This window comes from Cyprinodon tularosa, unplaced genomic scaffold (assembly GCF_016077235.1).
Source record: "Cyprinodon tularosa strain WSP-4 unplaced genomic scaffold, ASM1607723v1 ctg4, whole genome shotgun sequence".
NCBI lineage: Eukaryota > Metazoa > Chordata > Actinopteri > Cyprinodontiformes > Cyprinodontidae > Cyprinodon > Cyprinodon tularosa.
Window position 1 is genome coordinate 1589558 of NW_024039118.1, and position 114166 is coordinate 1703723.

Here is a 114166-nt window from a genome sequence, read left to right on the forward strand (position 1 = left end):
AATTAAAGGAAAGCGGTTTCTGTTGGACATCACATTTTATTACCTTGATGTGTTTATTTGGGATGCTTAAGGGGAGGTAAGCTCCTGAAATTGTATTACTGGGCACATATTAAGAAAATATGTATTTTAAGTTTAACAATTGCCTATTAATTCAATTCAGTTCACTTTATTTATATAGCGCCAATTCACAACACGTCATCTCATGGCACTTTGCAGTTCACCAGATCATACAGTCAAATCGATTCGAAGTTTTCTATAGAAAGGAAGGAAATCCCTCACACTAAGCATGCTTGTAGTGACAGTGGAGAGGAAAAACTCCCTTTTAACAGGGAGCGGAAAAGCATTAAAAAGAAATCCTTAAGACGATTTAATCTTTTAGATGTTGGCCTACTTTTAGTCTCTGAAAGAAACAAAGTCGTGTAAAAATAGGAACTCTGCTAAATTGTGGAAATGGAAACACTTGATGGATGCCAGGTTTTCACCCGGAGACATGACTGCCATCATCTTTGGTCAGACTTGGAATTTGGTCTTACAACAGGAGGAGAAAAGACAGCGGGGACAGTAGAAGCAACTAGTGAGGGTGTCAAAGTTTGGAAAGAACGGCAGACAACACCGGAAGTGGGAGAGCCGTGTTTTACTGCCAAAGTAAAAGCACCTCACTAGTTGGAAATTGCATTCTTCATATTAATTAAGAATACTTTTGTTTTTATGTCAAATTTTTTTTTTTTCAAAGCTACTTCTTTCCCGAGAGGTAGGTGCAAAGAAAGTCTATTTTCCGAGTAAATACTTGCTATAGATAAACAAGGGATGTGGGCTTTTATAATGATGATAAATAATGTAACCAATATCAATTTAACCACGTTGCTAAGAAATTTAAAGTAAAATAAGATTGATGATTCTTGTTGAATCCAGATGCCTAAAGTTCCTGCGCATAAATAGGCTATTTTGTGTTTTTTGGGAGTGCAAAATTATTTAAAAAAAGCTTTTAGTGATACACAATATTACTTAAACACTTGCAAAATGTGTATAAATAGTCAATAACAAGTAATAAGTAATGAAATGGGGACAATGACTTCATAGCATGGATAACTCAAAATTTAACACACAGATATTGATATTTGATTAGGTTTTGAAATGCATGTCCATGGGGATTAAGTCTGTAATGTGTAGCCTGTATTTGATCATATTGTAGAAACTTGTGTGGCTTTATTTTGTTCATTCATTTTCAATACAGATGATTCATAAAGGAAATTAAATGTGTCACAATAGCTTTAAATCTAGCTTTATTTTGAAACCAACATCCGCATTGGAGGATCCCTTACAGTGGGTAACTTTGCCTCAGCTGGAATATCAGCGCAGGGCTGAACTTAAGGTGGTTGGACCCTTAGTGCAGCTTCCAGAACAACCCTGAACCTCATCGAGCTGAACAACAGAGATGATGGGACTTTAAACATGAGCTCAGACTTATAGTTTCTCAGTGTGCAAAGTTAAAAACGAAGATTCTGCTCTCAGAGGGGAAAAGTTTAACTACTTTGCTGTGGATGCGGAGATGCGCAGAAGGTGATCGGGATCCTCGTTGCTTCTACAGACCTCAACGAGTAATCAAAACGCCATGAAAGGTAAAAAAATAAAAAGTATAGTTTGTGTATTTTTTTGCAATGCATGCACGGGACTTTCAAAATTCAGATTTCAATCCAGTTTTTTATAGCACAGTTTTGCGCGTTCAGATACTAAATCCGATGAATCTATTACCTTTAAGCGCAGATGAGCAGACACAATCTAAAAAACATGTCATTGGCATGGCTATGAAAAACTTTCTGGTGTATGATTTTTAAGCCAGCATCTCTAACACTTAAATATAAGTCACCATTTCGCCATCTCTTTTTGCAATTTTCACCTTTTTTGCAGTGCGCCTCTTCCATCTGATTTATGTTTCGCGGAGATTAAGGCGCGTCTGCGCTGCACAGTTTTATGAATTGAAGGATAGTAGAATATAATTCCGTTATGTTTTTCTAACGAAATTAGCCAGCATAAATTAAACAAATAAACAAATTACACAAAAAGTTTTTTTATCTAAATCATAGTAGATTAACAGGTAATCCACCAACAAATAGTTCAAAAATGAAGATTCATGAATGCAATTTGATTTCTTTGAGCTGAATCTTTTAAGTGGACTGATCTTTTCAGTCATATTGTCCACACCATGTGGACACATTTACAAACCTGCACTCATTCATGCACCAATACACATTTTGGTGTTAACTACCCCGAGGAGGCAAACATCCATAACAGGAAGTTTGGAATCAAACCAACAACTCTTGGAATGAAAGATGACTACTCCTCTTACAGGATCCCCTAAAAACACCAGCTAGTATGTGATCTGCTCATTATCTACCGACTTCTCTTACCTCTGAGCTCCTTCTCACCCATGTCTTCCTCCCCTCAACCCCATATGCCTAACATTACTTACAATTCCCTCTGATGTTTTTGTTCCAGTTTCACTGTAGTGTAGCAGAGTGTAATTAAAGTTTACCGTCAACAAACCACAGAAACTTCACCCTGCTGCATACCTTGGACCACTAAACCCCACACACAAAGACAAGAGGTCAAACAAAAACAGTAAAATCCGTGGCTCTATATTTTTGAAAACATTTGGCTCCGTACAGTTGAACTTTGCTGTGTTTTCTGATTCATATTGTTGCCTTTATTGCAAAGGACAACTCTTAACTCTTGTCTTATTTTTCTTATGTCATCTAGACAACTTTGGAGACGAGGAGGAAGTACAGTCTTTTGGATACAAGAGGTTCGGTGAGTAGAAACTGTTGTTCGTGAAGTTAGTAGAGAGAAGCCAGCATGCTTTGAGCTCTGATTATAAAACCTTTATGGCCTTTCAAATAAACTGCACTGGGTAACAGGCACTGAGTGTGTGGGCTTAACCCTTTGTGATTTTAAGCACTCACTTACACACAATCACCCTCATATTTGCACACTGCAACAAAAAGTTTGGATGAACCTCCAAGGATATCTTGAAAAAATGCAAATTATTACTTAGCTAATATCAAAAATGTGGCTGAAAGTCTATGTGGTCCAACTATCTACAGGCCAAGCACCTTTTGACAGAGTGAAGCAGATCAAGAAGCTTCTGAAACTCTCTCTTCAAGCATCCTGCAACTTACCAAGTCACTTAATACAAACTAACATTGTTATTGTGTGTATGTTTAGGTCTTAAAAACACCCTCTGGTGGTGGTTGAAAGTCACAGCAGTATAACAGCAGTTTCTTTAGTTAAAAATTAACTCAAAATATTTTATTTAGAAGAGTTGACTATAATAACGTCTGTATTTGGAGCACCAGCTTTATTGATGACATAGATAAAATAATCACAACTAAAGCGGAATATCAAATTGCCATTATTGTTTTCACCTTAAATGTAAATGATACATGTCATATTATGGCCTGAAAAAAATTTAGATTATTTATTGAAATGCTTTGGAGTTTTTCCATCAAAAAACCTTCCCATTTAAAGAAGGGAACACTTGGTGGAGACAATTTATCTGGTAGAAAAAATAAAGATGATGATGTTAACTAAAATTTCACTGAAACTGTCCGACTACAGATCTTCTGTAGAAAATAACTGGGCTATACAGGTTGAGACATTTAAAAAAATGTCTTCTTTTTGTTATTAAGCTAAGCTCACTAAGCCCAGTTAGTGAAATAAAAAAGAAGATGATGAAATAAACTCTGTTACAGAGAAAAATATATTAATTAGGGTCTGTCTTGCAGCTTTAGCGCCCCTCCCCCCTTGGGGTTGCTAAAGCTTGTTTTATAGCTGACACATCTGCGAGGTCCGTCCGGCCAAATTGCGTCATTTTAGCTTCCACACCACTTGATGCGCCTAGGAAAATTTGTAAATATGCAGACAACACCGCGTGGAAATTGCGGTGGAGGAACAACAGCTCTTTTGGGCCGGGGTTTGCAAATATAAAGTTCTTGAAACATCATTAAGCTCGTGAACATCATTACGATTGTGAAAATCTCTTGAAGAGAATTTACCCTCACTCTTGAATGACCCAAAGAAGATTTAATAAAAGTTAGAAACTGTGGTTTTTGTTAAAGTATTGTGGTGTTGAAGGCTTTGTACATGACCCCCCTGGTGCCAGCCTGAATATTAGGTACAAGTGGAAAAGCTGCACATGATATAAAAGCTGAAGATCTTGTGTTGGTGCTTCTCATTATTCGCACTAAACATACATACGTTATGCATAACAGTAATTTTTACAGCAATTTGCAGAAGCACATTGATTTAACAAAACATTTTTTTTTATCCTCGGGGCTGTTATGACATGACACATAAATAAGATGAATAATAAATTTAATTCAATCTCATGTAGATATTTTTTTACTTACACGCTAACTTCAGCTCTGTAACACAGTGTGCAGCTACAAGAAGGTAGAAAAGGAAATATTTAGAAAATAACTGTCAATGCCTTAAAATTATGACCATCTGATGGTTGTCCAACATTCCTCATAGTAGGAAACAGACTCAACATGTTGTTTGTAAGTGTGTGCTTCCTGCAGCCTCTTTGAGAGTTTTTTTCAACATGCTCCCTTCCTTGAACTGAAGTCTTGTTTTGGAAAATAAATGAGAAAGAATGCATTAACTTTGACATAAACAAACTAGACTTTTAATTGCAGGACAGATGTTTGCTAAAAGATGAACTTTTTAAAACTGTTTTTTGGTGTCTATTCATTACATACATCCTTAAGTTTAAGTTATTTTTCCCTTTTATTCCAGCCATATTTGAAAAAAACGTATTTTTGAGTGGAAAGAGCTCTACTTATGAATATTCTTCTGTCCATCAAATGTTACAAGAACTTTGTTATCATAAACGTGCCATTTTTGCATCTGTTGCTGCTTAATTGCAAATAAGACAACACTTGTTGGGGGATAGAGCACAGCCATCCATAATAATTTTATTATTGAAACATTCATTGGAGAGCCTCTCTGTGGGAAGGGACCTTTAGGTTTACCCATTCAAACAAGCACAACAACCATGGATTCAAATTGTGTTGAAACTCAGTCTCTTTTATCTCTGTCCTGCGGGTAGGGGCATCCTGTTTGTCTGTCTCTGAAAGCCCATGCGAGTCGTGAGCATGTATTACATTAGAGATTTGTGGGGATGGGAGCCAAATCGAGCTCATTCTTTTAACTCTGTCCGGATTGTCGTGCTTGTACGAGCCAAGGGAAAACTAGTCTCCTCTAAGAGACAGGCCAGCTGTTTGGGAGAGCTGGCTCCAAAGTTCTTCCTCACCCCTCGTGAGGCTTTGTTGCACAACACCGCTGAATGCATGCAAACCATCAAAAGCTTGCATTCTTCTGCTATTAGTGCTCTAACGTCAGCTCTTCTGGTGAATCAAACAATGAGCTCCTCTTCACACGTTTAGTCTTCATTCCTTGCAGTCTTACTGCAGTTTAATGGTGTTTCAAATGTTAAAACATGTCAAAGCTGTGAATGTTTTCAATCTGTCTCTAGTTTTTAAAGTCATGTCTCAATTCAGGAACACAAAACCCTTCATCCTGACGGTTTTATTTGGTGAATGACAAAGAAATGCCAAAGTTTGTATCAATGTCTACATTGGAGACTATATAAAGAATGGTATAAACTGAAAAAGATTAGCAACTAGGATGTAGATAGAAGTTCACAGTCATGTCCCATGGGTCAGTTCCTAGCTTGTGAAAATGTGTTAAATCTTTGATTGATTCACATTTCATTGTTTTGCTACATAAATGTTATTCATCTAGCTTATTTTATAACATTTACCGTAATTTAAACTGAGCATGCATGTAGCTACAGTTTAAAGGGAATCAGTATGCATATCATATATAATACAGAAGCTCTGGTGAATAAGTAGTTTTAATGTGGGACAAAAGTAAAAACTTGAACAGCTGCAGTAGCTCTTTTTTTGGCCTCATCCAGGGGAGAAACATAACTAAGCAGATGAGATCTGAGACAGGGTTCAATTCTAGAAGATGAAAGAGTGAATGATGAATGTAGAATTAGTCACATTAGAGGGTCAGCTAATTGCTTTTGAAGGAGAAAGAATTAAACACTGAAAGAGAGGGCCAAGGGTATCATCAATACACAAAAATACAGGTTGTCTGGAGCTGCTACCAGGCCAATACTTTTCTCCAGAATGGTGTCACAGCTGAACAGAACGCCAGGCCAGATGAAGCTACCATGGAGAGGAGAAAAAAAAACAAATATAAAAGTTGAAATAACAGCAAGTAATGTAACACTTGGGAACACAAGAGTAATGGAACATAGCAGAGTGAGGAGAGTTGGTCTTATAAAAGTCATAAAAGTTTGCAGAGGGTCTACTGGAGTTTGGTCCCATTGGAAAGGAGCACGAAAACTGAAAGATCTGCCTCCCATTCTACCTTTAGAAAGTCTAGGAACCACCAGTGAATTTGCAGTTAGGGAGCAACAGGCTGTTGGGAACATACAGAACAATAAGATCTCCGATATAATAAAGAGTTAGATCAAAAGGCATCAGCTTTATATTTGAGAATTAGACCTATAGATTATATTCTAGGTTTAATAGGAGCCAAGGAGTAGAAGCTAAAAAAAGGAGAAATTTGATCTCTCTCTTTTATTTTCATAAGGCTCCTGCTGCAGTTTTTGCATATATGCAGCATCATTATGGGAGCAGATGAAATTCTGTCTTGTCTTTCAATCCAATCCAGTTGAAGGTTTTCTGCTCATGTGTCACTAGGCAAACCTCATTACCCCAAGATGCCTATATGTGTGCATGTTTGAGAGAGCGATTGGATAAATGTGGCGACAGTGATTTGAGTTAGTCTTGCACCGATACCAGTATCAGACGGGGAACCGATCCAGCACTAAAGTGGTGGTATCGGTATCGGCGAGTACCAACAAATAGGGTACCATTACCATTTTGAGAGGCAAGAGTTTATTCAACTATTGTCATCCATACCAGGTAGGCAATAAAAAGTTCTACTGGATTTACTTTGTATTTGTCTTTTTCCTGCTTCACAAAGGTAGGCAGTAGCTTGACAAAGCCATGATGGCAATTATTTTACATCCAAATAGTATGCAGTTCTTAATATATACACACACACATCAATTTCAAACAGATGGTATCGGTATCGGCCAATACTGCACAGCCAGGTATTGGGTATCAGGGCCAAAAATTGCATCGGTGTAACACTACATTTCGTATGACTAGGGAAATACCGGTACTATTGCATTAAGTCCTGGTTAACCTCTTTGGTTGATTATTCTCCCCAGATATATATATATATATATATATATATATATATATATATATATATATATATATATATATATATATATATATATATATATATATATATATATATTTTTTTTTTTTTTTTTTTTTTTTTTTTTTCTCTAATAGTGGGATCTGATGAGATGAATTATGTAACTATAAAACTTTCTCTTGTGTGACCTGAGTCCTCATCTTTCTTACAGTTCTTTTGTAAAGTTAAATGCTTTTTTGCCTTTGTTGTTTTCTGCAAGGTACAACTTTAAAATCTAAGACAAATCATTTAAATACATCATGCTTTTTAATTCTGTGGTGTGATGCTCTCATCTGTCTTGTATTAAAAAGCCACATACTAATATGGCTTCAATTTAGTCAAGACAAAATATGTATACACACTAGTAAAGCCTGGCGCATTTCCCAGTTTCCCAAAAGTTACCCATGAAAAATGTACATTGTGTAATGGCAACAAATGTACATGTTACACAATGTGACCAGGTGCTGAAATATGTATACTGATACATTTGGAAATATCATCGGTTTTAGTGTTGTGCAGCCAGACATGCCACATTGTTGAACTCAGATAGAGCTCATTATACCACTGCTCTCACTCTCATAAAGAAAAATTAGATGTTTCTAAATTTATCTTACCTAACTGTCCCTTAAAGGTCACCTGAACATTATCTAGATGTACACAAATTCATGCAAAGACGTGCAATCTCTTTTTATCTCACACACAAGCTGACCAAATGGGTTATCTAATTGTTCACACTGCTGATGTAAAGTTAGGCTGCTGGGGGTTAAAATATTACTTCATATTTAAGGTCAGACATAAGAAAGCCATTTGAATAGACAAAAAACGGTCTGATCTCTGGATGAAGTCTTCCTGGCCAATTAAGCATTGGATTTGTCAGACAGTGCCAAAGACAGGAGGCATCTGATTGGTCAAATCTACATCTGCTCTACACTATCTGTATTTCCTGTTTGGTACCTTACCGGCTTGTTTTGTTTGTATGACCGCAATTGTGGGAAACATGCATGAAAACAATTATGAAAACAATATGCTGATCAGCTCCCTACATTTTTGCCTTCCTCATAATCAAAAGATTTTGCAATAACCCCCATGCAATTGGCCTAGGAAGCGTGAGGCATTCAGGTGTTCATGATGCACACAGACTTTAACATCTAAAGTAGAAGTTCTGGGCAGCACAGAACTTTGGGGGATGCTAATTTCCTACCGCTCATTCCTGTAAATTCGTGTGGTGCTGAGCTGGTAGCTTAACCTCTCGTTTTAAAGTGTTTACATATAATAACTCAAAATGCATGAAAATTACACTGGTAAAATGTTTACCTATTACCTGTTAGACATCTTTGGAAAGCTTAGATTCTCCACGATTCAACCATCTAGTTCATTTTATGGACATAGCGAGCACCAAAGCACAATAACACAGATATAGCAGCATGTCAAAATGTACCATGACAAAGCAGCCACAAAAAGCAAGCATGTCTTTATAACTGCTGTTCAAAAAAGACAACTTTTGAGTCTTGTTTGAACTGATGCAGCTTGGGCTTGATCCAGCTTACATGTTTTACTCACCCAATTTTCATGTATATATTCAGAAACTAGAAGATGTTAGCTTTCAAATAATGTACCACACATGTAATGTTATTTGCTTTTCCATTTGGGTATGCAAAATAGGTGAGAATTTACCAAAATGAGGTGAATATTAATAGGTTAATAACAGAAAGCAATAACACCTCAAGCACTATCAGAACCTGGTTCTTTCAGTTGGACCCAGCACGCTTTTAAATAAAAGCCTGGTGCAGGTCATGATCGTATTATTTGATTTTGAGGATTATTTTTGCATGTAGTTCTAGCTACGTGTATAGAGTTGTAAAAAATAGCCATTTAAAACTGTTTAATGGTGAAGTCGAACATCCAAGTTCCATAGTTTTCTGTCAATGGTAAAAAAAGAAAATAATAAACAACAATTTCTGTCAAAGTTTAAATCGAATACTCCTACAGGTAAATAGAAAGAGACCATTCCTTCTGGGAGGTCATCGAGGTCTTGATGGAGGTCTCACTCATGGTGCTGTCTCCCGTTCTCACAAATGCAGATTTGAAAAAGCTGGGGAGGGTTGCGGCTGGAGTAGAAACCTGAATGCACTGTATCTATTTCCTCCACTTGTTATGTTTTCTACAGCAAGGTTCTGGAACATTCCTGGAGTCGAGATTGGTATTTGGGGGTGTCTGTGCCTCAAACCAGCTGTGTCAGCATACACCAGCTTGGATCTGTCCTGGGGGTGTTTGTGGCTGAGGGAGTGCCTCCGGCTTCACACTGACGCCTCACCCATCACCTCATCCCTCCTAGCTGACAGGGATTTAGACATGCTTGTGTTAACATGGGTACTTGCAATTTTCTGACATCTTTAATATGGACTGCAGACATCAGGATTTTGTGCTCTTTTGTGCGGTTTCTGCTTTATTCTCATGTTCTTTTTCTTTGGCAGCTTGTGAGAGCTTATGATACATCTGCAAAGACTAAAATTCCTTTTTTATTCTATACCACCATTTTTTCCCCACTGGCTTTGAGAATTTGCCATCAACATGCCTCAGTAAAGGCATTAATGTTGCCTGTGGGCAAACTCAATCTTTGTTTAAATCGTTTTTTGTGCTTTTCTGCAAAAATTTTATGAATTAGGCTCACACACCTTTACATAGGTTGGTGAAATTTACACATTTTAGTTCATTTAACACCTACAATACAGTTAGTTTTAAACTGCAACTGATTTGTCTGTAAAATATTCACCCTTACTTTGATCCTGCATGCATCTGTCATGGCAAAAGTAATTAAAGACAGGTTAGACGTAGGCCATAAATAGTGATTTTACATGGCTGAGAACTTTGTATCTGAGTTGCTGTTATTCTCCATTTTGCTATAATATCTGTAACAGTTTACCATGGAATATTAAGTAATGAAATCCATACTGGAAAAGCAGTTTACTTGCTTAGGTGCTGGATTTTATACAACCTTTGGCCATAAAAATGATTGGAACGCTTAAATAGAAAAATCTTGATTGATGTCCCAACATTTTAGTTATTTTAAGTTTTTAATAATTGGTTTTACCCTGCATTGTTGGTTGTTTCTGATTATTTCTTATAATTATTGTAAATCTCTATTCACCAAAAGTAAATAGTATCGTTTCCTTCATTTTCTTTGTATATCTGGTCATGAGCAGAGGAAGCTCTGTCAAATTGAACATTTCTTACACATTTTTGTGCTTGTTCTGAATATGTTTACATGCAACATGAGACCCTCTTAGAGCCATGAAAACACGATAAATCATGTTCCAAGAGGAAGTTAATATCATGACAGAAGGAAGATGTGTAGAAATATATGTGCTTTCTTGTATGAGTTAGAGCAAAACAAACGAAAATGAAGGCAGCCGGTACAAATTTGATTTCTCACTGCAACACCCAAAAACAATGAATTAGTGTGACTTAACATAAATACAGACAGATGTCTAAGAGTGCGTTTGCATCTCAGTTTCACTTATTAGCCTTGGTTTTATTTTTGCTGGAAAGCAAAACTGCAGACTTGCAGATAAACAGTAAGATGATGTTGGGAAAAGGGAGGAAGGATTACTTGAAATCTGCTTTCTGGGAGTATCAGACACCCGCGGAAAGAAGGACATATCTCATAGATTTAAGATGAATAAGGGTTACTGCACCACGGTATTTTATCCCAGGGAAGTGAGAGGTGGAAAAATTGCAGCTGGTTGAAAATGGAGAGTAGTTGTATGGGTTAAGAAGGGCTGTTATAAAGATGAGTGTATGTGATTGCCTTAGATGATAAAACAAAGCTGTAATATTTCCATTAAGAAGTCTTTATTTGAGTCACACTCTACACCCCATTTTACATTTAACTGCAGTTGTTTCTACTGTGAAGAAAAACCCAAAGTGAGTATCAGCATATAATCTGCTGGTAGATCCTTCTAGTGAAGATCTACAGTTAAATGTAGAGGGGGGTGCCATGGGAAGAAAATAAGCTAATGAGAGATGTGACAGTGGTGCTTTCTTTAAGGAAACAGACACAACTTAACACAAAAACAAGTGAGCCAGGTTTACCCCCTATGGGAGTTTGATCTTCTATCTGCAGTACCTCTACTTAAAAGGTAAAAATACCACATTACTGTTTTTATGCAATGACATTATGTTTTAAATTTAGACTGTATTGATAAAGCAGGGCTTAGGTGTTGCTGTTTTGGTGCGTCTATTGAGTCTTTACTGGAGGGCCTCCTGCTTAGACAGCCTGCAGAGGGGAGAATGGTTTTAACATTGAGTTCCCAGAGGTCCCATATACCTCTCTGTCTTTCAACTCCCTTTGTCTTCTTTCATTGACATGGCTTCATCAGGCTGAATAAGCCATTAGTAGTGAAACTCCAGGTGCTGCATATAAAAGGAGGCGTCGATCGGTGATGTGTTTGCCAGATGAACATGTGCTAATAATTAGCTGCTGTTTTCTACACAGCATATGATGCTTGAGTGTGATTCACTTTTCTGACTCGCCGATTAAGATGGAAGAAAGCGGCAAAGTCTTTGTGTTTCTCCTCTGGAATAACGCGGGTGTCCCTGATGTGACCCAAGTTACAGATGTCAGGGGAGGATTTCAAGAGTTCAACAAGACGTCCATAAAGTGCCATTCAAACTCTCTGGTTGACTCTTTGAATGAGTAATTAAATTCCAGCACCGGGTTTGCCACCTGCCTTTCTGTAATACCTGCTGTTAAAAAAAAAGGAACACTGTTTTTTGGCAAGCTTTAGTTCTCTGTTCTGCTTGTACTTTAGTTCCTACACATGCATTCCCTCGAATGTGTGTGTTTCTGTGTGGATGTGTGAATTAAGCTTAAGACCAATACACAGCATACCACTTACGTTAAATAAACTGGTACTTTTCCATGCTCACAAAAGCCTTCAGCTGCAGAACACACAGGAACAGTTTTACAATGAGTTTGGGTATTCTAATTTTTTCCTCTTTTAGTGTGAGTAATAAAAAACTGAAAAACTGGTACTCACAATCCAAGATGTTAATGAAAGGAGGGGAAAAGGCAACTTAGGGTTGCCAAAATCAACCCACAGCTTCCTGGTTTGCAGAAAGGGAGTGAAGCAGAGAGAAACACCGTTTGGCCCCCAAACCCTGTCAGCTGTATAATGGCTATCAGATTTTCCATGTGTGCATGAGACTACAGACAGATGGAATTCGCTATGTTTAATTTATTGGCATCTCTCTGCGGCTCTTATCATACATATAGGTTTGATTACAATGTTTAGAAACATACTGTGATCGGCTGAACATCTCTGCTTTATCATAGATTGCATCCCTGATACTGTTACGCATAATTTGTTGTAAAAACGTCTCTGAACTTTTTGTTTTAAGAGGTCTGTGTCCTATGATTCCATCTGTTCAACATTTCCAACTTTCCAAATATGGTAGATCAGTTATGTTTCTGCAGAAAATGCAGCTAATTTGGTTGCTTCAACAATGCACATCAGCAGGACTTACTTTATTTACTAAGTTAAGGTTAAGAACTAGATTACTTTTTTGTTCACTGATTTACTAAGAAAGTCATAAAACATTTGCTGAGTTATTTTGAATTCCATTAGATTAGTTTCATGATTGATGTATTACTATATAATATATATCATATTATGAGGATTACATAATCAGTCTTGCTATGTTATGAGTTTGATTGTATTCGAACCAAACATCCTGCAAATATCTCTCTACTTAGACTGATAGTTTTATTTCACTCTTGAGGCTGACTCCTTTCTTCAAGGATTTATATCCAAGACTGCTATTGATTGGCTTTTCAGATTCTTTGAAATAGTTTACAAAAATCCTCTGCGATTTTTCTTAAATAAACCAACTTGCTGTCAATTTTTATTAGATAAGTAACAGGGGGATTATTAGTAACAGTGTTTGCAAATGATTTGTGTCCTAACTGATGGCTCAAACTCGCATGTTTTAAAAGCACATTCCTCATAGAATATTCTCTTCAGGCACTTCTTAATTACTCTAAACAAACTATGATGGGGAGTAACCCAATCCAGTTGTCTGGTGTTGATTATTGCTATCAGCGAGCGGTATCACGTATGCTTATGTGTGTGAGAGATTCACAAACCAGATGTCAGGCAGCTTGTCTTGTCTTGTGAGGCTGCATTTTAGCTGCCTGGAATCGGAGGAGCGTGCCGCCCTCACGTCTGGAGTGTGGCTGTCTGAATGGGCTCTTCTTCCCGCTGCAGGACGGCTTGTTGTCTTTCACAGACCTCAGATATTGAAGGGCCCACCCAGTAGAAAATCCATCATATTACATTAACAGATTGTGTTTTTATGGACTAGCTCCTTTTTGTATTTTGACCTGTTAAATTTGATGGGTTAGACAGCATTTGGATAATGGAAATAATCAGATAAATAAAAGTGGAGGCCTATGTAGTAGAAATGTGTTAGTTATGGCATTCTCTTTCCTTTAGGCACCTTCTAAAAAAATGTACACCTTCATTTTCAAACTCTAGTTACATTTTGAAAACCATGCACCTTATTGGAACCACTTCCCAGTTATGCTGTTGTTGGTGTAAGAGTTTTGAAGACATTTGTTAGCCGTTGTATACTTATATTAACTGTAGAGTATCATCCATCCATCCATCCAGCCATTTCGAACAAGCAAGGTCAAAATTAAAGAGCATAAGGTTAGATAGAACACAGCCCCCCCCCCCACTACTTTAAGGTTGTACTCTTCAGCAGAACAGTGCATTCGAATGTACGAGGCTCCTTTAGGCAGCATAGGGGAAGACGGTCTTTCTTGTATAATTGGTGCTTTTTTGAAGTTTGGAGAGTAAGGAAGACTGATTGGGCTTTCGCTTATGGAAAAAAAATTGATTTTTAAATGATGATTTAGAAATTGATTTGGTGCATTTCCTAACTTTTTCCATTAACTTTGTGGTATGCCTATGAATAAATACATACGACAGAAATATAAATTGTGTTTTTCTCTTTACTATTATTGCCATAAGCATCAGCTTCTTAGAGAATTAGTATTTCCATCACAAGTCGATATATTGATAATTTGTAAGTTACAGATTGAGATAAAACCATTGTCATGTAAACCAAAGTTTCCTTGGTTGTATTTGTTTTTGCTTTTGTGGTTATAAGTATTTTTATAGGTGATCAGCCTATTTATTGTTTTACGAAGTCCATCAAGATATACTCATCATATTTCTTCTTTTAGATTAAGTAAGTTGGGTTCGGTTTAATCCAAACTGAATGTGATATGTGCTCTTATTGCTAATAGACCAAGACAATTCGTTTCAGACAATCTAGAATTTTGGATGGTTCAGCCAGACCCGCTTCTAAAGCTCTTTAGTTTGTAAAAAAAAAAAAAGTTGACATTATAAAAAACATACTTGGAAAAAAGAAGAATATTGTTGTTAAAAAGCACATGTATTTTATAAATTGTTATTTTAAAAGATTTCTGTCCTTTGAAAATCCAAATGTACCCCAAGTACGTTTATGGGTCTTATTATTTCAGCTGCTCATCAGAGGGGCAGGGCGTCACTTTATTTGTTTTATTTCTGGTTTCCCTCCGTTAGTGACATTAAGCTGTTTATTTTTCTTTGAACCATTCACTAGAACTCTGTCAGCACTGGGGGTCTTTGTAGTGCGTTTCACATTTTGACTGGCACTTGAGGCGAACAGCAAGAGATCTAATCAGTGATGGATTCAAACATGCCAGAAAATTCAGAGGTATGCTTTGTGCACAACAAGACAAACTATTAAATGTGTAGTGAAATTTTATGTTTGTCTTTTTCTTGTCATTTAAGGGTCCTTTGAATCTTGGCTCGAACCCTTCCTGCTTTCCTGGAATCCTTTAAAACTTACTTTTCACTTTGCTGACGGTGTTTTGTTTCCTTTAAAATTGAGTGTGGGCTGACTATCAGGTTCTGGATGCTAGTGTGATGGTGATTAAGCAGTGAGCCGCACACACAAATACTTACTCCAGGACTACAACGTTTGGAGTGCTTAAGCTCCAATGTTTTGCTTTGAAACCAAAACCCAAGTCACTCCATGGGCCCCAAATTTCCAAGCTGAGTAAGGCCATTCCCACTCCCAACCTCTTTGTTGATTAATATTTCTGGAAAGAGGAACTGTTTGTTTAACTGCAGCACTGCATTTCAGAGTCAAGTGGGGGTCTTCAAGCTCGGGGGAGGGAGCAGAGACAGCAATGAAGGAGAGTTTATGGATGCTGCCGCAGCCTTGAAAGAGCAAAGCTTTTTTTAAGACTCAATTTCATATCAGCTTCTTAATACACTAGGCCCCTTTTTTGGTTACACAACCTCCTGTGAAATTAAAAGGAGTAATTTTGTAGTAAATTTGTTTTTGGATAATTGTTACATCTACATGAAATATGAAACTCCAATCCTTCATGTTGACTTTAGCTTTACACAGTGTTTAGTCTTAACTAGTTATTTTTTGTTAACTGCTGTAAAATGTATTCTTATCAGCTCAAATTTAGCATTGGTAAGCCTACTAAACACCGCCTTAATAGCAACCAGACAAAAATGGTTTTATCCTGTAGGATCTTTGGTATTGCTGCCTTAAGCAGTACACTGTGCCATCTTTTTCAACCGTTGCACGCAGCTGCTGCTCACACTGTACGATTCGCCGCAGGATTTAGTCGTACAGTGTGAGTTCCCAGCTCACAATTTATGTTCGGCCCGACGCTCTGATGCGATCTACCTGCTCACACTGCATGACTAAAAACCACGTTGGCTCTGTAGCTCTCTATCCTGAAGCCAAACAAATAGAAGGGGGATATTAAGCTCACTATAGTGAAATGCTCTGCCTTGTCAATTTGTGCAACTTTGTGCTGAAAGTCCTAAAAAGAAAAGGGGACGAAGTATTTGAGAAAATTACATGGCTGAGCAAACGTGGCTACTACGGTCTGTCAATTTTACAGACAGAACTGCATTTTACTCATTGCACCCCTGTCATGCTGCTGTTTACATCTGAGAGGAAGAATAAAAAGAAGAATCCTTCTTGAATCCTCCTCCCTGAGCAATTTGACACGACGGTCGGGAGAAAATCAAACATGTTTGATATTCTCCCGACCTCACGATTTCTGATCGGGAGGTGGTCGTGAGAGGCTGATCGCCCCTCGTAACCCCCTGTACACTACACGACTCACGACACAAGATCAGGATTAAAGTCGGCCCGATCAGAAAATTCCCACACGACTGGAAAATCGCCCCGAAAATCTCACAGCGTATGCCGGGCTTTATGCTGTTGTTTTCGGTGTTCGACCCTTGAATAAGATGCTCTGTGTTGCAGCTTTTTAGTAACAGGGATTATTTTAGATTTTTACTTTATCAACTGATAATTCCACCTGGAGAGATTCACACATACACAAGAAATGTGACAATTAGATTTATTCATGAATCTGACAATTCTTTGGTGCTTGGAACCCGGCAGAAGACATAGAAGCTGCGAATGCTGATGGACTCAGATAATCGTTGTGAGATTAGGATTAGGACACTGGTGGCGGAGTGGAGGAGATGGGGTTGAGGTGGGTCGAAGCTCAGCTGAAGACCATGACAGCTTTAAACAGAATCTTGCAGGATGATTGGCTGAAGAGGAATGAGGACTTGACAGTGAATGGTTGGAGCAGAGGCGCATGATGAGGTGATGCTTGGATGATGCAAATTCTAGTTTTTAAAATGAAGGGGAAAAAACATCTTAAAAAATAATTAATACATCTTCAAAAAGTTATGTTAAGAAATTTTTTCTCACTAAAAACTATAAAAATATATTTCTGTTATATTTAGTCAATTTATTTTTGAAATTCAATACAATATGTCAATGGAGAACATTCTAACAAGCATACTAGCCAGCATTTGTTAGTATATTCATTTTTCTTAGCTGGCTTTTCATCATTCTAAGCCAAAGCAATGCTGGCTCAGGGGCTGCAAACCATTGTAATAGGGGGTTTCCTGTACCACCCACCTGCAACAAGTTAATCTCTTATTTGTCTCTGTATACCCAGGTTGGCAGCTCAGAGATAATGTATAAACACCATTCCAAAGCTGCATTACATAATTCACACAGACACAGTAACATGGTGTTTAGCTTATGGACTCAGGAGAGATCATAAAATGTTGTAACCTTGATTGCTTCACACTTCCCCAGTAGCTTCATTGGGTGTAATGTTGGAGGCTCGTTGACAGATCTCCTGTCAGAAAGTGCCAAATTTTTCTTTAGTTTTTACATTTTATAAGGTCAGTCTTTGTTTTGGCTGTGTGATGAGGAGACTCTTGGCTAATTATCCAAGCAAAGTTAATTAATTTTACAGTTTGTCCATCATTTGTTTTTCTCTCAGGCTCTTACATCCTTATTTTCCTTCTTTCTCATTTTTTTCCCCCCTGGTTCAATCTTTTGCAGCTGAACTTGGCTCCTTTGTTTTTACCTCTGCTCCCCTTCCCTCATTAACTGAGAGTCAAGGGCTTTGTGTTTGACTATCTTATGTGACGGAGGCGTATGTTTTTCATCACATGCAATGCAAGAAACTGAGCCTGAACCAGCCCACACAAGACGCTGGAATGATGTTGGTTTCCAGCAAAGCGCCAAAGCTATCTGATGAACTCAGTGAGAGACCAAGAAATTTGGCCTAAGTTTTGCCCTTCCTGTGGTTGCGTCACTTTCCAGGTACAACCTTGAAGTGAGCACAGTAGGCATGTCAAAGGATGTAATGTATTCTCCATGCTGTTAAACGGTTAGGAAGAAGTTTTATGGGAGCCAGGACCTCCTCTGTGAGAAAGAGAGAAATGTATTACCAGTGGATGGTTTTCAGCATGGATGCACAACATTTCCTTTTGCTGCATCCATCAGGGCAACACAATCCCAGGAACAAAGTAGGGTTTACATTTCTTTTGTTAAACATGAAACAGATTTTTTCTTTCCTCCTCACTACTGCTACAGCAAAAAACCTTATCTGAGTAAATACATTCATTAAATGGGTAATATGAACCTTCTAAATCTTTGCTTGGGAATACACTCGACCCATCACCTGAAAGTTGTCAGTTTGTGTCAAAAACAGGGATGCAAAAGCCTTTGACGTCCCACTTAGTAATTTGAGCTGTAGATGACTCATTTATTGGTCTGTCTTCTGACTTCTGACTGTAAGAAAACTTGGCCCAGATTACAGTTTTTCAGAGATTCTGTAAAACATTGCAGTAATGAAGGACAGATGGTTTGAAAAATAATGATTCTCTGGAAAATAACAACAGGAAACAAACATGCTGTGATTTGGCAGTATTTTGTGTAAGATCTATGTAGTTATTACACAACTTTAGATGACTCATTACTAGATTGAGTTTGTCTGAAGATGAAATTTACAATAGTTAAAATTTATTTTGCAAATACACAATGAAGATTTCAAATCATAGGCTTGAACTGGGTTTTCTTTAAATGCAATCTACTTTATAAACTTCAACTGAGGTTTAAGGGGATTGTTGATGTGACTTTCCTCACCATCAACCCCATAAGTTCTTTTCTTCTTCACAAAAGGAAGCTGTTCCTTGTTGGGTGAAAAATGGATAGAGCAGAGTCCATCCTCTGGTGTGGGTGGATTTCCTGCACCACCCAGCTGTACCATACCCACTCTACAATCCACTCTGTGTACTTACCCCGGCTGCTCAGAACCACCACTTATGCAACTAACCATTCTTCAGTAGGGGCAGGGTACTAGGTAATTGTTGATAAAGGGATAGGTGACGCTAAACCAGGACGGTCTTTAAAAAAAATTAGATGATGCAAAACAATTGAGACTGGTTGCCAGAATTCTTAACATACAGGGCTAGGCGATATGAAAAAAAAAACTTTATTTTTTTGAAGAAAATCTAATATCATGATTTATTTAGGCTATAATTGCGATACACAATATATTTACGTATATATATATATATATATATATTTACGTATATATATATATATATATATATATATATATATATATATATATATATATATATATATATATATATATATATATATATATATATATATATATGATATGTTTAATTTACCTTCAAAAACAATACAATGCATAAGATTGCACCTGCATATTTATTACAATTTTTGGTTTCAAATTTAAAACATTTGATTTTAACCAGCTGAAAGCTTTTGTAATGTTGGGTTCTAGGCGTCTAACCCACATGCAGAAACCACTCTTAGAAACAGAGAAAAGTTAAATGATTTATTTACAATGTTTACAAGTTAATGGAGCACAGGTTCTTGGTTCTTCTGACTGGTCACGGGAGGGAAGCCACTGAGGAGGACAGAGCAGTTAGAGTAGATCCAGGAAACTTGCAGTTCACAGATGACGGGAATAAATACCTGCTCAGAGAGGATTCTGATCAGCAGGGGGGGAACCTTGTGAGTCCAGAGGCTAGTCGGCAGGCTGAGGGCAGAGGCAGAGACTGAAACGGAGTGCAGGCAGGCAGATTCCAGAAAGAGATTTCTTTCTCCAGGATTTCAGGTGTCCAGAAAAGTCAGGATCATTACTGGCAAACACTTTGGCAGGGAAGTGTCAGCCTCCTCCTCCTTAAATAGGTCTTCTGATGAGCAGACAGGAAACAGGTGTGTAGAAGTAAGCTCAGGCCCTCAGGAGGAAGATCTCAGGTGCCCTCTGGTGGAGAAAGTGGACAAGCCTCCAGATCCCAACAGCTTTTCACTAATAATACTGCCACATTATGTCTTTGGGTGTTAGTATTAGACCTTTAAGAACATCCTAGCAACTAAACAGAAAACAAAGCAAAAACGCACAATACTAAATAAAATGGAAAATGAAAAAGGGCTCTTTTGTCATAATAAAAAAATGCAGAATGAAAAAAGAAATTGACCTCAAATTACAAGAAAAAAGTCAAAATGCTGTCCAAAACATTATTAGAGCATCCTCAAACTATTTGCATTGACCTTTAAGTGCGGGGAATTTTAAAGAAGCACAAAATGTTATAAAATTGAGAACCTTGCTAAGTTTGGAGAACGCCTGCAAAACCTGGGTTTATGATGCTAAGTGTGTGGGAATAATAATACTCTCAGTGAAATGGATGCAGAAGGCTTAATATCATCATGATAGAGTAATTCTGTGTGCGGGGAGTAATTTTGTGTGCGGGTAGACCCGACATACATCCAGTGTATTTGATGTATCGCCCAGATCTGGACACTCCACCCTGCTTTCAAAGGAGAGTAGAGCTGCTGCCAGGGCAAAAGCACATGTTTACCTGCATGCATGCAATCATGGCAGCTCTAACTTTATGAATGTCTGAAGGGCACAAAGTTCACATTTTCACACTGCTTTTCTCACATATATGTGTAAAAAAGGAGGTAAGAGTTTTTAAAAATAATGTATCCACTGTCATTAGGTTCATTATAATCAGTGTAATAGCATATTACAATTAGCCTAATCACAGTGTAATAATAACAACTTTCATCTTAATGGGCAGTGGCGCTGAAAAGTGCTGGACAGAACCCTAACATGGGAGCCTAAAGGTTAGTCAAAGAACCGATATGCTGATAAACAAATGAACATATCGGCCCTAATTTCAGTGTAGTAGTTCACTACACTGAATATGCTGGTGAGATTTCAGTTTGTAGATGTGCCCAAAAAGCTGAATATAATATGTAGACTCATAGGTAAAGAAGGAATAAAGAAGATTATAGGATTTAGAAGGGTATTATTATAAACGTTTTACTCACTATGGACCAGTTCAAGGTCAGACAATATTTTTATGGACCAATCTGTAGCTGTAGTACTCTCTGGTCACTATAGTAACATAAAAAATGCCCTTAAAATAAGGCACCAAAAAACAAACAAACAAACAGCCTAATAACCACATAATAGCAGTGAAACACTGGGAGCCCTGAGGTTAATTTGCTGCAACAAGACAGTGGGGTTTTTACAGAGAGTTATCATATGACCTATGGTGGCATGGCAGACATACGTCAATAGCAAGTCATAGATGGACTTAGAGGAGAGAATAAGGTCATTTTTCAAAATAAAACACAATTCAGACTTGGAAAATAAATCAGTCAGACAGAATGGTAGTTATTTATTCTTGTTGGGCGGCCTGGTTGCAAATGACACACAGACCGGTACTGGACTGGGGATCTAACTTATGTTGTTTAGAAATCAATTCTTCCCTGGGAAACAATGGATGAAATTTTTATTTCATAAGTGCAGGGGATGCAAGTATTCTTTAATATAACTAACTTCGCGTTTTTTGACAATCCAACACAGACCAGATTCTGTGGCGTAACAGATGGTTGTAAAGTGAGCCTCTCAGAGAGACAGCAGTGACAGCCAATCACACAAGAAAAGATGGTGGGCCAATCAGGAGCTCGTGGGCGATTTGAACTCAGGGAAGCAGGCTTTAGCTTGAGCTGCGGTTTTCCGCTAGTTTCTAGTGCTCGACAGATGTCTGTGTATTGTAGCATAACATTGTTTTTGGACAGTAAAACGTGCAGGGGACCAAAATGGACATTTTGAAAAAGTGAAGGGGACATGTCTTCACGTCTCTACCAAAAATAAAGTCCATGCTGGGTAACCAACCAACCTAGTGTGTAAGTTTTTTTGAAATATTGAGCATGAAGCATTCCAGGAAATTGTTCTCAGCTGCAAAAGTTATAGATATAATTTAGTCCCCATCTATAATTCTTAACTCATGTATATTTGAGTTAATTTAACCATGTGTGCATAATTCTTTTTCCTTTTTTTTAAGTTTGACCTTAGGCGTGACCGGCCACAGGTGGAGCCCATGGGCTCGTTGCCGAGGCCCCATGGGACCTAGGCACTATGGCCTCTGGAGTTGGGCCCCTCAGGGACTGGGCCAATTTAAGGTTAGGCTCCATGGGGTCAGGCTCTGTGGGACCCTTCTCTGGTGTGTGCAGCCATTCCTTTGTCTGCCCACCTTGTTTCTCTGTGATCTACAGTACCTTTGGATATCTGGGGCTAGGATCGGCACTTTATCGATCCTGAGGCCGTGTAGGGTGTGTCTGGGGCCACAGACAACTGCTATTGATTTTTCTTCTGAAAAAGTTTTGTGAATCCTTTATACACAAGCATGCCCATCCATCCATACATACCACAGGAGTTTGGTTCCAGGTGTTCACAGATATACACTAATACTTAATACTAAGCTGCAGCTACAGATATGTATCACCATTAATAATGTGTAATCACTATAGGTTATGCCTTCACACAAATGGATATCTAAAGGATACCTGCTGCTCTTGAAGCTTTTTTCATGTTTACTTTGAGTGTCTGTGGTCTTCTTTTTGCGGTTGTTATGTTCTCCGTTTTCTGTTCCTCTTGTCTCATAAAGGTGTAAAAGCAGACTTCTATGAGTTTCTTTTGCTGTTTTCTCTTGTCTAATGCTCTCTTTCCTTTCTCTTTTTGTCTATCTCTCTTACTCTCTCTTCCCTTAGTTCTTATCTCCTCTTTCTTTCTCACCTCCTTTTCCATCTCAGTGTCCTTAGTATAGGAGTTTTATATACAAGCACCAAGTGGAACCTTATAGCAACAGTAGTAATGGTCTGCTTGGGAAAGCAAAGCTATCATCTGGCTCTGGGACAGCTATTCCCACAGCTATATTGGCTGAAAACGAACAAAAAGAAAACCAAAAAAAAAAAACGAAATTGACTTTGAAAAATCAAGAATTCTAAAGCTGTTCAAGATCACAATGAGGGGTATGTTTACACTTGTTATTTGCTCTTTAAATGCTGGTCTGAAATAGTAAAAACCAATGATGGATATTTCTACACATTTTTGCTTAAATTTCTATATAACCATACATCCATCACTTCAACCTCCCTTTGGATTTGTTTTCCTCCTCATCAGTCATAAACTCTTCTTCCACTGCAGCAGTTTATGTTTAACCACTTTATGTTTGGTGCCAGGTGTAATTTGCTTTACTGCTTTCTTAGAAGATTTTCTTTCTGCTTTCTGGAAAGTGTTTTGTAAGGCTGAAGTCCAAATGACATTTTCTGTGACCTCAGCAGCACAGCTTTGTGTTCTCTCTGGTTTCTATAGCATTCCTGTCGCTGTTTAGCGTAAATAAACAGTCTTTCAATGTAAGAGGCTCATGTAACAATGTGACCTCATGGACTTTGTTTTCCCATTTCAGAGGGTTGATGTTTGGGTAGACTTTTGTTTTAGGTAATTAGGCTGATGAATGACACAGGCTTGGAGCTACTTCTACATCAAGAATTTGGACACTGAATCATTCAAACATTGCTCAACATTTTACAGAAACAATAAGTGAATATGAGCCAAAACACGGTGACATAATGACGTCAGTAACCTATCAAAACCAGCTTTTACAGTGTCCTTTATTTCCAAAGCTTAGTTTTTTATTTATGTTTCTGCGATGTGGAGTGAAAGTGTGGTCACAGGGTCTTTCATTGGTCGTTTTTTATAATCATTATCAGTGTGATCTGACTAAACGTGAAAGAGATTCTGGGTCAGCCTCAGCAATAATGACAAAGTAAACCAACAGGCTCTTTTAGGCTTTTTATTTAGTTCTTATTATGGATCATAAAAAAACATATGTTATGCTTAAGTGGATTTTGCACTAGTAATACATTTTTGCCTTTTTCATATAGGCAATACTATGTAATTTCATGTCAAATCAATTTTATGACATAAATCAACACAAAGTTGTACACACATAGGAGCTTTAGTGACAACCCTTTTCTAATTATTATTGGCTCAATATGACATTGGTCCATCCTTTCACAGCTAGAACAGCTTCAACTCTTCTGAGAAGGCTGACCACAAGGTTTAGGGGTGTGTTTATGGGACATCTTTAACTATTCTTCCAGAAGTGCATTTATGAGGTCACACACTATCGTTCTGGATCGTTCTGGAATTGGTTATCCCAGCCAGTTCATCAGAGTTAACCGAACTAAAGCAAGTAGTCCGGAATGAGTATTGATTGAAGAAATTTGTGTGAGAAATATGTCTGGCATCTGGTGTGAAAATGGGTCATATTGCTTGACTGTCACTCTCAAAGCATGATGCTTGGCCCCCCTGATTTTGCTATATAGACTAGGGATATCCCGATCTGATATTGATATCGGAAACTGGTCTAATATCAGCCAAAAACTGAATATCGGCTTTCCTCTAAGATCTCTGACTTCTGATCCCTTTTATATGCTTTTGTTTAAAGTTTATATAACTCTTTGGTGAATAAGAAATGGGTCAGTTGTTCTCATACCTGATGATTGTTTTCTGTCTAAGAAACGCCACATAATCAAGCCTTTTCTATCATTCAATGCTACAAAAGAAGTAATAAAAGTATGTATGATTCATGATAATATAGAATCAGGTCAATATCAGAATCACTCAATACTCAAGGCTGTGATATTGGTATCAAATAAATGAGAAATTTGTATCAGGATACCCCAATATAAACAAAATAAAAGTCTCTGAAAGACTGCAAAGATTACCCAAACCCTTTTAGAAATATTTACTTTAAAAACAATACACAATAAAATACAATGTGCTTCAAAGTCATATCACAAATATTAGATAAATTATTTACTGATTTATATTCAGTACAAACAGCACTATGATAGAGGCACTGCCACAACCGTGATACACCATAAGGATAGTTTTTCTTGTTCCATGTGTTTGCTGTTTCCTCTACATGTCCTGTGGCAACATGGAAAACAGAATTTTTTTCTTTCTTCTTGCATAAAGGCCAGACTAGCAGAGAAAGACAAAATTTTTCATTAATACGATTCTCTTACCTGATCTCTGCAGGTCCCCCAGGGGAACTTTTACTTTTCTGCCCTTGATAATGAATTCTCATCTCTGGCTTTATTACCTGCCACATGTTACATTTACATTGCCTGTATTTGACCATCATACCAAAGTATTCAGCATGTTACAGAGCATCTGAACATAGTTTATAATCTTACAAAGCGTTTCTGTACACCTTTGCTTCCAAAGCTTTAATAAATACTGTCACTTTGTTTACACCGAAACAGCGACTTTGAACAGAAGCGCTTTGATTTCAGTGAGGTGATGAACTGACATGCATGCTTTGTTGTGAAGCGTGCATGAAGTAACTCCTAAAACATGTCAGAAGTTATGAACGATTCAGAAATGCAGACATTTTATTGTGGCTGTATTCCCAGAGTCCAATTTTCTGCTCGCACTCAAGCTTTCTGCTGAGTAACTCATCCCACCTCCACCTCTGTAGCAAATGTTTCTATAGGAGGGCCTACGGTGTGCAAAAACATGCCCTCACCTTCATAAACGGTTCCTGATGTAGTTGGCAAGCAAAATTTACAAGTTGATTTACAGAGATACAAACTGGCCAAAAATGAAATCACTGCAGTCTTAGTCATATGTTTTTTTTTTTTTTTCATTATTTAACTAAAGGTCAACAAGATGGAAGAGGTTTTTGGTTCATAATGTGAATACAGAAAAAGAATATGCGAAAAAGGATGTAAAAAGGATTTGTGGAGAATTGCAATAGTTTTATTGATAAAGCAGCCTTTAAATGATCCGAAATGTAACAACTAAAACTATTCATTTCAGTTTCAATTCATTTTATTTGTATAGCACTAATTCATAACATGTCATCTCAAGGCACTTTACAGAGACAATTCAACCAGATCATACAGTCAAACTGATCCAAAATGTGTTATCTAAGGAAAACCAGTTGATTGCATCGACTCCTTGACTTGAAGGCAATCCCTCACACTAAGCATGCTTACAGCAACAGTGGAGAGCAAAAAGTCCCTTTTAACAAGACGAAACCTCTAGGAGAACCAGGCTCAGTGTGAGCAGCAATCTGCTGAGGCCGACTGGGGTTCATCAACCTGGGGCAGTAGAATTACCTCTGCTAAAGTGGTTATGTTTTTGTATGTGTTATTCTGTAAAGCATAACTTTAAAAGTTACAAACAGATTTTAATCACATTTTTACCAGAGGTGTCCCTGATGCCAAAGGAACAAGCAGTTAATGTTGGTGATAATCCCGTTCATAATGCAGATACAGCATTTAAAACAAAAAAGATTCTCTAACATTGTGTGATTGGGACATGTGGTGGCACAAGTGGTTCCCCACTAAACCAGAGGGTGGCAGCAGTGACTACTGACAGCAACAGCAATGGACTCAAAAAGTCTGGACGTATTTTACTGAAGATAAAAAAAAAAAAAAAAAAAAGAAAATTGTTTGTTAGCAGGATCAACAGATTTAATCTACTTTTTTTTTTCTTTTTTTTTCACAGAGGTGTTCCTAATGCTATTGAACAATTCCTCAAAATTTGTTAATCTTCCAGAGCATATGTGAGATTTAGCTACAGGTGTAGGTTTAGGGGATAAATGGGGTAAATCTTGGCCCATCTAAGGGGATCTGGAAGTTCTAAATCTAAAATTATTTTTAAATGAGAGAGATACTGGTATGATGTCTCCTGTGGCCAATACTGGTACCAATATTTGATAATCAGGCTTCAGGGGTTCTATCCAGAACTCCTCAATTGGAAATATTTTAGCTTCACCTGATTTCCTTTCGTAAAAAATCTTTTTTAAGGTACCTTTGGCTATCCGATTATTATTAGATTCATTGAAAAAATGTTAGACAGATGAATCGATTTAAAAAATACGTTAGTTGCAGCACTAAACAGCTTATTTGTGAAGCTGTACATTCAATCATAGTTGCATATTTTTTAACATTAATAGCATGATTAGATTTCTGTTCAAACACTATATCCCTCGTCATGTGCTCTCATTCAAAGACCCCTAACAGATGTTTCTGTAAAACTAGGTTTTTTAAAGTAAATCTTCCCCGGGAGGTGTAGAACTGCTTAAAGAGTGGTAAACATCAATATTGTCCAGTGTTTCCCTCTACTTTCTGAACCCTTTCTGTCATTGAAATTTTTACCATCATTTAACATTTAGCATGCCACCTGATATCTGTAGTCTCTGATATTAAGCTCTAGAATTAGCTGGTAAAGACTGGCTGATATTCATAATATATTCCTCCCCTGAAAGCAATTGTGCATTGTTTAAGACTGTCTGTGACATAATTCAATCAACAGAAGAAAAACTACAACCAGAACAATGTTTTTGATACATAGAAGAATGAAATAAGCATTGTATAACTACTACTTTTGCTAGGTAAGGTTCTTCCATCTTCTATGGAAGATTTATGGGGGAAAAAAGCTGCTTCTGTGTCTCACAGTTCCTACCCCCAGCTTTTGACCATAAACCTTTACTTCCCGCCCAGCTGGAACGGGTGCTTAACTGACTCCTAACTCTCGGTAACCATTAAGAGTCCCTTTACACCTATTAGGGCGAGACGTGCTATTAACTTTGGCATCTAAACTCCCTGCGGGTTGTGACAGTGCCAATCAGGGCAGCAAGTGTAATGTGTTTTAGCAAGACCTCAGCATTCTTAGATCAATGTATGTTTGCACTAATTTGTTGGTACTTTTTTTATTTTGGCTGTCTGTCTAATCCGTTGGACTACGGTAGTTTAAAATGATGAATGACAATTATATCTTTATACTACATCTAAAAATTGGCAGGATGTGCTATTCCAGGTGCATTAAAGCCAGAATACCCCCCAACACATGCACACACTGCCCTCCCAACCTCTCCACTCACACAGAGGCACACTTCCTGAACTGAAAATGAAATACAGCTGTGTTCCCGGCAGCACTGTGGATCTTGCCACTCATCTGTTATGAAAAATATCCTCAAAGAGGAATTCTACTTGTGTCTTTATACGCTGAATGGCCATGATTTCAGTTTGATAGAAGAAGGTGCTGAAAAAAAGTACAGTAAAGTCAATGAGAGTTTGCTGAGGGAAAACTGAGTTCAGGGAAACATGCATGTTACTGAGAGTAAACAGTGTGTGTGTTTGTGTGTGTGGGGGGTGAAGCTGTTGTTTTGTACCTTCCCATTCACCACCCAGCCCCAGAGGGAACCGTTGCTCTCTTTAATGTAGACCCCAGGGCTGTTTATCCAGATGTGGAACTTCCAGATCCCCTAGTGACCTTCAGTCTCTTATAATATGTGCAACATTTCTGCTCCAGCATAAACAGCACTAAATCATGTGGTATTCGTTGTTCTCACCCAGGGATCCAGGAGGGCACCCAGTGCACAAAGTGTAAGAACGAATGGGCGCTGAAGACCTCTATAGCTCTGCTCTATGTGTTGTGCACCCTCCTCACCATTGCTGTTGCTGCTCTTGGATATAAAGGTGAGATGAGCTTTCACTTCTCTGAAGAACACATTTTCACAGTTCCTCTTTTATTGTTTTAGGGTTGCATCTTATGATTGGGATCTTTTTTTTACTTGTAATATCCAATTTGGGGAAATCTGTGAAAAGAAGGATCACAAGGCAGCTGAGCATGCAGCAAAACTTCAAGACTGATGACCTCTCTTATGAAACACTGAGCTTAAGAACCAGAGCAAAGCACAATGGACACCCTAGACAAATGCATTAACAAAGTTCCTCCTAAGATGAAGACTTATAATTTAAGTAAACATAAATCAAACATTTTGAAACCCTGTCACTTTTTAGAATACATTTTACTATAATACAATTGTAATATATTATTTTTATGGCAAACTATGATTTTATTTAACCATTTGCGCTCTTGCAAAAACTCTCAACCATAGATCTAACCACCTTTTTGGTATAATCTATATAACACAGGTCTTGAAACAGCATGGAATAACTAAAGAAAAGCCAATTTCACCAAATACTGAATCTACCTTCAGATGTGTTGCACTGGTCTTGCTTTAAGCCTTTAGTAAATAGGGCACAAGCTAACACGAGGTTGATGAAAGTTGGTATAACCATTTTTATATGTTCAGGGTTGTACAGTTGAACAGCTACTAGTAGCTTTCTTTTTAACCCCACACTATAAAAATTAGCCCTTTTTATGTTGTGTGAATAGTTGTCAGTGATTGGGTAAAAGCAATTTAATCCTAGATGTAAAGGTAAATTCAGAAAAATTTCCACATCAGTGAAAATATATTGCAATCATGCATCAAAAGGATACCAAAACATTTTTTAAGAAAGGTGTTATTAATATAAGCTTGAAATGTTTGCAAACGGTACTTTGTTTTACCGTTGAATATATTGGCACATCCACCATATTGGAAGTGGCTGTGAACATAAAACCTGTAGGCCACCAACAGGATAAAGCCGGAGTCACACTGGTGCCGTTCGACTTTTAATCTCTGATCTGATTTTTTTACCATATCAAAATGACTGCATATAAAGAGGCTCCTGCTATGCATAGAGCAGATCCTGATAAGTGCTGATTTTTTTCGCTTCTGTTTCACAAATTTAAACAATGTCCAATATCTGACTGAGTGAGATTATTCATAAAAAATACAAAAAACAGTGGCCGCATTTACAAAACAAAGCCTAACTTCATGACCTGCACAGCATTTCTTGAACCAAAACAGAGGATGTTTATTTTTTTTTTTTAATAGTAGAAACAAAGTTTAAATGAAAGGAAAACATTGCAACGAACTAAAACCCAATCAGTTTTTTTCTTAGGGGATGTGACATTTCAGTACACCCCCCCATTTTGCTACTACTTTTATGTATTCGTTTCCTGTCCTCCAGAACTGCATTGGCATGGGCATCTGGGGAGTGGCCGTCTACTGGTCCGGGCATTGAGCTTGGAATCCAAAGGTTCTGAGTTCAAGACCCTCTCCCAAAGACTGCCACTCTGGGTCCGAGCAAAGACCCTTAACCCCACACTGCTCCCTGGGCGACTTACAATGGCAGCCCACTGCTCCCCAAGGGGATGGGTAAAATGCAGAGAGCTAATTTTGTTGCTTTATACTTGTGACAGTGTAATGACAAAAACAGTTGGAAAAAGAAAAAAAACATGTATTTTTTTAATAAAATGTTTCATTGATTGTTTATTTAAGTCTGCCCACCCTGCAATTGAGAAATTTTATTTTGTTTTTTCCCCCAAAAGCGGATGTGTTAACTATACTTTGCAACTCGTCTCTCTTTATGTCAGAGCCATTGAATATCCAATTTATTGCTGTGCAGTCAAACTAAAATAGAACTGGGGTCTATCTCAGTTGTAGCTACTTAACGTCTCGCAGAATATTAAGTTGGGTTTGTTCATCACAATTCACTGTAAATGAGTGCTAAACGCCACAACCTCATACGACATGATCTTTTGTCAGATCGTGAGATAAGATTTTTTTGTGTTTCGGGCTTAACTGTTCAGTAAATAAAAACAGACATGCAAAAGAGCTTATATCACAGTACAAAATATATAATATCTCATGAAATGTAATATCCCCAGTAACAAGATGGGCTTATAAAGATTCAGAGCTAAACAGCAACTGTTGCGTGATTAAAGCTAGCTCTACTGCATGTTAGATCTCATCACCTCCTTGGTGGTTTCATATTATTTTTATATCAAGCTCTGAACATGCTCTATAATGTTTTCTTACACGATCACTAGGAAATGTATCATGTCATCATAAGTTTTCAGTCCCAAATCCAGCTGAAGTTCCCTCCATGAGTCGACCGCATATCTGATGTTTATCCCAATGTCTGCCCTGCTATTATCATATTTTTGTTTAGACTCAGAAGATACAGCTGGTAAGGTTGTCTTTTTCTTGCCAGTGTCGTTTTTTGTGAGCTTTGAGTAGATTTTTGTCTATCTCTGACAGGGTTTGAAACAACCCCCTTATCTTCCTCTACTACTACTTAAAAAATTGCGACTTCATTTATAAAATCTGTCGGTTCAGAACAGAAGACCCAGTATTCAGGCAGACAGACCGACAGTATTATGTTTCAAAAGGCATTTATAAAAAAAAAAAAACAGATTTGCAGTGGGCAGCTAGAACGTCTAAGGCAGAAACCTCTGCAGGAATAAAAAAAAAAGGTTATTGACCACGTTAATCTGGCGGAGAATAATAATGAACGTGTGAGTCAATAACTTGGTCTTAAAGTTCAGTCTATTCCCAGAGGAAGGGGTAGATTCCAGCCGGTCGGCTGCCAGCAAGAAGCGGCGAATGCTGCCCAGGGAGTTCCAGATTCTGAAGCCTTGAAGACTGCAGAACTGGCAGAGGATCAGATCCAAGTAGATGACGGAAGGCAAGACAATACAGAGGGTGAAGCCAAAGCCATTGTTGAAGATATCCACAAGAGTTTGGGCCAGAAGATCAGAGATCCGAAGAGGTGCAGAAACAACTCCATGTTAAGAGAACAGGCAGAATCCAAGACAGGTCAGGCAAACAGATCAGAATGGGAACAAGCAGGCTCAGTGGTTGAGAGGCAGAACAGGTCAGGATCAACCAATCAGAGAAAATAATATCAACTAGAAAATTCTCACTGAGGGCTCGAATAATCGAGTATTGATGACTGGAAAAAGGCAGGTTAAATAGAAACCGAAGCAGGTAGACAGATAAGCAGTAATGAGGAACTGGGCGAGTGAATGGAATGAGCAAACAAGTCAGTCATCAGCGCCGAGATCATGACAGTCGGTGGCGCGCATGCAGAGTCAGTTGAAGCCACATCCTTATAACTGCACAGCAAATCCAGCCCTTGAATTGCAGCATATTATGCAGCACAAAGCCTGTTCAAGGTTTTGATTTTTTAACCCTTCATCACCCAGTAGCATTAAAAAGCTGGACATGCATTTGTATTATTTCACACTTCCTGCTCCCAGTTCCTTTAAAAGTTTATCATAGTGACTTATGTTGTATACTATTTAAGATTGTTCTGCATTACCAAGGTTTTTTTTTGCATGTTTTAATCCTAGCTGTGCAATAAAATCAAACTGATCCATTCAGGAAAGCAATGAAGCAACGAGCTCTTGACTTTCCAACCTGTCTATTCCAGCCAGCATTAAAACACTGGAATGCAGGAGGGAATCGGGTCTTTGAGGCACAATATTTCAGTAATTGAAGTGATAAACAGCATGATTACATCTGTTGCGGGGGGTTTAACATTCCAGCATTACGTGAGGTCAAACTGCATCAAAACAAAGCAGCCACACCGTTATGGTTTGCGTGGGTCAGTGATGAAGAACAGAGAAAAGCACACATGTTAAGATCATAGCAGAGTCTGCATTGTACTAACATAACCATCTGGAGGTTGGAGTCTATTTGAACTGTGCTTCCCTTGACGGAGCAGCGCTTCAGCTAGAGTAAAAACCCAACTTTAGTGGGTTCTGCTGAAGCTGCACTCAATTCACCCGCTGAACCATCTGGCAATAATTAGGTCTGCATGACAACATGCAGCGGGAACAAGAAAGACTGACTTTGCTCAAAACATAGGGAACCATCATTGTACAGGCAGTCAAGGCACAGAGATAACTCTGAAACATGTTAGGTTCATGCCATTTACTCCAATTGAATAATGAGGGAACATATGGGAGTGTTTACCAAAACTGAAGCAGGGACATTAGAAATCCAAACTCTACAGATCTGTTTTTTTATGGAAAAAAACAAAACCAGGAAGTTCAGTACAACAAAGCTTGTAAGAGGTTCTCCAGAGATGTGTGCTTGGGGGGTGATGGAAAAATACTAGGAGAAGGTTGTCGGGTGGAGACTGAGGCGCTCAATAGATTGAAAGAAAAGAAAGAAGACAGTCTCTTAAAGCTGAGGTTTAAAGCGCCTTCTCCATAAAATGACAAGAATTCAATTACTCCTTCTGGCTTTTAGCTACAGAGATCTGTTTGACCTCTTTGTGGAGGTCTAAGATTTTTTTGTCACCACAAATTTCCTTTACTGGGTTTTAATCTAGTTCCACTGAAGTTCTAAGATATTTGGACAAGAAGAACAATGTAAAGCAAAGCAGACCAAAAGGAAATTCCGTATTCTGAACAGTTTTTCTTTTTTGTTTTGACTGTTTTATGTTGTACGAAGTTTCAGATCATCAAAAAAAAAACGTTAATATTGAGCAACAATAACCTGAGTAATTTGTAAAGGCAGCTTTTAATAACAGTTAAGGTATACACTAAAATAATCCATGCCTGTCGAGTCTTCGGATCCTTGGGAAGACTGTAAAAATGTTAATCTTTCTCCGTGCAGCCGGGGACACTGCATTTATGACCGTGGTTCTTGCTGATATTCAATATAGAAAATATCTGCTTTGTAATTCTTGTAGAAGTAAACCCAACTGTAGGCTAAACAGCTAAACTTGTGTCTTACATCTACCTCTATACATGTTCTTGGGCCAGTGAACCAGTGAGCTGGTCTGTATGTAAATTTCGGGGCGTTACAAAAGTACAGGCCAGAACCAAATAAGGCAACATTCCAGAGTTTACGTCAATTCGGTGCTTTGTTTGAATACGCCCGTTTTATGGCGGAAGTTTAGAATTGTGAGATTTGCAGAGAAAGGAGGTGTCATTGGGGTTTGAACATCTCTGTACGTATGTCCATTTCGCCCCCTGAACTATTGTTATTCATCTATGACAATGTAAACTCGGTTTTGCATTCTATAACTAGCTTGTAGCTGAAAGAAAGCTACTCCCAAAGGTGACAAACTTAACATTTAATAGCATATCATCATATGAATAAAAAATGCCTCAGAAGTTTAACAGGACTGTTTAGTTTTTTCATGGTTTTATAGTTTATCATTCTCAGCATTCATCAGATTGATATAGATTTAAAAAAAGGAAAGGACATTATTGCTATTCAGTTTGATTTCTTTAATTTGGGGTGTTCTTTGGTTTCTATATCAGAGCAGTGCTTCCTGTGCATTCTTTCTCTCTCCTCACTTTTTATAGCAGTCTTTAATAAAGTCTGTTTGTTTTAGGACCTGTTGTTCATGTCTTACTATAAAAGTAGCAATAAAATCAGAGTCAAAGCAATACATTAGTCACCAAATCCAGAAAATAATTAAATTTTATACTGTTGGACGCTACACTGTTTTAGTTTACATCTGATCTACTATAGGTGAAATCCAGCAGGTAATATTTGATGATTCTGTTTACAGCATAGGCAACCATTTAACACATCAACCATAACTCAGTGTTTAAACAAACATACATCAGTAGGGTGTTATTTTAGGACTATGATGAATTACGTAAATTGTGTGTACTGGTCAGCAGTGATTAAAAGTGGACAAGGAGGAAAGCATGCCCTGTAGTGAGACCTGACAGAAGGAGATACTGGGGTTCACATGGCTGAAGAACTTCATGCTAAATGTTAGTCTTGTTAGAAAAGTGTTGGATTAAAGGTGGTGTCATAGCTTGCAGTCTTACTCTACATGGTTTCACAGCTTATTCTCTACAGTGCTGCAAAGCTCCACAGCAGTCAGACTGGTCAAATGATTGATAGCTGCATATTGTACAATTCTGAGTACAGGGTTTTTAGATATATACCCCAGTTTCTATTGCAGTCTCACCTGGGTTAAAAGGTTATATTTCTAAGTTTCTAGGTTTGCAATGGTATATTTCCTATGCTGGTTCGTTTCTTATTATTCTGTAAGTCCAGCAGATTTGGAGTCATACTTTCCAGTCATGATTTACGGCCTGCAAAGAAATATTGTGACTGAACTTCATTGTCATTCTTGGGCAATGGTGAAGGCTGCTAGTGAGACAAAGAGCTGCACACAGGAGGTCTCATTGTAATTATAAGCTCATTTAACAGAAAAGCTCTCAGCAGCATGAAACTTAATTATACGTTTCATCCCTTTTTTCATTAAAATAGAAGGAAATTAATACATTTTAGGGAACAAAGTGCATCAACTGCATTGACGGAACACGTCCACACCGATCAAGTCAAGTTGAATCAGCTGCAGGGCATCGGTTCAGAGATTCAGAGCAGCCAGGGCACCATTCAGGGACTGCTCAACAGCAACACAGCCACCCTGCGCTCAGTAAACGGCACCCTGCAGTCTTATGGAAGCATCATTGACAGTCTGAAGGGGGACACAGCTAGACTGCAGAGGGAGCTCCAGCAGCAAGTGAAACTACAAAACCAGGCACTGCTCAGTATCAGCAATCTGAACTTTACTCAAGCCCAGCAGAGAGGCCTTATTGCAGCCCTGCAGCGGTCGGTTGATGAAACCAGCCAGGCAATACACAAAATGCGCAGTGACTATCAGAACTTGGAGCAGATGTCACGTCAGACAAGTTCTGATGGAGAATGGCTTCGTGGAAAAATGGAAAATCTGCAAGTTTTAGCCAGCAATACCTTAGTTCTGGCTAAAGCCAACAATGAAAGCCTGGAGGATGTGGAGACACAGCTCGCCTTTATGACCAACCAGCTGCAGAACACCAGCAGCTTTGCTGAGGCTCATGACCAGACGCTAAGGCAGATCATGGACCAGCAAAGAGACTTTAGCAATGTCACCTCCACAAAGTTTGACCGGATGGAGATGCAAGTGGACGAGTTGGAGGAAAATATGGATCGTGTGTCTGGCAACCTGAGCTTCACCACACAACTTCTGGGAGCCATAAACCTAAACCTCAATGACTTACGCAGCTGGTCCGAGACCCTCGGCCGTCACTCAGATGTCCTGCAGAACCTCAACAACAGTGTGACGGATGTGAGGACGGATACATCCAGCCTGAAGTTACAGCAGCAGGACCTAGCAGCTCGTTTAGACAAGGAGGTCACCAGTCTCTCTATTATCATGGAGGAGATGAAGCTGGTGGACACCAAACACTCACAGCTGATAACAAACTTCACTATCTTACAGGGTGAGTAATCAGGTGGTTAATGAAACAATTTACCTTCAATAATATATGAAAATAATGACTATTAACATAAATATTTTAACTACTGTCGAGTTTTCTCAAAAATTGCAATGAACTCTTTAAATTTTAAGGCCCACCTGGTCCGAGAGGACCAACAGGGGACAGAGGACCTCCAGGACCACCTGGAGTTGATACAACAAAGTGCATCAACTGCTAATTATACTCACCAGGAGACCACAAAAGCTTAAAAAAAAACTATAGGGAAAGAATAAAAATAAATTCCTAATTATGTGTCTTTATACTTTTTATGTCATAAATGTCATTTAAAACACCATATAAAAACCATGAGAGAAACAACTATCTCAAGTGGAATAACCAAATTCTCTATGGGCGATGATGTCATGGACACTATTGGAGATACTTCCGTAAAGAACATGCTTTTATTTGGGATGCATATATAGCAAATAGGGCCAATATCCGATATACTGACATATTACAACTCAACTGGCTGTCTTCCGATATCCCAGAAGACTGTTGGTATCAGAAGCTCTGTTACTTTTGGAAATTCCAAGGGCTCGTCTTGTGACCTGAGGAAACAGAGGCTTTATTTCTGTTCAAACTCTTGATGAATCTCCCTCTTCCTGAAAGAAAAGGCAATACCTGGAGTTATTTCAAGTCCCCTGAAAGACGTTTCTTCTTCTTCATCATCAGCTGTCTATGAAAGAAGTCTAAGGGTTTGAATTAAACTAGACTGGTAGGCCTTTACCATCATGGGAGAAGAAGTGGTGGTGGTTGAGGAGTGTAAATACCCTTGGTGTTCACCTGGTCAACAAACTAGACTGGAGACTGTGAAGCCTTTTACAAGAACAGACAGAGCAGATTGTTGTTCTTAAGCAAGCACAGGTCCTTTGGCATTTGCAGGAAAGTGTTGCGTATCTTCTATAAGATGTCTTCTGCCTTCACCTGCTAGGGTAACAGCATCAGAGCAAATGACTTACAGAAACTGATATACTTCTCTAAAACCGTCAGAGATGATTTCACAAATAGGTAGTCTGCATAAAATGAAGAACATTAGGGAAAACCCTGGCCATTTCTCAATTCACAAGAACGCGAGTACGGACTTGTGTCCATGCCAAGTATGTTCTTGAGAAGAACATAGGAAAGTGTGGACTTGGGGTGAACTGGAGCACGCAGCATAAATATGGGTCAATTGGAATGGAAGTGTACTCGTTACGTCACCACATGCTCGGTTTGTCTGGGGCTAATAATAGATAATAATAAATTCTGACTTTTTTCATTTAGTGAGGGAATAATAATTAACACAGTTAGATAAACACAAATCAAATGAACATTTTGCCCAATAAAACCAAAAAATCGGCATCATAGCCAGCGTTCCTTCAAACATGGCTAGGCCGAGAGAGTGCTGCTGCAGACGGGCTAAGATTAGACCAGGCTGAATTTAACCTCCGAGGTTCGCTGGTTGCCGCGGTCCTCTCAACTTCGAATGTTTTATTTTATTTTATTATGCATTAAATCAGTAAATTGGCCATAAACTGACGCTTGAAAGTATAATGTTCTTGCCTCAAATTATCTTAAAACGTACTTTAATTGAACAATGGTAACAAAAAGGAGAACTTTTAACTTAATACTCTGAGCTCTGTGAGCACTCCATTGGAAGCTGCAGCTGCCGCAGTTCATGCTGGGATGGCTGTTAATCTCAAGAACGGACAGGTCTGCTCTGATGCATACTCAGTAAATAGGGAGGGGCGAGAACAACATCCTGGGACTTTGTCCTTTCCCGGTCTGCTGTTCTTGTGAATTGGAACGGTACTAGGGTCGAGGCTGATGACGTTTTACGAGTACACAAGCACATGAGAACGCACAAGTACACATATTGATAAAACGGCAGCTGAGTGTCTTCTTCAGTGAACTGTTAAACAAAAATAGTGTCTTCAGTCAAAGGCTTCCCTAGACCCAGTGCCAGAAATAGAGCTACAGAATATCCTTCCTGCCCTCAGCTATCAACATCTTTAAAAACTTGTTAAATAAAATCCTATAATTAAATTTTCCTATAGGCTAATAAAATAAGTCGGATTGGCATGGTGTTAGTGTTTGTGGGCATAGTTCTATATCAGCCCTACGATGGATGGATGGATGGATGGATGGATGGATGGATGGATGGATGGATGGATGGATGGATGGATGTTTGCTTTTTAAATCTGACATACTTGAAGGTATAGTCCAATGGTTTGTTTTAATCAAATCAAATTAACAGTTTTCTTCATGCCAGAGATGTATTTCTGCTAGAGATGTATTTTTTTCCCTGGAAGAAAAGAATTTGCTTAAATTTAGTCTGTCAATTTTAAAAAATAAATTATAACAGAACAAGTAAAAAAAAAAGCGCTCACCCTGAGGTGCTTTTCATTTTCTCCTTGCAAAGATACAAAAATATGTACTGAAATATGTAGATGTAGTTTATTTTTATTCTTCTCCTGACTAACATCTTTGTATAACATTATTGTATTTGACCTTTGCAAACATTTTGAAAGCTATGCCTAAAGGATGCTAATAAATAAATGCCAGTAAAATCCTGATAAAAAAGGATAGAATTAGATTAATTCTGGTTGCACAAAATGAATAAATTATGGAATTTTAAAAAGTACAATTAACAGGGTACCAGTTCAAGTTTGCACTTACCTATCAACTTAGGCCCTTAAAGTTTTTTTCTGTTTTTATTCGCTCAAATGGTGTTTAGCTAAAATGAGAAGCATAGATGTAACAATTAAGACTGAATACATTTTCTGAACTATTTATCTTAATCCATTTATCTTATTTGCTTTATAACACTAACACTTTAACGTGGGCGTTTCGACTGTTTAGATGCCTATTTGTAATCTGAAGAAAGGCAGTTTAGGAAGAAATTCATCTGTACAGTATATGTTAGCGTTATGATAAAGCACCAGGCTGAAGATCAATGATTTGTTTTATGTAACAATAAATTAAGGAGTTTCTAAATATTAACTAAGGAATTTTCAAAGAAGCCAAGTTTAAGGAACACTCTTGGCTCTTTAAAAAAATATAAAAATTCAACCCCACGCACTTCCGGAAAACGTTATTGTCTATTGAACCTCAAATTATTCTGATCCATACTGATCCCAGGAGTTATGCATAGATTAGCATCATTAAGTCAAATTTTTTTGGTAAAAAGTACCCTCTTAGCTCCTGGGGTAAACAGTCTCCCAGTAGAGTAACCCATACTGTTCCCAGTTGGAGGAAGTGTCCCCCTGGAGTGACTGGTGGTGGAAGTGGGCTGCCTTCCTGGAATCCCAGACACATTCCAGAGGAAATGAACGACGGTGTCGCCTGTGGAGGCGCGAAGAGCCTCCCCGCAACAGTGTCTGTCTACAGTGTTTTCTTTGATCCATCCATTTACTGAAGGATCCCCCCCATCCCCCATGTCAGTCCCTTTCCCCCAGGGCCATGGCCTGTGTAGCTCCATGCAGCTCCAGCCTCATTCAAGCTCACTGACCACCCAGTGTTATTGGTGAATCGTTTTTTCCTCTGACTTTTTTAACACTTACATATGTTGCATGATTCCTTACTCCATGTACTTGCATCTTGTCTTATTTTTTTTATCTAATCCAAGGACTTACCTTAACAAAGTCTACCTTTATTACATGACTACGAGAAATGCAGGGGAATAAAGGAGATATTTTCATTGGCTCCTTCTCTGAGCTCTTTTATACAGTGATGTCTTTAGCTGGAGGCCTTTTTTAGTCTGTTTAAAACTATTCCTTATAAGATTGCAACACCAACCTTTGTGTTTCCACTTCTTTTTCCTTGCAGTGGTGCAAAGAGTCGACAGTGTGTCTGAAGGTATTGCCAACTATGGAGGAAAGATAATTGCGGTTGAGACAAATCTAAAAAAACTTGGTATGTTTTTCTTGGAGATTACATGAACATACAAAAATGAGACAAATAGAGATTTCTGCAATTGTATGTCCAAATGTACATTTATAGATGATCAAACGGAAGAGAAGTCAGAGAATACCACCACAGAGATCCAGGCTTTCAAGAGCAACATCTGGGCTCTGCAGAAGCAGCTGTCTGTGGTGCAGGAACACGTCCACACCGATCAAGTCAAGTTGAATCAGCTGCAGGGCATCGGTTCAGAGATTCAGAGCAGCCAGGGCACCATTCAGGGACTGCTCAACAGCAACACAGCCACCCTGCGCTCAGTAAACGGCACCCTGCAGTCTTATGGAAGCATCATTGACAGTCTGAAGGGGGACACAGCTAGACTGCAGAGGGAGCTCCAGCAGCAAGTGAAACTACAAAACCAGGCACTGCTCAGTATCAGCAATCTGAACTTTACTCAAGCCCAGCAGAGAGGCCTTATTGCAGCCCTGCAGCGGTCGGTTGATGAAACCAGCCAGGCAATACACAAAATGCGCAGTGACTATCAGAACTTGGAGCAGATGTCACGTCAGACAAGTTCTGATGGAGAATGGCTTCGTGGAAAAATGGAAAATCTGCAAGTTTTAGCCAGCAATACCTTAGTTCTGGCTAAAGCCAACAATGAAAGCCTGGAGGATGTGGAGACACAGCTCGCCTTTATGACCAACCAGCTGCAGAACACCAGCAGCTTGGCTGAGGCTCATGACCAGACGCTAAGGCAGATCATGGACCAGCAAAGAGACTTTAGCAATGTCACCTCCACAAAGTTTGACCGGATGGAGATGCAAGTGGACGAGTTGGAGGAAAATATGGATCGTGTGTCTGGCAACCTGAGCTTCACCACACAACTTCTGGGAGCCATAAACCTAAACCTCAATGACTTACGCAGCTGGTCCGAGACCCTCGGCCGTCACTCAGATGTCCTGCAGAACCTCAACAACAGTGTGACGGATGTGAGGACGGATACATCCAGCCTGAAGTTACAGCAGCAGGACCTAGCAGCTCGTTTAGACAAGGAGGTCACCAGTCTCTCTATTATCATGGAGGAGATGAAGCTGGTGGACACCAAACACTCACAGCTGATAACAAACTTCACTATCTTACAGGGTGAGTAATCAGGTGGTTAATGAAACAATTTACCTTCAATAATATATGAAAATAATGACTATTAACATAAATATTTTAACTACTGTCGAGTTTTCTCAAAAATTGCAATGAACTCTTTAAATTTTAAGGCCCACCTGGTCCGAGAGGACAAACAGGGGACAGAGGACCTCCAGGACCACCTGGTCAGACAGGATCAAAGGGAGAGAAAGGAATGAAAGGACCCACAGGAATGAGAGGACCTAGAGGAGAGCTGGGTTCACCGGGACCTCCAGGTCTACCAGGTTTAAGAGGCCTCCCTGGTTTACCAGGGAGCCCTGGACCTAAAGGCTCTCGAGGGTCAGGGGGCAGAGCTGGACCTCCGGGAGCAAAGGGAGAGCCGGGGCCTGCCGGTCTACCAGGAAGAGATGGTCAGCCTGGTGTGCCTGGACCACAGGGCCCGCCAGGAATCCGTGGACCAATTGGACCAGCTGGGGAACAAGGTCCCAGGGGACTTCCTGGGCCAGTTGGGGCTCCAGGGCCTGCAGGACCACCAGGCCTACCAGCATCCCAGAGTCCAGCACTTTCTTTTTCCCCAGTCTTACAACAGGATGAGGCAGTTTCTCCAGCTTTGTCAGCTCCAGGTAAAACCGACTCCTTTATTGACTGATGAGAAGTTTTTTATGCAAAAGTTAACAATGCAGAACAGTTAACCGTCCACTGATAGCACATGCTCCTTCATGACAAGGGATTGCCTGAAATTATGCTGCTTTATAAAGTCTTCCGGCAAAAAAACAAAAACATTTTGCCGATTAAAGGTATAGTGGTGAATTTTCTTTTTCCGGGTGGATAATCAAAATAAGTGGTCCTCCTAATTGTCAATCATTCTGGTGATATGCTTACGTAAGGCCGTCCTAAGTGCTCTTCCAGTTAGCTATCCTTTTCCGCGCTTGCCTACGTATACTGTACGCTTGAAAGGCTTTCTCACCGCAGTTCTTTGAAAATGGCCGAGGGTCGTAAGAGAAAAAGTGTTTACGAAGTCTATGAGTAGAAAGGAAAAGGCCTCATAAGAGGCAGATATATCCCGGAATGCTTTGCGTTGAGAGCTCTCCTTACAAAGCATCATGGGATTTACTGTCACAGCTCCCAGCTGTCGCTACCAAACAGCGGCGACTAATAACAAAGACGGCGCAGGCAATGTGCAGTGGAGGAGGAGTTTACATGACCATCAGGGAGTTAAAAGTAGTGTTCGTCTGTCTGAATGCTCAGTTAACTGAGTTCACTATAAAGTCCACTATATAATCCCCGCTCTATATAGTGATTGAGGGATCTAGGGGTTAGGGCGAACAGTAAGCTTGTATGAGCTATGAGAAAAGCACCTTTTAAACGGAGCGTGCACGAGGAGAAATGGGCTCATACATGCACTCGCACACCTTTAATAGGCATTCCTTCTCGGGAGCGGGTAGGGAGTTTTGCATTTGCATTTTTTTTTTTAAAGCTGAGAGGGCATGTCTTTTCTAAAATTGGCAAAAAATCTTTCACTATGCCTTTAATACGATGGATGGAATTGAAATGCATTGTTTTGTAATTGAAAGGAAGTTGGATTGTATGTATTTATATTGAAATAAAACTGATATAGAATAAAAAAGAAAAACATTTAAATGAGTGTATTTGTCCTTCATTTGAGCAGGTAAGCAAACTGATCTATTCCACTGACAGATTGACAGATTGATTTGCTTACCTACTCAAATCATGTGCAAGTTTCTGCCTTTTCAGTAATGTTTGCTTATGTTTAGAGCATTTATAACATACTTATATTTCTTTTTTATCAGGGGTGGGCAATTTCAGCTCTAAAGGGTCAGTATCCTGCAAATTCTAGAGGCTTCCTTGGTCCAACATGCCTGATACAAATGGCTGATTTACCTCCTTAGGATGCAGTCCTGAATCTTCTTTATTATTGAAACACTTGATTCAAGTACATTATTAAAAGTTGATGATACCGACCCTGGACTTTAAAGTGCCAACCCCCACTTTATAAAAATGGAATCTGTTATTTAAATAGTTCACAATTTACATTTTTGTTTAAAATGGACCTATAAATAAACTTAATTGAATGATATTGGTGAAAAAAATACTCTTAGCAGTTGCACAGATAAATTAAAAATGTTTTTATGCTGTTTATCATTAGTGGCAAAATAAAAACATTATTACTGATCAGAAAAAAACAAACGAGTGCATTATCTCAACCAATTTTTATTTTTTTTTATGTTTTGCAGGTTGCCCTCTTGGTTGGTTAAACTACAAAAACAAGTGCTACTTTTTTTCTAAAGTCATGCACAGTTTTAATGATTCGAAGACAAACTGTGAATCAAAATCAGCAACCTTGCTGATCATCTGTGATGAAGAAGAACAGGTGATGAGATGTAATTACATTAAATGTTCCCGATTGTTTTAAATGATTTCAATCTAAGGATGGTTTTTTTTTTCTATTGCAGAAATGGCTGGAGAGGCAAATAGTCCATAAAGGGTACTTCTGGATGGGTTTGACGGACAGAGAGGAGGAGAATGTGTGGCGCTGGGAGGACGGCACGGTTCCCACTTTCACGTCAGTGTTAAGTCATCAATCAATAAGAGGGTTTTTTTCTGTTTGTAAAAATATATTTTCTTGATTGATAAACTGTTTTTAGCATAAATGTTTCCAAAAGTGTTTTGAATAAAAGTGTTTTCATTCATATCAAAACATGTTTAATTCTTCTGACTTTGATAAAGAAATTATCTTCTGCTTTAATTTCATTCATACAGTGATCTGCAAAAGTTTTAAACAGCCATAATATTTTAACTCTTTGCTTTTATAATCAAGAAACTGTAAATATTTAGAGCAGTTTTGATTGTGAATGTAATGTGTGATTGCCCCCTGTTGTCTGCCTGCAGGAAGTGGAAGCCCGGACAGCCAGACAACTGGGGCCACCAGCATCAGTCAGGGGAAGACTGCGCGGGCCTCATCCATGAAGGCCTGTGGAACGATTTCTTCTGTGAAGATTCCATTCACTTTATCTGTGAGAAGAAACTTGAGACCTGTAAGTCAACTTTCAGGACTGAATCATTTATTTTCACTTGAACTTGTATTTTGAAGTCATTTGAAATGTTATACTTGTTTTTTATTTGTTTTTTACAGCAAGATCTTAGCAGGGCATTGAATCAAGAACCCAAGTGAGCAGCTTTACTTTGTCCATGACTGATGGACTACCAAGGTGGACAGTCTGGACTGAGAGAAAACAGACTTTGGGAAGTCAGAGACAATTCAAGTGGAGACCAGGGGCTCCAGCAGAAAACAGATTTCTGAAACAGAGTCCTCCAAAGTGAAGTCAAAGCATCATTACCAGCAAGTGCAATACAGCCCGACATCCAAACGGAGGACAAACTGTTAAAATCCGTTGCTGTTCTTTTTTTTTATATACAACATTTTATATACCTGTACAACTACACATCTGTTAGTTTCATTAGCCAAGTTTTGTAAGGAAGTATAGGGGCTATAAAGGTCAAAAGGACTGTATTTCTGTATATTTCAGATTACAACGTGCAAAAGGATGCACAAAAAGTCTGCAGCAGATATGCTATCTTCACTGAAACGTTTATCTAACCTCGTGAATGTTTATGTACAATTTCACTAAAACATAAATATAATAAAGGTACATGTCATTTTAGGAAAATGTTATAATCAAATAGATTTTTTTTTTTGCACGAATCAGGCTTTTTCTGTCCAACACCGATTTAGGGTCTGACCTGGAGATTTTATTTCTAAGGGCTAGAACACCTAAATGAGAAAAAAAAGCTCTAGGCTCTTTAATAGAGGTACTGGTTTCGATTTTTAGGTAAGATTTGCAAGAATATTCTAATTTACGACTCCATGCATCGTTGCCAAATCTGAATCAGATAAAGAGCATAACATTAATGTTGCAGTCCAATAAATTAGAGAATATTACATAAAACTTAGTTTTAGTATTTTGAGGAAAAGGAGATAAACCTTATACAGCTTCACTGATGAAAAAGTGGTTTATTTTAAGCATTTCATTCTATTATTCTTAATGGTTTACAACTAATCATGAGTTGTAACTCACAAAACATCAAAAATCATTTTATTAAGAAGTCATGACCATATGTTTCTGTTCTGTACAATTTTGCACTAAGTACTTCAGCATGGCTCTGTTGCATGCAATGTTACATCAATAGATGTATTTAGACAACCTGTAGCTCTGCTCTGCCGAAGTGTTAAGAAGGCGCAGGTAGCTTTAGCTCCTCTGCATTTTTGGCCTTGATGTCATCTCTTCCTCTTTGGGATATTCCAAATATATCTCAGGGGATCAAGTCCCTCTAGTGATTCTCCTTAATTGCTTACAGCAAAGGGAAGCATGGAGTTTCCCTATTAACAACTGCGCTGACTTTGCACCTGATAAAAACACAGCTAACCAACACCAGCAGACATGATGTTTTTTTCTCCTCTATTTATCCAGGTAAGGTGGTTCTGATGGTTTTTTTATGGTTCAAGAGTGTTTTTTTACACAGTTATAGTCTGTGTTTGGTCGCTCTTGAAGCATAAAATCTCCCTCAAACAGAGTTTTTTGCTTTGTTTTAAGGCTCCTCTTGCCGTCTATGCTTATCTTTGCTTGCACATCTCTTTCTATCAGTTTTGTTCTTTTTAATAACCTGTCCACTAGTACAGAATGATGGGATATATGTTATCTGAAACCTTTTCTACTTAAACTCTAGATGAAGAACCAGACGTCTGCAGCACAGCTGTCTTCCATGTGACTGTTTGGACTTTAATGTATTCTTTCTCTATTGAAATCTTTGTTAGCTGTAAACCATAATCTGAAATTAAACAGCAAAACTAAATGCTTGAAATATATCATTCTGTCTCTAATGAAGTATTGATATATGTAATGACTGAAATGCAATTAAGATGTACTTAGATCAACCTGTACATGCACCTGTGATGTCTTTACAAACCAAAACAGGTTAATGGTCTTAGTTTAAATGCGATTAAAGATTAAGGGGGAAATGCTTTCTAGAATATTTCTCACAGCCGATCATAAATTGAAAAAAAAAAAAACAGATTATTGTCTCTGGATCATAGATTTGTGTATCTTTAGAAGTCTTGAATATAATAAACATTCACTGAGCTTTCCGACTTGTAGAAAATGTACTTTTTCTGCACTCAGGTTTAAATTACAAACATTGAAGGAAAAATCTCTAATAAATCCATCAAACTTTGAAGAGTTGTTTGATTTTTAAATCAAGTGAAGTTCATCGCAAAAACTCCTCGCTGTTGAAGAATTTAGTTTATTTTTCACAAAAAGGTAGTTTCACATTTTTTTAATGTCCTTCTGCTTAATTTAACATTTGGTTTATATTCTTTCACTTTTCTTTTAACCAAGATGATAAGCAAAACTGATTCTCTTTGATTAACCACAGTCCATTCAGATCATTGACACTTCCTCTTAAGTCATTTCAAATCCTGCTTTCCTGTTTTAGGTCAACTCCAATCACAGTCACTCCTTCAGCTGCACAGAAGATTGAAAAGATCTTAATAATTGCACCTTTAATTACGATCCTGGCCAACTACCTAACACAAAATGAGACGCAGAATGATGGCTGACAAAAACCTAAAAATGCTGATTTACACACTAATTTCTGCAAAGACTCCAAGAAAATCTCTTTAGGATAGTAAACATCAGAATATTAAAAGAAAGCACTAGCTGAGCCAAACAGACAGAATTAAGTCGGAGCTGTGCTTGCTCTGAGATGCTGTGGATTAAGATTTTACATTGCATAGTTTAAACAAAAGGTAAAACAAATATACACAAAAGCAGCAGCACATTTGTCTAAATGTAGATTTATTGTTGAGGTATGATTGAACTTTTTGTACCGTGATCTGTGCTGTCGCATCACTTTTCAAATCCACCAAATTGTAGGGCTGAGGGACAATTCAGAGCACACAACGTACAATCTTCCTTCCACGTTTCTTCTCATTTTTCATGTCACGAACCAGTGATGTGGCTCAGTTATTCTTCGGTGCAATGAGATGGTGTAAAGCCAGTGGTTGAATAAGGGGATCCAGATATCTTAGTGCTGTGGTGTAACTCCAGAACTGTAAACATCTTACCAAATCATATATCAGACAGAAATGTATCCCAGTTTTCATCATCATCGCTGGTTAGCAGGGAGGTCCTCAGCTATTCTGCAGGTCCCAGGCAGATAAGAATGCCAACGGCCAAAATAAAAAGGTGAGGGGTGTCACTGGTGAGTGGGTGGAACAGACGTTTTGTCAGGGTGATGTGCAGGCAGGCTGGCTTAAATGGACGAGGTGGCGCACGTCTAGTCATCCTTCTCTACTATTACTTCACCATGGAGCACCCTCCTCCTCTGCCGCAGCATATGCAAATAGAGCTGAGGAAAGACTGAAAAAGGGAAGAGGGATAAACTAAGGAAAATGAATACAGTAGAGTAGATGATTGTTACCACTGCTCACTTCTGAAGGGGGGGGGGGGGGTCCTATTAAGGTACATTTGTACTTACCCCTTTTGAATAATACTTCTAAACAATGTCAAAGAATATGTAACCCTACCTAGACATAACTGTTCTCCTGAACAGAAAGTCAGCATTAAGAGAATAAACAAAGAAGCAGCCAGTCTGAAAGAGCTGCAGAGATCCTCAGTTTAGGTGGTAGAATTGCAACAGGATAACTGTTAGTCTTGCATGTAACAAATCAGGCATGTATGGAAGTGGCAAGACAAAGAAGTACAGTTTGCCAAAAGCCATGAAAGCACACAGCAAACACACGAAAGAAGGCACCCTGGTCAGATGATGAACTTTCCATCTTTTTATCTGTTATAGTGGCCCAGGCCTAATTCTAGTTGGTGAGATTTGTTAAGACTTGAAAATTGATAATGGCAGATGCTTTCCTCCCAACCTTACACACTTTGGGCCATTTTCCTCAAATTAGTTACCATGCAGATGCACAAAGACCAACTTTTCAATATTTTTTGGGCTGAATAAAAATACCAACCACTGTCTCCACCTTTGATTTTCATATTTCAAAGAAAAAAACTTGAAACGTTCTTTTAAGTATCTATAAAGCTTGTGATGCTAAAGCAAATCAAGAATCCCTTACAAAGAGACAGGATGTTTTGCCAGAAACTTACAGCAACAATTATACATGTGGTAAATGTACTTCTTGATAAACTTGCTTGGTAAGATCAACTTCTTGAGTGACATCTTTTATCCACATTTATTTCTGTGATACACCACATTATCATCTAGTATGACATATCATTTAGGTGAAACTCTTTGAGCATAATTTTGGAAAACAATACATTATACCACTATGAGTTGTTTGCAACCTGGTCCTGTTACACTGTTAGGAAAGGAAGTTTTTATAATTGCCAATATTTCCATGAAAATAACCTTTGTACACCTGAAGCAGCAGTGACTTGAAGTTTTACTTTCCTTTAAAGCACCCTCTTTTGTGCTCTTCTTTACATGATTACCTTAGCATAGTGCAGTTAGCAGACAATTGTTTCTGGAGCACTCCCACTGCGACAATCAAATAAAGTTAAGGTCTGGCCCTTGACAGGGTATTGCAACAAATAGATTGTTTTCTTTTTCGGCCATTCTGCCAGTGACGTGCGGTGAGGTTCATAGCTGGTGAGGCACTGACGTCATCAGAATCAGATTTGCAAATAGATGCATAGATTGACAGCAGTTTACAGGTTATGTTTCACTTCTGCATCCTTACACATACAAACTGTAGCTCACAAAACACACATTTCCTTAAAAAACAAAACAAAATAAATGTTATTACTGTCTTACCTTTACTTATAAATGAATAGAAGTCCTCCTTATCTTCCTTCAGTTTTAAAAGTCTCTCTGTCTCAATGGAGATCACTGCCAGGGAAGAAAGCCTTCCTTGATCCGTCCTGTTCCTGCCTTATGTTTTCAGTCTCTTGAGCACCCCCTGCCATGAGGCAAGAGAACTGCCTGCCTCACCTCGAACTTGTTCTCTGCCGTTTATAATCGCTCATTACACGAAACACGTTACACAAACACAGTTGGTGACAAAAAGCTCTGTACATTATATACATAAGCCAAATTATTAGAAATAAGTTCACATATTACATTTGTTTAAACCATTTTATTGACGCCGTACAGCAACATGCTCTCTCCGCTTTGCAGCCAGCGCAGAGCCAGGGGTTGCGCAATCCAAGGTGAGGCAGAGCTCGCTGCTGCCTCACCGGCATCGCTTCCAAGCATTTGAATGGGAAAATAAGAAAATTCAGCGATTTTGAACAAATAAAAATCGAAATTGGTGAAGCTACATGAAAAATGAATATTTTTTAGTACAAACCACCGGATGAATATAACAATTTAAATTACTTTATGATTATATATTTTCTTTCTTTCCATGATGGCTGGTGAGGCACTGCCTCACCTGCCTCCCCTGACCGCACGTCACTGCATTCTGCCATAGAAACTGCTGCACGCTGAAATAAGTGTCTTATAAACTTGGACAGAAGACTTTCCATTTGATTGTAGAGTATTTACCAATTGGTAAACATCCAAAGGCAATTGGCTGCTCTAAATACTTTACGGGCTTTGGAGAAATAAGGTCTTAAATAAAATAGGTATATTTTCAGATTCCTTTCAAATAAAAAGATGGAATTACATTTTCTTTCACTTTGTAAATCTGGACTACTTTTTATTTGCCTATCACATAGGCAAACTTCTAAACTTGTATCTGTGTAAGATACATTTTTTTGGTCTGTCACATTAGCGGGCAAGTAAACACATACATTTAATATGAAAATGTATAAAGTTGAAGGTCTGTAAATATCTATGCCTTGTTTTAATTAAGTCTATATCACATAGAGCTACGTTATGGTAATACCTTGAGTCTTTATTTTATTTTGAGTGTAGCTGGTCCATCCTGTCTAAGGGGGGTGCTGTCTTGCTGTTCTGTGCTCTCATTGCCTTGTGCTTCATGTGGTGTATAGACAGGCTGCTGATTGGGGTGTGGCTTAATAAAACAATATATTCAGAGATAAACTGAATGGCTGAAAACAGAAAGAACAAAGTTGAGGGAGACTAAGGAAAGGAAGGAAAGACTAACAGAAGGGTCACAAGGCCAGCAGACTCAGCAAAGATGCCCACACTTTGCCCTTTGACTCCCCAGAAACCTCCTTCTCTGGGGAAAACTGAGATATTGCAAGACTAGTCAACTGATGTAGACTCTACATTAAGTCTTGGGCTGCCCCTTCAGACAGGCCTGAAACATCACTCTCAGGAGGCATTTAAGAAGTCTCATATGCGTTTTCTTCTACTTATCTGGGTTGCTGGGGTGACGGTAGTCTCAGTAGAGATGCAAAGACATCCCTTTCCCCAGACACCTCTTCCTGCTGCTTTGGAGAAGCCTGAGATGTTCTAGGGCCAGCTCAGAGAACTCGTCCCTCCAGCATCATTTGACTTGATATGGAAGAGGAGCGACTCTACTAAAAGCTTCTCCTGGATTGTCAAACTACTCATCCTGTCTCTAAGGGAGTGCCCAGCCACCCTGATAAGGATGCTCATTATTTCCGTTTGTAACTGGGATTTCATTCTTCTGGAAATAATGCAGATACCATGAACATAATTGAGGAAAGAAACTTAGACCAACCGGTAAATGGAAAGTTTCTCCAGCTCCCTCTTCACCATAGCAGACCAGTGCACTGTCTGTATTAGTGTGGGAGACACACCAATCTAGGGTGAATTCAGAGACAATGTCTTAGCCAACTCAGCTGACTTCTCTCAGTATGGAGGAGCACCAGTTTTGCTCCGAGCTGCTCCTGGCTAGCCAAGGTGCAGGTGCCTAAACGCTCAATCGCGAAGCTGTTTTAGCGCATTCAGTAGATTTTGGCTCAAAGAAGCCAGCAGAACCATGTGATTGTCAAAAAGAGAAAAATCTGCAGGTCCCAAAACTAGACCCCTCCCACACTTTTACATTGCAATCCACAAGAATTGTCTTCAGATTTGCGAAATCAAAAGATAGACAGCAGGAAGACAGCGGATGTATTAGCCTCGATACAGAAATGTGTTGCACCAGTGTAACGCAGTGATGTGTATGACATTTAGCCTGCACAGATTTTAATGAGAATACCCTCTTTCTCTCTTTGAAAAACGAGTAAAAGGACAGAATTTGTTTGTTTGCCCAACTTATGTGAACCAGCTGGGCAAAAGCCCATGTACTTTAAAGCACCCTGTTAAAGGGTATAGATCTGGCCCAGTATTCTACAGCTGTAACAAAAACCACGCTGCTCCTCCTCAAGTGAAAATTTGACAATGTGCTGGACTTTCCAGGACCCTGACCTCAAAAGACCTCCCCAGGGAAGCTGAGGAGTGTGATCCTCACTGTATTTGGAGCACACAGTCTGGTCTCCCTTCTTTTGAAGGGGTACCATCACCCTTGTCCAACAATCTCTGGACCCTTCTCTTGACACACAATGTCGAAGAGGGGTTTTAGCTATGGCAGCTCCAAAATATCCAAAGCAGACAAAGCATGTGTTGCATGGTGAACATGTAATTGGCTTTTTTACTACCCAACATTTTTGTGACTACTTTTTTTGCTTTTCAACTATCAAATGTCTGCTCTACTTTCAGGAGTTGGAATCCATCCAACTAGCAAAATTTGTTACCTACATTCAGAGCGTGATTACATGAGATTTCAAATTTTATAATTTACCATATATTGCTTCCAAACATTGGTTTTTTTAGTTGCTGTCTTGATATATTGCTTGTACTAATATAACAATGATCATAATTCAGTATATTTCACACCCCTCATTAATAATAATAATTGTTTTAACATGGCTCCTAACAGTAATAACAGTCTTAGAACCTTTATAAGTTTTTAAAAGAACAACACTAAAGAGACAACTTTGTATCTGTAGGAGTCAGAAACACTTTGGATGGAATTGGAACAGTTCAAACAAACTTTGGATGATTATTTTTCAGTTAGGTCACATGCTTTATAACGTTTTACAAACCACTGGATGCAGAGCATAAGGAAGAAATTTCTCCTTACGTGGGATGTAGGATAGCATGACGATGATGAGGAAGTAGTAGTAGTCGAACGACACATTATATTTGTTGGGAAGCCTCATGGAGTACATTCCAGACCTGCGTACGAATGGTAGAGCGGCATAAATGGTGAACAGCTCTCCAACAACTCCAAGCGGGTACAAGATGATGAAGAAGTTGTATCTACAGAATAAGAAAAAAGCTGAATGACTTTCAGTTTCAATCCAGGTAGCAGGTAAACACAGTCAGGTAAGCACACAGAAGATGGGAACACACTTGCATGCTGATGATAACTATTTGATCAAACTCAGCTAGCAATGCATGCATTACTTATGAGGTCTACATTTCTTCAACGCAAATATGCTTCTTTATTTGTCAACACAAATTTTCCGAAATGCATTAAATTTTGTCATTAGATAAACATGTTTAAGTTGTCTGAAAAAAGCCAAAAAGCTCCTGCCCCTTTGCACAAAAGGTCAAGCTAAGAGAATTTAGGGAATACGTATAACAAGCTGAAAATGGACTAGCAGTAATAGAAAGTAATTGAAATATTTGTTTGTTGCAGCATCAATATGCAATATATATGTAATATATTAACAAAACATGTAAAATCATATTTACTTTATGCCATCCAGGGGCTCAACTTCAAGACTAAAATAGTTCAGTGTTGTACAAATCATTTGTGTATACAGTGGAGGAATGCACCATGCATATTTTTTTAATTGAAAAAGCTTCCTGAATGGGGAGCGAAATGTACTTAATTTGACCTGGATGACTGAGAATCTTGACCAGCACTTGCATATAGGGAGTGTGGGGCCTAAACACTACTATGGTAACATGGCCATGTGCATTATTGCTAATTTCCAGGTTATAACAATAGATTTCCCCAACTTGAAAACAACCTATAATATTTTCAGTTCCATAATTATTGCTGTTATTCCTAGGTTTATAATAGTCAGTATTTTGCCACCCTAATTGGACATTCATATGAATAACCTTATTAGCTCTAGGGGATCACAAAATGCTCTAGACATTCAACTGCAGTTTTCATCTTTCAATCTAATTAAGCCAATTTGACACAACAGTCAAACATGACTGGTTTGCACCAATTTGGTAACAGAAAAAAAAAGACTAGTTATTGTAGAGTAAATAAAAATACAAACTAAAGATAGAGCATAACTAAAGAAGTCATGTTGGGGACGGTTGCAAAACTTTCAGCCTTTTGACTAAATTTGCAGCTTCCTTTATTGAATTAGGAATACAGGTTGACCAGCTGTGTTTAGTGAAAGAGAATGGCCAATGTTTATCTATGCTTGTAGTATATTAAGGTTTCTGGTGGATCACTAAATTGTAGGAGATATGCTATAGCCGCTGAGAACCTAATCCCCAGTTATCTGCTCCTGTTGTATTGAAATTACCTTTAGGTACTTGACCTATCAGAGTACGCTGGAAGTAGTTGTTCTTTGTGACTTACAGAGACCAGGAATAACATGTTCAAAACCTGCAAAGCAATTTGTTTTTCCAACTAGTCCCCTGAGGATGTATGGTAAATGTACTAAAGATGTCCGCAGAAGATCTTCTAAGTCTTTTTAGCTTTGCCTTGGGGAGTTAATAGGTGTGACTTGTTTGTTCAGCACATTAAATTGAGATCAGAAGAAATTGGAGCCAAGGTCAACACCTTAAACTTGTTGCTGTGCTCCTCAAAGCTGTCATGGGTGTATATATATTATTTATTTTTGGAATGGTGGATGGTACTGCTGAGAGTAGTTACAGCTATTACGAAATATTGCATTTACCGGTACACTTCAGTTCACAGTTTGCAACAATGGCTGCACAGAGGACATAGCCAAATTAGAACTTTCCGTAGAAAAGCATATTACTGTCCTCACATGCTTCCTGTCCACCCATAGTTTATTCCAGTGCCAGGTATTTCCTAGGCAAAAGACACAATTGCACCTCGCAATCAGACTGAAGTGAGGAAAAAATATTCTCCAGACCATCTTGTTTAATTACTCATTGGTCCATATCTGATGGTCCTTTGTTCTTTGCTGGTGCTTCGGGCAGTGGGCAGGGTTCAATGTTTATGCGTCGCCATAACCACCAACTGCAATGCAGCCAATGCCCATTAATAATCCATTGGTCTCTCATAACAAGGTTCCCTTTTATCCGACTTTATTTCTTTGGACCATTCTGATTGATGCTGCCTTCAGCAGCTCAAGCAAATTCCACAGAAGCAGAATTAAAAATGCTTGACCCAATCGGCTAGCCACCATAAATTTGCCTTTGCTAAATTCACTCAAATCATTATGGTTATACCTTTTTTTTTGCTCTTACAAGTCAATGTTAAAAGAAACCATGCATTAGATAGATCCCACCTTTTAACAACAAATACAATAAGGATACCAGCTGCTGTTTATCCAGAGCTAAACAGAGAACACTGTTGAAAGTTGAAAGCAGGTCAACAGCCTTGTGATGTTAAACTTAAGTTTAACCAGAAACAGATTAAGAAGCAAATAATCAATAGGTCCAGGCAAACTGTAGTTCATATATACTAAAATCAGTTGGTTCAGGTCCTGGAGGTACATAGAAATGATTATGTTTAAATCTAAAATTGATCAATTATAATCTTTTCTATCTGATCGAATAAAATGCTGTGTTTGTGTGTGGAAGAGCTGAAATGTCTCTCCTCTGATATAAAGTTCCAACAAACCAAACTAAGACAGAGTGTAAACACTCCTTTCAGACCTGAGACACTGTGGCATGCATTCAGACAGAAAATGTTATCTGAGACAACAGTGCACGTTCAGCAATGGGGGAAAATATAGCCAAGATTTGATTATTGGTGTAATGCTTATCAACATGCCAGGTTAGCAAATATAGAAAGCCTAATAAGATGATCAGCTTTGGTTCGTAATAAATATGATTTGTGCCACACATGGACTGACCGGCAGCTTAACAGGAAGCTGCAGTAGAGAGATTTGGTTTGGCACTCTTTAATAGCTACTCATGCTACAGGATCAGACTGTGACTGTAATTTGACCTCAGACAACAGTTTACAACAATAACCACACTATGGCTCTGTTCGAAAACCTAGGACGGGTCCTCCAAGGACGCGGTCTACCTAGACTGGATACTTCGAAGTCCTTGAAAATAAGGAGACCAGGAAGAGTTTTGGCTGTAAATTCGACCAGGTCTACCCTTCGGCGGGTTTTACCGCTGTATGCTCTGTTGCTTAGCAACCGTGAACGTTGACACACAAAGCAGGAAGAGAATGAATACAGAAGTTTTCAAAACTGTTTATTTATTTATTTTTTATTTTGAAGTGAACAAAGACTACACTCACAAGAATCCAGAGTGGAATAAAGGTTCCAACAGCCGGGAGCAGGAACAAATAAAATCAAATGTAATGATAGAAACCTTAGTCAGTTAAATAACATGTTGCTGTCATTTTGCACATCTCTGATGCTGCTGCTATTTTCAAATATCCATTACTGTAAAAATGTCCATAGCTGCATATTGGTTATTTATTCCCCAGTTTTATATTGTTAAAACACTTTACAGTATTTTATTGTTTATATTTTAACTCTTCACTATTATGTTATTCTTATACATTTTTCTAAGGTCCACATTTGTGTGACCATTTTCAATAATCTTTCTGCTGCTGTAAATTTTTAACCTGACAACAGCCAGATGCATGTCTCGCTCCGCCCAGCCTATAGTAGGCGGAGCGAGACATGCATCTGGCTGTTGTCAGGTTAGTACATTTTCCCATTGTGGGAAAATAAAGGGATTTTCTATTCTATTCTATAAAAGGGGTAGAAAGATATAAGTAAATCTAAACAATATATTTATAAAAAATATATCTGCAAAATCTCTAATATTCAACAACAAAAATACGAAGTTAAGCATATTGTGCAAAATAGCAATAAAAAGATAAAACTCCTATCAGATTTATAGTCCCCACCCTGCAAATTTATTAGAATCTGTCCTTAAATTACAGCCAAACCCATTTACACAGTAACAGATTAAAACCTTTAGATAAATCAAACATTACCGCCACATATCTGACTCAATAACCATTAAAACAACTATTTTCATTCATTTCAGACGGAACTATTCACAGAGTTGTATTATATTAAACTGAACTTCCAATTTTCACCACTGTTCGGCGCCAAGTAACCTTTCCTCTGATCACAGCTTGCTTGGTCTCCTAATGAATCCTGGGATATCCAAGAATACAGAGGATACATCAGACCCGTCCTTCAAATCGGGCAAAAAGAAGGACGCATTTTAAGGCCGCATAACGAGGACTCTTGGAATCCGACCAGGCCTCGGCGCCGCGCTATGACGTAATCGGCCTTCGAATCCGGTCTTCTAAGGATGCGTCCTAGGTTTTCGAACAGAGCCCTTGACTGGATGCATGTTAAGTATTTAACTTAGTCACAGTTGAAACTATACAGAATGCCTTTATAAAGGCTGTTTTAGACATTGCAAATCCTTCTGAACGCTGAATTAAAACAAGATGGTAACAGCAGTATGATTAATCTTTTTTTTTGTTTGTTTAGCAAGGACAGAAAAACATGTTGGAGTTCATGTCCAGATACAGTTCATGAAGCTAAATACGGGGCAATTCTGGAAAGAAAATGTAACTGGAGGCTAAACATAAGAGGTTTTAGGCAGAGCTTTACTTTTCAGCAGGACAATAAATCTTAACGTGGTGCCTAAACTACACTGGAGTGGATTAGATTAGGAGAATAATAATGTCTAGGAAGGGCCAAATTTAGATGCCAGATACTGTAGAGCTAAATTAAACAGAGAACAAGACTGTGAAATTGGTATACAATGAATGAATTTGGCAAATCTGAAAATAAATCAGTCACTACATGAGCAAAGCTTATAGGAACATAGTGAATAGTCTAGATCAGCAACAGCATCCAAAGGTTTTACTGTAAAACTTTGGCCACTGAAGGCTGAGAGCAAATATTTGTCACATTTATAATTTTGTTCCACTTCACAATAAAGTGCTACTTCCTGTGAGTCTATTAATTAAATTAAAATAAACTCCTTACTTTTTACATTTTACATTGTCTAACTCACAGTTCCCGCACACACCTATAATTACATTTACATTAACAACATACAGTTTATTTTTATTTGTAAAATAATTCCTTTAAAAATGCTTTAAGTTGTTTAGGTGTTGTGTCTTCTCTTTCTTTGTAATTGCTTTCGAGCTAGGTTGTATCAACACTTTTTCTGCTGGCAATAATTATTTTAGTGGTGCCATTTATCCTCTCTTCCACATTTCCATCATTTGCAGACACACACACACGTTGCACAATATGTTTCAATGTTCAGGAACAAAAAATAATTTCAAATGAAAACCTTGAGAAAACCTGAGGAACTGTCAATATTTACATTTGTAGGCAAATGTACCAACTTCAGTGCACTCTAGTACAACTTGGCATGACCCGGGATGTCTGAGATCAGTGGGGTCTACTAGCAAGGACTCAGGGGAGCGTCTTTGCGGATGAGAGAAAAAAGTCTACTGAACATTCCATGACCAAAACAGAAGGTCTTAAAAATGGGAGCAGCTGAACATGAGCCCTCCTCCAGGGGCCTGGCTCTTCCACGCTTAAACAAAGATCTGACGAGTGTGGGTGGACAAGGGAGGAGGAGAGCAGAACCTTTTCTCAGGGTGAGAGATGGAACAAATGGGTTGCAAAGACTTGGATTGGCCCCGAAAAGATATATAAAACTAGAAGAGTACTTGGAGATCACAGAGTCACAAAGCTGTAAATTTTGCCCCACATTGTGACTTCCACCTATGGCTAAAACTTTGGCATGAGGTGCACCTTTGGTAGCAATTTCCTTAAAATCTTTTCATAAGATTATAAATAAGGCACAGCTTGTATCTGCAGCCTCTGGTGTTTTCCCTGCTCTTACTTTTTTTTATTCACTCTGCTGTGTTATTTTAGACAGCAGAGACTGCGAACAAGGCCTGGCCCACCTTTCCTGTGTTTTTGTCTTCGGTAAAATTCTTCTGGACTTTTTTGAATTTAAATGAAGAATCTGTCAATAGTCACTGCTGGCCTCCCTCTGGTTTAAGGAGGGAACTGCTTGTTCCACCAAATAATGTTAAAGAACCATTTCAAAAATTCAAACATCCGGATTATGATGTGGATCATTACCAACATGTAATGGACCATTCATTCGACTGAGATGCGCCTTTAGTAAAAATCTTATTAGAATTCAATCATAACTTTTCAAGTTCTCCTGTACAAAGACAGGCAGTCAGACAAAAAATCTCGACTAAAAACATAACCTACTTGGGAGAGGTAATAGAACAGGCTTCTTGCAGTTAGAATCATAAAGGATGTAACAAACAGTGAGAGGAATAATGTCTCTCTGTTGTAGTGAGCTGTATGTGTAACCCAGGGTGAAAACTGCCCTTAGTCCCGCCTTACTGCCCCATTGGTTAGAGTGACAGTCAGTCACACAGTGCATGCAGCCAATTGACACACCTGAGGCAATTATTTAGGCTTGCTCCAGCTTTCCCCAGTCAGATGTGAGGGGGAGAGCTGGAGACAAAGGAGCTACAGGTTGGTGTTCCCAAACAATCAGTTTCTCTTTGTTTGTAATGCACTGTTTAACCTCACAATATAAAAATCATGTAGATCCGAGAAATCCAGTGAGTTTGGAGCCTTGGAGCTGCCATACTCTCATCTTTTATTGGAATTGGTGAGTAGAGAGCACAATGTTGTTGTTTTAGCATTTTGGTGGCAGCAAATGCTAAGTGTGATCAATTGTTGTAATCTAACTTTAAGATGATGAGATAAATGTTCTTTATTTGGTCTGATAGATTAGATTTTGCATTTATTTCTGTGTGAAACTGAAAAGTCTAGTTAACTAGCCGGCTGGAAATTTACTGGTCCTGTTTATTTTAATACAGGCCAGGTGATCCCTTTTTAGGGAAAAAGATGGCGAGCTTCTGAAAACTGGCTGGAGCCAGGAGAGCCTTAAGAATCACTCCACAGTGGACTGGTCTGTATCATTTCCCCCCTCCATCTCACCACTCAGGCATACACTCCATTATTCACTTCTTCATCTGAAACAACTTGCGCTGGGACATTCTTCAACTTAAATATCTGGATAATCCAACCATGGATTTCTGAATGTGTGTCGGGTCAGACTCTGGACTGATCAGCGGGGAATTTAAGACCAGTTGTGCACAAACAAAAGGATTACCACAGTACTGTGTATATATATTTTTTTTGTATTTATTTTGGGTTCTATGTATGTTGTCTTGTATTGTTTACTTTAAATTTGTCTAATACATGGTATTGAAGGCAGTTATTTTGTGTTGTTTATTGATTACTGACAACGGCTCCAGTAGACGAATTCTAGTCTTCTGATTTTCTTCCATCTGGTCCTTTTACACTTTAAATAGTGCTACATTATTGGCGAGCTAGCCAGGAGCTGTTTTGATCAGTAATCAATAGAAAACAGTTGAGCAAAGTTGCACAAATAAGGTTCCTACTCACCAATTCAATTTCCATTATGGAGGTTTTTGAAACCCTTGGTCTAAAAATCCCTAACACAGTATTGATTGATGGAGTCCCAGAGAACCCCACTGATGAACTTATTGCTTTTCTTGAACAGTATGGTGATATCAAGCAGAGACTTACCATTGATTCATCTGAATCAGAATTTGATCAAATGTTGGTTGTTGAATTTGATTCTGGGTTGTCTTTAGCACGCTTATCTCCAATATTACCATATACATTTACATCAAGTGTGGGTGATAAATTTCATATTGAAAGTTTATCTGAGATTTATGCCTCAAAGGTTGGTGGTTTAAAGACAAACAAGTATTTGGATGATTTACAAGAAATTGCCAAATTGTCTGGAAAAAATTACACTCAAGTCCTCACAGAAGTGATGTCCCAGATACAGCAGTCTATTGCAGAGTTCTGTCCTGTGGTGCTAAAGAAGGCAAAAGAGGAACAGTTTGCAGATGAAGATGGAGGGCAGCAGCCATCAGCTCATGCCACAACTCAACTCCCTTTTCCTCTGTCATCCCTCTCACAGTCAGTTCCTCTCCCATCCAGCTCTGCTGTCTCCAACAGAGCTGAAGTGCCAAGTCAGGAGAGGCGGTCCACACCCATTTCCGCTGGTGATCTTAATCCTCCTGAGGTGCAACGGTACGTTGTGGAGCATGTTGTTAGGAGTGGGGACAGCTCTCTGCATATGCACACATCCCATAGACTGAGAGCATTCTCTGGAAAAGTCCCCAGGCCAAGTCATGAGACAGACTATGACACATGGCGTTCAAGTGTTGAATTAGTTCTTCAAGATCCCTCTATGTCACAGCTGCAATGTACCAGAATAATTCGTGACAGTTTACTTCCACCTGCCTGTGATATAGTGAAACATTTGAGTCCTGACACATTACCAAAAGTATACCTGGAACAACTTGATTCAGCTTATGGAACTGTTCAAGATGGAGAGGAGTTGTATGTTAAATTCATGGACACCTATCAGGACAGTGGAGAAAAGCCGTCTGCCTATTTGCAGCGTCTGCAGGTTGTATTACAGAGTGCAGTAAAGAGAGGAGGTGATTTGGAGAAGGACATGGATGCACGACTGTTGACCCAATTCTGCAGAGGGTGCTGGGACAACAATTTAATCTCAGAACTTCAACTTAAACAGAGAAAAAATAATCCACCATCATTTGCTGAGCTTTTGTTGTTACTGAGAACTGAAGAGGACAGGGAAGCAGCAAAGACCTTGAGGATGAAGCATCATTTGGGAACCACTAAACAGAAGGTTGCGTCTCAGGTCCAGTTTGCACATACTGATCAGGAAACTAACTTGTGTGTTGCTCTGAATAACATGACTAAACAGCTTTCACAACAGATGGCTGCAATACAGCAGCAGCTCACTGCTTTAACAGCAGGTCAAATGGGCACTAAGCTACCTTTTGCTGGAAGAGTTACTTCAAAGCCTATTGTGAAAAAGACTGTTAAAGATGTAAAATTCGGCATGTCTAGCTCTAAACCTGGGTTTTGTTTCCGTTGTGGGGAGGATGGCCATATCAAGCCTCGATGTGATAATGAGCCCAATTCAGCATTGGTCAGTGCAAAGTGGAAAATATTTTATGACAAACAGAAGAGACAGGGACAAAATCCCTCTCCTACAGCACATTTAAACTAGTTCCAGTTCCTGTTGAGGGACGAACAGGAACTGAGCTGGACCAACTTTGTCCTACAGAGAGAGAGTCTGTTAAGTGTGCAAAGATGCAGACAAAAACCAAAATTAACTTACCAAAAGGATTAATCGGATCCAGATGTACAGCAGAAGTCAATATTGCTGGCCACAGCTCTCAATGTCTTCTAGATACCGGCTCTCAAGTCACTACAATTCCAGTTTCTTTCTTCAATGAGCATCTCTCAGATCATCCAGTGCATTCATTAAATGACCTACTTCATGTTGAAGGGGCTGCAGGTCAACAAGTTCCATATTTGGGTTATGTTGAAATACCAATAACTTTTCCAAAAGACTTTATTGGGAGTGAACTAACAGTTGAAACCCTTGCTTTGGTTGTTCCTGATGTGAGACCCGGATTTCCAGCTTCAGTACTAATTGGGATGAATACACTTGAAATTCTCTATGAAAAGTTTTGTTCCAGTGATTGTCCCACATTCCAACCTACCTCATACGGGTTTAAAACAGTTCTGCATCAGTTAATGCATCAGCAGAACTGTGGCAATCATTTGGGTGTTGTGACTCTCCATAGTAAAACTCCTGTACTTATTCCAGCTGGTTGCACAATGGTGGTCGAGGGTCGTGCCAAGCTCTCTTCTACAGCCAGTCAGTGTGCTGTTGTTCGGCACCCGGTTTCAGGCCTGCCGGGTGGCCTGGTTGTCAGTAGCTGTCTGGTTGCACTTCAAGCTGACTCACTCAATAAGGTTCCAGTTGCTGTTTCCAATGAAACAAAGCAAGTCATTTCCATACCAGCTTTAAGTATCATTGCTGAACTGGAAGCCTATGCAGGTATCATCTCAGAGCATAATGTGACCAACCACATGGCTGAGAAAACATCAACAGCATCTTTGAAAATCAATTTTGGTGAGTCTCCAATACCATCAGAATGGAAGGAAAGAATCATAACAAAGTTAAATGCTGTACCTGAAGTTTTTGCTCATCATGATTTAGATTTTGGATGTACCAAGCAAGTGAAACATCACATTAATCTTCATGATAATACTCCTTTCAAACATCGTGCGAGACCGATTCACCCACAAGATATAGAGGCTGTTCGCAAACACTTACGTGAACTTCTGGATGCTGGTGTTATCAGAGAATCTGAATCCCCTTTCTCATCTCCAATTGTTGTTGTTAAGAAAAAAAATGGAGACATTCGACTGTGCATTGACTACCGTAAACTTAATTTACAAACTGTCAAAGATGCATATGCTTTGCCCAACCTGGAAGAATCATTTACAGCTCTCAGAGGATCAAAGTGGTTTTCAGTGCTAGATCTGAAATCTGGTTATTATCAGATTGAAATGAATGAAGCAGATAAAGCTAAGACTGCTTTTGTTACTCCACTTGGGTTTTGGGAGTTTAACCGAATGCCTCAGGGGGTTACAAATGCACCATCAACCTTTCAAAGATTGATGGAGAAATGTATGGGTGACCTGCATTTGAAAGAGGTATTGGTTTTTTTGGATGACTTGATCATATTCTCAAACAGTCTTGAAGAACATGAAAACCGTCTGCTGAGAGTTCTAAATCGTCTGAAAGAGTTTGGATTAAAACTTTCTTTGGAAAAATGTAAATTTTTCCAAACCTCTGTCAGATACTTGGGTCATATAGTTTCAGAAAAAGGTGTTGAGACAGACCCAGAAAAGATTTCCACAGTGAAATCCTGGCCAATTCCTACTAATTTGAAATCTTTAAGATCTTTTCTGGGATTTACTGGCTATTATAGACGTTTCATAAAAGGATACGCCACTATTGCCAAGCCTCTTAACAATTTGACCCGTGGGTACCCCCCAACTAATAAACCCTCAAGAGTACAATCTTCTAAGTGCCCACAGTTTGATCCAAAGCAACCTTTTGGTTCCAGGTGGACTTCTGAGTGTCAGCTGGCTTTTGATACCCTGATCGACAAACTTACTACTGCACCGGTCCTGGGGTTTGCTGATCCTGCACTACCTTACATCCTTCACACAGATGCCAGCACCACTGGACTGGGTGCTGCCCTATACCAGGAACATGAGGGGAAGCTCAGGGTAATAGCTTATGCTAGTCGAGGGTTGTCAGCCAGCGAAAGTCGTTATCCAGCTCATAAACTTGAATTCTTAGCACTGAAGTGGAGTGTAACAGAAAAGTTTCAAGATTATTTGTATGGAGCAAATTTTACAGTTGTTACTGATAATAATCCACTTACTTACATCCTAACCTCAGCTAAGCTGGATGCTACCAGTCATCGTTGGCTGGCTGCACTTTCTACTTTCTCCTTTAAGTTGCAGTATCGAGCAGGGAAACACAACCAGGATGCTGATGCACTCTCTCGTCGTCCCTGTGAAAATCCTGTCATAGATGAGGTTGCACATAAAGATCAGGAACTCATCTCTCAGTTTGCTCAACAACATCTTTTAGACAACAGCAACAATGAGATGTCATCTGAAGTGATGGATGCAATCTGCCAAAGTCGTCTGGTTCGGACCCAAGTTGAAAGTCTTTTGGTTGAATCACTCTCTGTCAGGGCAGATGTCATTCCTGTGGATTACTCTGAAGAGGCACATGGACTTCCTGTTGTTCCTGCAATGTCTCATTCTGACCTAAAAGATCATCAGAGAGCTGATCCTACTGTCAGGGAAATTATCCATCAGTTGGAGTCAGGTGAAAAAATTCCCCCAACAGTCAGGAGTGAACTTCCAGAACTTCATCTTCTCCTTAGAGAATTTACAAAACTGGAGATGATTGATGGCATTCTTTACAGGAAACGGCAAGAAAATGAGCAACATGTATATCAACTGGTCCTTCCAGCAGACCTCCGTGAATCTGTTCTTCATAGTCTTCACAATGACATGGGCCACCCGGGAATAGAGCGAACCCTGGATCTTGTTAGAGCTCGATTCTATTGGCCTAGAATGGCTATGTATGTGGAGCAGAAAATAAAAGCATGTGGACGTTGTGTTCGTCGAAAGACTCTGACAGAGAGAGCTGCTCCACTAGTTAACATTCGGACTTCACGCCCACTGGAGCTCATTTGTATGGATTTTCTCAGTCTTGAACCTGATACCAGCAATACCAAAGACATTCTCGTGTTGACAGATCATTTCACCAAGTTTGCCATTGCTATTCCAACACCGAATCAAAAGGCAAGAACGGTTGCCAAATGTCTTTTGGACAATTTCATTATCTATTTTGGAATTCCAGAAAGACTACATACAGATCAAGGATCTGATTTTGAGTCCAAATTGATAAAAGAGCTGTGTGCTATGACAGGAATTAAAAAGTGTCATACAACACCATACCATCCCAGAGGAAACCCTGTAGAAAGGTTTAACCGCACACTCTTAGCAATGTTGGGAACTCTTGAACCAAAACAGAAGTCAAAATGGAAAGAATATGTTAAACCTCTCGTTCATGCGTACAATTGTACCAGAAATGAAGTGACAGGATATAGTCCTTATGAACTTATGTTTGGACGCTGTCCTCGACTCCCGATTGATCTTGCTTTTGGTCTTCCTATCTGTGAAGAGAAATGTCCATCACATTCGCAGTATGTACAGAACCTGAAGTCACGGTTGAAAGAGAGTTATCAAATAGCATCAAAGAACTCTGCCAGAAGTGCTAAAAGAAACAAGACTCGGTTTGATCAGCGAGTTCTACCATCCAAGCTGGAAGTTGGAGACCGAGTACTTGTGCGGAATGTGAGACTCAGAGGTAAACACAAACTCTGTGATAAATGGGAGCAAGATGTATTTGTAGTGGTGAAGTGTGCTGGGGATCTCCCAGTTTATACGGTGAAACCAGAGTGCAAAGATGGCCCACTACGCACTCTACACAGAGACCTTCTTCTTCCATGTGGTTTTCTCCCCATGACAGATGCTGAAAGACCAACTGAGACAGTTCCAGTCACAAAACCCCAAACACGTCAACACACCAAGAAATGTCAAGAATCTTCTGAGGACTCTGCAGAAGGTGAGAACTGTGAGCAAGAAGAGATTCCATTCTATCTAGTTCCACCTCCATTAGAATTTAAAATGGAGAAACCACTCAGACAGTCATCACCTCCTGATGATGAAGAAAACTCTGTTGTCCCCACAGTTTCTACAGTGGAAAAACAACCTGTTGAAATTCTTTCAGATTCTGAGAGTTTGAAGTCAGTTGTTGAAGTGGAATCAATTGAACCAGAATCTAGTGTCAAAGAGCAACCTGATGTTTCTGCAGAACAAGTTCCACCTCATCCTGAAGACTTACCTGATCCAGGCAGCCCCGTTGGTGAAACTGTTCCTGTTCCTGATTCTGAAATTTCTTTGAACAGATCCCCAAACCTTGATGGCATAAATCAAATTGATGACATTTCTCTAAGACGATCAACACGTCACAGAGTGGCGCCTAAACGGCTTCAATATACTACTTTAGGCAATCCGCTTATTTCAGTTGTTCAAACTTTATTGCACAGTTTGTCTGATGCTTTAGTTTTGACACCCACCACTTCCAGCAATGTTCACATTGTTTAATGTTTACATGTCACGGGACGTGCATGATTTAAAGGGGGGAGGGTGTAACCCAGGGTGAAAACTGCCCTTAGTCCCGCCTTACTGCCCCATTGGTTAGAGTGACAGTCAGTCACACAGTGCATGCAGCCAATTGACACACCTGAGGCAATTATTTAGGCTTGCTCCAGCTTTCCCCAGTCAGATGTGAGGGGGAGAGCTGGAGACAAAGGAGCTACAGGTTGGTGTTCCCAAACAATCAGTTTCTCTTTGTTTGTAATGCACTGTTTAACCTCACAATATAAAAATCATGTAGATCCGAGAAATCCAGTGAGTTTGGAGCCTTGGAGCTGCCATACTCTCATCTTTTATTGGAATTGGTGAGTAGAGAGCACAATGTTGTTGTTTTAGCATTTTGGTGGCAGCAAATGCTAAGTGTGATCAATTGTTGTAATCTAACTTTAAGATGATGAGATAAATGTTCTTTATTTGGTCTGATAGATTAGATTTTGCATTTATTTCTGTGTGAAACTGAAAAGTCTAGTTAACTAGCCGGCTGGAAATTTACTGGTCCTGTTTATTTTAATACAGGCCAGGTGATCCCTTTTTAGGGAAAAAGATGGCGAGCTTCTGAAAACTGGCTGGAGCCAGGAGAGCCTTAAGAATCACTCCACAGTGGACTGGTCTGTATCATTTCCCCCCTCCATCTCACCACTCAGGCATACACTCCATTATTCACTTCTTCATCTGAAACAACTTGCGCTGGGACATTCTTCAACTTAAATATCTGGATAATCCAACCATGGATTTCTGAATGTGTGTCGGGTCAGACTCTGGACTGATCAGCGGGGAATTTAAGACCAGTTGTGCACAAACAAAAGGATTACCACAGTACTGTGTATATATATTTTTTTGTATTTATTTTGGGTTCTATGTATGTTGTCTTGTATTGTTTACTTTAAATTTGTCTAATACATGGTATTGAAGGCAGTTATTTTGTGTTGTTTATTGATTACTGACAACGGCTCCAGTAGACGAATTCTAGTCTTCTGATTTTCTTCCATCTGGTCCTTTTACACTTTAAATAGTGCTACATATGTTTGGTGTCTTTCAGGAGAGAGACACAATGTAAAACAAACTGTAAAATGAAAAAAATATTGTGGCTTTCAACATTTTAACAAAATAAATCAGCACAGTGTGACAGATATTGGCATGCAACTGATTTATAGAAATGCTTGGCTATCCAAGCACCTTAATCTGAAAATACAGCCATTATGGTCAAGGTACATTTTAACCCAGAGCCTCAGCTTGATTTGAGTTAAATGTATTCTTTTATTTCTACAGTAAGTTTCTACAGTTTTGGCCAAACGAGTTCTAACTGCTATTCAATTGAGAATCTGTGAAGTGAGCTAAAGCTTATCATGGTGGCAAGGTCTTCAACCCCCAAGGACTAGAAGGTCGTCAGCAAATGTTTGTAAATTATTGAATGCATTAACTGACATACTATTTTTAATGAGAGGTTAATAAGAACAGGAAAATTATCCAACAAAATAACTACATGCTGCTTGCTGTTGGTCTGCAATCCCAAACGCTAGTAAAATGCACACAAATCTGTGGCTGTGATGTAATTAAATGTGCAAAGATTTAATGGGTAGGAAATTGCTCGGTAGACTGTTGCTACAGATGGTTGGTGGCTTTCTCAGTGAGCAAGATCAGTTCATTTGGACCACTATCAGTGTCAAAACACTAATGTCAGCGTCTGAAGTTCCCTCAAACGTCTCCAGTTTCAGGTGGGCTACAGTGAGGCCAGATCTCCACATCATGTGCTCACGTACAGCAGAGGGAAAGCATGACTTCTCACTGCAACCGGTAGCTTTCCTGCATTATAGGTTCTACCTGGTGACAGTTAGGGATGCAAATGTTCAAATATGTGACAGAATAATGTTTAAAACACATGCAATGGATCTCTTCTAAGATTCTTCTAAGTGACAAATAACCCCTGTTAAAATGCTAAAAAAAACATGCGTGACCCCTTTTTAAGAGGTGGTTGATTACTAATACACACACAAGGTAAAATTACCAATTCAGACCCCCATGCTTGCAAAAAGTCAACTCTAATTATCTCTAATCATAGATCATTAGAGTCGACCACACTGACAGCGTCTCTACCTGGCCCATTTGATGAAGTACGGCAGGTGGTGGAGCAGTTTGAATGTGTAGTAAGAATATCTGGTAATCTCTGTCACCGTCCACACAACAAGGAACAGGAGTACACTTTCTTCATTCTGGATCTTCAACAAAATGTACAGGTTTAATCTGTTATAGTGTTCAGTGTTGAGCTTAAAGATATCTTTTAGGTTTGCTGGCTGCAAATACTTGATTGCTTCACTGGTAATTGTAAAGAAGTATTCAAAAGTTTAATTCCAATTGATGTACATTTTTATTTCTAGAAAACCAAGTTTGACTGGCAAATGAGATTATCAAAATCCTCCCATTTCATATAATTGAATGTCATAAATCAGTGACCAGCTGTTCAGAAATAGAGAATAAATGAACATTTAATCACTGTTGGGTTGAGTTGCCAACAATACTGAGTTTGGAAGGAAGGAAGGAAGGAAGGGATACCGAAACATTTGATTTTGTTTTTATTAACAGTTCTGAGAGTAAAATGAGAAATGGCAGTTTTGCAAAATTAGAGGTCATAACCTAATTTTCGTAAACCAATAACCAAGCTTTTAATTTAATTAATCTCAGACCAATAAAATTTGTTGGACGTTGATGGCAAAAAAATACATAGTCGCTATATTTTGATGATTGCAACACTTGTTGTAAAAGTCCCTAAGCTTTGAAATCAAGGGAAGTGTTTCTGCTATGCAAGTCCTTGGCAAATAAAGAAGATTTTTACACATGACAGCAAGGAGTTAATAAAGACATAAGGGTGGTAGACTGATGAGGGATGGCTCTGTTAGGTTATCATTTGAAAAGCAATAAAAAAAAAAAAAAAAAAATATATATATATATATATATATATATATATAAGAACACTTTAATATTTAAGCTAATAAAATAAGTTTTCTTTTAGTTTAAAAGTTTTTGAAATTTAATGATGTGAGGTGTGGTTATGTTTTATTTTATTTTACTTTTGATCGTAGCACTTTGAGATTATGTTACAAGGTGCACTATAAATATTATTCACTACTTATACTGTATTATCACTACTATGTCTTTTTAAAATGATTATTATTACCTCCAACCCCACATTTTTCTTTGATGGCTACTTCCTAATCTGTCTATAGAACGCACAATGTTCTCAATTCAATGGGTGGAACCAAATCAGTTTATTTGTCTTAACAATTGTGCAACTACCTTTGTAGATGACCTGCAACACAACCACTTACTGCACATACTACAAAATAATTGCACATAGATTTGCACCTCTTAATCTGAAGCTTTAAAGATCAGACCAATAGAATAACAGTTGCCCATATGTATTCTGTATTTGTCCAGAATGAAAAGCTCTTCCATACGTTTTTTTAAGTTAATCTTAGTAAATGTGACCTAATCTCTAATATTGTCTGTTAACCAAGGGAGTTGGCTTGGTGGTAATAATATATGCGCTATAAAAACAAAACATTTCTACAATGGAAAACCAAAAAAAAAAGCAAAAAACTTTTAGCCATGACTGTGGTATGTAGGTTCTAACACAGAGATACAAAAATAGAATTTGTAGATATTCTCTTTGCAAAGAACTTGTAATATTTACCTGTCTGATGCTACTAGTGATAAACCAAACCATGTAAATTCTGGAGCACACTTGAACCCCGGTCACAATCACAGAAGTCCTCACAATTCCTATCGGAGAGCCATAAGAAATAAATTCAAGACTAGCGCATAAACTGGAATGCATAATATGGGCTCAGATTAATAAAAATTTAAAAGAAAATAAGTCAATCTTCACTTACCGACAGCACAATGTAGGACCTGAATGAAGCAGAGGGTAGTAATTAGAGCTAACTGTCTCTTTCCTCGTAAATATATTTTTCATACTACCAATTCTTACCTCAACTAATGCAAAGGTCTGGAAAAACTTGAGGGTCCGTGCTATACTTCTATAGAGACCCTTATGTGTGCCTTTCTGGATGTAAAAGCGCATCATTGTGATTGCCAGCACCAGCCACCTGCAGAAAAACAGAGCCAAAACAATAAATCTTTTCAGAAAAAAGCTGCATTAGACCCCAGAGTGAACAAGCAATGATAACAAATGATTTTTTTCATACATTTAGAGAAAGGAACAAAATTGCATACATCTATTGCAGTAGTCTTAAAATTAGGTGATATATTTTATAATGTATATTGTAATTTAAATGTATAACCCCCCCCCCCAAAAAAAAAGAAAAAGTTCTAAATAGGAATTTATAATTATTTGCATTTGCAATTTAATTACAGTTTATCCAAAATTCTGAACTCAGTTGGGGTCACATTTACCATGAGTAGACACTGATTTTCTCAATAAAGCTCATTAGGTGGCAGTAATATGATTAAAGTGGGTTTTGAATCACACCGAAGGGTAGATAGACTGGCAGCCAGAGCGTGAATCCTTGTATGCAAGTAAACACTATTTCACACATCATTAACATTAAAGCCCTGCAACAGTGGGCTCTGGACAAGCAAGTTTTCAACAATGAGAGCCTGGAGTGAAACATTCACATACTTGATATGGCTAATACCTTATACTGCCAATACACACTACCACACACATGTATATGTATGTATACATTCATTTATTAGGGATACGAAAGAGTGTTTGTTATTAATCAAAGCTTTTGCCAAAAAAAGACGAAATGAGTGATGGTAGGATATTGCACATGTTCTGAATAAGTAAACAGGTAGAGTTGAGCTCAAACAAGCTGAGCGAGTCAGTTATCACCAGTAAAGGTGCAAAGGTAAGAGGAAGAGTCTAAGATGAAATGTAAAATAAAAGAAGAAATAGATTAGGGCTGAAACAATCAATTGTGATTAATCGATTATTGAAATGATCATCAACTAATTTAGTAATTTATTTATAGTTAACTGGATCATAAAGACTCTAAATAATTCCTTTAGCTGACAGAGCAACCCACAGGGAGTAGTAATTATGCCAAAATTGTAAAAGAGAAAAACTATATTTAGTATTTAAGACCATAAAAACAAAAACAAAAAAACTTGTTTTGTCAATCAATATGCTCTATTCAAAACTCGTCAAGTGGAAAAGTTTTAGTTTTACCTGGCTTAAATCTGAAAAAAAGATGAATTCTTTGAGGAACCTTCTGATTCTGAAAGTTTAATCGATTAGCAAAGGGAGGAAAAGCTGTAAAAGTATTTGGATTTTGTTGTCAAGTTTATGGATATGTGAGCAGGTACTGCTGGCTGATGAAACTACATAATGTAGAGTTCATAGTGATATAAAAATGTGCCTTAATAAAATAAAACATTTTGATACATTTATAATGATTAGCGAGTGGTTGCACTAAAAGACTTGCAATGACCTTTAGTACGGTGCTGGTACACCATCCTACTTAAAGAACTTAAGTAAGCTTAAATTATAGGAATATTAAACATGAAGGTTATAAGAATAGCAGTGAAATAATGCACTGGTATAATTAAATAATTTGATGCTACCCTTAAGAACATGAACTTTTAAAAAAACATTATTACAGTTAAAACTCTAAATACATTTTCCATTGGTATTAAATTATGGTTCTTGTAAGGTAAACTAAGCTCTCTTAATTCACTTAATAAGATGTGACTAATTACATTTTAAATTGATATTTTAATGAAAACCACACAACCCTTTTCTGACATGGAGGCAGAAAGCCTGCCATTTCAAATTTAATATTTAAATCATGCAATTTGAAATCCAATTTGAAAAGTATTTTATAATTACACATTTTAAATTGAATTATAAAATAATTGTATATAAATTGTATTTATTAATCCATTATTAAAAAGTGCAATTTGAAAATGTATTTTCAAATCCTACTGCTAAAAGAAAATTTTAAAAACACAATTGATAAATCTGATTATAAAGCATAGGAACTAAATGCTGCTCCTCCATGTTTGGTTCTAGTTCTGGGTGGACAGAGTAGGCTTGGACTAGAAGACCTGAGCGGTCTGGGGGGTTGATACACTGACAACAAATCTGTTATGCTGATCCATTCAATAATTTAAAGACTAACAGAAGGATTTTAAAGTCTGTTTATTATCTATAAGCTACAGGGAGCCAGTGTTGGAAATTCAGAACTGGGTTGATGTGCTCTACTTTCTTTGTTCTAGTGAGAACACGGACAGTGGCGTTTTGGATCAGCTGCAGCTGGCTGATCGACTTTTAAGGCAAACCTATGAAAACTCTGTTTCAGTTATCAATTCTGCTTAAGATAAATGCATTAATCAATTTTTCTTGATTCTGCTTGGACATTTAAGATTCTGCTTGGACATTTACCTTTACTGTGGCCCCAGAAGGGTCACAGTAAAGGTAAACTGGTTTTCAGCACACTAGAACCATTTTAACCAATCACAGTTGCATCTCAGATGTAGCCAGCTCCCCCATTGGTCATTTTGTTAACGAGATGTGTCAGTCTCAACAATGAGAGAGTTAAACTGCTTTCCAGTGATCTCTGGTACCAGAAGGGCAACAGAAAATGGAAATGGAATAACCTTTTTAAATGTGTGATTAGGAAAGGTATTTATAATCAGATTAATAAATTTTGTTTTTAAATTTTAATTTAGAAACAGGATTTGATAATACATTTTGAAATTCCAGTATGTAATAATGGATTAATAAATACAATTTACAATTCTCCTTAATAATTTAATTTCAAATGTGTAATTAGAAGATGCTTTTCAAATTGTATTTCAAATTGCATGATTTAAATATGAGATGGCTGGTTATCTATTTCAGAGACTCTCTAGGTCCTCCATATAAGAAAAGGGTTGTGTGTTTAACTGTAATACTTGGGGCTCCACAGTTCCTAGCACTATTGCCTTGCAGTAATTAGGTCCTGGTTTTGATTCCCGCCTGGGGTCTCTGCCAGGAGTTTGCATGTTCTCTTTGTGCAAGCCTTGGTTCTCTCCGGGTACTCCGGCTTCCTCACTCAGTCCAAAAACATAACTGTTAGTTTAATTGGCTTCTCTAAATTGAGTAATCATGTATGACTCTGTGTGTCTCTGTGTTGCCCTGCAACATATTGGCAACCTGTCCAGTTTGTACACCCCCTTCTTGCCTATTGACTGCCAGAGATAAACGAGAGAAGATGGATGGACTGTAGCATTATTAATAACAGCCTAGTTCACCTTCTTAAATGTAGCATTATATAATTTTATTGAGTATATCAGAGCATTATATCACTTTTCATAAATTTTATGTTTAATATTGTAACAGTTTATTGGGCAACTTTATATTTTGAGTTACAAAAACACAGAAACTCAAAAAGTGTGATTAACTGTAAAGTGTTTTATAGAGTTCACTGCAAAACTCTTTTGTAGGATTTCTTTTCTTTCTGTTGAAAAAAATATTTTTATAGATATTTGAGGTTGAAAGTTCAGTAAAGAAAATTTTGTAAAGATTTGGTAAAACTTTGAACTTAAAAGCGAGACTGAGGTAATGTTAAAATTTTATTCCTGATCTGCGTAACAGACCACAACTTTGTGACCTTAGACTGGGTAAATAAATTTTCAGCACATCAACATTTTTCATAGTTAATTATTTCTAATAGAACCAATGAAAAATAAATGAAGAAACCAGAACAAGTTATTTAGAGAATATGACACACATCTAAAAAACAACTTTTAAATAATACAAGGAGGGAAGAACTCTAGAATTTTTAATTCTTCACTAGTTATTCTCAAGATTTAGAGAAATATATGCCTATATCAGAGCTTTAGTGTATAATTTTGTTTTGATTACAATTTCAATTTAAACTTAAGCTTCAAAATTTATCTTTGTAAAAGTCACTACCATTCACATTTATTCATATTTTATGTCACTCCCTAAAATGTCCATGTAACTTATCCCGATTTTATCTAACTAACAACACAAAGTAAAGCATAATTGTTTGGAAATTTACAAAAAAAAACCAAACAACAACAGTAGCAAAAAGGGCTGTTTATATCGGGAACTCATATGCAATGTATGGGTATGCTGCATAACCAATTGTGTTTCCAATAAATAAAACTTACATTTATTCTAAGGTAATAACAAATTGTTTTAGGTTTAAATAGGTCTGGACAATATTTATACATATCACAATATTGTTTTTCATTTCAGGCGATATTGATATATATCACGATATAAAACCCCCCCCCACCATATTTGTAAAGTTTAAATGTTCCGTAGCTCATTAGTGAGATGTGAAATCAAATCGAATTGTTTGATTTAAATATTTTTTTTTTTCTGTTAAACATAACAGATGTGCTGAAGGAACACACAAAAAGGCAAATTCTATGATTCTTTCCTGGTATAGATTTTTTTAAATAATAAGAAATAAAACAGAATAATAATAATAATGTTGGGAGCTGGAGAAGTTCCACCTTTCTCCAGCAGAGTCCGCCGTGGATCCTTCTGAGTGAGCCTCCTGCACAGCTGCAGCCCATCAGATCATCAGAGGATCCACTATATAAGCTGTCTTCAGACCTTGCCTCAACGCCGCAGTTTTGATCCAGTTGGTCAGCGCCTAAGCCTAGACTCTCTGAGAATCTTAGTGACTTTGAATCCAGTCTGGATTCTAACCCTTGTCTCTGTCTTCCAGGAAACCTGTTTCTCCTCTGTGAAGCTCAGGAAGAGCTAACCTGCCGAGCCGACCCTCAGAGCCAAACCTGAAGAACCTCAGTGAACTTCCAAGTAGTGATGGGCAAGTGAAGCCTCATGAAGCAATGAAGCTTTCCAACGCAAAGTGTTGAAAAAAGTTCATTACTCGATGCTTCATTCATCACTCACTAGTGACATCTGCTGGTGAAACTGTAACAGCCTTGTTACTCAGTTGGATCATACTTCCAAATATTAGGAAATGCAACATTGTCACAAAGTTTTCATCAAACTCATGTTTAGTAAGAGGAGAATCCTATTTAATTGTCATGTTTTAATGATTAAAATGATTTGTAGCCAATCTAATCCTTGACCATCAGTGGTTTTCTTTTATGTCATGGACTTATTAGACAATGAAGATATGTGTTACTTTAATGTATTGAGAACTGAGTGACTGTTGCTGCAGACTCTGGAAACTTTGAGCTTGAAACTTGCTTCCTTAAAGACAGAATTTGTTTAAAATCATCTAGGAGTTCTAGTTCTGATTCTTAATATTAAGTTACACATAGTTTGCCTCTTCTAATGGCTTTTAGTCTGGTTTTGATGTGTGATTCTGATGCATCTCCTGATTAAACAAAAGAAAATATAGAAATTTCTGGATTTTAGGTTTAATTATTTTTATTTAGGAATAGGACTTTTTTCACTGTTTCAGATTGTGATTGTGATCTGTCATCTCATAATACTCCCACATATTAGAGGTTTTTCTCTTTTTTGACGGCTCCATTTAAACCACTGCTGATGAAAACTGTTCTGCCGATACCAAACCACCTACTACAACCCACGAAGCAACAGGATTCATCGCGCTTTTATTTTGAAAACCGACACGCAAAATGAAGCAGTCACGTGACCAATGCAATGCGAGGCCTCGTTTGTTGCCAGTCACGTGGTTTTCAACAAGACAACACAGGCCTCGAAGCGGGGCTTCATTGACACGCCCCCTTATTACTCGGTACAAGCCTCGAAGCCTGGCTTCAGATAGCCCATCACTACTTCCAAGCAGCTCAGGACTAAGAGCTGGAAAACCCAAGGCCAAGGTCCGTTCAGAACTATAAGTAAGATGCTGAAGCAGCTAGCGGACTCAGCTGATCAACTCCTCTCCAGATCCAACAGTGACCCTCTCAAAGTTCCCTACAAGAACCCTCAAGGTACAATCAGTAACAATCAAGAAAGCAAGCTCCTGAGTGCTACGCTAACTGAACTGTCTCTCACGCAGACTCCGATGAACCAGATTCCAGGCCCGAACCAGAACCAGTCATTCAGTGTGCTTTGTGACAAAATAAACTTGTTGAACTTTTACTCCAGTGTCCGTCTAGTGGTGTTCTGCATATTTGGGTCACCTCTAGTGTACCCATCATGACAAATAATAAAAACTTTTTGTGAAAAATCAGTGCACATTAAAGCAGCTTTCAAAGACAACATAAAATAAAATGCTATCATATTTTAATCGTGAGGCAATAAACAAGGGAAAATGTAAATCTAAACACTTCCAAGTGTAACAAGGACACATCAATTCCGTCAGTATCAAATAAAAATGCTATGAAAAAAGAGTCTCACTCTTTCATATAGTTTCTTTTAAAAAGTAAAACAAATTTTTACAAATTAAACAGAATAAAAATAAAAACTTTTTTTTTAAATCCTTTGTGTAAAAAAAGATTGGTGGTATTTCCAGGAATATGCCTTCTGTATAATTTACAGTGCACACTACTCTGTTTTACATCTGATTTTAAATACACGAAATACCTCCACAATTGCCAAACTTTTTGGGCCCTTCTTTTCAATAATGTCCTCCTTTTCTCTGTTGGTTTCTCTCCAGAAGGAATGCTCTTTTTTTACATTTATTTTTTTTTTTTATGCTGCAGCCCAAACATACACGTGGGCCGCTTTGCTATTATTGTGCTGTATGTAAACAAGTCAACCTAACCTGACCTGGCTCTGTTTCTATTGGTTTGTCACAGTATTTCCTAATTATGATTGGCTACTACCAAAAAAAAAAAGAAGTTCCATCACGGTAGACTCATACTTTAATCGAGAAAAAGTTATTTCACAATACATATTGTTATTGTTTTATCGCCCAGCCCTAGGTTTAAAGCAGACATTGACATTAAAATTTAAGTAGTCAGTCCAGTAATTGGGGAAAAAAATAAGTACATTTTTCCAATTCCACAAGATGCACCAACATATGCTTTGTCATTAAAATAACTTCACAAGTGCAAACTGAATACATTGCTGGCAGTGGAGCCTGAATGCAGTCAGGGCAGTTCTTTCTGATGAACATCTTGCATACAATGATACTGTGATAACAATATAGGTAAAGATGATATACTCTGCTGACCTCCTTTTTAAACTGTAAATGCTGCTGTAATCTGAGGTTGGAAAGGCAGTAGTACATATTTAAAAAATTCTGAAATGACTGAATACAAAAAAACAAAAACATTTATAATAGACTTTTTTTATTATTATTATTTCACAATCTGATTATTTTGATCCAATAATAACCTAATATTCTGATTTACTTTTATTTCTTTGTTGTGATAAACACACCATGGCCTACTTAAGTCAGACAGATGTTGTGTTGTTCCTAAAAATCTGCCCATTGAGCACTTTGCTTTCCCAGACTAGGCTCCAGTGTCAGCAGCAGCAGCAGCAGCTCAGTCCAGCTATACTTATCACTGCGACTGTTGGACCCACAGTGGGCCTTGACGCTGACAGCATGCAGCCAGCCCTATTTGGACACGGCTCCAACCACAGCCTGTCACCTCGAACCTGCCGCTGTTCATTCATTTTCTGACCCTTCATTCAAAGATCTTCCTGCTGGCTTTTTATCAAACTGTCTTCTACTTTGACAACCCTGTCCACAAAATATTTTTCTACTAACTCCAGCAGCTGCTAAATCCTTCGAGCTGAACAGGCACTTTCAGGCTGACACACACAGGCTCAGTCCTATAAACAGCAACACACGCTTACAGTTTTTTAGGGAGCGGCAAACTTATCCGGCTTTCTTATTAATAGGCAGGAAGAAAGGGGGGTGGAATAAAGGGACATACCCGGCTGTCATGGCGATGTTGTAGAAAGTGAGCCATGCTGTTATGAGGGCACTTTTCGTTCTCTTCTTGTTGTTGTTTTCCTTCTCCTCCACCGTGCCGTCCTCCTCGCTGGACGCCATGGCACCGGGGGCAGGGTGGGGAAGTCAGAAAGGGAGGTGACAGCTGGGGTGGGGAGCAGTGGGGTCATTCATCCATCTATCCACCCACAGAGACACCCCCTCTCTATCACACACACTCTCTCTGTGGGACAACTGCGTGGCCTGCCGGTTGGCCCCGCTGCATGTACTTTAAATCAGACCTAAACACGTCTTGCAAATGTATTCTTTTAAAATGAAATGGTCCTTTTCCAGAATGATTGGAAAAAGAAAGGGACCCAGAGTGAAGGCTGTGGGGATCGACCAGGTATTTGCAACCTTCTTAGAGCATAGGCACAGTGCTCTAACCCACAGGCCAACACTCCCCCTAAATGTAAAAAAGCATGGCATGTATTTGTATTCATCTTTTCCAGTATGGAGAGATTATTTCCAATCAGTTATTTATTGTTGTTTTCCAAATAGTGTAAGCCCATTCACATATGGGTAGTGTATATTAACAACCATGTTGTGTCTCATCACAAATCATAAAGTAAATTCAGATCTGGACATTGATGAGCCCATTCTAAACACATGAATCTCTATTGAGCTATTATCTTCCTGGTCCTTTCTGGTAACTTGATATCTGCTGTTGCATCAAACTACTGAGACTTATACCTTTTGGATCAACCATGAGATTTCTTCTATGCATTTACCCAGCGCTTAAAGGGGTTCATAGTCGTCTAGCAACATTGTAATGAGCAGCTTTGTGTTTGTATGGTTACGGTAGTTTATCTTGTTGTTGTTGATAAAGATCTAAGTAGGGGGGAGCATTTAGATATGAAACAGGAGGGGGCCTAAGAGGGATCCTTGGGGAATGCCAAGATCATCCATTTTTGTAGCTTCTAATGTAAAGTTTCCTACTCACCCAATGAAGGTCCTGTCTTTGAAGCAAGATTTAAACCAGTCCAACATGGAAAGAGAAAGGCAGTTTTCCACCTAGTGATAAACTGTGTCAAATGCTGCTCTAAGGTCCAATAATACAAGCACATTTGGTTTTTCCTCAGTCTGCATTTAAATTGATGTCATTTAACACCTTAACAAGGGCAGTCTCTTAACTGTAGTAAGCAAAAAAGACTGATCGGAAGAAGTCCAAATGGCTGGTCTGTTAGAAAGGTGTTTAGCTTTTGAAACAAGCTTGTTTGAAATAATCTTAGTGAAGGGAAGAGGAGGTTCAAGATACTGTAGGAATCTAGTTCTATAGTAGCAACTTGTCTTTGATTAGCTTTTTTAAATGCAAGTATAAAATAGTTGTTTTAGGTCCTGGAGAAGAACACCTGACAATCATAATGTGTTTATTATTTTAGTTGACTCAGATGATATAACAGGCAGAGCTTATTTAAAAGTCATGGGTAAAAAATCTAAACCGCAGAAAGAAGACCATGGTGGGAGTATGATTTCTTCTAAGATTTTTTTTTTTTTTTAGCTTATAAACTTTTGTCAAGATCAGCTCTTGCAGGACACAGCTTTGGTTCTAGCTAGTCTAATCTTTTGTGTTTTTTTGTCAGTGAAGAAATTAGTAAATTCCTTGCTGTCCCTGGTAAAATGGAGTTTAGATGTTACAGTCACAGCCGGTTCATAGTGGCTATTAGGGAATGTGCATTGCTATTTATGCTAAAAGCAGATATCTCAGAAAATAAATATTTTCTTGCATTTTTTACTTTAAGTTAAACCATAAAATCTGTCTTCATACACATTGTAGTGAACATGGTTTTTCACAACACCAGTCACATGATTTGCAGCTGGACCTTAATGCCTTGTAACAAGACGAAGAAGAAGCCTGGAAGTAGCTGGAGGACGATGGCTCCCACTAAAGTCATGGCTTAAATATAGATACCGGTATGCTGTATCTAATGTGTTTACATCCTTTGCAGGCATGTTTTGTTTATTGCATAAATAAATGTATTCACATGTAGTTTTAATTGTATTTGTTGTTTAATGGAAATACTGCAATTGTGAAAGTTTGCATTTGAGAAATTTGTAGAAAAATCTATGGTTTTGTGCACATTTGTAACAACACTATTGTGTGTTATCAGAGTAGAGAAGTGGACTTAACATACCCTTTTTGAGCTCCAATAAATGCTAGCCTTTAACTCTGTACTGTCACTTATCTTAACACCCATGTCCCAAAGCCCTTGATTCTGGCTATTATTGTATATATCTTTAAATAGCATTAAAAGAATTCTGTCAGTCTCCCAGTATCTTGGGATGGCATCATTTGTGGGATGGCATCATCTATGACCTTAGCTATCTTTACTGAATGTTTATTGGTTCACATGTAGCATTTTTTATCAAAAAAAACCTGCCCGTGGATGTGAAAAAATACATCTTGGTTATAAAGCATTTTTTTTAAATATTATTATGATTCTTCAGAGCTTCTTCAACACTCTCATGACTGGTCAAATATGCATTGGCAGGACAGAAGTATTGTTTTGAAATATGTGCAAAAACAATTTATGTAAAAAAAAATGTATATGTCTTATGTTTGACATAGTGTGAAGAAAATAGGAAAGCAAAGCTTACTTTATATATGCATATCAGTTTTGTTTTCCTGACATGGAGCACTATTTGAAAAAAATGCAGTGCTGCACATTCTAAAGCTGGCTCTCCTAATGACATCATGCAAAACATACAGAAACTAAACACATCAACCCAATTACATAGTGGATTAACCTTATTTTAAACAGATACGATACACTCTCCCAAGCGTAAAATACCTGAATGGCAAGGAAACACTCTCATCACAATACAGCCCCAACCTATCAAGTTAGAAACCCCAATATCTTCAAATAGTTAGAGAAAACTTTTCTTAAGATTAGCATTTAGGTAAATAAATGTTGTTGGTTTTCCATCAATATGATTTTGTCACTAGATGGCAGCATATCAATGGTAGAAGCAGTTTGTTTTTGCTTTTGTTGATTAGGATTCTTGAACCTGAGCTAACAACTCAAACAATTAAATAGGTCACAGCTCCACTTATAGATTGCAAAGACATAAAATCTTTGGCTTAGTTGCATTACTAACACATCATTCAAGTCTGGGAATTGATTAACTGTTTATTGTCTTTATAAAACTAGACTAAAGGTTTGTCACATCACCATCACTCTGGAGAACACAATACCTAGTGCAGTGTAAGCAGTTGGTTGAGCAGAGAGCTCAGACTGTGGTGTGTGGAAAATGCTAGTGGAGGCAGACAATGCCACAGTCCGAGGCCTGACCAGCCCTCGGAGGGGCAGTGGTCGCCTCACCATCTCCCTCCTTTCCTTCTCTTATTGCGAGCTGCCACAAGATGGGATCGGGGAGTACATTAAAGTTTGCCCTTTGTGAAGTTCTGCAATTTGCGGGTCTGTGCGTGCCACTATTTATTGTAATGCAGAGATTTGCAGTCATTGTGGCCATGGTCAAAGCATCTGCACAGCCACCGGGCGACAGCAGTACTGCCTACTGGCTGATCGTGGCCTCCTCCATTGCCTATGTTACCTCCACTGCCCTGCTGGTTTGGGTACCTTTGAAATACATGGTGTTTATGAAAAAGAAGTTTATTGTCGGGAGGAAGAAGTGGTAAGTTTCTGATGCCCTTACTGTTTGTGTCATTATCTTGAAGCTTTTTGCAACTCAGCTGGTGTGGGTCACAACAGGCTTGTAACTGGTTCATGTCAATACTATGAGTTAGCAACTGTTAAAACTGCTTTCATCTTGATCTCTTATCTTTTTTTGCTGTCACCTCAGGAGGCCCGTGGCCCTGGTATATGTAATCCTGTCAACGTTACCCTGCTTTGCATTTCTTATTGCCAGCTCTGAGGTAACAGTATACAGAGAACTATTTGATACATCTGTTTAGCTTTGAGGGCCTTTTAAGTGGAGCAAAGGTTGTGATTTGACAGAATCCTGTTGTACCATGGGGAGAACATCCAACCTAATGGTTAAGAGGCTACAGATAAGCAGCTTGGTTCCTCTTCCTCTCCATGCTGTCAAATTATCTGTCCATGAGGCACATTCGGACTTCCTTGTTGGATTCCATCCAAACTCAGTTTGCCGTTTCACGTAGTTTTCTCAGAAGTCTAAGCTGACCCAACATCCCTTTTCTTATCCGGTGTCTTTTCCAAAAGTGCCATAAATTCTGCTAAGATGGGATCTTTGTCAGCTTTTTTTCTGTGTCCCATTGGTGTGAACTACTGACTTAAGCAAATACCAAAGCTGCAAGAGATATAATGTCTCAATCTAATCTTGTTTACTGAGAACTGGAGGCTTTGGGTCATTGGTAGCGCAATCTCTAAACCTAAAACCTAATTCATAATTTTTATCTCATTTTTTGTCCAGGTACAGATAAACAACAACTTGAAACATGATACCTTTACAGAGATCCCTGTGTCTTTGGTCTTCTTCTCCTTAATCTGCATTGATGTTGTGGAGAGGATCCGGCACTGCAGATTGACAGGACAGGGTGAGAGTAAAACTTGCTCCCTTAACACCCAGTCATTTTCACATACTGAAGGTACTCCTTTTGATGTTAGAGATTTTTTTTTTTCAGAAAAGAAAACATTTTTAACCCTTTAATGCTGACTTTTTAAAGAAACTGTTTCCTTTAACATTGGGCAGCATGGGGACAAAGTTCTAAGCATTGCTACAAGGAGATCCTGAGATCACATTCCACCCAAGAAATTCCTGCATGGTGTTTACATGTTCTTTTGTACTTATTTTTTATTGCCTGAGGCATTCATGAGTTTATAAACAGTTCTCTGTCTTCAGGTTGCACAATGACAAATGCTGCCCTTTATCACTGATAGTTTGAGATGGGCAGCAGAAAAAAAAAAAAAAAAAAAAAAAACATAAGGAAAGTTTTAAGTTACAACACTTTACAGCATAGGAGACAGAGATGGCAAAAGTACTCACTTTCCGTACTTGAGTAAAAGTACAGATACTTGTGTTAAAAAAATACTCTGGTAAAAGTGGAAGTACTGATTGAACTTCTCTACTCAAGTAAAAGTAACAAAGTACAGGCTTGTAAATTTACTTAAAGTATAAAAGTAAAAGTAGAAACCACTTTTTTCATGCCGTTGCCTACATTTTAAATGGATGTCTGCCAATAGGACTAGATCTCCGTTGTGTTCATTTTCAATCATCTCGTCGTCCATACTACTATGCTAACGCTAACACCACCAAGCTGCAATGATTTGCCGCGAATGAATACCGCCGAATCTGTCGATTCATCTTGTAGTGGTGCGTCAAATGCAACGTAGATTCCCATCCAATTAGATCGAATTTGGTATTAATGACGTGAAAAATAATAACGGTAACTCCACTGAAATGATTCAAAACTAAAGTAACGAGCCAATTTTTTTAAATGTAAGGAGCAGAAAGTACAGATATTTGTGTAAAAATGTAAGGAGTAGAAGTAAAAAGTCACCATAAAAATAAGTAGTAAAGTAAATTAAAAATATCAGAAAAATCTACTTGAGTAGAGTAACAAAGTATTTGTACTTCGTTACTTCCCATCTCTGATAGGAGACCATCTTTTAAACAGCTGTTGATACTGAATGAGTCCTTGCTTACTCACAAACAACATAGTGACTATAATGTAAATACTTCAAATGAGTCCCTTTCTTCAACTACTTTGTAGATTCTCCATGATAGACTTTTTACAGTTGAAACTACTATTAGTCTCAGATATAATCTTTCTTTTAATGAATAATACAAATTTTCCAACTCTTTTTATTCTAAATTAATGGAAGAAATGTTCATATCATAAGGTTACTCAGCCAAAGTCCTGACTTTAATTTGACGGGAGAATCTGCAAAGGTAGCTTAAGATTAGGGTGATGAAGCCTTTCAACCTTAGAAACATTGGGGTTTTATCTAAAAATCTAATTTTAAAATCTAAATGAAAGCATGCCAAAATCTTGAAAGTTATTCAAACAAAAGCCTTTTTAATAGCTATCTCACAGGGTGTAAATCATTTAACATATTACATTTCTTAAAGGAATAGTACACCCAAAACATGATTAGCCTTCATTTTCTACTCACCCCCATGCTGAACAACACCCTGGAGTACTTTTTTGATATCTGAAATGCATCTGGAGATCTGGTAAGGCTTCTTGCTGTCTGCTGACATTCAAATAATGGAGGTCTATGGTGCCCGAGACAGAAAGGTCCATAAAAGTCCACAAAAAACGTGTCAATATTCCTCCATACTGCTCGTCCAATGTATTCCAAGTGTCCTGAGTGGGTAGCGTCCATAATTTAATCAAAACAAAGTCATTTAGAATGTTTTTAGGGCATAAACAGTAGTGTATAGGATTTCCTGAAAGTGCGCACAATCGCGATCACGACACTACGGAAGCCGGCAGAACAAACCAGATGAAAGTGCGCATTCAGCGTCTGCTCTGCCAATAATGCAAGCGTAGAAGAAGAAATGTGCTGTTTACCTGTGCAAAGAAAGAAACAACGAAAGAAAAATGTCTGAGGACTTCAGTGTTGAGGAAGAGCATGAGTTCTTTGCCGAGCTGAATGCGCTGGTTTGGTCTGCCGGCTTCCGTAGCGTCGTGAGCGCGCATGTGCGCGCTTTCAGGAAATCCTATACACTACTGTTTATGCTCTAAAAACATTCTAAATGACTTCGTTTCGAGTAAATTCTGGATGCTACCCACTCAGGACACTTGGAATACATTGGACGAGCAGTATGGAGGAATATTGACACGTTTTTTGTGGACTTTTATGGACCTTTCTGTCTCGGGCACAATAGACCTCCATTATTTGAATGTCAGCAGACAGCAAGAAGCCTCCCAGATCTCCAGATGCATTTGAGATATCAAAAAAGTACTCCAGAGTGTTGTTCAGCATGGGGGTGAGTAGAAAATGAAGGCTAATCATGTTTTGGGTGTACTATTCCTTTAAGTAAGTTAAAATGAATGAATTACTATTGTTATAAAAACCTTTAATCAAATGAAGATCGTTTTGAAATTAAAAATGTATTTTGAGGCTTGATATAAGATCAGCCAATCAAACTCTTACCTGAACTGAAGGCACTGGAGAATAAAAAAAAAAAAAAAGAAAGAGCGTTAGAGCAAACATTTGTAAATTCTTTTTTTGTAGAAATGACTACATGTTATTTTGTAGTTCAAAAAATCTTACATTTTAAAATGATCTATGTGCAATCATTAATTATATATGGGTCTTTGTATGAAACAGAAAGGCAACATGTTTAAAAACTTGAAAAGGTAGACAGCGCCATGAAGAGGAAGCAAGTAGCTTGGTTTTAAGTTTTCCAAAGAAACATTGTTAACATAAAAATAAAGATTAAGCAAAAGTGTTGCAGTCATAGAGACCAAATTGATAATAGTAATTCTTGCCATGATGTTTACATTTTCGTTTTAAAACAGTAACCTGAGGAAATAGAAAGTCTGAGCACAAATGGGCCAAATGTATCCTGAGACGCTTGCACTTTTGCCGACCTTCCGAGAAAAACATGGATATCATTTTCTAACTTGTATGCAGAGAGTTCAATATGTGTTTCGATTCTCCAGTGATATGATTGTGCTTTTTTTAAAATCATTTGTAAATCTTTCAGTTGACATTTTTTCAACACTTTTTTATTATTTGCACATTTTTCTTTACAGCCAATGAAATGAGAAGACATTCTGAACTTCCCTCCACTGTCCTAACTCATGTGGAACCAATAACACCAGTATCCCCAATCCCCCCAGCTGTGTCCAGACCATCAGTGCCAGGACCAGTGCTGACTGGGCCAGCTGTGCCCGGCCCCGCCTTGTCACGGCCAAATATGCACGGGCAAGGTATGTCCAATCCTTCTCAGCACGGAGCTGGTCAGCTGAGCGACAGGAACCAGAATGGATCTGGAATACGCCCAGAGACCAACGGTTCAGTTCCTGGAATACCTGGGAACTCTAACAGACCATTCAACATCTCTGAACTGAGTTCACCATCAATGAGTGGTCCAGCATATCATGTGTCTCCATTCACTTACACGGGCCCTCTGAGGTTCCTGTGTGTAAGTGATGCCCGAGCAGACGTGTTTGTGGACAGCTTTATGTTCTGGATGGATACAGTGGAGATGGTGAGGGTAGCTGGACATCCATTGGTCTACTACTCAGGCTGGGTCTTTCCTATCTACATCTTCAGCTACCTCTCCTGCCTACGTGTGGTGGTCATGCCCAATACCCCTCTACTTTCGTCTCTGGGAGTTGCTCTGCAGGACTTACCATTTTTCTTCATGCGTGTAGGCCTAATAGCCTTCTTTGGCTTTGTCACCCCCGTCCTCTATCTGATGAAGAACCTGTTGGTGTGTTTGGCGTTTTTCTACTTTAACTTCATGACTAAACTGAGGGTGTTTAATACAGAGAGGTTGTTCTTTTGAAACCATCAAAAGAAAAAACAGAATATTGTCAAGAAATGCAACCTCGAAGGATCCAACAAGAAGCTTTATCAGCTGAAAATTCATATTTAGCAAAGATATCATATGCATTTCAATTTGTGATGCAAATATGATAGATATACCATAGGTTATTGTAAAACTGAAAAAAACTAATTCTGAAACCCTGGAGGAAACTGTAACATCCATCATCCGTAGCAATTATTGCCACTGAATGTAAAGAATTTACAACAAAACCATTTTTTATTTAAGTAGAAAGATCTCACATATATACAAACCTCTAATTTTGTTATATTTATTTTGTGTGGTCAATAATATACAGCAATAAAAAAAAAACTATAAGGCCCTAAAAAAATAACTGTCAGTTCAAGCAATATATATAAGAAGAAATGAAGAAGCACCTTATACGAACTGCAATGAACCTTAGAGAATATATCATGTTCTGGGTCTGCTTTTCTTCCACAGGCCCTTAGAATCTTTTTTAAGATAGTTGCATTGTGAACTTTTGAAAAAATGTCTCAGTAAGAATTCTTGCTAACATTTAGATTTAGACCCAAGATCAGCTGTTGGAACCAAACAGTTTCCATGTGTTTAATGTAAAATATCTTGCTGAATTACAAAATAGTACTTTTTACAGGCCAAATGGGAGCTCCTAGGCAATTTGGACACACCGTCAACTTATAGTTGCAATATGTTTAATTTAATCATTGTCAAAATATGCTGTTTGTACAACTTGAAACCCTTCTGCATGAATGCTTGTGTGAAATGTGTAAGCTAGTGTAAGTTGATATGTGTTTTTACTATCATGACTTGTTATTAATATGTTCTTGGGTTATATGAGTTTCTTTTTGCTAAAAAGACACAAAAAGAACATTTGTGTGAGTTTGTAACACAGATATATTTATTTTGATAAAATTTAAACTAAAAAAATTGTAACTTTAATGTCTAATTCGTCTTGTGCATAGATCTTTGACCTTTGTTTTGTCTGTTTTTGTTCCTTTCTTGAACCTTTATACCTGATATTGATGCTATGTCTCCCCTCCCCAGAGAAAATGTTTCCTGCCATTCTTCTAGAAAACAAGCCTGTCATACAGACAAGCAACAGTGAAGGTGTCATGATGTACTTGCAAATTGTGTTGTGCTTCAACACAGCATCCAAACATTAGCTGCTTAATAATTCATTTTAATTCTGTATTCTTTAAAATATGGCAGAATGTGCTTAACGTGCATAAACTTGTGACATCAGAAATAAAATTTGAATGACCCAGACTGTATTTGTCTAATTGCATAGTTTTGAAAATTCATTAGCTTTGAAAATGCAATTAGTTTGATTAAAAATTCAGCTTTCAGTTCTATAATTCGAATATTTGTGACAGACATACTGGTCCTTTAGACACAGTTAAGCCAACACAGATTTAGCAATAAATCTGTGTCACGTTACAATTTTTCTTACAGCATTTTGAGATTAAGCTGTGGAAAGTACATGAGGTTGGTAGGAGTCCTTACAAAGCTTATCTACCATTTTTTCAAATCATCAAAATATTCACAATTAGCTTGCTATGTGTGTAAAGTGAAATCATTTGTGCAATCAGCTGCATTATTGATAAAAATTAAGCTGCTTTTCTCAACAGAGGACTGATAAGATATTCCTCTGTGTTTATCGGTTGAATTTTTTTTTTACATTTTACTATATCAAGTAATAAAGGAAAAGATTTTCTCTGCATATCACTCTCTTGTCACTGTCCACACGTCTGTGGTGCTGAAAGTCCACAGAGTGCAGCGGGTAGGGTCATCTGTTATTCAGGTTATACGTTAAGAATGATGGTCATGTGTAAGCAAAAATAGGATGAGTGTTTTTTCTTATGTGTTGCTGTTATGTAGATGTTGAACATTTTATTTGGAGAAATTATGCAAGCAAACCAACCACTGTGAAATGTTTTTGTACAAATCCATCCATGCATCTATTTTCTGTCACGCTTATCCCTGCTGGGGTTGCAAGCGGTGCTGGTGCCTATCTCTAGCTGTCAATGGGCGAGAGGTGGAGTACACCCTGGACAGGTTGCCAGTCTATCGCAGAGCATTTTTTCAAATCAGTAACCATAATCTTTTATAAAAGAAAAAAAAAGAGAAACAGTCTGCACTGTGCAATTTGGATGTATTAAAAGATGATGTGATTACAATTTCTGAGTGAAATTGTTTCAGAATTCGAAACAATACCCTTACCTGGTTGCAATTTGCAATAGTTAAAATGATCAAGATATCAGACATTACTCTATGGAGTTTCATTTCTTAACAGATGGATACTGATTGAGGGTAAAGGTTGTTTCTTTTTTTTCTCTCTCTGCCCACATGTTCTCCATATAGAGATTTACCTATCATCTTTGCACAGTGCTGTTGCACATTGCAGCATCCTTCAAGTTGCACAAAAAATGTGCTGGTAATTTTATTAGTTATGCTCAGGCAGCACAATGCAGCTGCTTAATCTGCAATGATGTAAATGAACTTACTTAACCTTGTTTGTTGCTTTGAGAGGTCTCAGTTAAAGAGTAGTAGTGTTTTTTCTCTTCATCCAAGCTAAAATGTATATGACCATTTGGGGAAACATGTAAAATGTATAAACGCCTGAATGTTTGTCCCCTAATAGTTCAATTGTTATTTTTTATGTATGGGTGAAGAAAAGACAGAATGCAGAATAAACAAAAAACAAATCTTATATATCCTTTTTCTTTAGAATGCTAAGTATTATGCACTTCATCCCAGTGTTAGGACACTGTAAAGAAGGTGAATAAACATACATCATAGGTATGACTTTTATGCATATGAAAGCATTTTATGATTTGGATGCAAATCCAAATGTGTTTGTATTTAACATCCACATATTTTTTTTTTTTACAAAAGAACAACAACAAAAAAAAGGCACAGAAAATTGGCTTTCACATTTGTAAGTTTGATCTGGACCTGCAAATCCACAGAATCCACATAATTAAAGATGTACTTTTTTTGTTTTGTTTTACCATAATGTAAATACGAGGCACGTGTCTGTCGCTTAATATGTAGCATATTTACATGTATACATATTGTATCAATCTGATTAACAAGAGTTGGACAACATTTGCTTACTTCCCCAAGGAAACAGCATTTCCTCATAGTATGCTGTTTACAAAGTAGAATCATCCCTTTAAGCAATAAATTAAAGCCTGATTTACATTTTGACGTAATTGTGCAATGGTGGTCTCTCAAAAATAAGAATTAAAAAAAAAGTTGAGCAAATTATATCTGTTGTCTCTTAAAGCAAAAGTCCTGTCATATATTTTCCAGGAATATTTAAACTAACAGTAATGTTTTTTGTGCAGCAGTGGAAGCCAGCTTCCTCTTTGTCCAAAAGCTCTTTGACAACTTGCGGAAACTACAGGAATCTGACCAACCATGTTACCATGTGACAGGATATCCATTGCTGTGATTAAGAGGACAGAGACACCATGGTTCTGTCATTGCCACTCTTTTAAGCACCTCTGCACACACCAAACCCCGCTCTCTTGACTGAAAAACCTTCCAAGTCCAAAAGGATGTCACCTTTGTCCAAATTTTCTCTAATTCTTTGTCTCCTACAAGCCCTCTGCATCCATGCTGACATTGGTGAGTAGTGCTGAAACATTTTGTTATTGATTATGTAGAGTTAATATTAATCTATTGTTTTTTTTGCGTGATTGTTTTGTTGCAGACAGTGGCATTTTTCTGATCTTCAACCAGAACCACAACAAGTGCATAAAGGTTGAGAGGGCCACCTCTGTTACGGTGGCACAGTGCAATCCCCACGCCAAGGAGCAGCAGTTCCGCTGGGTCTCTGAGTCTCGCCTCCTTAGTCTGTCCCTCAAGTTATGCCTAGGAGCCACAGAAATTAAAGACTGGGTGAAGGTGCTCCTCTTTGAATGTGATGAAAATAGTAATCTACAGCATTGGCAATGTAAGAATGAGACCCTATTTGGCTTAAAAGACCAGGACCTGCACCTAAACTGGGGAAACTTTAAAGAGAGGAATGTAATGATCTACAAAGGCTCAGGGTTGTGGAGTCGCTGGAATATATTTGGCACTAAGGGGGATCTCTGCTCAAAGGGTTTTCAAGGTAAGAACTTGGGTCTCCCATAAAAAAATCCATCCAGCATCCTGAAATATTTGAAGAGTTTTCTGTATTGTGTTGATAGCAGACATGGGCAATGTGGAGTAAACAAGTCATCATGTATTTGTTCTAACCAGCCACTGAAGCAGGTGAGTCCAATCTTCACCATGAATTAACCTGTGAAGATTGGACTGACCTGGTTAATTGGCTGGGTAGATTAAATACATGACATGGAGATGACTTGTTGACTCCACATTGCCCATGGCTGGTTGATAGTTCATGGCAGAGCAAATGTGGAGTCCCAATTTCCTTCAGTTGAATTATTTTTTAACCATGCATATAAATTTCCCAAACACTCAATACATTAAACTGTGCATTTAATAGTTTGCATTTTGTGTTTATCCTAAGAAATGGAATAGTGCCACACAAAAAAATGGCATAAAAGAGATTTAAAGAGAAAAAAAAAACATGAGAACAAACTGTTGTTGATAATTGTGGGGATAGAAAAAAACAAAAAATGTGATTTATATATATATATATATATATATATATATATATATATATATATATATATATATATATATATATATATATATATATGTGTGTGTGTGTGTGTGTTTTTTCATTCTGCTGCACTGTTGCCTACCATCAAGAAAGTCCTACATTTTTATTCTATTTCTTTCTACATTGAGTCTCCATGTTCTCTTTAGCATGTTTCGTACGTTTTTGACCTGCGATCGACTGGCAACCTTCCCAGGGTGTACCCTAACTTTTCCCCATAGATTACTAGAAATACCAACATTAGATAGCACAGTCACATCATTTGTAGAACAAAGATCATGTAATTTTTGTATAAATGTTCAAGCAGTCATACTATATCTGATCTTTTTATCCCCAGAGACCTTCAGCATAGGAGGTAATGCATTTGGAGCTCCCTGTCAGTTCCCATTTAAGTTTGGGGAGAAATGGTACGCTGAGTGCACAAAGGAAGGTCGCTCAGATGGACAGATGTGGTGTGCAACAGAGAGGGATTACGACAAACAGAAGAAGTGGGGGTTTTGTGCAACAAAAGGTATGCTTGAGTATTTGAAATGTTAAACATAAAGTCTACGTGTTGTTGCTACAGTAATCTTTGTTCACGGAGAGCTGCAACATATTTCCAAATTTTCCACTTAAGGAGAAAAGAAAAGAAGGAATCCAGAAAACTCTTAAGCAATTAGTAATTACACCTATTTTAGTTTCCCACCTTTCTAAGAAGTTTAACACCTTAATGTAGATTTATACCCACAATAGTGAAATAAAGGGACCTTAAAACCGGTACTTATCCACAACATAGTTTTTCTTTAATGGAACTTAATGCTTGAATTCCATATATTTCCTGTAACCTCATAACTTATAAGGTTCTTTCCTAGAACTTGCTCCGAACATGCCAGGCACTTTGACTAAACTCTGGAGGTACTTTTCTGAACTTTGCTGATAACTTTAAGGGAATTTTAAAGGCACTTTACTTTTGGTAGTACTTTCTGGACAATACTAAGGCATTGTTTTTGCTTGTTTTTCAGAAATAACTATCCATTTTGTTGCTAATTTCTTGAAAATTATTTTGTACATCTGTACAACCAAACAGATACATTCTTGAACACCACTGTCTACTTTCTGTGAACCAACTTGATACTTGTCTAGTGCTTATCAGTTACCCTCCTTTTACAAATGATTTTCCCCAATTCTGCAGGACAATCACCATACTAATAACCTAGGTTTTACTCTTAGGTGCCTTTTTAAAGGGTGTTTTTTTTAAGAAATCATAAGATTCCTCCTTTGAACTTAAGAGGAACCCACTGGTAGTAGTCTGAAAACTTATCAGGTTCCTCCTGTAACTTATTGTAGCAACCGTTTTCCCTGAACTTGTAAATTACCTTTCTAAAAATTGCAAGTTCAAGTACTCATTGAGTTCTCTGAAAACAACCACAAAGGGTATGCTGTGTTTATATACTGCTACTAAACCCATGAGGTAAATCAGTTTATGAAAATGTTGACTTGTTTATTTCTCAGCAATATTTGGTTGGGACACTGATCCGGTCACCAGGGTTCAGTATCAGAGGAATACACAGGCAGCTTTAACATGGCACCAGGCCAGGATGAGCTGCCAGCAACAGGGAGCAGACCTCCTCAGCATCATGGAGCTGCATGAACAATCATACATTTCAGGTATAAAGCTAATATTATGTCTGCTAAGTTTAAGGTGATTTAGCTGAAAATCAATAACTCCCCAATGCATGTGTTAACTTAGGGTTGACTAATCATCTGGGAACATCTCTGTGGATTGGGCTGAACAGCTTAGACTATGAGAGTGGATGGCAATGGAGCAATGGAAACCCATTCAGATATCTAAACTGGGGCCCAGGTTAGTAAGAATTGATGTTTGAAAATTGTATTTCACAACATATTTCTTACTAACAGGAGCAAAAGAGGTTTTAAAATTATGTATGAACTCCACAGGTCATCCATCTTCTGTCCCTGGGTTCACCTGTGCAACTCTAAACGCTGGAAAAGCATCAAAGTGGGAGAGCAGTACCTGCAACAAAAAACTTGGCTACATTTGCCGTAAAGGAAACTCCACCAGTCTGCCTCCACCACCAAGTAAAATAAAAAAAGGATAAACTTTAAGACTATCTCTTAAGTGCAATACATCTGTATTTGTGTCTGTTCTTAGCCTTGTTTGTGCTTCATTTATAGATCAGGGGCCAAGCTTCTGCCCGAATCACTGGGTGCCTTATGGAGGACAATGTTATTACCTGGAGAGGAGCAAAAAGATGTGGACGGACGCTCTGGCTGCATGCCGCAAAGAAGGAGCAGATTTGGCCAGCATCAACAATATAGAAGAGCAGAGCTTCATTATAACACAGTCTGGATATTGTAAGTCAGGATTTACATAACTGAAAGGGAAAATAAGCTTTGTCTAAGCATTGACAACTAGGTGGTAAACTATACAAGCTGAGTTCATCTAAAACATAAATTTGTTTCGTTCGTTTTGTTTAAAAGTGGAGCTAAAATGCACTTTCCTCTTTGTGGTAGGGAAGTCCTCATCTCACTATGCCTATAAGATGAAGCATTTTACCATATTTACAGAGCTATGCACTAACTGTTTGTGTAAAGAGAAATCAATCATGGCAGGAAGTAGCAAAGTCTTAAAGGGGTCATAGAATGCAAAACCGAGTTTACATTGTCATAGATGAATAACGATAGTTAAGTGGGTGAAATGGAAATACAAATTAGTCCAAACCCCATGGAAACCTCCTTTCTCTGCAAATCTCACAATTTTAAACTTCTACTGTAAAATGGGTGAATCCAAACGAACCACCGAACTGACGTCAACTCTGGGATGTTGCCTTATTTGGTTCTGGCCTGTACTTTTATCACGCCGCGAAATTGACATACAGACCAGCCCACTGGTTCACTGGCCCAAGAACATGAATAGAAGTAGATGTAAGACACCAGTTTAGCTGTTTAGCCTACAGTTGGGTTTACTATAACAAGAATTACAAAGCAGGCAGTTTCTCTATTGAAAATGAGCCAGAACCACGGGCGTAAATGCAGTGTTCCAGGCTGCACGGAGAAAGAGGAACATCTTCATAGTTTTCCCAAGGATCCGAAGACTCGACAAGCATGGATTATTTTGTCTATCAGAAGATCCCTGCAAAGTTTGATGCTCAGCTGTTCATTTGCTCTGAGCATGTTACTGAAGACAGCTTTCAAATTTGGGATGGTTCAAAGCAGGATTTGCTAAACTTCTTTTACTCAAATGAGGGGCTTTTCCGAACTTAAGGTCATCACAACCATAAGCTGTAAGTATGATTCTGTCGCTAAGCTGTTGATAGCAATGTTAGCATATCTATGGTGACCAGATTTGGTTATCTAAAAAGGACACTGCTGGGCAGCTGACTGGACCGGACCGGGCATTCGAAACCGAGCCATCAGCTCCGGGGCTGCTCTGGGAACCCCGGCGGGGGCAGGGAGCCAGGTGGGGACGGGGCAACCGAACCCGGTGACATTTGACACCTGCCTTACCGTGCTTCCCCCTGCCTACCCCGTGTCCAGGCTACCATCACTGGGTCGGGTTCGGTCGCTCCGTCCCCTGTTCACCAGAACAGCACCTGGAGCTCAAGGCTCGGTTGGAGTGCCCAGTGTTTTTCGACTACGTGCTGCACTGTAGTCGACCAAAATCCTGGACGATTTTGAAGTTCCCCCCGGACATTATTTTAGATATGAAAAGTAGGACATGTCCGAGAAAAAGAGGACGTCTGGTCACCCTACCATATCAACAATTTGATGTTTCAGTGAGTGAGTGCTTGTTGCTATGATGCGTCTTTGCTCAGCAGCTTCGCTCGTTGTAAACCAACCAGTAAGCGCACAGCTAATTGAAATATTCATGAGCATACCATAAAAGGAAGAAAACCTGTCGTTTCATTCTAGGGGATGTAACCAGGCTTGCATTAGGGTTCATAGAATAGCAAATATGCCATTTTCAGCCCAACCAATATTACACACCCTATTCAGAGACCTTAAGGACCAGTACCAATTAAGTTATATAATTATTCTATGACCCCTTTAAGTTGAGACATGTTAAAAGTGGTAAATTTTTTCCTCTGCTTTTTATTTTCATTTTGAATTCCAACTATTCCTGTGAAATAAATGTGATTAATAATAATTGAACTTTATTGATCTCACATTGGAGAAATGTATCTCTGCATTTGACCCATCCCCTTGGGGCGCAATGGGCTGCCATTGTCTGGTGCCCGGGGTTAAGGGTGTTGCTCAGGAACCCAGAGTGCAGGGGATCAAACCAAGTACTTGCAACCCACTCAGAACAAATGCGCAGTGAAAAAGTTAATTTCCGCATGTGTTAGTTTTGACCCAAGTTTTAATATTTGCAAATCAGTAAAGATGGTGGCAAGGAAATAGTTGTTTACAAAAATTTGGTTATATCAACCTCAGGATATAAGAGGTTTAAAACAAATTGATCTCTGACAAACAAGGCTGGGTTAGGTACTATAGTACTTTCAACCAAAAAAAGTAGTATTGTCACGGCTACTCTTGCATCAAAATAGTTTCCCAAAAAATCAAAAATTGCCAGAGTAGTCTTAGGAGGAGGTTTTTCGACTCACAAAACAAAAGGCACTCGTGGAGAATTTTCTTGTTTCAAAAAGGGGTGTTTCTTTACTTATAAAAAATAACATAAATATTCTCAGAGTTGACTTACAAAAAAATTCAAATATAAAGTTAAGTGATGTGTGTGAAAAAACTGTTGCACTCCTCACTCCTTCAAACAAACAATCAGATCCACCTCATCAGCTGCTTCTACTTGTTAATCTCAGCAGGAGGTGGACTGACAAGGAGGACGGTCAAAGCAAAACCAATACATGAACAAATAAACAATAGCTCTACCATTCACACAACCTTAGATCTTTAACATTAATTATTTTGCAAAAAATAAATTAATCTAATTCTTAATAGGCTCCAGCAAGTATTGTTTATCTAAAAAGTGTTTCATTCCCTTCCATCAGTGCAGACAGATGTGCTCTGGATTGGATTGAATGATCAGAGGAACCAGATGCTCTTTGAATGGTCTGATCACACCCATGTGACCTTCACCAACTGGCAGAGTGGTGAACCATCTCATAGCACTAACCACCAGGAGGACTGTGTCTTAATCCGAGGAAAGGTAACATACAATACTGTCCTGTTGTCAAGGTACTATTTCCAACATAAATATGATGTAATTATGCCCACATTTCTTATGCAGGACGGAAAGTGGGCGGATCACATATGTGAGAAGACATATGGGTATATTTGTGAAAAAAAAGCTTCCACAAAACCGCTTGCAGGTACACACGAGGAAGTGAATCCAGGATGCAAACTTGTGAGTAGTCCGCATTTCAGTTTTTAAAACATAGAGTTAATCTGAGACGGTCCACAGAGCATTTTTTGGTTTTCAGGGCTCGACTAGGTTTGGTTCCTTTTGCTATGATATTGGAGGAGAAACAAAAACTTTTGAAGAGGCAAAGCAGGAATGCTCAAAAGATGGCGCTTACCTTGTGGATATTGCTGACAGGTATGAATCAATATTCATTTAGCTACTAAGTCATCTTTCAAGCTATGAGATTTTAAGTTATAACTCTAACCGCTTGAAGCCTGTTCTAGCAAATATGCAACAAATCATTTGCATTACTCGAACAGCCAAGATAGTGTGTGCATTCCCCCAAAAGCCAGTTATTTCACATTTAGTGTGGACTATAACCCTTATGAAGCAGAGGTGTCAAAAGTATTAATGTTTATTACTCAAGTAGACGTATAAATCCTACACTTTAACAGTATTAACTTAGGCTTTTTACTCAAGTAAAAGTGTAAAAGTACCATTTTTAAAACTACTTAAAGTATAAAAGCAAATTCATCAGAAAATGTTAAGGACAGGACTGTTTTTAAGAACATTTTTCTACAATTCTGGATGACAACTTCCTTATACTTTATTTTCTTAGTTTTATAACTGAATTATCTTGAACAACTATTATTTTGGTGCTGTACGGAGTCCAACCACAAAGAAATTCATTGTTTGGATGAAACTAATTATTTTGATGGATTTTATGTTTTTAGATACAAACAGGCCATAAGGAAAATGAGCTTAAATTAAATAAAACTAACCAGTCTATTTTTAAAATGTTGTCTGTAAATAATTACTCCAGTAAAGTATAGATAACCAAAAGTTCTACTTAGGTAAGTTAACAACGTATTTGTACTGTGTTAGTTGACACCTCTGTTATTAAACACTTGTTTCTATTCCATTGGTCCCTGACAGTGTATGTTAACATCAACCATGATAACTGTTATCACCAATTTACAATATTGCCAAATTTGTATTTATCTATCTGCAATAATCAATGTAACACACTTAATTTGGAAATTAATTAAATGCAAAACAGTATTATCTTATATACATGTACTGTATATTAATTCAGACATCATGGGGTTGAAATGGAGTTCAGATACTTTTTCCTTTCAGAAATGTCAGCAGTTATCAAATTAAGATACACTTTGGAAAGACTAAGCCTAAACATTGTGCTACAATAATCAACTATTTCTTTTTCAAACAGGTATGAAAATGCTTTTCTTGTCAGTTTAGTGGGACTGAGACCAGAAAAGTACTTTTGGACAGGTTTATCCAACACAGAGGACAAGAATACTTTTAAGTGGACCACAAGAAGAAAGGTTACCTTTACTCATTTCAACATGGGCATGCCAGGTAAAGAAAAATATTCTTTAACTATTTACAGTCCAATTTTGTACAGTTTTGTTCTTGAAGACAATGTTTTGTTGATTTATACTGGTTTTGAATTGGTTTTGTCTTATACTGGTTTCTGTACAATCATATGCTCCCCCGATATCAGTTCATGTTCTGATTGCTGTTATTATTACAACTTTAATTAAATTTCATTTTAGTTTTTTTTTTTTTATGTGGCGCCAATTCACAACGCATGGCATCTCAAGGCACTTTACAGAAACAATACAAACAGATTAGTTAGGAAAACCAGATGATTGCATCCAGTCATTGACTTGCAAGACATGCCCCTTCTGGATGAGCTTGCGGTGAGGTTGCTTGTATTTTGTAGTTAACTCTATAGCAATTCCTCACACCAAGCATGCTTGTAGCGACAGTGGAGAGGAAAACTCCCCTTTAACTGGAAGAAACCTCCAGCACAACCAGGCTCAGGTCCCTAAACAGAGATGTTGATGGCAGCAGGACAGTCGATATTTCAATCCATGATGGTGTTAGAGGAACAGACAAGATGAAGCCACTGTGACAGGAAAAAGTAAAGAGAACATAACGTTATAAGGGGAGCTTAACAAATACTGCAGAGTGGTAAAATAGAGATATCAGGAAGCAGAGTGAGGAAAAGTTGTCTCTATGTCATCCAGCAGCCTAAACATACAGCAGCATAAGTATAGAAATTATCTCAGGATTACTGACTATTTTGGATGAGGTAGAACAACAGTAAGGCTTTTGGTTTACTTAAAACAGCCCTAAAAAAACATTATTGCGAATGGTATTCATCAATCTTTTTTGTTGTTGAAAGCATTTTGTATTTTGTTTTACGTGCGTAGTATTATAAAAATAAACTCAAATAAAGCATCCCAGATAATTGGGCATTCTTTGATGTTCATATTGTTTCAGAGTTTGGATGTTTAATATAACTGCGTGACACAGAATGTCAAATCTGATAATTTATACTGTTTCTAAGTGTTTTTTTATGGAGTTATGATTGACTTTTCTTTGTTCAACAAAAGACAGAAAACAGGGATGTATTGCCATGACTACTGGGACTTTTGCTGGTTTATGGGATGTTATCAGCTGCAGCAACAAAGAGAAATATATCTGCAAAAAGCAGGCAGAGGGTGTGCCTGTGACAACAATTCCCCCGACCACCCCAGAACTTACCTGTGCTTCCGGTTGGACCCCTGTTCCCAAAAGAAATGTCTGTTCAAAAGTAAGATGAAGATATTTATTGAATGTGTGAAAATTATTGTTGTTAAACAATATTCTGGTAGAAATATGTGTTTTTTTGTTTCACATTGAAAAGGTTTATAAGAAAGTAAAGAATGAAAGGAAGACTTGGCAAGAAGCACAGGAATTCTGCAAGGCCATAGGTGGAGACCTACTGAGCATACACAGTATGAAGGACCTGGAAAATTTAAAGTATGTGTACCTGGAGAAAATATTAGAGCTTACTATATTTGCCAGTTCAATGATCCTCTGTAATTATGTTTTTTTTCTTCTTCTTTTCTCTTAAAGTATTTATACCTCTGATCCATTCTGGATAGGTCTAAGACTCACGGGTCCTAATGAGGGTTTTGCCTGGAGTGATGGCTCACCTGTAAGTCACGCAGTGTTTGTAACAACAGTAAAAACAGCTTCTGTCCAATCTTTTCAACTTTACTATCAAAAACTCTCCAAAAACTGTGATCTAGTTCAGCTTTGAGAACTGGGGCTTTGGAGAACCAAACAACCACAATGACAATGAACACTGTGCAGAAGCTCAGTTTTACTATGGACATCACTGGAATGACCGGAACTGTGACTACTATAATAACTGGATCTGCCAAATACCCAAAGGTAAAACCCAATGAAATCCCAATGACAGGCAAAGAACCAGTAAAGCTTTACCTTTAATATACCGACCCCCTTTTGCTATAAAACAATCAGTTCTCACACAGTCAGTTTTTTTTTTTTTACAGCTTTGTTGTTTTGCTTTTAAAGTGGATAAAGTTCTCCCACTTCATTTTGTTCTCCTGAATCAGACATTTCACATAAAAGACGTGTTAAGTATGAACTCAAAGTATAAATAAGAATTTTTTATTCCTATACGTTTTGCTCGCAGTTATTTTTCAACCACTTTAATTGTTTTCTGTAAGGCTGCATTGAAAATGCTGAGCTGTATACAAGATCCCTGCACAGGTTTTTGAACAAGTTAGCAACAAATAAAAATACATAAGAGTGGTTAAAGAAGAACATCACAGCAGACTGTAATGGCCAGAAGGGAATTTTAATTGCCAACTACATAAATAACCCGACAGAACTTACAAAAACCAAAAATGGCATTCCAGGCATGTTATTCATGCCTGGAATGCCATCGCATGAAGACTCCTGTTAGAAAAAGAAATAGATTTGTACTACTTGATATTCTTACGATGATCATTACATTGTAATAGGTGTTACAACAGTCAATGTCCACAATGGCATCTATCCTTGCTTGTGGATCACCAAAGTCATATTCTGGTTTTAACTTGTCCAACTTAACCCCTCGCAAGTGTAATCGGTCTTTTTCTAAGTTTCATTTTTTTTAGAGAAATCATCTGGCTTGATCCAAATAATCTTTAAATCTTTTCAGTATACTGTTTTTGTTAAGCAATCACTGCTACCCTGATTAATTTTTTACAATCATACTTTCCGTAAAAGTCTAAAAACAATCCACTGGACTTGGTTTCCAAGGTTTGAAGACGTTTCACTTCCCATCCAGGAAGCTTTCTCAATTCAAAATGTCTGGATTCGCAGGCCTTGTATTGCTTGGAAACATGCAAATTGAAACTGAGGAGCGAAACATCTTTAAATCTTGGAAACCAAGTCCATTGGATTGTTTTTAAACTTTTACGGAATGACTATGACCTGGATGACTGAGAATCTTCACCAGCATAAATCAGTTAATGCATGTTTTTTTTAGATGACTTTATTTAAATTTAGCATTTTACGAACCCCTGACCATTTTATGTTATCTTACAATGAAAATGTGTGATTTTTTGACATCGACATTATTATTGTTGTTTTTTTCAGGTATCGCCCCCAAACCTGAGCCAGCTGTGGTTGTTGAAGGTATGTCTCAACATTAAAACATAAATCATTCATCAACAAATGAATGAGGCTAAATCAAAAGGTTAGATTAACAGCCAGCTAACCCATTTAATGAAGATGTTATTTTGAGGTATGAGAAAAAATTCTAAAAATCACAATTTGCAAAGGCTGAGCTGGAAAGGAAATATCCAAACATAAACTTTAATTGCTTACCAATAAATAATTCACAAACTGGCATAAGCTAAAACTGGAACCCAAGAATGTGTTCAAACTGTGATATGGTATGAAAAATCTTATTACATCTGCTGTGCGATGCACCAAGACTTAACTATTTTACAGTAGATTGTGCAGAAGCTGTGGCTGACCATATCAGTTAGATTAACACTACAAGGTAGTAATACTATAATATACAATGATCTGAGCTGAAAGGAACGCTGACACCGCAACATTACCGCCAATTTTTTTTAAGACTTACTGAGTAGCTTGAATCCTTTTGTATCCAGCTGCATGATTTTGGAAAATTTAAGGACAGTGCGCTAAATGATATGCAAAATCAGAGGTCAAATGCCAATCCTAGAGCCACACCAGAACCTTGACATGCTTCTTAAAGAGCCACTCCTTAGTTATCCTGGTTGTGTGCTCGGGTCATTATGCTGTTGGAAGACCCAGCCTTTACCCATCTTCAATGCTCCAACTGAGGGAAGGAGGTTGTTCCCCAAAATCTTGCAATACATGGACCCGGTCATCCTCTCCTGAATACAGTGCAGTTGCCCTGTCCCATGTGCTGAAAAACACCCCCAAATCATGATGCTACCACCCCCATGCTTCACTGTAGGGATAGTGTTCTTGGGATGGTATTTATCATTCTTCTTCCTCCAAACACAGTTAGTGGAATTATGACCAAAAAGTTCTATTTTGGTCTTATCTGACCACGACTCCTCTGGACCATCCAAATGCTCAATAGTAAACCTTAGACAGGCCTTGGCATGTGCTGGTTTAAGCAGGAGAACCTTCCATGCCATGCATTATTTAAAATCATGGCGTCTTATTGAATTATCAAGAGTAACCTCGGAAACGGTGGTCCTTGCTCTTTTCACGTCACTGGACAGCTCCTCCCATGTAGTTCTAGGCTGATTTCTCACCTTTCTTAGGATCATTGAAGCCCCACAAGGTGAGATCTTGCATTGAGTCTGAGGCAGATTGACAGTAATGTTTAGCTTCCATTTTCTAACGATGCTCCAACAGTGGACCTTTTTTCACCAAGCTGCTTGGCAATTTCCGCATAGCCCTTTCCATCCTTGTGGAGGTGTACAATTTAGTCTCTATTGCCTTTGGAAAGCTCTGTGGTCTTGACCATGTTAGTAGTTAGATTCTTACTGATTGTATGGGTTGGAAAGGTGTCTTTATGCAGCTAATGACCTCAAATAGGTGCATCTAATTTAGGATAATAAATGGAGTGGATGTGGACATTTTAAAGCCAGACTAACATTTTTTTTGTTTTTGTTTTTTATCAAGTCTCTTACAGTGGACATGCACCTACGATGTCAATTTCAGATCCCCCCAAAATTTCTAAGTGAGAGAAATTGCAAAATAGCAGGGTGTTCAAATACTTATTTGCCCCACTGTATATATATACTATTTACTTTGACATAATTATGTCCTTGCAGCCCTGGTTTGTAAAATATTCTACTTATTTTAAACACATCTTTTGGGGAGAACTTTCTCCTTCTTACTTTTTTTTTATTTTTATTTTTTTTTATTTACGCTAATAGCATCTAGCCGTGCTCATCGGATAGATGTTATTTTTTTATATATTGTGGATAGCAGTAAAAAAAAAAGTCAATTTTAAGAAAATATTTGTTTTTAAATGGCATATTGTTTCAGTTTTTTAAACATACTCTTTAAATACGGACATACTTATCTATGTGAACTGGGAAACAACAAGCAGTTAAAAAGTAGAATAAACAGATATAATATTGTGAATGACTTAAAGCTGTTTGTCCACTTTGCAGTGTTCAATACAACAGAAGATGGGTGGCTCATATACAATGACAGTCAATACTACATCAACAAAGAAAGATTACCGATGGAAGCTGCAAGAGATTACTGCAGAAAGAACTACGGAGAACTTGTAGTCATAACAGCCGAAAGTGAGAGGAAGTTCATCTGGAAACAAGTGAGAAATGCATTTAATTGCTAGACATGGGAGGTCAAAATGACTGACAATTATATCTTAATACTTTAGTCTTCTGCCAAAAAAAGGTTTGATTTATGTAAATTTCTCTGATGTGTATGTTTCCACAGATAGCAAGGGACTCTGAAGGACAATACTACATTGGCTTGATTGTGAACTTGGATCAATCCTTTAGGTAAATATCAATTATCAATTAGAGCAATTTCACAGAAAGCAGAACCTTCTCTTGGGTACAACATTTATCAGTAGAGCAAATGTCTTTCTATATTATATATTTTCTAATGTCTCCTGTTCTTAGCTGGGTAGATGGAACACCAGTCACTTACACTGCTTGGGAAAACAATGAGCCAAACTTTGCCAACAATGATGAAAATTGTGTAACAATATACAGCAACATGGGTAAGTATAATACCAAAAAAATGCTGTTTGTTTAATCTAATATTTCACCTTATTTTGTAAATGTTTGATCATGTAGGCTATTGGAATGACATTAACTGTGGCCTGGAGCTACCTTCTGTTTGCAAAAGAAGCAGCAGCTTTATTAATACCACAATGGCACCGACCACGGCCGCCAAAGGAGGATGTGCACCTGAGTGGCTTTCCTTTAGAGGAAAGGTAATTATTCCTTTAAAATACAAAAAAAGAACATATTTTGTATATATTTTAGACTCCACATTGTTGTATCCATGAAAAATGTTTACATATTCTGAGTATGTTAGAACTTACATATGAAATGTGTCCTGTAAACTCAGTGCTACAAATTCTTTGGGGACAAGAAGAACTGGCAGAATGCCAGAAGCCACTGCCAAAAAGAGGGAGGTAATCTGGTTTCCATTGCAAACGAAAAAGAGCAAGGTAAGCACCTACTGTACAGTGCGAGATGCAGAGATCCAAACATGCATCTCTGCATGCTTTACGTTGTTTTTTTTTTTTTTATCATTGTTGTGTGTTTATCTAATTTTTTTCTTACAGTGTAACCTACTATGCTTTAGTTGAATTAAGCAACGATGTTGGTTCCTGAATTAATTTTACATGTGATTGTTTATACTGGCCAAGAAATAAAAGGTGCATTGAAGAAACTACACTTGTCTAAATGAAGACTGGTAAACTATTACAAATTGCCTATCCAGATATACTTTTCCTTTTTTTTATTTTGGGGGGAAAAAGGAACAGCACCAGCCTTGCATCATGCAAATATTTATATGTTTTTTATTCAAGCAAATGCAAATTTTGCTATACAAAAAAGATAAAAAAAAAAAAGTTTATATACACCAAACATCTATCCTGATAGTGTTTTGGTCCTTTTGAGGTTAAATACATCCCAATTCCACATCTGCCTTTTCCCCTCAAGGTTATGGAAAAATTTGTCCTGCCACAGCTATAGCATTCCCGCTAATTGCATGAAATTGCTGAAACATTTCAATCAGACTTCAGGTCCTATTACAGCACAGAATCTGCTTTGCTGAAGGTCCTTGGTATCATCCTCATATCACTGGTCCCAATTTTCTACCTTTTACTTAACTGGTAAGAGACCGAGGTGTGATTTTTTTAAAGGCACTTTAAAGTTTGACGAACTCGTTAGAACCAGTGGTTATAGAAATTTTCCCTATCAAAAGTCAAGGAATTAGCCAGTTTATCCTTCATAACCTTCAACTGTTCCAAAATGGATCTGTTTGGTTTCTCTAATATTTTCCAAGCTCTCCCATATTACCTCAATTTTCTCTCTACTAGCTCCCAGTTTGCCTTAGGATAGGCTTGCTATTTGGTATTAAAGTTGTAAATCACCTTTTCCCAGAGTATTTGTCTAAATTAACTGTTCGTCACAGCATCAGAGCTCTGCACTCATCTGAGTTCAACCGAGCATGTAGAACTAGGTACAAAAGATGGGCTGATCATTTTTTAAATTTAATTCAATTGTTTTTATATATAACTCCGATAACTGTTCTTGAATTTGTGCTATTATGCTTTTTTTTTTGGTTTTTATCTCTTCATCTTGCCATTTATCCATTTTATAAATAAAAACGCAACCAGGTCATGGTAATATTTCAATATAGAAGGCTAAAACCTTTTCATTTGAATAATCCCAATTGAATGCATCAAAATGCACATCAAATCCACAATGTTATCTGTACATCTCCATAACTTTAACCCCTGCATCTATGAGCAACAGCAGTCATACTGTACTCTTAGTGCTTTTCAAGTGTTATGCCCTTTGGGGAAAAAAAGGAGACATTTTTTACACCTTTTTTCCCACTGGATTTTCATTATTCAATAAATATTCACATATAGAATTGACTTAATGAACAAACTGAACAAAAACAGTCTAAAACACATCACCTCTATTTTGGGTGTAAACAATTTTAATACAAAAACTATTGAAGCACTATTTTAGTTTGTACTTTTGTATTTAGTTTTAGAAATAAACTTTAAGGTTTGCACACATTTTAACCGATGACCAGACAAAGTCCTGTCATCTGGAGAAGTACTGTGATTACTCTGCAGCCATTGTGTTTATCAAAGATGGACAAGAAGCTCAGTACAGAGAGTTGGTGAACCGCTTTGTGGTATGGAGTAGAAAGAATCATCTGATCCTGAATGTCTACAAAACAAGGGAGATGACTGTAGATTTCAGAGGAAACAGGGACAAGTTGAATCCTGTCAACATCATGGGAGAAGAAGTGGAGATGGTTGAGGAGTATAAATAGCTTGGTGGTAACCTGTAGAACAGACTAGCCTGGAGACACAACTGTGAAGCCGTCTACAAGAAGGGACAGAACAGATGGTTCTTCCTAAGGAAGCTTAGGGAGAAAAATCTGCTACGTCCATTCTTAGGTCCTTCGGCATATGCAGCAAAACACTACTTATCTTCTATAAGTTTGTTGTGGAGAATGTGATCTCTTCTTCCATCATCTGCTGTGGTAGCAGTATTAGAGCTAATGACTTTTAAAAAAAGGTCAACTGGATAATTAAGAAGGCCAGCTCTGTTCTAGGAAACCCTATTGAACCTCTGAAGACTCTGTCACAAAGAAGAATTATTCTTAATGTGAAGAACATTATGGACAACATGGTGCTCACACCCTCTTCAGAAGATTTTTAAACAATAATGTATTCAGTAAGAGGCTTCTGCAGATCCAGTGCAAGACAGACCGCTACAGAAGATCCTTCCTGCCCTCAGCTATCAACACCTACAACATTTGTTTATTAAATTAACTTATGAGTTACTGCAGCATTTAATTTCCCTTGGTATTTAATCAAGTGTTTTTGAATTGAACTGAACTGAATGTTGAAACTAAAGAAATAGCTTCTCTGAAGTTAAGAATTTATTTATTTTTTTCCAGCATTCCTAACAGCACAGAGCCTAAGCCAACAGGATGATCTATGGATTGGCATGAATGATATTAACTGGGAAATGCGTTTTGTTTGGACGGATGGCAAAGGCATATCGTTTACCAACTGGGCAAAAGGGCACCCTGCATCATCACCTGATGGACGCTTTTTTCAGGATGAGGTTTTTACACAAGATTAGCTTTTTAAATACAAACACTAATTGGTAGTTATATCTCATTTGGGTGAACTTTAATGTGTTTAGTTTTTAAATTATGTTTATCTAATGTTTTCTTAAATTATGTTTTCTGCTCTCTGAGGCATAGTTTTTTTTTTGATAAGTAGTTAAACTAAGAATGTTGACTTCTTATCTACTATTTTCAGATTGTAAAAAAAAAAAGATTTCACTTTAAGAAAGTACTTAATTATTAACAGTGACAATACCAAATCAGTTATAAGTATAAATGCTAAACTAGATTGTAGAATTATGTTAATTGCTGAAGATGTTAGACAGCAATTACAACTATTGACTTATCAAATTAAATAAATAAAATAAATCCAAATCAATTTTGAAAAATTTAAAAAAAGGAAACAACTTTTTCTTCTTCTTCCTAACAGGTGTTTGACTGTGTGGTCATGGTCGGCAGCAGCCTTAGAATGAAAGGACTGTGGAAGGTGGAGGACTGTGGTTCCAAACGTGGCTTTGTCTGTAAAAAGAAATTTGGTGAGCAATGCACTGTCCAACAAGACATAAAGAATAGAGGGTATAAAATACAAAAATAAAAATACCTACATTTTACTGTCATGTTTTATTGAGAAACAAAACAATCAATCAAACACATTTTGATGTTTAGGAAAGTAAGATAAATGAGAAATAATTATGAACCTATCATACCATTATAAATGTAAATACATTCCTTTGCATTTTCCAGATATAGGTAAATATGACTAAAGGAAAAAATTGTTCCAACGTTGCCAGGCGAATCATTCTTCAAAGACAGAATTTGTACAGAACTTCATGCTTTTTGGTTGTCATATAACATCTCTTTAAATCTCATTAGTACTTGAGTAGCATATCTACCCTGACTCATACCATTTCTTCAATGGTAACCTTTTAATTTAGCTTGAGAAATTGTTTTTCAACTAGTGCATCTCTATCAACCTATACATGGACATCTTAACTTAATGTTATGTTTATCCTACATAAGGCCTATTTGTAGACCGAATTTTTATCTTTGTGGCTAAAGGAAAGGAAATAAGGTTAAAAGATGTGACGCAAGGACTTCTAAGATAAGCCTATCAAAAATGTACATATGTGTCATGCTTGCCCAGATTCCCAGATTGTGGTCCCACCTACCACTGTGTCACCAAATACCTTCAACATGGTTGGTAATGATTCCTACAAGGTGGTGGTCCAAAAAATGAGGTGGGATGAAGCTCGGAGACAATGCCAGGCAGATGATGCAGATTTGGCCAGTATCCTAAACCCGGTAGTCCAGGCTTTCATCACCTTACAGATATCCTTGCTTAAAGAGCCTGTTTGGATCGGCCTCAACAACAATGTGGTAAATCAATTATTATATATTTTCACTTGAACTACCATTTAAACAAAAAGGCTTTCAATGCCTGATTAGAAAACTGCACACTCTACTTTTTTCTAGACTGGGGGTCGCTTTCAGTGGGTTGACAACTGGCTTCTCCGTTACACTAAATGGGGGAAGAATGAGCCAAAAAATTATGGCTGTGTTTACATTGATGTTGATCATACATGGAAGACAGCAGAATGCTCCAATACTTACTACTCCATCTGCAAAAGGTCACCAGGTAAGCAAATCTCTCGATTACCGTACAGTCATTTAGTTTTAAAACTGGATCACAGGCATTGCCTCCTTTTCAGACTTAGCACCAACTGAGCCGCCACAGCTTCCTGGCAACTGTCCAGAGTCCAAGAAGCAAAAAACCTGGATACCTTTTAGAGGTCACTGCTATTCTTTCATGAGCTCAGTGGTGAATAACTGGGCCCATGCATCAGTTGAATGTATAAAAATGGGTAAGTTTTAAAATTATGCACATATTTATTTATTTATGTGGCAGAATTCTTACAGTTCTGCAATTTTTGATTTCCAGGTGCATCTCTAGTAAGTATTCAGGATCCTGTTGAGGGAGCATTCATTCAAAAGAATATTGAACTCCTGCAGGATGGGGCGAAATCTTTTTGGATTGGTCTCTTCAAGACACATGATGGTAAGCTTATGAGGGTTAGTTAAAAATGATATATCTTACAAGAAGTTCACATTTTAGGAGTAAATATTGAAACTATAAAGGTCAAGAAAGAAAAAAAAAGTTGTGTTGTAACGTTGTCATATCATCTGTAACAGAGGATATGGCTACAGAAAATAAAACAAATTACATTTTATGACTTATCAGTCAGTCACGTAGGTTGGTTAGCAGCTAACCGAATGGCAATCACAGTTTGTCATAAAGTGAAATGTTCCTTACCTACAGAAATTGGAGCAACTTTTCCTTTACCAAAATTTTTATTATTTTGTATTGAGATACATTGCAGTCATACTGTTACCTTGCAAGTAAAATTAATTGCCGTGAGATTTGTGAATTCACAAACTACTTGTCAAAATCCAATAGATACATTGGCCTCGAATACAGAAAAAAATTGTAACAAATGAAATGCAGTGACGTGTATAACCTAAGCCAGAAGTGGCAGATTCAGGCAAAACAAACATGGCTACGGCAGTTTTAGCTGGAATATCCTCTATTACCTTTTTCTTTAAACAAGCATAAAAGATTAGATTTGTACCTTTGTAGGTAGGAAAGATATTTGCACTTTCTTCCCGGACAGATTTGGTAAGATATTGATACTGGATATCAGTTAACATAGTTGCTAGTTGTAAAAAAAATCAAGAATGGGGCACGTCATAGCTTTTACTACTGCTGCGGTTAGCTAAAAGCTCAACATGGGAGGGAGGTGCCACGTGGTGATTTACCCAATGGGTTTAAAACATGATACTGAATGTTTAACCTTTTTGCGAAGACTTTCCACAGGAGCCTTTTCAGTATCAATTTGGCTTATGCCAGGTTAGTCATACTGTAGGTATTTTCTAAAAATTCATCAAAATTAATAAAAAAATAGTTACATTTTCTTATAACAGAAAATGCAGTTTATTTCATTTTCAAATCCATCCTGTCACCCTTGCCTGAATGGCTTGCAAGAACAATAGACTCACCAAATCACCTTAGGTAGACCAGTAAGTGTAACTTTTTTTGTCATTACAACTATCTTGTGTTATTAGAGGTCACTTCAACCTGGGCTAAGTTTGAGTGTGGGCAGACTGATCAGCTCAAACCATGTCAAAAAGACCCGACCTTGAAAAAATGTGCCCTCTCCACATTAAAAAAAAATTAACATGAATTATCCTGTACCCACTCCAGAGAGGGAATGCCTACTAATTGCTTGCGAGAGAATGCACAAGCCTATTTGTCCTTGTGCACACTCTGGATTGCAAAAGTTCAGATAGGGGGATCAGTACTTTTTGCTCCGTTGGTCATGTAACTCCTCCTCCAAAGCGCAGTGCCTGCGCCATCTTTGTTATTAGTCGCTGCTGTCGGGCATTGACAGCCTATGGTGACAATCCCGAAACGCATTCCAGTATATATCTGCCTCTTCTGAGGCCTTTCTTTTCTTCTCATACACTTTGTAGACACTTTTTCTCTTACGACCCTCGGCCATTTTCAAAGAAATGAAATTAAAAAGAAATGAGAAAGGCAAGCTCGAATGACTGGCTGAAACTGTAGCTCACCACACATATACGCCTGAAAGTGCGCATGCTCAGAAAAAAATAGCTACATGGGGAAGAGCACATAGGACGGCCTTACGTAAACATATTACCAGAATGACTGACAATTAGGAGGACCACTTATTTTGATGATCCACCCAGAAAAAGAACATCCTCCACTATAACTTTAAAAAGTGACAATGAAAGTGAAAAACTAACCTTTACCCAAGTTTCACAAAAAGTTCTTGGAGTAGTGCCCAAATTCAAACAGGCAAGCACAAGCAGCACTCTTTGAAAAGTAACTAAGCAAAAATTGTATGTATGTAATCCATGAAAGAAAAAAAAGCACCAAAGCAAGAACTTGGAGCACAGAAGTGAAATGAAGTTGCAGTTAATTACCTCCTGGCCATACAGCCCAATTAACCTGAATAATGTTTCTCTAATTCAGATGAATGGATGTGGATCGATAAAAGCACTGTAGACTATACCAACTGGAAAACAGGAATGCCAAACACAGACACATGTGTTAACATCCATTCCGACAGTGGACAGTGGAGCACAAACAGCTGCAACAGATACAGGCCCTTCATCTGCAAAACACCTAAAGGTGAGTTGAAAATGCTGTATATTACCGAATTACCTATTTGGTAAACACACTAACCTCTTACTATATATCTGCAGTTATCTCACCTACATCAAAGCCAGAGTTTGTAGGTAAGTAAATACATTTATTTAGTCCTTGAAATATTTAAAATCAATGCAGCGTATTAAATTAAATTTTTTCCCTTTTGCAGTTCAAACCGTTGAAGAAGCATCATCACATGGGTCTGTGGGAATCACCTTGGCTATTGTGCTAATTGTCATAGCCATAGTGGGACTAGGTGCCTTCCTCCTGTTCCGCAAAAGGATACGGTTACCTATGCCCACTTTGGGGGAAGGCACCTTTGACAACAAGTTATACTTCAACAGTTCAAATCAAGCTCCTGTGGACACTAAAGGACTGGTGCTCAACATTGAGCAGAATGAACAAGCATAAAGAGACAATAACAAATTATGTTTTAAATTATCTGTAGGAAAATGGCTAAACAAATATGACTACACTGATTAAAAAGATCATAATACTAGTTATCAAACTCCACTGATTTGATCACTATTGCAAAAAGATAGGGGGTAAACTCCTGAAAATATATAGTTCAGGTTTTCCTTTCAATTCCACGGCCATGGTTGTGTAAAATCCATCAACTAATAATGACTGCTTTAAAGGGCATTGGTAAAAGCATGGGTTACTCTCAGGAACTCAAGGATTTCTGAATATGCCTCAGTCGACTGTTTGTACTACATTAAAGTAAAAGTTAGTGGGAACAGTAATGACTCAGGCACAAAGTGGTGGACCACATAAAATAACAGCAGTCGCTGAGGCACACTGTGTAAAGGGGAAGCTATTTTCCTCATTCAATGGCTATAGAAATCAAAACTTCTCGTTGGCTATATGTTTGCTCAAACGTCTCATGCTGAAAACCTAATGTTCAAGTGCTATGCTTCTGAACCTTACACCACTAAGTGGAATGCAAAATATCACAGTCAGCAGTGTAGAGCAAGCAACGACAGCAGTCTAGTTATCTGGCCCCCATCTCTGAAGGAAAAGGTTTACAGTACTAATGGACCCTACCTGCCTTACATAGTCATGAAGAAATGAATGAGTGTGCATTTTTAGAAGGATTCCTTCCTAATTTCTTCCTATAGGGACTAAAATTGTAATATCATCAGAGGGTGTACTATTATCATAACAACCAGAGGCCAGTAAATTCATATATGTGTCAAGGTATGTCAGTTTATATTTCTGGATATATAGTGTATGTATGACTTTAATATGTACAGATATTGGGGATAAATCAGTGTTATCTTGAATGTTTATATGCTCTAAATCAAAAAAGGTATAGAAGTATTTCAAGACCAACAATCCTCCTCAGCAAGACCACTAAGACCAAGACCCTTACATTGTTGTAAATATATATATAAAATAAATAAAAAATGTAACAATGAGACTCTTGTTGTTTGTTTTAATACAGAAACCTATAGAGTCACTGTAGAGTTGACAAAGGTTATTGATTGTTCATCAATCATCATCGTCAAACTGTTATCATTCTTGTAAAACATGAGAGTGAGAACAAGATCACAGACAGTGAAAAAGGACGATGTAAAAATGACAAAATTAAAAAGCTCACCAGTTTTTAAATCTTCAAAAGGTTCCTTAAGGCGGGAAACTACCTGAGCGTATTTTAATAGGAGCAATGATACGATGTTTTTTGTTTGTAAGATGCTTTTTAAAGTGAGCCTTTTGGTGTATTGTTTGTCATTTCCCATTCTTATATAATTCTTATAAGTAACTATAAAGTTAGGAAACATACAAGTAGCACTCTTGTCAGCATGGGCGTAGGTTTGCATAGGGACCATAGGGACATGTCCCTACCAAAATTTTGGACGGACCTATTTGTCCTTACCAATAATTGGATGTAAACAACATGTTTATAATTTACTATACAGCAGCCGCTTCTTTTCCTCTCGCAGCTCCTCTGCTTGGTAGCTGCAGCTGCCTGCTCTTTCCTGTCCCTTTCACATAGCAGCGCATCAACTGTGCTGCGCGGTTTAACTCTCTGATTATTCTGCCTTAAGTTCCGCCTTCTCTCTTTCTGATTGCGTGTTTTTAAGTCTGTATGTGCGCGCGCGGGTGTTTGGAGCGCGAAAAAAAAGACGCTAAATTAAATTAATATTGAGCTACGAAACTAGTCCAAATTAAAAAAACTCATTATCTATGCTAAAACAGGCGAAAGCTTCTGATTGGAGTTCTGTAAAGAAGCAGGAGAGAGTTTTATTGATTTGTGGAACTTGAGAAATGTAAGTTAACAACGTTATGATTTATTTTATTTTATCTTTTAATCAGATAGCCAAAGGCTCTTTAAAGATCTTATAGCCAAAGGCTCCTTAAAGATCTTTTATTAAATGAAACCAGGTGAAACAGAAACGTTTAAACGTTTCCTTTGGAGGAGTTCTGGATGGAGAATATTGACAGACAAAAACTATTTTTTTTTTTTACTTCTTAAATGCAAAATGTTTACATATTTTTTTACAATCTTGGTATAATTCCTGCTCTAAGTGGGTCGCTCTGTCGGCTAAAGGCACATTTTAGTGGCCCTATACTCCAGTTTACGATTAATCAATTATTAAATTAGTTCACGATTATTTAAATAATTTGTTAATATGATTAATTGTTTCAGCCATAGATAAAATACATGAAATTAGCTACACAGAGTAACTACAGCCAAGATGTATATGATGTCTTCTAATATTAATACTTTAAATGCTCAGTGTCTGTTCCTCTTCTAGTTCCAGTGCACATGTAAATACAATACATTTATTTGCTGTCCCTTTAATGTATTATTTTGCATGATCCAGAGAGAGCATATTAGATTAAAAAAAAAATAAGAGTGGGGTTTACCTCTGCACAATTCTCTATCTTCAGAAGAAAACACAGGATAAATCCACATATTATAGACTATATTTAGTTAAACAGACACTGTCTTAGTCGCAGGTAAATTTAAATGCAATCCTTTTCAAAGCGGAAAAAGTCCTAATTCCACATTCATCAGAGCCAGTGATGCTTTAAATATTGATAAACAGCATCTAGTGCATGTAGTGCTTATAAGATTTGTATTAATGTAGCAAGAAATACTGCTGTTCTCTTTAAACAAAATGAGCCCTGAAGCTCACATTAAGCATAAAAAAGAGCATGCATATTTTTGCAAAGGACCAATGAAACTGAAGAATAGTGTCCCTACCAAAGTTGAAATCAAACCTACGCCCTTGCTTGTCAGTAAGGAACAATTGCAGTTTATTTGTACTACGTTAGGTAAATTATCTGCCTTTCTTGTATAGCACTTGAGTGGTTTAAACCTTATTTGAAGGAGAGGAACCTTTATGTGTCAGTAA

General features: G+C 38.0%; 4 protein-coding genes and 1 pseudogene across 9 annotated transcripts; 4 read left to right on the top strand and 1 right to left on the bottom strand.

Annotated features, from left to right (window-relative positions):
• Window positions 1–1346: 1346 nt before the first annotated feature.
• On the top strand, window positions 1347–46005 carry LOC119791665 (collectin-12-like). Its single transcript, XM_038297888.1, has 10 exons — window positions 1347–1619; window positions 2758–2808; window positions 28507–28629; window positions 39914–40000; window positions 40088–41131; window positions 41260–41751; window positions 43384–43520; window positions 43603–43712; window positions 44039–44184; window positions 44283–46005. The coding sequence occupies exons 1-10, from the start codon at window positions 1613–1615 to the stop codon at window positions 44291–44293; spliced, it is 2208 nt and encodes a 735-aa protein (XP_038153816.1). The 5' UTR covers window positions 1347–1612; the 3' UTR covers window positions 44294–46005.
• A 426-nt stretch (window positions 46006–46431) lies between these two features.
• On the bottom strand, window positions 46432–77992 carry hacd1 (3-hydroxyacyl-CoA dehydratase 1). The gene is made up of 7 exons (XM_038297892.1): window positions 77836–77992; window positions 70013–70130; window positions 69915–69933; window positions 69716–69804; window positions 68122–68243; window positions 52221–52399; window positions 46432–47565 (listed from the first exon to the last, which is right to left on the bottom strand). The coding sequence occupies exons 1-7, from the start codon at window positions 77952–77954 to the stop codon at window positions 47483–47485; spliced, it is 729 nt and encodes a 242-aa protein (XP_038153820.1). The 5' UTR covers window positions 77955–77992; the 3' UTR covers window positions 46432–47482.
• On the top strand, window positions 58646–67007 carry LOC119791667 (retrovirus-related Pol polyprotein from transposon opus). 6 transcript variants are annotated; one of them, XR_005281889.1, is made up of 6 exons: window positions 58646–58815; window positions 58891–58954; window positions 59166–65176; window positions 65339–66193; window positions 66269–66332; window positions 66544–66999. XR_005281889.1 is itself a non-coding variant. In XM_038297890.1 (4 exons), the coding sequence occupies exons 3-4, from the start codon at window positions 61513–61515 to the stop codon at window positions 65165–65167; spliced, it is 2496 nt and encodes an 831-aa protein (XP_038153818.1). In that variant the 5' UTR covers window positions 58646–58815; window positions 58891–58954; window positions 59166–61512; the 3' UTR covers window positions 65168–65347. The 6 variants fall into 6 exon arrangements, 2 of the variants coding, with proteins under 2 accessions (XP_038153818.1, XP_038153819.1); XR_005281890.1 differs by having other exon boundaries at window positions 59166–65434; window positions 65684–66193; window positions 66544–66997; XR_005281887.1 differs by having other exon boundaries at window positions 59166–66193; window positions 66544–66998.
• A 3151-nt stretch (window positions 77993–81143) lies between the features above and the next one.
• Window positions 81144–86688, top strand: LOC119791689 (annotated as a pseudogene).
• Window positions 86689–89829: 3141 nt separating this feature from the next.
• On the top strand, window positions 89830–112224 carry mrc1a (mannose receptor, C type 1a). The gene is made up of 30 exons (XM_038297925.1): window positions 89830–89990; window positions 90076–90477; window positions 91370–91543; window positions 92524–92679; window positions 92762–92875; window positions 92971–93111; window positions 93208–93387; window positions 96036–96193; window positions 96275–96391; window positions 96468–96583; window positions 97620–97768; window positions 98812–99011; window positions 99105–99220; window positions 99317–99398; window positions 99493–99637; window positions 100853–100891; window positions 102883–103046; window positions 103175–103239; window positions 103363–103463; window positions 103540–103679; window positions 103817–103919; window positions 106403–106572; window positions 107007–107112; window positions 107721–107953; window positions 108050–108212; window positions 108286–108438; window positions 108516–108632; window positions 110628–110786; window positions 110861–110893; window positions 110974–112224. Exons 1-30 carry the CDS (start codon window positions 89921–89923, stop codon window positions 111213–111215), a joined length of 4308 nt encoding a protein of 1435 aa, XP_038153853.1. The 5' UTR covers window positions 89830–89920; the 3' UTR covers window positions 111216–112224.
• Window positions 112225–114166: the final 1942 nt, after the last annotated feature.

Bases quoted from the DNA above. Each gene is read 5' to 3' on its own strand.
- hacd1 (XM_038297892.1), bottom strand. From the start codon at position 77,954: ATGGCGTCCAGCGAGGAGGACGGCACGGTGGAGGAGAAGGAAAACAAC. The intron at 68,244-69,715 runs GTAAATATTACA...ATTTTGTTGAAG, and splicing joins TCACTAGTAGCATCAGACAG to ATCCAGAATGAAGAAAGTGT. The intron at 47,566-52,220 runs GTAAGGAGAAAT...TCCCTTTTTCAG, and splicing joins CATGCTATCCTACATCCCAC to TCTTTCCTCAGCTCTATTTG.
- LOC119791665 (XM_038297888.1), top strand. The intron at 2,809-28,506 runs GTGAGTAGAAAC...GTTCTCACCCAG, and splicing joins TTTTGGATACAAGAGGTTCG to GGATCCAGGAGGGCACCCAG. The intron at 43,521-43,602 runs GTGATGAGATGT...TTTCTATTGCAG, and splicing joins TCTGTGATGAAGAAGAACAG to AAATGGCTGGAGAGGCAAAT.
- LOC119791667 (XM_038297890.1), top strand. From the start codon at position 61,513: ATGCAGACAAAAACCAAAATTAACTTACCAAAAGGATTAATCGGATCC. The intron at 63,901-65,059 runs ATGTCATCTGAA...GTTATCAAATAG, and splicing joins TAGACAACAGCAACAATGAG to CATCAAAGAACTCTGCCAGA.
- mrc1a (XM_038297925.1), top strand. From the start codon at position 89,921: ATGTCACCTTTGTCCAAATTTTCTCTAATTCTTTGTCTCCTACAAGCC. The intron at 99,012-99,104 runs GTAAGATGAAGA...CACATTGAAAAG, and splicing joins AAAGAAATGTCTGTTCAAAA to GTTTATAAGAAAGTAAAGAA. The intron at 100,892-102,882 runs GTATGTCTCAAC...TCCACTTTGCAG, and splicing joins GCCAGCTGTGGTTGTTGAAG to TGTTCAATACAACAGAAGAT.